This window comes from Macaca fascicularis, chromosome 9 (genome assembly GCF_037993035.2).
Source record: "Macaca fascicularis isolate 582-1 chromosome 9, T2T-MFA8v1.1".
Lineage (NCBI taxonomy): Eukaryota > Metazoa > Chordata > Mammalia > Primates > Cercopithecidae > Macaca > Macaca fascicularis.
In genome coordinates this window covers 109,370,968-109,513,074 of record NC_088383.1, presented here as the reverse complement: position 1 = coordinate 109,513,074, position 142,107 = coordinate 109,370,968, and the positions used below count along the sequence as shown (strand labels likewise).

The window sequence follows — 142,107 nt, the reverse complement described above, 5'->3', positions numbered from 1 at the left end:
TCATATCCCTGAGTTTGACGCTATTCAGGGCCTAACTGCACTTTCTCACAGAGGTCTAGCATCCCATCTAGGCTGTCAGATACCTTGTCTCAGTGGCAAATTTCCTTGGCTCTCGAAACACAAAATGTTTTCTCATCTTGATGATTTCTGCTTTTTATTTCTAGGTGAACCACCGCTCTTAGAGTTTTTGTTTTTTCAAGAGATGGGGTGTCACTATGCTGCCTAGGCTGATCTCAAACTCCTGGCCTCAAGCTATCCTCCTGCCTCAGCCTCCCAAAGAGTTGGGATTACAGGTGTGCACCGCTGTGCCCAGCAACTCTTAAGTTTTTAAAATGAAACCTGGTTGAATGCAGTATTGCTCTAACAACTTTGACTTCTGGTCACAATTCCTAAGGTTCTCCTGACAGAACGCTGGTCTCCTCACCCTTAGTTGAGAGTCTTGTCCTCTGCTCCTCATTGCCTCTCGTCGTTCAGTTTTCCCCTCTAGAACACCCATCTTCTTTCTTGAGACTTTCACCTCTTAGCATCACCCTTTCTGCACTGCACCCCCATGCCAACAATTCCTAGAGGTCCCTACTCCATCTCCAATACTGTGGAGTCCTGCTCCCTTCTCCATGATTCTTCCCCATTCACACTCATGCTCCCTCTTAGAGAACTGATCTCTCCTCAGAAAAGGGAAATCTGATGCTACTTGTTCACACTAAGACATGCACAGTTGAGTCCTCCTGTTTATGCTGGGTAAACGATGCTTCCTAAGAAATGGAGGAAAAGAAACTAACATTTATTGAGCACTTTACTAGGCACTAAGCTCTGAATTAACTGTTTCACTTGAGTTGTCTCATTCATTCTCAATAGCCACATAAGAGGACCTATTAAGAAATCCAGGGCTGGGCGTGGTAGCTCACGCCTGTAATCCCAGCACTTTGGAAGACCAAGGCGGGAGGATCACCTGAGGTCAGAAGTTCGAGACCAGCCTGACCAACATGGAGAAACCTCATCTCTACTAAAAATACAAAATTAGCCAGGCATGGTGGCGCATGCCTGTAGTTCCAGCTACTTGGGAGGCTGAGGCAGGAGAATTGCTTGAAATTGGAGGGGGTGGAGGTTGCAGTGAGCCAAGATCATGCCACTGCACTCCAGCGTGGGCAACAAGAGCAAAACTCTGTCTTAAAAAAAAAAAAAAAAAACAAAAAACAAAACTCCCGAAACCCCCACTCCCAACATCTCAACAACTAAAATTTATACAGTGCTCAGTTTACATAGTATTTCCACACACATTGTCAAGTCGCCATATTATTAACCAATTTTTTAAAATGAGGGGACCGAAGCATAGCGAGATGAACACCCCCAAAGGCACCCAGCCTGTGCAAAGTCCATCAACATTCTCACTTAGGTTCACTGGCCAGAAGCTTGTGTTCTCTCCACTCAGCCACACTGTGTCCTCCACAGACATCCTCCTGCCCCATTTCCTTTATTCTTCTGGGAATCAGTTGGCAACCCAGAACCAAGGTCTCTGTTCCTGTTCCTCAAGACCCTGCCCTATTAAACCCTTTCTGTCCCCAGCCCAGCACTTCATGGACCTTCAGTTCCTTCCACAACTTTATCTTTCCCATCTTGCTTTTCCTGCCCCAGTCATCTCTTTGATTTGACTTCAAGCACCGTATCTTGAGAGTCAGGGTAGGATCAGAAAAGGCCTGCTGCTGTAGTTTCTCTCCAGACACTAATGGAACACTTTTCAGAGACACTTAGTCTTTATAATAAAACATTTTCTTGAGTGCTTGAGCCAGGTGTTTTAAAAACATTATCACAAGCCCTCATAACAATGCTACAAGCTATGTGCTATTTCCTACCCCTCAAAGGGGAAGAGGTGGAGACCCAGAGACATTGACTTACCTATGGTTAGAATTAGCAAGTGGCAAATTGTGATTCAAACCCAGGAGTCACCTCCAAAGCTTCTGTTCTTGTCAGTGCATCACACAAACCCTTGTGAGAACAATGACCATGCAGACTGTAAAGTAGGTGGGGTTTTGTTCAAATAATATGATCAAAAATTCACAATTCAAAAACTTGGAGGCAACGTTCTTAAACCCATGGTCCTAACTCTAGACTAGCATGGCAGCCTCTGTGACTATCTCTACCCGTCAGTAACCTCTGAGTCTTACTAGTATGGCAGCCTCTGTGACAATCTCCTTGTCTCCTGCATCCCTGCGCACATCCCAGGGTCTCCTTCATGCCTTCTGACTGTGCTGCTGGCTCACACAAACCTTCAATGCCTCTTTAGGAACTGTCCTTTTATCTCCTTGGGGAGCAGCAGCTCCAATGTCTTATTTTCACCCATTATGTTTCAGGTATTTTTAATATTGTTAAAAATATTTTTGGAAGGTCGTACCCCAATGATGGCATAGGTGATAGTGTCCTTGTAAGCATCAGAGGTTACTGACAGGGGTAGGAACTGGTAACACGAGCATGAGTTGATGCTTATACCTCTGCTCTGCTCAGGAGCTGACAACTAGATATGCCCTGAGACTAGAAATACGACCTTAGTCAGAAAGCCACAGGGGGAAGAGAGAGACTGAGACACAGAAAGACTGAGCCCTTGCTATGGACCAGTCACTCTGCTAAGCCTTACCCTGACAATGTAAATGATGTCTTCTCCATACATACAAACAAGTCAAGTTTCGGGCAGTTTGTCATTTGCCCAAAGTCATGCAGAATGGCAGATCCAGGTATGCAGACTCCATTCTCAACCACTACACTGTATCACACTATATATATTCAAGAGGTAACAAAAACCTGGCCCAGGCTTGGCTTAGATGATGGGTTAAGGAGCAGAGCTTTCCTGATATTCTGACCTCAATGACCAAGTGAATAGGTTTTAAGCAAACTGAATGAAACGGCAAAATTAGCAAAATTAGAGCCAAAGAGGTTTCCAAGGCCCAGAGCCAGTTATCTAGAAGGAAAGAGGTGACTGCAAGGTGACTACAGAATGGCCTGTAGCCCAGAGGGATGGCTTGGCACAAGCTAAAGAGGTATCTTCTTCACCCACAAGGTTAGGGACCAGGGTCTGAGGCAAGAGGATCTCAGTATTTATAGAGAACTGCAGGGAGGCTTGGCTTATAGTGAGGAGGAGAGGTGGCTGGGGGTGGGGATGGACCCAAGAGAAGATTAATGGGATCATGAAAGGGGCTGGGAATTCCAGCCAGCCATAATACATCTCAAGCTGAAGTCTGAGTAACTTGATTCAACATGTCTTCCAAGTAGGGTCTGATAGGGTGGTTCCAGAGGCCAGAACACAGATGAGAACGGTGGAGGGCTACAAATGAGCAAGTCCAATCTACGTCCACTCCAGGACAAATCTGAGCCAGCAACCAAGACTTTCAGATTTCTGTGACTAACCAAGGGGTTTTCTTTTTGGGATCTACTGTCTCACCCATTCCCTGTTGTACAACAAAACTGTTAGGCATTGGGAAGCAGTGTTTGTTTTGGACTGTTGGGCTAGAAGAAAGAGAAGCTAAGGGGGAAACCCCCCAACTCCTGGTTAATTATTCATCTTCCAGATATCAGCTTGGACTTACCACTTTCTGCAGGAAGCCTACCATAACTGGACATGGTGCGATGCTTCTCCTCTATATACCATAATTCTAATTGCCTGCCTGTCTCCCCCACTGATCTGAGAGCACCACACAGGGAAGAACTAATACAGTGCCTGGAACAGAAGTGTTCAACAAATGGTAGCTAAACATCCCACTCATATTTTTCTGAATTTTCTGATTGCCCTTCTCCCCTAGAACAATCTTAACACACTCGTAAATTTTTTTTTTTTTTTTTGAGAGGGAGTCTCACTGTTGTCACCCAGGCTGGAGTGCAATGACGCGATCTCAGCTCACTGCAACCTCCGCCTCCCGGGTTCAAGTGATTCTCCTGTCTCAGCCTCCCAAGTAGCTGGGATTACAGGTACCCACCATCACGTCTGGCTAATTTTTGTATTTTTAGTAGAGACAGGGTTTCACCATGTTGGCCAGGCTGGTCTCAAACTCCTGACCTCAGGTGATCCACCCGCCTCAGCCTCCCAAAGTGCTGGGATTACAGGTGTGAGGTAATCCTCCCAGGCATCTGATCCATACTTGTAATTTTTTTAAATTTTTCAAAAAAAAAATTATTGAGATGGGATCTCCCTATGCTGCCCAGGCTGGTTCGAACTCCTAGGCTCAAGTGATCCTCCTGCCTCAGCCTCCCGAAGTGCTGGGATTACAGGCGTGAGCTACCGCACCTGGCCAACACTTACAATTTAAATACACGGAAAGGCATGGACTAAAACTGAATCAAGTGGGGCCTGATTTGACTGCTATTGCATTTCATGGTGTGAGGGGACAACAGCTTCTCCAGGTGTAACAAGGACTCATTTGGCTCCACGGCCTCTCACACAGTGCAAGGGGAGCTCAGACCTGAAACCTTCTCACCCAAGGCCCTGGGCTGGTAGTACAGCAGTAAAGTCTGGCTGCCCAGGCAGAAGACGCATCAGACACTTCCTGTTTTTCTTCCTTTAGGGTGAGTTTAGGTACTAGACTCTTCTGTCTACCCTCAACTCAATATGGTTTATCTGAGGTATTTCTTGTTTTTCCCTGTGCTTTTCTTGAGAGAGAAAGAACCACTGGAAATCTGCTTAGAGATCACTGAAACCAAGTTCCTGAATAAATCACATAATAAATATAACCACCACCACAGCCATTTATTAAGTGCTTGCCAGGCACTGTGCTAAAGCTTTACAAACATTGTTTCCGTTACTCCAACAACCCTGAGGTAGATATTTTCAACATGCCTCCCTCCACCCATGTCATTATAGTTGAGGAAACTGAGGCTCAGAGAGGTTAAGTAAATCAACCAAAGTCAAACCCAGCTGGAAAGCAGTGAAGCTATAAATTCGAACCAACTATATCTGACTCCAAAATCCATGCCTTTAAACACTGTCCTAGATTGTTTACCATTGAAAGTTAAAGCCACATGCTCCTTCCCAAAATATGAGAGAATAGATTTTAAGTAGGAAAGCAGGGGGGGAGCCCATATGTAAACCGTTTAATCAGCTATGGGACTCAAACTCTTTGAGGAATGTAGAGATAGTCTGGGTATAAGCTGACCACTGGGTCCTCTCATCTCTCCAGCTGCCAGGGCCTTTCTCATTAAGATCTCTACTCCTCACACCTGACTACGCAATACACTGTTTCCCTTTCAGCAACTACTGGGATGCAGAGGTCAGGCACATTTGGTGACACAGAGCCAAAGACACCTGAGAGAAATTAGGAGACATTCAAAAAAGTCCATCACCCCTGAGCTACTGGTCCCTAAGGCACACAGATGCATTTAGATGGAAATCCTCCAAGAAGGGGACATGTTACATATGTCATGTTTGATGCCCATCACCACCCTGCAAAGGGGATATTGGTATCTCCTTCAGACAGCTCAGTTCTTCCCCACTAGCTTCCCAGGCCTGGTGCCATTCTCACAAAGTCTCTGCAGCAACCACTGCACCTCTCCCCTCAACTGGCTCTCTACTACTCTCTAGGTGCCCACCCCTAACCCATCTCCAGAGGCCTCACTAACCACAGGCCCATAGGCCTCAAAACTTTCAGTTTCTGAGGTTTTGCCCAACAGAAATGCCCTCAAAGTGCTCAGCAAGGCTCCATTCATCCATGACCTATGAGGATTAAACCGAGATGGCTGAAGACAAGCAGAAGGGGCTACCACAGTGAGACAAGCTGAACCAGGATGTACAGAACTGACAACAGAAGGGCAAGAACACACAGCAGACACAAAACAAGAGGAGCAGCCATGGGCAAAATAAACAGAGCTGTCAAAAATCAGAAAAGGGAAATGGCCCTAAGATGAACAGGGATGACCAGAGAGGGATCCTAAAGACAAGTCTATTCAACACTTGCAGCCATGGAGTTTCTGAGGGAAGGACAACTGTTTAGGAAAAAGGGTCTTGGTAAGGAGGCCGCAGGCAGGGGACAGCTGAATAAGGGAAACTGCAGGCAGCTCTCAGAGGGACACTGGAATATCCCCTTAGAGCCAGCAGTTTGAGAAGACATCAGTGAAGTATGCAGGGAGTGGAAGACAAGCAGCTGGAGGTCTCAAAGGGGAGTAAGACACCAGCTGAAAGGCCAGACTATGGAGCCCCGAGCTACTTCTAGGCATACCTCATCATCTACCCCATCTGGGTCAAACTGGTCCCTGAGGGTCATTCCCTGCAGCCCCTGCTAAATTCTGTACAAGATTTTGAAGGGTGGAAGACCCAGAGGTAGGGAACCTACTGAGAGGTGAGACACAGCCCCATTTTTGGGAAGTTCCCATTCTGAAAGAGAGAACCACCAACCCCCAGTCCTTCATCCTTGAGGGATCCTCTCATCTAAGGCACTCACTGCATTCAAGTCACAAAACTGAGGAACAAATACTAGTGTAAATTAATACTGTCCTTGAAGTTTGAAAGGACAGCAGAAGATGAGAAGTAACACGGAGACATGGGAAGAGCCAAGGTGGGCTGCTCCACACCTGAAGACTCATCCTATTACTGAACCTCAGCACTGTTCACACATCTGGGCCAAAGGCCTCAAAGCCCTCCACACAGCCACAGCTGCACTGATGTGGGGTTGTGGGGACATCAATGTTGCTAGGAAGCGTACAGAGGCCCTCTAAGGTGAGCCCAGAGGCTTTCAGGAGCCTGGGTAGAGCTTTGCTCTCTACTGGTTTCCTCCTCTCTCAACAGTCCCTAATCTTGTCCACACAGGGTGCACAATATACATGGGTGGCCTTATAACCTCTGGTTGCTTCATGTAATTTCTTCTGCAACTAAGCAGAAGCTCCTGGGATTTGATAAGGACGAGTTTTTCCTCATGCCCTACAGTTGCTGGAATGTGACAAATACTTGTCACAGGTGAGCTATCAGGGGTGTTGACTATTACAAAAACATTTTCCACAAATGGCAAACACATGTCAAAACTTTTTCATTGTTATTCTTTGCCTTATAGCTTGTACTTGACATCCATCTATTTCTATCTTTGTTGGCTCATGCCCAAAGATGTCTGTTCCTATATCCATCTCAGGCTGGCGACTGGGTCCCGAGTTTTTGTTATGAAATACAAGCTCTGCCCACTTGTGGCAATACTCAAAGAGGATGTAGCCCAGGAGTCTCTGGGGGCAGAGGGAGGGAGTGTCTCCCCATACTGGGCTGGCCCACTGATAAGGATCCTTCCCCTCTCTGTCTCCTAACAGATTCAGATTAATGATCGCTCATTCCTAATTGTCAAATTTCTTTTCCTTCATCCTGTGTCTAATCACCAGTGACAGAAACCATTACGCAAATGAGAGCAGACGACTTCCCCCAACTGTTCACGTTGGTAAAAACCTTGTAATTTAGAGCTCTGATTTGTAGGGGAAGCTGGTCTCCCCCAGGCATCCTGGGCATCTGCTCAACTGATGCCCAGAACAGCCCCTCCTCCATCCCCAGAACTCCAACCCCCCAACAAATATTTGACTTTATAAAACACTAGTTTTCTCTGTACCTGCTGGTGTGAATAGATAAGCCTGCAGCGTGGCTGACCTCTATACACGCTCAAACCCCCACCTTCCCTTGCTGTATGTGTGTCCCACACTGCCAGCTAGGATGGAGGTAAACAACTACAGCAGAAATGTTTCCTCTGTGGCAAGCAGAATTTGAGCCTAAACATCCCTCATCAAGGGAAACCTCATCCTTTCCTTGGGGGGAGGCAGCAGCAGCAGAATATGAACCAAGACTCTTAGTGCTATCTAGAACTACAGTTTCAGTTCTATAGATGCAAAAGCATGCTGGGAGGAGTTATGGGTCTATTCAAGGACACACAAGTAATGCAATTAGAGACAGAACTCAGTTCCCCCCACAGCTTCTTCTAGTACTAACTCATAATATGGCTTCCCAGGCAGTTTTTCCAAGACGTTGCTAGCAGGAGACCAGAAGAACTTTTACCCTGAACTGTATATTCTGCACCATCTTGGGCTGGATCTGCCTTCAGATACTGCCCAGTGGGGTGGTATCTTGAGGACAGAACCTGTGGTACAAGGAGGGAGGTAAGGAAGGAAAATCAACAGTTTGGTTGAAAGGAAGGAGCAAGGGGTTTGCAGCCAAACAGTGCTAAGTTACAACTGATTGTCACTAATCACCTAATCTCTCTGAGTCCATTTCCTCGTCTGTAAGTGAGAATATCTACCTTGCAGGATAGTGAGGAACAAAGATAAAAGCACTAGGCACGTATTAGATGTCTAAAAATCAGGATCACTCTTGTATTACCCAAGGATCAAGGCCAATCCTGTGAAGGTTCCAAGATGAGCCTTCTCCCTCCCACCCCTCGGCCACCTTAGGTGAGACCTGTGTCAGCACAGAACCCAGCAAGGACCAGCTGAGTGCATGCCTCCTTGACATATCACCCACACCTTTGAGGGCTGAGCCAGGAATACAGCAGACCTGCTGAGAACGAAAACAATCTACTATCTTTCCAAGTGTGACTGTGGCACCATTCCTGTGCTCCTCTTTCCCAAAAGAAGTGGAGGGATGGAGATCACTACAATCACATTTCCCAGCATTGACTATATTTGAAAGAGCTACACTTCAGAAGATACCATGTCTTCACATCCACACGGCATCAGAGAACCCCAGAATGGGGTACTAAAAATAAACACCCCTCCCCAAAAAACACACTCAGGCATGCACACGCATACACACGCATCCTCTCAGTTAGTTCATCAGTGCACTATAAACTGAGCTTCAGGGGTGAGAGCCAGAGCTCAGATGCTGGAAGTAAACCTTTGGCAAAAAAAAAAGGAAAAAGAAAAGAAAAGAAAACCAGAGACCTTCCAACTCCTCTTCCCTTCCAGAGAGAAAAGGAAGACAGGAGCAGAGGTGAGGAGACACAGGGCCACCACACTGCCCAATCCCAGAGGCCCCACTCCCACTGAATAGATGAGAATGATCGCCCTTCAAGTTGTGCAATCACAGCTGCCCACCTGTAAGCTGCAGCTCTGAGAGGGGTTCCCATGAGTAGCTCCTAATAGAAAAGGAAATTCAACTTCCATGCTCTACCAGTTGCCCTGACTACTGAGGGTGTTGTGGCACATTACAATGGGGTCTGGCAGAGGAGCTGGCTTTAAGAGGCAAGCCTATGTGTTTGCCCGTGCCCTGAGGTGGATCACAGGTAGTGAGTGAGCTGCCTGGGCTTGACCCCATTTCATCTATTCAGCCAGGAAGCTCAACAGGAGTAAAGGATATGGCCTGGGCAGGGAGCACTGTAGGGCCTGGAGGCTCTAGCCAGTTAGCCTCGGGCAGGCTGCGGTGAGACCTGGCTAACATATGATGGCTAAAATCCAAGTATAAAAGCTTAGGATAGGTCAGGCAGTACTTCCCGGGGGCTCACACTGTACTGTCCCACTGGAAAAGGTAAGCAGTGGAGAACCTTGGTAAGTAGGGAGGCTGGCCAGTGTGGATACACACACACACACACACACACAAACAAACACAGAGGCTTGCACCCGTAGTGTGGATACACACACACACAGACACACACACACACACACACACACACACACACACACAGGCTTGCACCCCTAGAACCTAGAGAAGCCACAGCTAGGAGAACTCCCTTGGTACCCAGCATAGGGACAAGAGCTGGTGCTGAAAGAGAGAAATTGTATGTGTCTGTAATTTGGAACTTATGCACAATCATTGGTTCTTATGTCCCAAGATCCTTTTATGTATGGCTTGAGCTTGTAGGCCCAGTTGGAACCCTATCTAATCCTCTCTCACAGGAAGGCTATCTAGGCTCTCAAAGGCAAGCCTCCCCTCTCTTTCACCCCATTAGTCCCAGTAGCCATTCCCACACCACCTAGAGCATGACTATACAAAAACTGTCAGGAGGCAGACTGACCTAATGGTCAGACTAGCTCTGGCCCTGCAGCCCAGATGCAGTGGGGAGTCCAAGAGCATCTCCTCTCTCTCTCCCAGGCTGAGGCACTGAGGTTGCAGGAGATAGGGCTGAGAGCCAGAAGTGACAGCCTGACCCAAAAGGAACAGGGAACAGATACATACATGCGTGTGCATGCACACACACGCACACACATTCCAAAGTGGACAGACTAACATACACACAGACGTGATGACAACCAAAAGCTGGGACTCCACACACTGAATGCAGGACTTTAGGCGGGGGGGCAGAGACAGAAGGTGCTGGGGCACAAGAGGCAAGGGTATGAAGTTCCTCCAAATAGGAGTGGAGTGTCAACTGCCCTGCCTCGCCCCGAACACCTGCCTCCTGGGCCATGGCAAGAGTCCAGTCCATTAAGTGCAGCGTGCAATACTAGCGCTTGGAGTCTCCTGTCCTCATCAATGAAGCGGTGTGGACGGGATAGCAGTCACCTGGCAGGAGGCCTTGACCCCCGGCAGGCTAGTTGTATCGGCCCTTGATCATTGTGTTCAACAAGGGCCCCACCTGTAAAGAAACATTAGGAGCCAATCAGAACTGGCTGTTCCCTGGCCCTGGAATTGGACAGGGTGTGTCTGGAGATATCAGATGTCCAGCCAAGGACAGAGACAATGTTTTCATACAATCTTGTGAATCCTCTAATCACCTATCTTCCTGAAGGCCAACCCAGTATTCTGGGACATAACCTTTTCCTCAGGGGTCCATCTTGTACTATTATTCTTCCCTCTCACAACACCCTGTCTCTTACTGTAATCAGCCCCAAACGGACAGAAATGGTCAGAGGAGCTAATAATCCCCACACATCCAAGAGCGTCTGCATGTTTCTCCAGAATGTTAACTGCCTCCATATCCTCAAAAAACTATCACCTGCAATTGGGGCTGATGCTATCTCCCAACACCAGAGGTGTCTGTGGATGCTGAGCTTACCTGCAAGAGGGAGGCAAGAACCCTACAAATACAAACCTCCCCCATTTACCCAAAGGGCCACTGGCACACCTGTGTGGGAAGCAGGTCTCTCAACATTACCTACAGCAGCCCTGGCACAGCTGGGAAAGTGCAAGGAGATGCTTTAGTGCTCGCTTCCTGTTCCAGAAGAATCCCCTCAGGGGGTCCCCAGATGGCGCACAAGCCCCATGGGGAACATTACTACTAGCATGGAACTAATTATAATTGATCCGCCAGTCAAGCCCAGCTATCACCAGAAAACAAGAATTTTTCTGAACATACCCATAACCTCTATGGAGACAAGAGGACACCAGATACTGAAACACAGAAGCTGTAAAGAACGTCACTCCGATCCTGACTTTCCTTGGTCAACCAACCCACTGAGCCACCTTGGGGCGGTCACATACCTCTTGTGGGTTCCCCAAGGCCTCTCCAAGCATCTTCTCAATGTTTCTCATTATGGCCACTTTCTGATGGGCTTTGAGAGGATATTCAATTCTCTTAGGGGTGGGAGCCCCCTACAAAGGAAGCAGTAGCTCAGGAAATGCCTTCAGCAGCAGGCGTCAGTGTCACTCTACCGTTCTTAGTACCATCCTCCCTTCTAAGAAACCCAATTCTTGCTGGGCACGGTGGCTTAGGCCTGTAATCCCAGCACTTTGGGAGGCTAAGGCGGGTGGATCACTTGAGGTCAGGAGTTTGAGACCAGCCTGGCCAACATGGTGAAACCCCATCTCTACTAAAAATACAAAAATTAGCCGGGCATGGTGGCATGTGCCTGTAGTCCCAACTATTCAGGAGACTGAGGCAGGAGCATCACCTGAACCCAGGAGACAGAAGTTACAGTGAGCTGAGATCGCGCCACTGCACTCCAGCCTGGGTGACAGAGCAAGACTGTGTCTCAAAAAATATATTCAAAAAAAAGAAACCCAATTCAATCCTATCCCTCTTCATCTCTCCAGACACCTGAGAATCACTTCCAGGGATAATCAACCATCCCATCCAAAATCATTTATTATACCTACCTCACCCAAGAGCCAGTTCCATCTGGAAAAAACAAAAAAAGCAAACCATATTCACCTTATACCAGAAGTTCACAGTGATGGTAATCCCCCCATTTAGTAATGACTCTATGTGATGCCACCTGCAAGAAAACAAACAGGCTTCTGTTTACTACTGATACTTTTCGGTGGGGGGTGAGGAGGTGGAGTATTGGGGCATGGGGGACAGGCTGAAAAACTAGGTAGAGTGCAGTTAAGGAAAACAGTGAAGATAATATCTTTACACTCATCTTGTGAAAACACACACACTGGGGGGTTAGAGGTACTGGTGTTCAGTCTCTAAATACCAAAGAGCCAAGAACAATTTATCTAGGCTCAAGCCTCTGGAACCTTTTCGGACTTGAAGAATTCTCATCCTGTCCTAGAGATAGGGCTATCACTCCCCCCACTACCTCCCACAGGTTCAGTACGCTCACATCTGGATATGCCAACCTTCCTATGGACCACATAAAACCAATCATGCCATAACTCAGAAGGGACACAGACAAGGCTTTCCAGGGAATGGAAAAGAAAGCTCCCAAGAAGCCCCCAGCCCTAGCCCCCTTCTCACCAGTACATTGGGATGTAAAGAACATCACCAGGGCCAACCACTGTTTCGTAACCAACCACATTTTGGAAATTAGGGAACCTCTCGTAGTCGGGATTGTCAAAGTCCACCTAAGAGGTTCAAAAGAAAGAAAAAAAAATGTCAATCACCAAATCTTTATCAGTAAAACTACTATGTGCCAGTTTGGCAGTAAAAACAAACAAAAAAAGATGCCTTAAAAAAAGTCTTTAGAATTTATATCCAGCAGAAGACATAATGTACATTAAACTCTGAGAGAAAACAATACAAGACAGTCCATGTTTGAATGTTAAGTGACAAAGCAGCCTAGGCTTCAGTGCTCCTGAGATCAGACGACCCACAGCCGAGAATATGACAAATTAGGAATTATCATCCACCCAAATCTTCAGAAACTTTCTCCCAAAAACATATTCTAACCAGCAAAGACTCCTACATGAAGTAGCTAGACAGCTTTCTGAAGAAAGGAAAGGATATCTTTGGCCGGCCACAGTTAGATCCAGGAAATATATTAAACCACATAGCTCAGTTTTATTCACCCTTCTGCTTATCAAAAAGGATTTTTGATGCTTATCAAATAGAAATAGCATCCATGACAAAAGCAAACAATGATTAAATCCAATGGAGATATACACATTTTGTTCCATGAACTTATAAGCCAATCAAACAGAGTAACCAGAGTCCATCGGCATCAATGACAGGGTCTGTCCCGAGAATTAGCTCTGTGAGGCTAGTTATACTTACGAACATCTGGTGGCCACTCCAGGGAGCCTGGAATTTGTGAGCTACCATGAAATTATCCTCTTGGTGTGTTAAAGCAAGAATAGCCTGTAATCCAAACCTGGCATATCACTACGGGGAAGGGGAAACACATTCCAGCCTAGGCATTTCTAGAATCTAGAGTTCTGTACCCTTCTCAAGACCACACAAGCTCACCTGGCTCTGTCTGTCACATGGGTGATGAACAGGGTATGGGTAGAGGCACTCAAACTGATCCGGAGGAAATAAGATGCATCGTTTGTAACCTTTTATTTGAGCAAAAAAGTTCTGCTGCTCATCATAATGAGCAGGTGTCACATTTCCTGTAAGAAGAAAGGCATTTTCTTATGCAGAGCAGTGGTTCTATTGCACGAGCTGGAATATAGGACGCAGTGCTAGAGAGAAATCCAGCCTGCCCTCCCAGCTAAGACTTCCAAATCAAAATTTAGGCAGAATCAGGGAAATTCCAATTACAACTCTCAGAAAATTAGGTGTTAAGCATGTATGGTAATAACTCTAGCAAACATCACTGGTTAAGGGTCCATTATCAGCTAAGTCAACTTCCCTAAATGAAGGCTGCTGCCCTTACTGGAAGCAAGAGCACAACAAAATGATACTCAAAAATCAAGTAGGGTAATCAACTGTGTATACGTGTACTCTTCTTGACTATGGCAAGAATTCAAGGGAAGCAAAACAGAAATGACTAGTATCAACAACATACATGTGAGGAGTTAACCAGTCATTCTAAGTTTAATGGTTATGTAGCTCTGTATTTACTTAGGGTAGCTCTGTGGAACTTAAAGACTCTCAACCTTTCCTCCCACTTCAATACACCTAAGGGATGCAACACTTGTTTTTTTAAGATACGGGGTTTCACCATGTTGCCCAGGCTGGTCTCCAACTTCTAGGCTCAAGGGACCTGTCTGCCTCAGCCTCCCAAAGTGTTAAGATTACAGGCGTGAGCCACCACATCCAGCCAAGACAACACTTCTTAGAGCAACATTGGGGCTCACTGGTGCAAGTGATTTTTGTTGGAGGGAAGAATATCAGACGACTGAAGAGAGTGTTGTATAATTTAAATATGGCACATTATTTTAAGTGCCAACTTGAATTGGTTGTGCCCTAGTGTATGTTCCATCTACTCCTTTATAACTAGTACCATGTCTGCTGTTTGGCCTTTGCATAGTCCATGAGTTGAACACACACACTTTTGCAGGGCACGGAATTTAGAAAATATTCCCCAGCTCTGTCTGAGTATGCCAAGACAGATGCTTTCTTAAGTGATGAAAGTCCACATGCATCCTCAAAGGAGACTTGCTCTCTCATCTCTACCTGAGGGATCCACTTTCATGCACCCTACCACAGGAAACGCAGGCAACAGAAAGACATAAGGGTCAAGTAAACTGCCGGGCACGGTGGCTTACGCCTGTAATGCCAGCACTTTGGGAGGTCGAGGCAGGTGGATCACGAGGTCAGGAGATCGAGACCATCCTGGCTAACACGGTGAAATCCCGTCTCTACTAAAAATATAAAAAAATTAGCCGGGCGTGGTGACGGGCGCCTATAGTCCTGGCTACTCGGGAGGCTGAGGCAGAAGAATGGCGTGAACCGGGAGGTGGAGGTTGCAGTGAGCCGAGATCATGCCACTGCACTCCAGCCTGGGCGACAGAGCAAGACTCTGTCTCAAAAAAAAAAAAAAAAAAAAAAGAGTCAAGTAAACCAGAACTGGCTCTTTCTTGGAAGGTCAACCAAAAGTTGGTTTCAAAGGGGCAGGTAAGACCAGCCACAATGGCTCACATCTGTAATCCCAACACTTTAGGGAGCCAAGGTGAGAGGATCACTTAGGGGGCCAAGGTGAGAGGGGGCCAGGAGTTCGATACCAGTCTGGGCAACATAGGGTGACCCCATCTCTCCAGAAAGAATACTTTAAAAATTAGCCAAGCATGGTGGCTTATGCCTGTAGTCCCAGCTACTTGGAAGGCTGAGGTGGGAGGATCGTTTGAGACTGGGAGGTCAAGGCTGCAGTGAGCCCTGATCATGCCACTGCACTCCAGCCTGGGTGACAGAGCGAGACACTGTCTCAATAAAAAATAAAAACAAAAACAAAAAAAGAGGCAGGTGGTGTCAATTCACAAGCCACATGGCTGGAAATCTTTATTAGTACCAGCAGCAAAAGATCCAAATCTGAAGAATGGACCATCAAACAAGAAGAAACCAAGGAGATCAGTGGTGAATGACAATAAATAACTTCTCTGCTTCCCTGTTCAACCCAGGTTATTCACCATTTACTAAGTACCTACCATGGGCATGGCACCGTGCTACTGCCAGAAATAAAAATAAGAATGAGACAATGACCCTGCCTCATAAAAAGCTCTCATTCTCCTGAGTGGAGTTTAAGGGTCTCTCCTTTCATTCAAAAGGGGGAAAAAAAACAAAAACACATTCACATATTTATTAGTGTATGCATACATTTATCTAGCAGAAAACACAAGCAACTAATAATATGCAGTACCTCCAGGGAAGAAACTGGGAGGCTAAGAGATGGAGGTGGAAGAGGTATTAATATTTATCACTATATACCTATTTACACGTTTTGAATTTGAACTCCATGAATATATTATCTATTTAAAAGATAAAACTTAATTTATACTAAAAAAATAAGTTTCTCCTCTTTTACTGGGATAAAAATTTTCTGAACATAGACAGATCTAGTAGAGAAAATGTACAGTAATGTGCCACATAATGACATTTTGGTCAACAACAGATCACATCTACGACAGCGCTCCCATAAGATTATAGTGGAGCAGCCCTATACAGGTATACCATTATCTTTTTTTTTTTTTTGGCAATAAAAAAATTCCCAAACTACCATTTTTTATCCTTTATATATATTTTGTCTTTTGTCACCTTTTTCCTGCAGTATTTTGATACTGTACTTTTACTATACCTTTTCTATATTTAGGTATGTTTAGATACCCAAATACTTACCATTGTGTTACAGCTGCCTATAATATTCAGTACAGTAATACACTAACACCATGTACTACATGGTGTAGTCAGAGGCTATATCATATAGCCTAGGCATACAGCAGGCTACACAATCTAGGTTTGTGTAACTATACTCTGTGATGTTTGCACAATGATGAAGTCACCTAACAACACATTTCTCAGAACGTATCCCTGACATTAAGCATCACATGTCTATATTTCAGAGAGGTCCCTAATATCTCAGTATATGCACTCACATAACAGCTAAGGAAGAGAAAAGGGAACTTTTTAGAACACATGAAACTAGTTTAAAGACTTGACATAAGCCAGGTGTGGTGGCGCACACCTGTAGTCCCAGCTACTCGGGAGGCTGAGGCAGGAGAATCACTTGAACACGGGAGGCGGAGGTTGCAGTGAGCCGAGACCGCGCAATTGCACTCCAGCCTGGGCAACAGAGTGAGACTCCGTCTCAAAAGAAAAAAAAAGACTCAACATACATTATTTCATTTAATCTTCACAACTATTTACGAGACATTATCATGTTTCATTTCTTTCCACTTATTTTTTTTAGAGACAGGGCCTCACTCTATTGCCCAGGCTGCAGTGCAGTGGTGCAATCATAGTTCACTGCAGCTTCAAACTTCTGACCTCAAGCAATCCTCCTGCCTCAGCCTCCCAAAGTGCTGGGATTAAAGACAGAGTCTTGCTCTGTCACCAGGCTGGGGTGCAGTGGCTGATCTTGGCTCACTGCAACCTCTACTGCCCGGGTTCAAGCAATTCCCCTGTCTCAGCCTCCCAAGTAGCTGGGACTACAGGTGCATGCCATCATGCCCGGCTAATTTTTTATTTTTGTTTTTGTATTTTAATAGAGACGGGGTTTCACAATGTTGGCCGGGATGGTCTCCATCTCCTGACCTCATCATCCGCCCACCTCAGCCTCCCAAAGTGCTGGGTTTACAGGTGTGGGCCACGGCACCTAGCCCCTATTATGTTTCTTTTAGAGCTAAGTAGGCTGAGGTTTAAGAAAGTGAAATGGCTTGTTCAAAGTCATGGAGCTAATAAGCGGTGGAGACAAGATTAGAAATCAGGTTCATATGACTCCGAGCCATGCTGCTTTTGAAAGATTTCTTACCTTCCATGCCAATGAGCAGTAGGTTAGAGGTAAGCTGCCCCCAGCCACGCTTTCCCTGTTGCTTATTAATCCAGTTCCAGTTAAAACCCAAGAAGTCCATGACAATCTTCCTGCCCACAGTGTCATTGAGCGTTTGTTGCAGATACAACCTATGTTCCCCAAGAAGAAAATCCTATTAGTGCATGCACACGCAGCCCCTGGCAGGGCATCTCCACATCTGAAAATACAAGCCCAAATCCATACCAGCATCTCCCACAGAGAACAGATATAGTCAGGCAAATCTTAGCCAACATGGATTCTCATACAACTGAATTCTTATTTATCCTTCATTGAGTTATGTTTAACACCAAACTTTTTAATTTATTGTTTTGTTTTATTTTAAGAAACAAGGTCTCACTATGTTGCCCAGATTGGTCTCAAACTCTTGGGCTCAAGCAATCCTTCTGCTTCTGCCTCCCAAAGTGCTGGGATTACAAGTGTGAGACACTGCAACTGGTCCCCAAACTTTTTCTTTAAAGAAGTGATGCTTAACCTTTTTTGGGTCACAGAATGACTCCTTTAAGAATCCAAAGAGTAGGAGGGTGAGATGAAAAATAAAACTTAAAAAAAAAAAAAAGAATCTGAAGAAGAAGTCCCAGCTACTCAGGAGGCTGAGGCAGGAGAACCACTTGAACCTGGGAGGCAGAGGTTGCAGTGAGCTGAGATCGTGCCATTGCACTCCAGCCTGGGTGACAAGAGCAATACTCCGTCTCAAAAAATATAAATACATAAATAAATGAAAGAATCCACGGAGGTTCCCCAAAAAAATGCACATACACCCAGAACTTTCATATAATTTCAGATTCCTAGAAGCCTATCCATAGACCCTAGAATGATGACTCAGTCTTATACCAGAGACTTGCAGAGACTGAGACATCTCCTTTGGCCCTTGATGACCACTGTGGTAAATTGTATTACTGTTCACCAAGAGCTGGTTCCCTCAGTGTGGAAGTTTTCTTTCATATCCCCTTGAAGCCAGCCTTGCTTATTTAACCTGCTCTGGCCAAGGAAATGTCCACAGAAGTGACTTGTGCTGTTTCCAACTATAATTTAAGAACCAGTCACCACTATCACATCTCTTTCTCTCTGCCACAGCAACTCCCAATTCCAGATAGTAGCTGCTGGGGCAATCTGGGTGCCAGAAAGAATAAGATGATGTAAAGAACAATATGACATTACCCATGATCAACATGTAGTGAGAAATAAGCCTCTGTTGTTTCTAGCCCGAGCTCTGGCTTGAAGCCTAGTTTATCTTAACTGATTCAGCCATCTATCCTTTTGCAGCCCTCTACAGCTAAAGTAAGGGAGAGAGCTTATCAGGTAAAGTCATAAGTTTACCTGAGGAAAGTCATAAGTTACTTAAGAGATACGAAAACCCAAACACACTTGAATAAGCCCGCAAGAGACATTTAATAAGTGTGAAAACCTAAAAAAAAGACAGCAGCATCTCTGTATCTCTGTCCTGGTCCTGAGATCATTACTTCAAAAGGCTCAAAGGGGCCAGGTGTGGTGTCTCACGCCTATAATCCCAGCACTTCGGGAGGCCAAGGGAGGTGGATTGCCTGAGCTCAGGAGTTCGAGACCAGCCTGGGCAACATGGCAAAACTTTATTTATTTAAATAAATAGTTTATTTTAAAAAACACAAAATTAGCTGGGCATGGTGGTGGCAGTGCATGCCTGTGGTCCCTGCTACTCGAGAGACTGACGTGGTAGGATCCCTTGAGCCTGGGAGGCGAAGGTTGCAGTAAGCTGAGATCACGCCACTGCACTCCAGCCTGGGTGACAGAGCAAGACCCTGTCTCAAAAAAAAAGGTTCAAAGGCATCTCACTGCCTAGCATCTCAATGTTTAAGGCATCTCACTGCCTAGAATCTAAATGTTTAAGGCAATGTTAATCAGAAATCTTTTTTTTTGAGATGGAGTCTCACTCTGTCACTCAGGCTGGAGTGCAGTGGCAAAATCTCGGCTCAATGCAACCTCTGCCTCCTGGCTTCAAGCAATTTTCCTGCCTCAGTCTCCCAAGTAGCTGAGACTACAGGCATGCGCCACCATGCCCGGCTAATTTTTGTATTTTTAGTGGACACGGGGTTTCACCATGTTAGCCAGGCTGGTCTCGAACTCCTGACCTCAGATATCTGCCCGCCTCAGCCTCCTAAAGGGCTGAGATTACAGGTGTGAGCTACCATGCCCAGCCTTAATAGGAAATCTTGATAAGTTGGAGACACTACCTTTGTAGGAACATGGAATCCTCAAGACTCAATGCAACTCTCCCCAAAGATAATAATTATATATTCACCCAAAAAATAAGCAAGTAACTTTGAAAGAGTCAGTGATACTCCCCAAATATGAATCTAAACATTATTACACCAGAATGGTAAATGCTCAAAATAGCTCAGAGGATCCTAATACATTTCACCCCATAATCACAACAACCTGTCCAATCATACATGAAGCTGGTCGGTGCTAAAGTCAGCTAATAGGACAAAACTTCCAAACAATTAAAGATTTTCCTGGAAAACTCTTTAATCACCCATAAAGTACAAATTACACTCATTCTTACACAAAATGCTCTCACTATGGGAGGCAAGAAACTTCAAGTCACTGAAGAATCACAAGATTCACATATCTTACACTTATTCTTGGGTATACGTTCATTCAATGGAATTACACACTCCAAAAGCATCATTTAAATCAAACTTTTTCTCAAAGTTGGGTGTGTGTGTATGGAAGTGTGCACATGCACACTGTGTTAAATTTTAGAAAATTAATGCATGAGACAACTCAGCTGAACCAATATATTAAGACATCATGGACAGATCAATCACAGTTCATATCCTGGAAATTCTTCTGGTCAAAAATCCCATCATTATGACAACTGCTAAGTGTTAAGAAGAAGAAAAAAAGATATTTCAAATCCATTCACGTAGCCACAGACTGCTGAAAAGGCGTCAGGAACAGGAGTGAGTGAAGCAAGAGACTAGAGAGGAAACCCAGGGTTGGACACCAAATGCGAGAGGGTCATTCACCATGAAGTACTCAGCGAAAGCAATTCCCCAGAGGCGGTGTTATAGCGTGGTACTGAATACTGTCTGGGACCTACATAAGAGGCTGTCCTCATAAGCAGGAATAAAAGCAAAGAGGAAGAATCACTCTCTTATGTGTCTTGTGTTTCTGTTGTGATAGGAAAAACAAATTTAATCTGATCTTCCCTAAGCTAGAGAATCCCGACCTTCTTTACTCCAAAATCACAACAAACTATACAACTTTTCAGGTTGAACTATGCCCAGTCATCACAATACTTAAGGACAATAGCTACAAACAGGCATTTTCAGAGCAAAATCCAGTGACAAACATTTTTGTTTGACCCCCTACAACTTTTTTTCTTTAAATCTGATTTAGTTGCTCACATTTAAAGTCAAAATATTTTAAATAAAAGTCCTGATTTTGAACTTCTCTTGAAAATCGGAATATCTTGCAACCCTAGAACTGCACTCCAAAACTGAAGCAAACAAAGTCAAGTAATGACGTCTCACTATGGTTTTTAGTTTTAGTTTTTAATTTTGTAGAGACTAGCTCTCACCACGTTTCCCAGGTTGGTCTTGAACTCCCGGGCTCAAACAATTATCCTGCCTCCACCTCCCAAAGTGCTGGGATTACAGGCATGAACCACCCCACCCGGCCTTGGCTTCTCACTTTGAACAGGGCTTATGCCTTCAGCTTCATCACTGATTTCACACAGACAATATTACTCCTTTCATTCACCTGCCTGACCCTTCTAGGCAACTAACCCTCACTTTATGAGGAAGAAGATGGGAACCCAGAGATTCATAGCCGAAGTTTAATCATTCCCCCATCCCTCAAGCTACAGAACTAGCTGGCTGTGGCACCAAGAACCACTAAGAAATCAAACCCCTTAAAGGCTGGAAGACCAGACTACTCCTTCAACAGGAATCCAGAGATGGGAGAGGCCAATCTCTAACTGACCCAATTCTGCCACACCTTCAAGTATAGGAAAGAAAAATGACTGCCCTAAATCCAACAGAAAATTAAGATTTGGGAATTTACCTCTCTTCCCCTCCTCGCTGCTGTATATCCTGCAGTTTCTCAACGAACTCATGAAATTTCATTTCTTCCCTGTTGGACCTCGGCTTAAAGTTCTGGAAATTGGCCATCTTCTTCTCATCATAGTACAAGAACTTGTGGGTGCTGGCACTGTACACAGAGAAGTCTCCATTGCCAATATTCTCTTGCAAGTATTCAAGGTCCCATTTCAGGGCAGGATACACAAGATTTGTGTCGGTCAGAACCACAGGCTCCTAAATGAAAGCAACAGGTGAAAAACATCAAATAAAGTCATGCCAAGAAGTCGGTGGGTTCGCCTCCATGATCCCAACTACTTCTCAACTTCAGAATAATTTCTCCCGTTAATCAGCACGAACCCCTCAAGTTCCGTATCTCCTCGCCTTTCTCTCCATCTTCCCATATGCCCTAGTCTAGAGCCCTGCCAGTCTCCCAACTCTTTCACCATTCGCCTCTGACCTCTCAACCGGGTACCTTCCTCCTCTCCCTTTAGACGCGGCCCCGCCCCCCACCTCATTCTCAATAAGCTCCTCTGCCCGGGGGTCGCTCTGACTCAGACGCGGGATGGGCCTAGTCGGGAAGCTATAAGTGCGCAACTGGGATTCATCCCAGGCGGGGCCGAGGGCTCCGGCCTCCTCCCGGGGCTCTCCAGAGCCAGAGGCCACGGCCTCCGCCGCTGTCGCCGCCATCTCCGCCGCCAGGGACGGCCCCCGCCGGAACCGGAAGCTCCGCCTATTCCGTACGGGAAAAAAATTTAAAAAAAAAAAAAAAACACACACACAGCGGAAACCATAGAGATGAGCTGCGAGAGAGAGCGGTCCAGAGACATAAAGAACGCGGAGCCGAGGCCTGAGGGTGCGCCTCCTAATGGTAACATGCAGCTCTACATCGTAGGCTCCACTGCTGAAGAAATGGGGCTAGACACTAGTCCCACGGAATAGGGATGACCTGATAGAGCAAAACACAAAAAAATGTTGCCCCAGTGTACCCAAGTCTACACACGAGTCAAAGAAGGAAGCAAGTTCGGTTAGGCATTAAACTTTACACTCATGAATGGGAAGAAAAGCAAACTCTTGACCCACCTAAAGAAGTCAGAAGGAAAAGCAATGATCACATCGGTAGATGTAGAGCAAAGGCTGACTGAAGGCTTAGGCAAAAGATATACAGCAAGTTGAATTCTTTCAAAATCAAGAATGATTTTCTTTTGTTTAGCATCATTTGATTTTTCTGCCTATATCGCCATCTCTCCTACTTGAATATATGCTTGCTGTGAAACCTATGTTATCAGTGGCCAACCATGGACATCTCACATTTTCAAACAATCTATATTGATTATAAAAGGCCATATTAACTACCTCTATTGCTTGGACAGTTCTTACGGTTGGCTGTAAGAGGCCCAATTCTAAGATGTATACCAAGATTTGTACCCCATGATGTACACATCCTGTATACATTTCTCCCCTTCAAAGAAAACAGAACTGTGAATATGATAGAGCATCACTCCTGTGATTAGGTTAGCTTATATGACAAGGATGTAATTAAAGTCCCTAATCAGTTAACTTTGAGACAGTCAAAAAGGAGGTGATTTATCCTGATGGGCTTAATCTTATCACTCTAGCCCTTTAAATCAGTGCTAGAGGTCAGAGACAGAATCTAAGAGATTTGAAGCCACAGCACAGCTGTCCTGTTCACCTTGAAGGAGCAAACTGCCATACGGCAGGAAATGGCAGGTGGATTCCAGGAGCTGAAAAAGGCTCCTGGGTGACAGCCAACAAGAAAGTGGGCACCTTAATCCTACAAACACAAGTAACTGAATTCTGGCAACCAACCACTGAACTTGGGAAAGTACACACACAGAGTCTAAGATGAGATTGCCAACCCAGCCAACACCTTGATTTCAGCCTGATAAGACCCTGAGCTGAGGACTCAGCCAACCAGTACCTGGACTCATAGAATATGTGAGAAAATAAATTCGTGTTTTAGGCTGCTGAATTTATAGTAATTTGTTATGCAGTAATAGAAAAGAATGCAGTGGCTTAACTATGTAATTATGCTACATAGTAACCATGTTACACCAAACCGATAATAGGGCTACCTCTGTGGAAGGGTTTGAGGCTGCAGGTGGCAATCAAGGCTTTCATTTTATCTGCAGTGTTTGAAATTTTTTTTTTTTTTTTTTTTTTTTTTTTTTTGAGCTAGGGTCTCACTCCGTCACCCAGGCTGGAGTGCAGTGGTGCAATCTTGGTTCACTGTAATGTCCACCTCCCCAGCTCAAGCAATCCTCCTACCATAGCCTCCCAAGTAGCTGTGACTAAAGGCGCATGCCACCATGCCTGGCTAATTTTTTTTTCTTCTGTAGAGACAGGGTTTTGCCATGTTGCCCAGGTTGAATGTTTGAATTTTTACAAGAATGTATTAATTCATAACCTTGGGAATTAAAAATAGATTAGGGCAGGCATGATGGCACATGCCTGTAATCTCAGGACTTTTCGAGGCTGAGGCAGGAGGATCATTTGAGCCTGGGTGTTCCAGGCAACATAGCAAGACCTCATCTCTACAAAAAATTTTAAAAATTAGCTCGGTGTGTTGATGCATGCCTGTAGTCCCAGCCACTAGGGACACTGAGGTAGGAGGATTGTTTGAGCCTGAGAGGTGGAGGCTGCAGTGAGCCATGATCATGCCACTGCACTCCAGCCTGGATGACAGAGCAAGACCCTGTCTTACTAAAAATAAAGAAATAAGATTAAGAAGATTAAAAGAACTAAAATCGGTAATGAAACAGGGATATTACTACTGACTTTACCCCCCCCCCCAAAAAAAAGCATATAAGGACATACTGTGAACAATTGTATGTCAAAAAATTAGAGAACCTAGATGAAATGAACAGATTCCTAGAAAGGCACAAGCTATAATAGCTGATTCAAGAAGAAATAGAAAATCTGAATAGACCTGTAACGAGAGATTGAATTAGGAATCAAAAACATCCCATAAAGAAAAGCCCAGAAACTGGGCATGGTGGCTTACATCTGTAATCCCAACACTTTGGGAGGCAGAGGCAAGCGAATCACTTGAGGCCATAAGGTCACAACCAGACTGGGCAACATGGCGAAACCCCATCTCTACAAAATCTCCCCGGCTGAAAAAAACACAAAAATTAGCAGGCATGGTGGCACACCTGTAGTGCCAGCTCTTCAGGAAACTGAAATGGGAGCATCACTTGAGCCCAGAAGGTGGAGGTTGCAGTCAACTGAGATCGCACCACTGCACTCCACTGCACTCCACTGCACTCCAGCCTTTTGAGACAGAGCTAGGCTTTGTCTCAAAAGAAAAGAAAAGGCCGGGTGCAGTGGCTCATGTCTGTAATCCCAGAACTTTAGGAGGCTGAAGTGGGAGGGGGATCACCTGAGGTCAGGAGTTCGAGACTAGCCTGGCCAACATGGCAAAATCCCCATCGCTATCAAAAATACAAAAATTAGGCATGGTGGTGTGTGCCTGTAGTCCCAGCTACTTGGGAGGCTAAGGCAGAAGAATCACTTGAACTCAGGAGGCGGAGGTTGCAGTGAGTTGAGATCGTGCCACTGCACTCCAGCCTGGGCAACAGAGCAAGATTCGTCTCAAAAAAAAAAAAAAAAGAAAGAAAAAGAAAAAAAAAAAGCTCAAGACTGGATGGATTCACTGATGAATCCTACCAAACATTTTTTTTTAAGTTAACACTGGTCTGGGCGCAGTGGCTCATGCCTGTAATCTCAGTACTCTGAGAGGCTGAGGCAGGCGGATCACGAGGTCAGGATATCGAGACCATCCTGGCTAACACAGTAAAACCCCGTCTCTACTAAAAATACAAAAAAATTGGCCGGGCGTGGTGGTGGGTACCTGTAGTCCCAGCTACTCAGGGGGCTGAGGCAGGAGAATGGCGTGAACCTGGGAGGCAGGGCTTGCAGTGAGCCGAGATCGGGCCACTGCATTCCAACCTGGGCGACAGAGTGAGACTCCGTCTCATTAAAAAAAAAAAAGATAGAAAGGAAAAGAAAAGAAAAAAGAAAACTATAGACCAATATTTCTTATGAATATAGATGCAAAAATCCTAACAGAATACTAGCAAACTCAGTCTAACACCACATAAAAAGAATTATAGGCCAGGCACGGTGGCTCACACCTGTAATCCCAGCACTTTGGGAGGCCTAGGCAGGCAGATCACGAGGTCAGGAGATCGAGACCATCCTGGCTAATACGGTGAAACCCCGTCTCTACTAAAAATACAAAAATTAGCTGGGCGTGGTGGTGGGCACCTGTAGTCCCAGCTACTTGGGAGGCTGAGGCAGAATGGTGTGAACCCAGGAGGCGGAGCTTGCAGTGAGCCGAGATCACACCACTGCACTCCAGCCTGGGCGACAGAGCGAGACTCTGTCTCAAAAAAAAAGAATTATATACTATGACCAAGTGGGATTTATTCTGGGAGTGCAAGGTCAGTTCAACATCTGAAAATGATCAATATAACACACCATGTAGTAATCAATATTTTATTGATTAATCATTTGTAATCAACATAATACACTATGTTAGTAAAAGAAAAAAAAACCCTACATGATCATCTCAATAGACACAGAAAAAACTTTTGACAAACTCCAACACCCTTTCATGATGAACACAGGGTTCCAAATGATACTGTAAGAAAGTTATAAAACCTATGAGTCAGAGAAAATATTTATGAATTGTGTATCTGATCAGATACAATCGTATCTAGAATACATAAAGAAAACTTAACAACTCAACAATAAAAAGACAAACCAATTTAAAAATGAACAAAGGGTTTGAACAGACATTCCGCCATGGCCAATAAGCACATGGAAAGATGCTCAGCATTATTAGTCATCAGGGTATATTGCAAATGAAAACTGCAATGAAGTACCATTCATGGGCACTCACATGGTGATACTAAAAAAAGACAATAAGTGTTGGTAAAGATGTGGAGAAACTGGAACCCTCACACACTGCTAGTGGGGATGTAACATGTCACAGCTGCTTTGAAAAACAATTTGGCAGTTCTTCAAAAGTTAAACCATAGAGTTACCCTATGACCCAGCAATTCTACTCCTAGGCATATAACCAAAAGAATAAAAAACATACATCCAGACAAAAACTTATACAAGAATGTTCATAGCAGCATTATTCATAATAGCCAAACAAGCAGAAACAACTCAAAGGTCCATTAACCAATAAATGTATAAATAAAATGTTGTACTATACATTCATATGATGGAATATTATACAGCCCAAAAAGGAATGAAGTACTGGTATGTGCTATAACACAGACAAACTTTGAAAACATTATCCTAAGTGAAAGAAAATGGACACAAAAGGCCACATATAAAATGATCCATTTATATAAACTATTCTGAATAAGCAAATCCATAGAAACAGAAAGTGAATTAGTGGTTGCCAGCAGGTAGAAGTAGAGGCAACGTGCTAATGTGTATGGGTTTTTTCGGAAGCGATAAAAATGTTTTAGATAGTGATGATTGCACAACTTTGTAAATGTACTAAAAATAACTTTATCGTACACTTTTAAAGGGTTTTTTTTGTTTGTTTTTTGTTTTTGTTTGTTTGTTTTTTGTTTTCGAGACAGAGTCTCACCGTGTCGCCCAGGCCGGAGTGCAGTCGCGTGATCTCAGCTCATTACAACCTCTGTCTCTCGTGCTCAAGTGATTCTCCTGCCTCAGCCTCCCGATTAGCTGGGATTACAAGCGTGCACCACCATGCCCGGCTATTTCTGTAGTTTTACTAGAGATGGGTTTTTGTCATGTTGGCCAGATTGGTCTTGAACTCCTGACCTCAAGTGATCTTCCCACCTTGGCCTCCCAAAGTGCTGGGATTACAGGCGTGAGCCACTGCACCCAGCCTAAAAGGATGAATTTATGGTATGTAAATAATATCTTAATAAAAATAAATTAGATCAACTCTGTTTCTTGACCTAAATCGGATCAGGATTTGCTATTGGTTGAATGCAGATGTTGTCCAATTATTTTGAACATCAACTAATGATGCTCATTTACAAGACAGCAAGTTGCTGTGTAGTCCTTCCCAAAATTTATATATTAAATAGTATATATCAGTATTTGTCTACTTTTTATTTTTATAACTTAAAAAAAAAAAAGGGATGAAGTCTCACTATGTCACCCAGGCTGGTCTCAGGCCATTCTCCAACCTAGACCTCCCGAAGTGTTGGGATTACAGATGTGAGCCACAGCTCCCAGCCTATATGCATTTTTTTTTTTTTTTTTTTTTTTTTGAGACGGAGTCTTGCTCTGTAGCCCGGGCTGGAGTGCAGTGGCCGGATCTCAGCTCACTGCAAGCTCCGCCTCCCGGGTTTACGCCATTCTCCTGCCTCAGCCTCCGGAGTAGCTGGGACTACAGGCGCCCGCCACCTCGCCCGGCTAGTTTTTTGTATTTTTATTTTAGTAGAGACGGGGTTTCACCGTGTTAGCCAGGATGGTCTCGATCTCCTGACCTCGTGATCCGCCCGTCTCGGCCTCCCAAAGTGCTGGGATTACAGGCTTGAGCCACCGCGCCCGGCCCCTATATGCATTTTTATTGCTCTGATCTATACTTGAGAATGTTTATAATAATAGGTTCTGCTCCAAAACAGTGGCCACCTGAAAAGTCATTGGAAATACGTGCATATTTATAATGTGTAAGTTATTCAAATCCCAAGTGAAAACAGTCGTATGCAAACATAATAATGCCTCCAATTCTTCTGTTGAGTTAGAGTTTGTTCATTATGGGCTGGTTTGAAATTTGTTTTATCCAAGTCCTACCAACTCTGAGGCTTTAAGCTGTCTATGGAGAGCTGCCTCTGGTGATAGGTTTAATTTTACATTTGTTGGGTTGAGGCGACTAAGACATGCACATGGAAACACGGACTGAAACTAAGGAGCCAATTCAGGGCCGATATGTGTGTTGCACTGGCGTCTAAGTGAAGATCAACCCATTTGGAGAACAGAACAAGCAAGACCAACAGGTGAATTTGAAGAATGATCATGTTTGGGGATGGAAGGAAGTGCCCGTGAAGGACAGGAAAGCAAGCAGCCAGAGAAGAGAGTCAGACAGGCTCATTTCACTAGTACAGCTCCTGCAGGAGGTGGTTAAGCTGTCCACCTGAGTTGCTCAGGTTCCGAGTTCCCATCATCCCTGGATGGGTCTAAGTCAGCTCGGGGAGAAAAAGGACACAACATTCTGAAATGTCAAAGACCTGCCTGGTTTACTCTTCTTCCCGGTTATCCCTCCCAGCCTCTATCCAACCCTTGGCTTCCCAACTCCGTATTTAAACCCCGCCCACGTTGAACCCTTCGACTTTTCTTCACTCCCGGCTTCCTCCGTCACATTTGGCCCGGCTCAGCCGCCGTGACAGGTCTTTGCGCATGGGCAGAAGGGAAACGTGAAGAAGGTGAAGATGGCGGTGGCCAGGGCCGGGGTCCTGGGAGTTCAGTGGCTGCAAAGGGCATCCCGGAACGTGGTGCCGCTGGGCGCACGGACAGGTCCGCGAGAATGGGAGAGACCTCATTGTGGGAAGGGGGTGCCTGAGGTTTGGTGTATCGGGAGGGGGGATCGTGGATGCCGCGGCGGCAGACTCCGGGTAGGGAGCGGAGGTGGCGTTGATATCCAGAAAATGGGGTGGAGGGTCGCGCTGATCCTGCGAAGTCCCGATCTCGGATCTCTGCAGCCCCTGTGACTTGAAGCCTTCGGAGCGGCCGGAGAGCGGGCTCGCTTCTGACCTGTTCTGTTCTGCGCTTTAGCCTCCAGCATGACCAAGGACATGTTGCCAGGGCCCTATCCTAGGACCCCAGAAGAACGGGCCGCCGCCGCCAAGAAGTATAATATGCGTGTGGAAGACTACGAGCCTTACCCGGATGAGGGCATGGGGTGAGACAGAGAGGGTCTGCTCGCACCCAAGTAGTGATGGGAGAAGGCCGGCTGGGTTGGGTGGCTTGACTGTGACCCTTTCTCCCGAACCTTCTCGTGACCTCTCAGAGTCAATGGAGTGGGTGCTTTTCTCTGTGGAGGGAGGTGGGAGGGGGTGGGTGAGCAGCTGCAGCTGAGAGGACTTCAATTTTCTCCTTGGCTCAGGCTGTTTCCTTAAATGAGGAAGCCGAGGTTTTAATGGCTCCCTCGAGGACCCCCGAATAGCAGGAACCTTCCTTGGCTCTATCCAGAGCGTGGAGTTTCATTTAGATTGAGCATCTGCTGGGCTCAGGTGCTGTCATCCAGGCATGTGACCAGGCTGGAGCTGGACTCCTATCATGAGAACCTTATTTGTAAACGAGTACTCTATATTTATGTGTATGTCTCTTTAAAAAAAAAATTTTTTTTTTTCTGTTAGTGCTGTGGAAATCGTAGCAACTATTAAGCAGATTAAACAACCAGCCCCCTTACTTACTCCAGTTGATGTTATCCTATCCCTTCCACACTCTTCCGTATCTGTACCCACATAACATCCCAGTGGTTAATTATCTGAAGTGATTATCATCACCTTTATTTCCTGTCCTAACATCACTCTTTCAATCTTGGTTTCAGCAACTTCTATTCTTCTTACTATACACTCATTTTCTGTAGCATATGCCTAGTTGTCATCATTTCCTGTTTTGTTTTGTTTTTTATGTTGTGAACAAGAGCATTCTTGTTCGAAGTCAGTGTCAGATGAACCTGGATTTGTTGGGGGAAAACCCAGCTTAGCAAGAGGTCTCATGAGGTATTTAAGACATGGAGATGACTGCCAGCTGGGTGGTCAAGAACACAGTTATTATGAGAAGAATGGTTTTCTAATTCGTACTCTTTTTGTTTTTATTCCAATTAGCTGGGTGACTTTGGATTCAGACTCTAAACTTTAATTTTTCATTTTCTGTCTAATGAAAATCAGAGTACAGCCATATGTCATTTAACAACAGGGATACATTCTGAGAAATGTGTTTTTAGGTGATCTCATTGTATGAACATCAGAGAGTATACTTACAGAAACCTAGATAGTATAGCCTGCTACACACCACAGCTTTATGGTATGGCCTATTGCTCTTAGGCCACAAACCTGTACAGCATGTTGTTGTACTAAATACTGTGGGCAGTTGTAACACAATGGTATTTGTGTATCTAAACATAGAAAAGGGACATAAAAATATGCTATAAAAGGTAAAAAATGGGCCAGGCACTGTGGCTCACACCTGTAATCCCAGCACTTTGGGAGGCCAAGGCAGGCGGATCACGAGATCAGGAGATCAAGACTAGCCTGGCCAACATGGCGAAACCCTGTCTTTACTAAAAATACAAAAATTAGCCGGGCGTGGTGGTGGGCACCTGTAATCCCAGCTACTTGGGAGGCTGAGGCAGGAGAATTGCTTGAACCCGGTAGGTGGAGGTTGCAGCGAGCTGAGATTGTGCCATTGCACTCCAGCCTAGGCGACAAGAGCAAGACTCCATCTCAAAAAAGAAAAGAAGATAAAAAATGGTACACATTTATAGGGCAGCTTTATTATAAACTTATGGGACCCCCTTTGTATATGTGGTCCGTCGTTGACCGAAGTGTTATGTGGCAGGTGACTGTAATTGATTGCTAAATTCCCTTTCATCTATAATATTACATGATTGTGTGACTTTTTTTCTTTTTATTGAAAGAAGTTTGGGGAAGCTGGTTTTTTGTTTTGTTTTGTTTTTTTGAGACAGTTTCACTCTTGTTGCCTAGGCTGGAGTGCAATGGCGCGATCTCGGCTCACTGCAACCTCAACCTCTCGGGTTCAAGTGATTCTCCTGCCTCAGCCTCCTGAGTAGCTGAGATTATGGGCATCTGCCACCACACCCAGCTAATTTTTGTATTTTTAGTAAAGAGGAGGTTTCGCCATGTTGACCAGTCTGGTCTTGAATTCCTGACCTTAGGTGATCTGCCCACTTTGGCCTCCCAAAGTGCTGGGATTACAGGCATGAGCCACCACACCTGGCCCTGGGAAAGCTTATATACATTAAAATATTTCAGAGCTTGCCATGAACTTTTAAATACAATTTGGACTTCTATGGTTAGTTCTGTGCTTAGTGACTAGAACTCGAGCTCTTGTCTTGAGATTTAGTTCCTTTGTCCTTAGGTGAGGCAGTTATCTCTGTCACTTGGTTTCTCATCTATAAGATGAGGAGACTCTGAATTGTCTGAGGCTGCTCACAGCCTCTTCCAGAAGTTCCTGCTGTCTCTCAGGTATGGCGACTACCCGAAGCTCCCTGACCGTTCACAGCATGAGAGGGATCCATGGTATAGCTGGGACCAACCGGACCTGAGGTTGAACTGGGGTGAACCGGTGAGAGAACCATATCTCATTTGACCTTCCTTCTCCCTTTGTCTTCTTGGAGATTCTTTAGCTCAGATGGCACTTCTTTGACCAAGTAACACTAAGCTTTTCTGCTCAAGGAAGCAAGGTTCAGTGATGTGAGATCTGAGGTTGCATGTGGCACACTGAATGGGACATCTGGGAATCATGAAACTCTGTACTGTGAAAGTTGTGCGCTTCCATGATTGAGCTGTCCCTATTCAGCAGAACCTAGAAGAACCTAGACAGAGGCCAGCATCCAATCCTGTAGGGCAGTGTGCCTCAGACCTGGTTCTCAGCATGTTGCCCGAGGGCAGTAGAATGCTTCTGTCTAACCTTGTATCAGGCTCTGATCACTGGGGACTTGCCTGCATTTTGCAGGAAGAGTAGTATGTGACAGCTATTTGTCTTTCTGTCTCAGATGCACTGGCACATAGACATGTACACCAGGAACCGTGTGGATACATCCCCCACACCTGTTTCTTGGAATGTCATGTGTATGCACCTCTTCGGTTTCCTGGCTTTCATGACATTCATGTTCTGGGTGGGGGACGTGTACCCTTCCTACCAGCCTGTGGTGAGTATCCGAGAAGTGCTCCCTTAGGCATGTTTGCTTAGCCCCATTTCCTGAGGGAGTGAAGTCTCTGGGATAGGAATCCAACCAATACCAAGCTTGGCTTCCTGGAGTCTTAGGAGATAGGAAGATAGAAGGGCCTTGACCCACTGGCCTGCCACAAGTACCAGAGCACTTCTCCACCCCTACTTCTTGGACCAGTCTCGGTGAGTAGATACACTTGAAGACTAGATGAGCAATGAGTGTATGGAAACCAGCTAGTCTCCAGAGTTGCCATTTGGGGATTATATTTATCAACAATATTTCATTAAGTGATCTTTACAGTAGAGTTAAGGAATCTTGAGCTAAAATCTTACCCTTTGCTGGACATGTGAAGGGCACTTCCTGTAGTATATTGGAAGCAATTAAGTGTCCACTACAGGCATAGACTTACATTTTGGAGAATGTAAAGGACGTAGAAATGAATTATCTAGCTTTAAGGAAGGTTAGTTAAGAAAATTTAGATAAGTTACATGAGCAACATTTGAACAGATATGTGGGAATTCTGTACAATTTATGTGTATATATGTGTATAGTGAATGTATGTGATAGTATATGAGTTAGTGTCAAGGAGAAGGGCTACCTAGATGCTAACACACACACACACACACACACACACAGGCTTTGGGTGGTGGAAAGTTGGAGAAAACATTTAGGGCAAGAGAAAACAATGAAGGAGGCCAGGCATGGTGACCTGTGCATGTAATCTCGGCACATTGGGAGGCTGAAGCGGGCAGATTGCTTGAGCTCAGGAGTTCAAGACCATCCTGGGCAACATGGTGAAACCCCGTCTCTACAAAGTATACAAAAAAATTAGCCAGGCATGGTGGTGCATGCCTGTAATCCCAGCTACTTGGGAGGCTGGGGCACAGGAATCCTTTGAACTTGGGAGGCGGAGGTTGCAGTAAGCTGAAATCACACTACTGCCCTCCAGCCTGGGCAAGAGAGAAAGACTGTCTAAAAAAAAAGAAAAAAGAAAAAGAAAACAATGAAGGAAAAGGAGGGTGAATGAGTTAGCTAGAATAGAATAGATGTATAAAATGGTTCCTAAATAACCAGCTGCATTGGTTGGTTTCCTGGAGACTTGCTAAAAATCCAGATTCCCAGGCCCCGCTTCTTGGTGGTCCTAATTCAGTAGCATCGCAGTAGGGTTCTAAAAGCCATATTTTTAATAAGCTCCCAGGTAATTCTGATGTGCACCTAGATTTGGAAATCACTGTGTTAAAAAGTATTGTGAGATAAGTTGAGCAGTTAGGTTGGGCAGCTTTTATGTCATTGCTAAGGGATTTGGACTTGATGGTGTAATAAAGCATTAATTTGACAAATATTTATGGAGCCTCTACTATGTACCAGGTGCAAACTGTGCTAGCGGTTGGGGATACAGTGATGACTTGGTCTGCCTCTAGGTGGCAGGGAACCATTCTGGGTTTTCGAACAGAAGAGTGACATAATGAATGCTGAGTTCTTAGGATGATTAATCTGGGAGTAGTCTCCAGGATGTATTAGAAGGAGAGAAACTGAAAGCAGGGAGGCTGCTGTGTTTGCAGTTGGCTGCCCAGTGCTACCTCTGCAGAGACAATCAGTGTCCTGAAGGTAGCTGGTATGTCTGTGTGCACTGACACGAGCCTTCCTACCAAGCCCCAGGGGCTCCATGCTGGAGAATGCACGTAGGGCTAGAGTGAGCACTAACTTGACTTCAGGAGAGCAAGAAACACAGTGTGGCTCTTCCATTTTTCAGTTCTGTAAGCATATCACCCTTTTCTCCTCCCCTTGAGCTGTGTTCTCTGACAGCTGTTTGTTGGTAAAGCCAGCAGCCCCTAAAGCACGTTCCAGCCTTGTCTCCTCTGTGCTTTCCCCCACCACTGCTCCTGCACGCCTCATTTGCTGGGCCACTTTAGTGGTGGAACCATTAGAGGCTGAGTGACTTAAAGGAGATTGAGTCTGTCTCGACCCCGAGAGAGAGTGGGATGGATGGATGCATCGTCTCATTTAGAAAGCGTTGCCTCTGACTCTGACACTCTCTCTTTTCTATTTCTTTACTTCCCTCCCTCTCTTCCTCCCTTCCCCTCCTTTCCCTATTCCCTTCCCTCCCCCTTTCTCCTTCCCCCTCACAGTATAGGCACCACTTCTCTTACAATTTAGGCTTTCTCTCTGCCTTGGCCTGAGTGAGGAAGAGGATTGCTGTTCCTGCTGTCCTAGCCCAGCTGGGTCTGACTAGAGGCTACTGCCTACCCATTTACCATGCATGATTGTTAACTCAGTGGGGTGTAGCCAGGTATTGACTGAATGTATGTTCTTGCTGACCTGTGTTTTTTCCTTAGGGACCAAAGCAGTATCCTTACAATAATCTGTACCTGGAACGAGGCGGCGATCCCTCCAAAGAACCTGAGCCGGTGGTTCACTATGAGATCTGAGGAGGCTTCGTGGGCTTTTGTGTCCTCTTAACTAGGACTCCCTTATTCCTAGAAATTTAATCTTAATGAAATCCCTAATAAAACTCAGTGCTGTGGTATTTGTGCCTCATTTTCCCAGGAATAGTCACTGCCCTGAGGAACCGCATCCTTTTCCCTTTTTTTCTGCTTGATGTCTGCCCTCTTCCCTGTTTTCTTATTCTGAAATTTAAAGGATAGGAGGGTGGGGTGGATGGGGGCTTAGGCACAAAATATTAATTTGTTAATTTCACTTGGGTTATGAAGGTACTTAAGGGTTTTAGCCATGTGGAGGTGTTAAGGTTCGCTCCTTTTCCCATTTATAGGGTCAAGGAAGAAATGTTCCTAACTTCCTAAGTTGAAACAAGATTTATTTCCCATAAAAAAACCTTTCTAGTGTAGGTCTGGTAGCTCATGCCTATTATCCCAACACTTTGGGAGGCTGAGGCGGAAGGATTGCTTGAAGCTCAGGACTTTGAGATTAGCCTGGGCAACATGACGAGACCCCATCTCTGCAAAAAAAATTTTCAAAAAATTCGCTGGGCACAGCAGTGTGTGCCTGTGGTCCCAGCTGTGCAGGAGGATGAGGAGGGAGGATCATTTGAGCCCAGGAGGGTGCAGTGAGCCATATTTGCAACACTGCTCCAGCCTGGGCAACAGAGCAAGACCCTGTCTCGAAAAAAACCTTGGCATGGCGTGGGTGCTCAGCCTGTAATCCCAGCACTTTGGGAGGCCGAGGCGGGTGAAACACTTGAGGCCAGGAGTTGAAGACCAGCCTGACTAACATAGCAAAACCCCATCTCTACTAAGAATACAAAACACTAGCTAAGCTTGGTGGTGCATGCTTGTAATCCCAGCTACTCCGGAGGCTGAGGCAGGAGAATCGCTTGAACCCAGGAGGTGGAGGTTGTGGTGAGATGGCGCCACTGCACTCCAGCCTGGGCGGCAGAGCCAGCCAGACTGTCTCAAAAAAAATCTCCTTAATAATAGTGGTTAGTTGGAAAAAATTGTGCTCTAACGTGTTTCAAGTGTATTACAGGACTGATAAGTGTATTTGTCCTGTCTGCCTAAGGCTGTGACTGCCTCTGATCTTATTTCTGTTTTAAGAAGAATATTCCTTATTCCAAAGCAGCTTCTGAATCATAGCTTCTTAATAAGTCGACATTACCTGTGTTTATGAATTAGAGGACAGGCAGTGAGTTACTACTGAACATGTTCACAGCTTTGATTACTTTTAATGACTCATCCATACTCCTATGACAGCCTTAGAGAAAAACTATGTTTTTCAGAGTCTATCTCATTCATCTGTTTTTTGTTTTATTTAGAGATAGGATCTTCCTCTGTTCCCCAGGTTGAAGTGCAGTAGCACAATCATAGCTCCCTGTAACCTCAAACCCCTGGGCTTAAGGGATCCTCCTTGCTCAGCCTCCCTAGTAGGTAGGATTACTGGTATGTATGACTCCTAAGTTTCTTATTTTTTGTTAAGATGGGATCTTGCTATGTTGCCCAGGCTGGCTCAAACTCCTGGCCTCAAGCAGTCCTCCTGCCTCACACTTGGAATACAGGCAGGAGCCACTGTACCCAGCCCTCATGCATCCATTTAAGTGAACCAACCCGTATTCCTTTGGGGACATTTTCTTAAGTTACAGTATATGCCAGAAAACCTGTCCCATAAAAAAGCATACATTTAATGGGACCAAAAGAAGCAAATTCTTTCAAATTAGATGTGGAGTCCTAACTGTGCAGGCAGTGAGAGACCTTTTGTGAGGTCAGGGAGTGGATACTTGTGGAATGCTATTCTTTGAAGGTCCCCACTGGCTTTTTATGTGTCTCCATTCTCTATAGCATTTGATAATCATTTCCTTAACAAACACCTGTGTGTCTAATATGTATCAAACACTGATAAGCCCTGGAGATATAAAACTGAGCAAGACAAAGTAATTGCCTTCAAATATTACATAGGAGACCAGCAGTTATAATACAAAGCAAAAATAATTCTTTATCATTACTACTATTGAGACAGGGTCTCACTCTGTTGCCCAGGCTGCAGTGTAGTGGTGTGATCACAGCTCACTGCACCTCTACCTCCCAGGCCCAAGTGGTCCTCTCATTGTAGCCTCCCAAGCAGCTGGGACCACAGGCATGCACCACCACACCTGGCTAATTTTTGTATTTTTTTGTAGAGACAGGGTTTCACCATGTTGCCCAGGCTGGTCTTAAACTTCTGGGCTCAAGCAGTCCACCTGCCTTGGCCTCCCAAAGTGTTGGGATTATGGGTGTAGACCACTATGCCAGGCCAAAAAGAATTTTTTTCTTTTTTTTTCTTTCTTTCTTTTTTTTTTTTTTTTGAGACATGGTCTCACTCTGTCACCCAGGCTGGAGTGCAGTGGCATGATCTTAGCTCATTGCAACCTCTGCCTCCCAGGTTCAAGTGATTCTCGTGCCTCACCCTCCCAAATAGCTGGGATTACAGGTGCACACCACCATGCCCAGCTAATTTTTTTTGTATTTTTTGGTAGCGATGTAGTTTGACCATATTGGCCAGGCTGGTCTTGAACTCCTGACCGCAGGTGATCTGCCCACCTCAGCTTCCCAAAGTGTTAGGATTACAGGCATGAGCCACCACTCCCAGCAAGAATTCTTAAGAGGTGTGAGCTGAGAAAGTGCACTTTTAATTTTGTTTAATCATGTCCTACCCAAAACTGACCTTAAGCTTCTGTTTCAAATTTCTTTAGGAGTATTCCATCAGTAACTCTTCTGCCTCCTCCTCTTAGATTTAGTTTTCAACCCTGTTTACTTTTCTTCGGGCTTCATTCCCTGTTGTGTCAGCTAAGAAGTTCAGGAAATACTTGAGTACTTGGTAGGAAGCATGGGCTAGGCACAGATAATGTACAGAATTACCTTGTGTCTGACTTCAAAATTGCCAAATCCACATGAAAGGGAACTGGAGTTGTGTCACGAGTTGGGTCCCATCGTGATAACTGGCCCCAATCTTTGGAGGTGTATCGGGCAGGAATGCAGAGAATTCATGCATTAAGCAGAAGTTTCTAAGATCTAAAGCTGCTTACAGAACTTTTTTTTTTGGAGATGGAGTCTCTGTCACCCAGGCTGAGGTACAGTGGCACGATCTCAGCTCACTGCAACCTCTGCCTCCAGGATTCAAGCTATTCTCACGCCTCAGCCTCCCAAGTAGCTGGGACTACAGGCGAGCACTACCATGCCTGGCTAATTTTTATATTTTTGGTAGCGACGGAGTTTCACCATGTTGACCAGACTGGTCTCAAACTCCTGACCTTAGGTGATATGCACACCTTGGCCTCCCAAAGTGCTGAGATTACAGGTGTGATCCACAGAACATTTTTATTTGGAAGTGGCACAGTTTCTTCAACATAAAAAATACATGATTGGCTGGGTGTGGTGGTTCATGCCTGTAATCCCAGCACTTTGGGAGGCCGAGGTGGGTGGATTGCAAGGTCAGGAGATGGAGACCATCCTGGCTAACACGGTGAAACCCCGTCTCTACTAAAAATACAAAAAATTAGCTGGGCGTTGTGGTGTGCGCCTGTAGTCCCAGCTACTGGGGAGTCTGAGGTAGGAGAATCACTTGAACCTGGGAGGCGGAGGTTGGCGTGAGCCGCGATCGCGCCACTGCACACCAGCCAGGGCGATAGAGTGATAATCTGTCTCAAATAAATAAATAAAATTTTCTTAAAAATTTAAAAAGATCTTTTCAGGCCCCCTCCTCACCTGAAGTTCTCTGGCTCTATTAAAAGACCACCATAGTTTTTGTAGTCTCCCAGGCTCTAAAGACTTTATCAGTCAGGAGAGCCTGTCCAGCTCTCCTTTACAATCATCACTACTATGTTAATCCAGGCTTTCATCACCTAGTACGTGGATTGTTCTATTCGTCTCCTAATTTGAGTCCCTGCCTCCAGCTCTGCTCTCTCTAAGGGGTTCCATATTGCTAGCCTCAAAACATAATCTTTATGTTATTGCATCCCTCCCTGTAATTTTCAGTAACTCTGATCTGCAGAATTGAATTGGAACACCACAATCCGCATCCAATCCCCGCCTGCATTCACGGTATGGAAAATTCCAGGGTGCCTATTAGCCGGTTTGGCTGCTTCCTCCTTGCTGGAGTATCACCTGTGTTCTTGCAGCTCCAGAGGATAACACCCCTCCTATGTTCCTGAAATATTTCAGGAAGCCCCTGGCCCTGTAGTCTCACCCTCCACACACTTAACAGCCCTTAATTCAACCAAATTTTGGGGCCAGTTTCTGCTGGGCTGCAGTGCAACACTCACTGCCATTTACAGCCTCGATTGCTTTTTACGTTTTCAACTAAATGGATTCCACTGAGGGCTCCTGGGGCTAGGGTCGGGTCTTGTCCCCCTTCAATACATAGATAATGAGTTAGTATTTTCCGTTTTCAGAGACTGGCCCTAGAGCCTGGCTCAAACTGCATAGACCAGAACTTACTGGTCCAGATCTGACCCACTGCGCAATCACAGGGTAGGAGAGGGAGGTCCGGTTAAAACCTATAATCCTGTTTGTAAACGTTCTCCGTGGGTCTGTCTGGGTCTCGGGCTCGGCGCCCCTGGAGCGTGTTTTCGGCGGTGCCCTGCCAGGTCCGCTCCGCTTTTGGCCCTCCGCAGCCGCCGTCCACAGCGCCCGGCTGCGCGCTAGAGCGCTGCCAGAGGACCAGCTCTGGCTGCCGCGCTTGACCCTTGCCCGGGGTCCGACGCACAGGTTGGTTTGCCCTGCTGGTCTGGGGTCCCTGGGAGCAGAGATTGCGCTGGGGACCCGGAACACTGCTCCTTTCTTGGCAGAGGGCCGAGAGGAGCCCCCTTGCTGCGGAGACCCCCGGCCCGCGCTAGCCCTGCCCGCGAGTCCGGGCGCCGGGGGCCTCCACTACGCCTACCCTTGAATTGGATCCGGCTCTACTGCCCTTGCCGCACGGGAGCCCCCAGCCTGACGAGGGTCTCCCTGTTCAGCGCTGCCTCGCGCCTTCCCATCCGCCTTGGTCCTGACCTGGCCCGGCCAAGCCCACCCGGTGTCGCTGCGTTTGGGCTAGGCGGGAAGGCCTGTCATTGCTGACCCTGGCGCGCCTCTCTTCGGCGACAGCGGGAAAGAAGCTGTGCTGATCGTCCTCCCTAAGGACTGGGCTGCCAAGGGTAGCTGGTGTCCTCCTGCACGGCAGGTCTGTCCAGCATTTCATTGGTCATCTCCGCCTCACGCCCCCATGGCCAATCTGACCCCAGGAGGGGCCCTTTTTTGTGAATAGATGCCTCTGAACAATATGAATTAAGAGCCCATTTTTCCCAGTTCCTAGACTGTCCGCGATTAAAACACTTTCTAGAGTTTAGCTGCGACTAGCACAATGGTTAGAAATACGGGATGGTTAGAAATACGGGATGGTTAGAAATACGGGCTCTTGATGCTGATGGGGGTTCACATCCCAGCCTAGCCAGTTGTCGTCTCTGGAAAATAGGGTAATCGTAGTACTTACCTAATAGGACCACTGAGAGAATTAAATGAGATATGCACAGCTGCTTATCGCAGCTCCTATTTTTGTTATTAGGGGATCTTTTCTCAGAAACATTAAGTTGGCTGTGACCAGCAGGTGGCACTGGTGACTTGGAGTGTTGAGCTGGTAACAGGATACCTGATAGTAGCCACAAGTGTTTAAAAGTCCCTTGGAAATCTTGGCGTAATGGGCAGGCTTAAACTTTCTTCACGCTGGAAAGTACGTTAGAGATTTAGTAATACTATCTCCTGTTTTTGTAGGTGAGACTGCTCTGACTGTAGCTTACTCAAGCAGGTCACAGTAGGTCCCAAGCTTTCTCCCTAAGTTCAGTGTAATTTTAAAAAATCCTTCCTACCTCTTTGCTAGCCTGTTGGGATAGGACCTTGAATATACATTGGAATTAGATCAGAAATCACAGAGTTAAAATGGATGTCCAGATTCGAGCTTTTACCATGTGCCAGACGTTCGTTTGGAAACTAGTTACAACATGGTGAACAAAAGCAGACACAGTGCCAGCTCTCGTGGAGCTTGCGTATTAGTGGAAGAGACCGACAATGTCAATGTAAATAAAATGTGTCATTATAAATTGCTAGGAAGAAAAAAATTGAGACTTTTTGTGATTGTATAGTTCACTTATTTGGGGAAGTGAGAAGCTGAGCCCAGAAAAATATAAGGAGCCAGCCATGTAGAAAGTGAAGGGAAGAGCATTCAGAGTATAGGGAACAGCATTTGCAAAGGCTCTAAGGAAGGAAAATGTCAGGAAATTAAAGGCTAGTGTGGCTCAAGCACAATTAATAAGGAGAAAATTATCAAAAGATGAAGTTGAAGTGGTAGGCTGGAGCCTTTGGGCAGGGCTCAAAGAAATTTGAATTGTATTCTGTGTGTGATAGAAATCGTTGAAAGATCTTAAGCATGGAATGCCAAAACCCTATGTTTTATTTTAGAGGTTTACTCCTGCCGCTGTGTAAAGAACAAATTGGGTAATGGCTTAAGTAGAAAGGGGGATAGCTAGTTGGGAGACTGTTGCAGTACTCCAGGTGAGAGATGATATCATCAAAAGGCTGTTGGCAGTGAAAAATAAGAGAAAAGCAGACAGATTAAGATATACTTTGGAGGTAAAATCAGGGAGACTAAATGATGGATTAGAGGAGAATGAGGGAGAAGGAGGGATCAAGAGGGATTTTCAGGCTTCTGGGTTGAGCAATTGGGTAGATAGTGGAACCATTTACCAAGATGAAGAAAACTGGAGGAAGAACAGAAGAGACTGTGACTTTGCTCCTTTCTGAAAAAACAAAAAACCCAGAAGAGATGGTAGAATAGAGAATTCCATTTTAGGTAGACTAAAATGGGAGTTCCCCACCCCCATTAGGTAGCTACTATATCCAAGTGAAATATTTGATTAGAAATTGCATATAAGCAACTGATCACTTGAGGTCAGAAGTTTGAGACCAGCCTGGCCACCATGGTAAAACCACGTCTCTACTAAAAATACAAAAATTAGCCAGGCATAGTGGCACATGCCTGTAATCCCAGCCACTCGGGAGGCTGAGGCAGGAGAATCACTTGAACCCGGGAGGCAGAGGTTGCAGTGACCTGAGATTGTGGCACTGCACTCCAGCCTGGGCAACAGAGCAAGACTCTGTCTTAAAAAAAAAAAAGAAGAAGAAGAAGAAGAAATTGCATATAAGAACTTGGAGCTTGGAGGAGAGATTTGTGATAGTGATATAAATTTGGGGATCATCAGCATATGGATGCTATTTAAAGCCAAGGAAATGGACAAAAATCACTGAGAGATTGTCCGGTTTGGTAGTTATCACCACTGGACCTGTGGTAGCCATTGTGGTTGAGTATCTTTTGAGGTTTAAAGTATTACATTTCAGTAATTGGGTGAATGAACTATCTTTAGATCTGCAGATGGTCATGTATTTGTCACTCTGTGTTGCCCTGAAATGCCCTATCCTGTGGTGTAGAAAGACAAACAAGAACTCTTGTCCACAGATGCTCCCTGGATCTGGCTGTTAAGTTTGCTGGTTTCTATTTTCAGTGGACTGAGGGCCATGTCAGTTTTCTGCCACCTACAGGATAGACCATGAAGCTGAAGGAACTTGAGCGGCCAGCTGTCCAGGCATGGAGCCCAGCCAGCCAATACCCTTTGTATCTGGCCACAGGTATGGTGACACTGTGGATTAGGATCCACTGGGAGTACATAGGTTGAGGGGAAACTTAGTATCTAGAATTATTTATTTTGCATCAGAGAAAGCTCTCAGATCATAGAAAGATAGGGTGACTCACAGCATAAGCAAGGGGATATTAGGTGTTTTGGGTACCTGAGGGCTGCCTAGGACTATGGCTCAAGGTTAGGTACATCATGTTTTCTTTCTTTTTGTTTTTTTTTTTTTTGAAGCAGAGTCTCACTCTGTCACCCAGGCTGGAGTGCAGTGGCGCGATCTTGGCTCACTGCAAGCTCCACCTTCCGGGTTCACGCCATTCTCCTGCCTCAGCCTCTCAAGTAGCTGGGACTACAGGTGCCCGCCACCACGCCTGGCTAATTTTTTTGTATTTTTAGTAGAAACAGAGTTTCACTGTGTTAGCCAGGATGGTCTCAGTCTCCTGACCTTGTGATCCACCCACCTCGGTGTCCCAAACTGCTGGGATTACAGGTGTGAGCCACCGTGCCTGGCCAATGTTTTTTTGCTTTTGTGGAGTTACCTTTGAGAAAGGGTATACCCAGCCCTCTTCTGTTCCTTCTCCTCTTCACTCCTTAACCCTCTTATACCTGAAATCCATGCATATATTGTTGCTTATACGCTGCCTTTTCTTGTGCCTAGGAACATCTGCCCAACAGCTAGATTCCTCCTTCAGCACAAATGGCACATTGGAAATATTTGAGGTTGATTTCAGGGACCCTTCTCTGGACTTGAAACACAAAGGAGTCCTTTCTGCCTCTAGCAGGTATTGTCTGACCTATACAGGGTAGATCCTGACGAAGATACTGATGAGGAATCCTGGGAGCAGTGTGTGTTTCTCAGGGCTCCTGAGGAGCCAAGTGAGGGAAGAACGAGCTTTGCCAAGTTGGAGAGAAGTTAACTCTGGGCTTATTTTGCAAAAGGATTTAAAAAACAACCACCCCCACCTTTCCGGTCAGCAGCAATAGCAGTGTCAGGCTGAATGCATGTGATAGAGATGCCTCAGACAAGCCTGGACCCACGTGTACCTGTCCTATCTTTGAACCCAGAGATATTGGGTCCTTCCTCCCTTGGCTCTTGTGAAGATAACAACCTTACACAATATCACCCTCTCTGCCAACAAGGAAGAGAACGAATGATCCTCTCCTCATTGCTTTTAGACACTGATTGGTTCTCATGGATTTCATGGCTCTTGCAGGCTTCCAGCGCTAGGTACTATCATTCATTGAGCACATGTATACATGCCAGACCCTGTGCTAGGGGCTGTGTACATTTTATTTATTCCTCATAATAAGTGATAAGTACCATATTTCCATTTTACATAGAAGGGAACTGAAACTCTGAGAAGCTAGGATTTAAGTCAAGGCCTATTTGAGTCCAAAGCCTACCTTCTTTCCATTATTCTGCCCTTCTTCTAAAGATCTTATAAAGGTGGGGCTTACAGTCTGAAGCGATAGTCTCCAAATTTTTATATCATCAGAAAAAATGTGAATATTCATTATACTCAAGGTATATATTCAATATAAATGTATACATGTATTACTGTACTGTTTTTGTTTTTGTTTTTGTTTGGAACAGGATCTCACTCTGTCACCCAGGCTGGATTGCAGTGGCACAATCAGGACTCACTGCAACCACCTCCTGGGCTCAAGCAATCCTCCCGCCTCAGTCCCCTGAGTAGCTGGGACTGCAGGCACATGCCACCACACCCAGCTAATTTTTTATATTTTTAGAAGAGATGGGGTGTTGCCATGTTGCCCAGGCTGGTCTTGAACTCCTGAGCCCAAGCGATCAGCCTGCTCGGCCTCCCAAAGTGCTGGGACTACAGGTGTGAGCCACTGAGCCAGCTGGCTCTACTATTTTTTATTTATTTATTTTTTGGGACAGAGTCTCACTTTCTTGCCCAGTCTGGAGTGCAGTGGTGCAATCTCAGATCACTGCAACCTCCGTCTCCCAGGTTCAAGCGATTCTCCCGCCTCAGCCTCCTGAGTAACTGGGACTGCAGGTGCGCGCCACCACACCTGGCTAATTTTTTTTTATACTATCAATAACGTGTAATTTCTATTAATTTTTTTTTTATATTTGAGGTTACTGGTCTAGAAGGCAACATTCCGTCTGATGATTGATGAACTCCTTGTGCGTTTCTTGGTCCCGCTAAGAGAGTTAAAATATTTAGGCGGAAGTACCCTCTTTCTTTTCATAGTTAAAATCTCATAAGGAAAAGTTAGTTGTTGTTTGCCCTTTCTTGAGCTCCTGCATCACTTTATGACAGCATCTCTTATTTTGCAGTTTTTTTTTTTTTTTTAACATCTCTTTGTATTTCCAGTACCTGTATCCTTTGAAGAGCAGGCACTTGAGGATTTACTGATGATGATTAGATACTCTTAGCCCCTAACCAAGCATTTCAGAAGGGGCCCTTCAAAGGGGTGAGCTAATTCAAGATGTTTATATGCTGGAGCTTAAAAAAGGGGTTCAACCTGAGAAAGCTAATAGGAAAAGGAAAAAGGGTAAGGGGGCCGGGCGCGGTGGCTCACGCCTGTAATCCCAGCACTTTGGGAGGCCGAGGCGGGCGGATCACAAGGTCAGGAGATCGAGACCACGGTGAAACCCAGTCTCTACTAAAAATACAAAAAATTAGCCAGGTGCGGTTGTGGGCTCCAGTAGTCCCAGCTACTCGGGAGGCTGAGGCAGGAGAATGGCGTGAACCCGGGAGGCGGAGCTTGCAGTGAGCCGAGATCGCGCCACTGCACTCCAGCCTGGGCGACAGAGCGAGACTCCGTCTCAAAAAAAAAAAAAAAAAAAAAAAAAAAGGGTAAGGGGGCACTAGGCAAGGGTCCTAATCCTCAACAAGCAAAGCAACAGCTTCAGCATAGTAGTAGCTCCTTAGGGTCAAGGGTACTTAAGAAAGAGGCAGTATAATCTTAGGAACTGAATTTTGAGATCCATGTGGGTAGAGATTTTAATGGTTTTTTGTTTTGTTTTGTTTTGTTTTCTGGAGATAGAGTTTCACTCTGTCATCCAGGCTGGAGTGCAGTGGCTCAATCTTGGCTCATTGCAACCTCCACCTCCTGCGTTCAAGCAGTTCTCCTGCAGCCTCCCGAGTACCTGGGATTACAGGTGCGCGCCACCATGCCCAGCTAATTTTTGTATTATTAGTAGAGATGGGGTTTCACCATGTTAGCCAGGCTGGTCTTGAACTCCTGACCTCAGGTGATCTAACCACCTCAGCCTCCCAAAGTGCTGGGATTACAGGCGTGAACCACCATGCCTGGCCAAGATTTTAATGTTTTACTCATTGCTCTATCTCCAGCACTTAGAGCAGTGCCTGGCGTTATATTTAATAAATATTTGTATTTAATAAATATTTGTTATGTGAATGAGTGATATTATAAACTTTTGGGTTACCAGCCAGGTGCGGTGGCTCACGCCTGTAATCCTAGCACTTTGGGAGGCTGAGATGGGCAGATCGCTTGAGGCCAGGAGTTCAAGACCAGCCTGGCCAACATGGTGAAACCCCCTCTGTACTAAAAATACAAAAATCAGCTGGGCGTGGTGGCACACACCTGTAATCCCAGCTATTCGGGAGTCTGAGGCACCAGCATCGCTTGCACGTGGGAGGCAGAGGTTACAATGAGCTGAGTACCACTGTACTCCAGCCTGGGCGACAGAGCAAGACCCTGCCTCAAAAAAATAGAAGAAGAAGAAACTTCTGGGTTACCAGACAGCATTCAAATCCAGCACTTCAGTTACAGTTAGTCTTCAGTTAGTCTTAGTGTCTTAAGAGTTTTTCAAGCTGTTAGTTTGAATTTGGGAGTCATGAACTTTACCTCATACTCCTACTCCACTCTGTAGGAATTTGGGGCCAGTAACCAGAATAAATAGTACAGTTAACCCTATTGATAATATTTTATCTCTGCTTTCTTTTCCCACCTCTATAACTGTGTTGGAAGATTGAATCACATTCCCAAAGACCTAAATCCCAAAGGTTACCTTTGACACAGCCCTGTTGGGGCCTTTCTGAAGCAATCATCTTAGACACCCCAGGGTCTAAGACACCCACTTCATTCTGTTCCAGTCTAGGTTAGGTCACATGCTCAACAGTCAGTATCATAAACTATTGACCAGGATGATCAGGGAAGATAGAGGGCCGCTCATCCTTTGCTTTCTGTCTTCCTCTCTCTTTTTTTCTGTGTCTTCTTCTGCATAGTGTGGCATAAGGCACAGTTGTGTGGGGCTGTAGCATTGGCCATAATACTAATAGAGCTGTGTGACTTGGGCAAATCAAGTCAGTTATCTCAGGTTCCTTCACTTATGTATAAAGAAGAGATTGTACAAGATGACTTCTAACAAACTAGCTGAGATCTGAATTCAGGTTTCATGTTCAGTCTCTTATTCCCTTTTATTTTCTAGTAGTCTTCCTCCTTTTTCCATTTTTAAACCTCTTCCTGTATCTCTTTGTTATCAACTAAACATATACCTTTCAAAATCTTCCTCATTCTCTGCCTGCCCTTTTCTCCAAACCCATGCCTCAACCAAATTTGGATCCTGAAGATCCCCTTATCCTCAATCTATGATGCATCAGAGAAATATTATCTACCTAGAAATATTTGACTGAAAGAAAAATGTTCTGAAACACTGGTATGGGAGATAAGGGACAGCATCAACTATAAATAGGCTGAAGAGAGTGCATGGATAAATGCCTCTGGATGCAGTCAGAATCAATATGGATTAGCATGTGCAGTGAAGCAAACAGTGTTTGGTCTGTTAGATGAATTTCACTCAAAAAGAAAGTTTTCTGGGAGAATATCACACTTTTATATCATTGACTGAGGACATAGCTGCTGTGGGTAAATGAGGTGAGAGGCCAGCGTGTGGTCTGCTGTACCTTACCTCTCTATACACTGAGTTTCTAGCTCTCTGGAGTGGCCCCCATAACCTCTGGAAGAACCATTGTCAAGTAACATGGAGAAAGTAGAGGATCTATTTTCTGTCATTCTACCTTTATCTCAATTCTAGCTACTTGGGGAGCACTGTGTCCTCTCTTTGAGGGCCTTCTGTAAGGGACAATGTCAAGCAGAAAAAAAAAATCATTTGTGTACTTCTCTCAGTTTTCCTTTTCTCGAGACTTGCTTTCTTTCTAGAGGCATTAAGATAGTAGAGCATGGGTTAGTTGTTGGAGAGACCTGAGTTTATATCCCAGCTCTGCTACTTGCTGTCCTCTTGGACACTTTATCTAACTTCTCTAAACTTTTTTTTTCTACTGTAAACTGAGAATTCATAGTAGATGTGTAGTAGTTTGTTGTATAATAGGCATTCAGAGAAGTAGCTTGCCTCTCAAACAGCCAATGCTCCATTCATTCTCCAGCTTGGAGTACTGCCTTAACCACTCTGTTTGACTTCTAGGGAGGCTTGAGTTTCCCACGTTATTTTGGCTTGAATGTGGACAAACTCTTTTCACTTTAGTTCACTAACATGAAGCTGGGATTTTTTATTTTAAAGAAACTTAATAAGAAAATGAAAGAATCAAAACCAAAGGAATGAATAAATCATGGAAACAATTTATACAGCAGATATTTCTTTCTTTTTTTAAAAAAAAATAGACATAGGGTCTTGCTATATTGACCAGGCTGGCTTCCATCTCCTGGGCACAAGTGATCCTCCTGCCCCAGCCTCCTGAGTAGCTGGGATTATAGATGTGAGGCACTGTGCCCAACTAGACCACCTTTTTGTTTTTTAACTTTTTGTTTTTAAAAAATCCAAACTTACCAGAAAGTTGCGGAATAGTACACACCCACCCATCTCTTGTTCCGTTTCATTTGCAGAGTAGAGATGATGGACACTCCCTGAGCACCCTGAACCATCAAGTCGCCTTCCTCGCGTAACTTCACCTAGGTGTTAAGCCCATTCTCCCAGGTTGCTCTCTATCACACCCTATTCAGGCGCCAGCTTTACCCTCACTAGTGAGGTGGTTAACCACAGAAATGTGCTTTCCACATGCATACAGAAAATCATTTTGTCACACCCTGTGTGTGACAAACTGAAGTAACTGCCACTCTGAAGTAACTGCCCTCTTCTCCAACCCTTTGGTGACTCCCCCTTGAGGTCTCAGGTGCCTTTTACTCTGTTCTGTGTGTCATGTGTTCTGACCGTGCTGAGGTCGCTGCACCCTCTGCATCTCCATGTGGGTCTTTCACTGGACATACCCTCTGCTGGTTCCTGTGTGACCTACTGTGGGCTTCTCTAGCTACTCAGTTGACATGCCCTCTACCCCTGCTGAGCTCCAGTCCCTGGGTGACATGGCAGTCTCTTGAACCTATATGGAAAAACATCCTTCTGCTATATTAAGATCACTGCAACCTTAGAAAACAGCCTTTCTGGCGGTAGCCTCTTAGCTAGCATTGTGTAGGCTCTGCTGTTTTGCTTCAGATGCTGACCTGGTCCGAGCTGGTGCCCCACACTTTGCTTCTGACCAGTTGGCTCTGCTCCAGTGACTGGCCTAACAAGTTCCTGCCTATCACCCACTCAGTTGCTTTGCTGACTGTTCTTAGGGAATATTTCTTTGCAGTTGGAGATCTTGTAACCTCATTTGGCTTGATATCTGGCTTCTCCAAAGGGCTGTGGAAATGTCCCTGGCTAGCAGCTGTGACGTGAGAGACAGACCACCTATGAGGCTTCAGGGATTTCATATGCCTTCCGTAGGGGCTTTGCAGGGGGCCCAAACTTTCTAGAAGGGGTCCAGGGATCCAAAGGGATCTTTTTCTCTGGGGCAAGACATTGGCATTATTTTGTTAGAAGCATCCTCAGAAAGCCAGAAAAGTATTTCCTGAATGGGAGCGTATCCTTGCATGCCTCTGTCTTCAGGGCTGGCCGTTTGCAGCCACATTGCCACTCCAGTGGGCCAGCCACATGGGAGAGGCATGGGGTGGGGAGGCCGTTGGGTCTTTTCTCATTTCCAGTTTGAGAGTGAATTGTTGGTCTAGGGAGCCTGCTTCTAATAGTTACAGAAGAGTTTGGATCTTTCTCTCAATAGGAGACAGTGTTTTATGATGTTAAGAGCTCAGGCTCTGGAATAAGATGGGCCTAACTTTGAACCTTGACCCTGCTACTTCCTAGCATTTATCCTAAAATGGAGATAAAATTACTAGCTCTGTGTACAGAAATTTTATAACTTTTTTGTGCTTCAGTTTTCTCAATTGAAAATGGAAATAATAGTAATGCTTCATGAGGTTGTTAAATATTCAGTCAGCTAATACATCTAAAGCACTTAAAACAGTGTCTGATACATAGGAAGTATTCAATCAGTGTAAGTGGTTGCTATTATTACCTGACTATTTGAGTTGTGAGGATTATGTGAAGTAATCTATTTGAAGTATATATCACAGGGCCTATATAACCCCAATGTTAACTTAAAAATGTACGTGTGTGTGTGTGTGTGTGTGTGTGTAGATATATACACACACCTCCACACAACTCAGAGGCAGTGGAGTATATATCACAGGGCCCATATAACCCCAATGTTAACTTAAAAATGTACATATATATGTGTATGTGTGTGTGTATGTGTGTGTGTGTGTGTGTGTATATATATGTGTGTGTGTGTGTGTGTATATATATATACACACACACCTCCACACAACTCAGAGGCAGTGGCTTCCTGGCTTCTAGTGTAACATAAATGAAACATTTTTTCAGAGAAAGGGCAGGACTGGGTGGAGGATACCTCCCTTCTGTCTGGGAAATGAAGGATACAGGCAAGTTCCAGCTAGGGGTGGGGCTGCCTGCATAATGGCAGAAGCTGACAGAGATGCCCATCCTGTGCTTACTGACATGAACCTAAGTTTGTACTGATGCCAGTTCCTCCTCTTTATAGGTTTCACAAGCTGATCTGGGGGAGCTTTGGCAGTGGGCTTCTGGAAAGCTCCGGGGTTATTGCAGGCGGCGGGGACAATGGCATGCTTATTCTATACAATGTGACCCACATCCTGTCTTCGGGGAAGGAGCCTGTGATTGCCCAGAAACAGAAGCACACGGGGGCTGTCAGAGCCCTCGACTTTAATCCTTTCCAGGTACTACAGGTACTACATTTCGGTTAGTCAAACATGGCCAAGCCAGGGAGCAACAGATCTGAGTGGAAGCATTCACATGTGGCCTCCGGTCTGTAACTCTGATCCCTTTCCAGGCTGTTTCAGGGGAGGCTTTTGATAGCCCCAAATTTGGGCTTCTTTCCTCCTTTCTTGCTCTACTTCTTCCTAGGGTGGTGTGTCTCCAAACACCTTTTATTCATACAGGGCAACCTCCTGGCTTCAGGGGCCAGCGATTCTGAAGTCTTCATTTGGGATCTGAATAACTTGAATGTGCCAATGACCCTGGGATCCAAGTCACAGGTGAGCAGCGCCTCCACCACCCAACCCTGGCTGCTGCTTAGAGTGTGCAGCTGATTTTCCTAGGTAAAGTCTTGTGTTCTGGAGCCAGTTGGAGCGCACGAGATTTCAAGCTTTACCACTGGAGGGCAATAAAGCTCCATAGACTAACATGCTACCAGCCAGATAAGAGCTAGGATGGCCGGTGGGTGGACGGTGTATATGGGGTGGTTGGTTTGTGCTCATTACTTGTTCTAGGAGTTTCTGGGAGGCAGATGAAAGGTGAGGAGAGCAAAAGATACCACAAGAAAGGATGGGAGTGCTGTCAGCTTTCGCAGAGTTGGGTAGGGCATTGGGCCCAGCAAAGACGGAGCAAGAGTAGGTCCCCAGACATACCATTGTCCTTTTTATGGGGAGGGTCAGCTTTATTCTCCCTGTATGTGGCTCTCCCATGCAGTTGGGGGGTCTGGTCTTGTGTCTTGGAGAGCCTGTCTGTCAATCTGTAACTGGGCCCATCTTTTTGCTTCCTGGCCTTTTCTCTGTCTTGTGCTTACAGTATAGTGAGGTAAGTTGTTTCAATTTGATAACATCTTATGGTTTTTCTCTCGGCCTCACTCTCTGTGGGGGTCTTGGATATCTATGTTTTCCTCTCTCCCTCATCTTCCTCCTTCTCTCCCTCTCTTTTTGTCCTAGACAAGAGGGCTGTTTTTTAAAATCTTGACTCTATCCTCTTAGTAAAACCTTGGGTAGGAGTAAAACTTAGATGTGCCTTCCATCCCTTCTGCTTCTACACTGATACCTTAAAGGATCCTCCCTGGAAAATTCAACTCCCAGCTTCCCAACACTGTCTTAGTTTGGGTAGCCCCATGTCTATTCTTGGACTTGCTGTGGGTGGCTGGGAGCAGTGGAACAGCAGATGTCACTTTGTCCAGGGGGTGACAAGTTGTCATCTTTCTGTCCCCATCCTGCCTTAGCAGCCCCCAGAGGACGTCAAGGCACTGTCTTGGAACCGGCAAGCCCAACACATTCTGTCTTCTGCTCACCCCAGTGGCAAGGCAGTTGTGTGGGATCTCAGGAAGAATGAACCTATCATCAAAGTCAGTGATCACAGCAATAGGGTAAGTAGTGGAGGCCAGAACACAGGCTTGGGCTCTGGCTTCTCTCTCCTGCCTAGCAGTTATAGCTGCTCTGCCCAGGCCAGAGTCCTGCTTTTAGCTGTCGGACATGTGGAGTCAGCCACTTAGCACATTTCCTATTGAGAGTAAAAACTTAGGGAAGCTAAACAAAGCTGATCTGGAAGCTTCTACTGTTCCTTACTTATTCCTGGCCATCACTCTCTGATGCCTGTGGTGTTCCCAGTCACAGAAGAGACACAAAACTTGCTCTCAGAGTGGTCCCATTTCAACTGGGCAAAAGAGTCAGGTTACAGCACCCATTGGGATATGCTTTGTTCGCAGATGCACTGCTCAGGCCTGGCCTGGCATCCTGACATAGCCACCCAGTTAGTGCTGTGCTCAGAGGATGATCGTCTTCCTGTGATTCAGCTGTGGGACTTGCGCTTTGCCTCCTCGCCCCTGAAGGTGCTGGAGAGCCACAGCAGGTAGCATCTCAGACGTCATCCATATCCTTGAGGGGATGGTGGACATAACTGGCCTGGGTAGGAGGCAATGTATGCCTCACTTTAGCTACTAAACATCCTTCCTGGCTTTAAAGCCATTCCGGTGAACGTATAGTCACCCAATACTAACTAGAGCCCTAACTAAGAGGAGGCCCTTAGACCCTGAGGTTATGGAGAGGAGGCTGAGATTCCATCTAAATTCCAAAGATGGGAATGGGGTCATGAGAAATACTGGAACCAGTGTTTAGTCTCCAGGCTCTGGTATGAGGCTAACGTCATTTCCTTAGGTGATGAGCTTTCCTCCTCCAGGATTTTTTCATAAAAATAACTTGACTCCTATCCTGTGAACAGGCCTCCACAATCTGTTCTTTCTTTTCTTTTCTTTTCTTTTTTTTTTTTTTGAGACGGAGTCTTGCTCTGTCCCCAAGGCTGGAGTGCAGTGGCGTGATCTCAGCTTACCGCAACCTCCGCTCACGGGTTCGTGCCTTTCTCCTGCCTCAGCCTCCCAACTAGCTGGGACTACAGGCGCCCGCCACTAAACCCGGCTAATTTTTTTTGTATTTTTATTAGAGACAGGGTTTCACTGTGTTAGCCACGATGGTCTCGAACTCCTGACCTCGTGATCCGGCCGCCTCAGCCTCCCAAAGTGCTGGGATTACAAGCATGAGCCATCGCGCCCAGCCCCACAATCTGTTCTTTCTAACCAAAGGACCATGCTGCCTTTATATTCTTGGGGACTTCTATGTTTTTAGACCAGTTCTTGCTCTATCACCCAGGCTGGTGTGCAGTGGCGTGATCAAGCCTTGCTGTGACCCCAATTTCCTGGGCTCAAGTGATCCTCCCCCCTCAGCCTCCCAAAGTGTTGGGATTACAGGCATGAGCCACTGTGCCTGGCCTCCTTGGGGACTTTTGATGGTTAGGTCTTTACTACCTCCTGGGCTGAAAACACTCATAGGGATGAGTGTTTGTGTGATTCATAGTGGTTCATAATCTCTACTCTCTAATTAGTGAAAAGAAGCAGGCCATCCTGCAGTGATCTAAGAGAGGCAGAGTGGTGCAGTGCATAGTGCACAGGCTCTGAGGTTTGATTTGGGTTCTGACTCTGTAACTGTTGGAAAGTTACTTAATTTTTCAAAACCTCATTTTCTTAATTTGTAAGATAATATCAGACCATGCATGTTATAGGGCATGGAGTCTGATATGCCCTATAAAATGTATCAAAGATATATAAGGCAGCCTACTCATAGTAGGCATTCAACAAATGCTAGTTCCTCTTTCCCTACCTTTTTAGGGGGATCTTGTCAGTGTCATGGAGCCAGGCTGATGCTGAACTGCTGCTCACTAGTGCTAAGGACAGCCAGATCTTGTGCTCGAACCTGGAGAGCAGTGAGGTAGGCTGGCCCTTCTGTAGGCATGCTGGGATGGGAGAGAGAGGGTAGAAGAATCTCAGCTGCAGCCATGTGTTTTGGGTGTCATGGACTGTCCCTAATGGTGTGTGTTCCCTAATATTAGGTGGTATATAAGCTACCAACACAGAGCAGCTGGTGCTTTGAAGTGCAGTGGTGCCCTCGGGACCCTTCAGTGTTCTCTGCTGCCTCCTTTGACGGCTGGATCAGTTTGTACTCTGTGATGGGTAGGAGCTGGGAAGTCCAGCACATGAGACTGGCTGACAAGGTTTGAAGGGCTTGGGAGAGAATGCTGGAGGGAAGGGGCTGTCTCTATTTGTGGGAGAGAGACATATGGCCTGAGAAGCAGGGACTGTTGGAGATTGGGAGAACAGGGCCCAGGGTTTGGGAGGACTGCACCTTTGCTCTGGTGCCCATCTTCCTGAAAGGATGTCAGTTTCTGCCACAATGTGAAGAAGGCCTTCACCTTGACTCTTGTTATTGGATGGGCCCTGTAATATTTCAGGGACAGTGGGACCCCTTTGCTGGGACAGTTATTTCAAGAGTATGACTCTTATCTTTCTCCTATAGATCCATTTTGTGCCACACTCCATTGTAGACTTTGAATGTAGTAGTCTTTCCAAGAGCCTACTTGCATGGGAGTCCCACCCTCACTACTACTTACTTCCCCATCCTCTGGAATATGGGAGTCTGACCTTTCTAGGTCAAATTGGGTGTCTCAAGGATTCCTCTCAAAATGGAGTTTGTAGGTGGAGGGCCTGACTAAACTGCCACTTTAGGATGGTGATGCAGGTGTCTTTTCCCCCCAGATCTCGTCTTCCTTCAGCAAAGGCCAGCCTCTCCCACCACTGCAGGTGCCAGAGCAAGTGGCACAAGCATCACTGATACCTCCCCTGAAAAAACCCCCCAAATGGATTAGAAGACCAACAGGTGTTTCATTTGCTGTAAGTGTAATGGATGTATAGGGGTGTGTGTGTGTGTGTGTGTGTGTGCGTGTGTGTGTGGCCTACCATGTGCCCAGCATGGAGCTAAGTTTTGTAGGAGACGTATTCTCACTGCCTCTGTCTCAGAATGGATCCCACTTTATCTCTCAAGGAGAAAGTTACTATAGTTTCCCTCTCTTCACTTCACCCATTCTGTATTTTCTGCCAGTCCTGTCTAAAAGGAGTTGACTGCCTTAGAACTCTCGGCTGTGGAGAAATAGCCTGAGATTCCATCTCAGTTTTCTCTAACCCTTACATATCTGAACTGGTAGTAAGGAACTACAAAGAAGGAAAAAAAAACAGATTTTATTCTGTCATTTATCTGTTCAAAACCTTTGAGCCTCCCATTGCTTTATAGACAAGGCTAAATGTGCACAGGGCTCCACTTACCTTTCCATTTCCATCTCATTCTCGTTTGTTCTCTATGCTCCAGTTACATATGACTCCTTTCTGTTTTGTAAATAACTCCTCAACTCTTCCTGCCTCTGCTTGTATCCTAACCTTCAGCTTCTCTCCTGGGCCCACTGAATGCTACCACAGCCTTTCAAGGCCCCTCTCTTAAATACTGTCTCCTCCTTGATGCATGTCTGTAACCCAAGTCAAAATTAACCTCTCTCTATAATCCCACAGACTTATACTTTGGTAATGATACATTCTAACTATACTAAAGTTATTTATATACATATATGCATATTACCCTACTAAGTAATAGACTCCTTAAGGGTAGGGACTATGTCTTGCTGATTTTTATATCCCCAAAGCGGTGCTTCACAAACTCTTAATGTGCATCCACATCACTTGGGGATCTTTTTTTTTTTTTTTTTTTTTTTTTTTTTTTTTTTTTTGAGACGGAGTCTCACGCTGTTGCCCAGGCTGGAGTGCAGTGGCGCGATCTCGGCTCACTGCAAGCTCCGCCTCCCGGGTTCCCGCCATTCTCCTGCCTCAGCCTCCTGAGTAGCTGGGACTACAGGCGCCCGCCACCCCGCCCGGCTAATTTTTTGTATTTTTAGTAGAGACGGGGTTTCACTGTGGTCTCGATCTCCTGACCTTGTGATCCGCCCGCCTCGGCCTCCCAAAGTGCTGGGATTACAGGCTTGAGCCACCGCGCCCGGCCAGGGATCTTATTAAAATTCAGAAACTGGTTCATTGAGTCGGGAGTAAGGCCCAAGATTGTGATTTTTCAGCAAGCTCCCAGTTGATGCCCTTGCAGCTGGTCTGAGGACTAGCACTTTGAATGGCAAGGCCCTGAAGCACTTGGGACAGTGTTTAAATATTAGGTTTGAATTGAAAACAGATGTATAAAAGTAGAAGTTCTTGTTTTCAAAGCCAACAGTTTTATTGGGGAGGCAAGACTAACACATTCAATAGGCTGTGAGCTTAAAAAGAAAAAGAAGTGGGGAGGTAAAGAATTCTGAGGTCAAGAGGCCTGAATTCTTATCGTAGCTCTGTCATTTATTAGCTAGGTAACCTTGAACAATTCATTTAACCTCTCAGGACTTAACTGTTCTTATCGGTAAAACAGGGATAGTGATGCCTGCCCAGAAAATTAACATGAACCACAAATAAGAATATATGTACACACTTTGTAAAACGAGCAAGTACTATACAAATCAAAAGTTAAAATGGTTTTGCTTAGCACTAATCTGTGGCATAGATTTTGTGCTGCAGAAGTCAAGGTAAATAAGAATTCTGACTGGGCAAGTTCATTAGGAGGTGGATATTGGGCAAAGAAATGGTAAATAGTTAGGGAGTAAAGCAATAGTTAACAACCCCAAATAATCTGTACAACAAACCCCCATGACACAAGTTTACCATGTAAGAAACATGCACATTTACTGCATTGGATTGAAATTTTTTTTTTAACCCAAAGTAAAAGTTTAAAAAAAAAAAGTTATCGACCAGCCACCGTGGCTTACTCTTGTAACCCCAGCACTTTAGGAGGCTGAGGCGGGTGGATCACCTGAGGTCGGGAGTTTGAGACCAGCCTGACCAACATGGAGAAACCCTGTCTCTACTAAAAATACAAAAGTAGCTGGACGTGGTGGCACATGCCTATAATCCCAGCTGCTTGGGAGGCTGAAGCAGGAGAATCGAGTGAATCCTGGAGGCAGAGGTTGTGGTGAGCTGAGATTGCGCCATTGCACTCCAGCCTAGGCATCAAGAGCGAAACTCCGTCTCAAAAAAAAAAAAAAAAAAAGTTATCAACCTTGGATACACATTGGAATAACCTGAATAATTCAAAAAATACTGATGCCTAGTCCCACCCCAAGAGTTTCTGATTGTATTGTCTCGGGTATGGCCTGGCAAGTCTGGATTGTTCTCCACGTGGTTTTAATATGCAGCCAATGTTGAGAACTGCTAGAGTAAAAAGGGTTTTTCTAAGGTCCTGTTTGTGCCAGATGCTTTATATAAGGCATCTAATTTGGTGAGAAGGATACTCTAGGTGGGGACGTTGTGGGTAAAGGCACAGAAGCAGGAACACATCAGGCATTTTAGGGATGTGGAGCAATGTAATAAACAAGCAGGGAGAGAGATGCTGGGAAAGATAGGTTTGGCCCTGATTTTGCAGAAGTTTGTGCACTGCAGGCAAGGGAGCTTAAGCTCTTTTCTGTGGCCTTGTGTAACCACACAAGCTCCTGAATAGCAGCAGGGTGGTACAAGCAATAGGGGGATAGTCTAAGGCTTAATTAGAGGAGGGAAAAGAACAGAAGGCTTTTAGTAATCTGGATGTACTAGCACTGGGAATGGGATGGAGGGCACCTGCATGAAAGACAGTGAACAAGAAGAGGTAGGACCTTGTCGTTGCTTGAGTATAAGGGGTATGAAGATTTTGCTAATGCTGAGATATTTAGCCCAGGTGACTGGGAGAATGGTGGTACCAGGACAGGTTAGCAGAAGGTGAGTACTGTGTGGTTAAGTTTGAAGCGGGTGGTCCTAAGAGTACAGAAGTGGTTTTGGTAGGGAGACGCATCAATACTAAATTACTGATCCTATTCCACCCCCGCCAGGAACTCTCTTATTTTATTGATTTCCTAGCCTAGGGTCAGCCATTAGATAGCCTTCTCTGTGAACCTGACTTAGTGTTACTTTTTGGCTTGAAGGTATAACCTTTACCCTTCTTGCTTTTCCTCACCAGTTTGGAGGGAAGCTGGTTACTTTTGGCCTCCCCAGCACAAGGCTGGTGCCACAGCCTTGCCCCCGCCTAGTCTTCATCAGTCAAGTCACCACAGAATCTGAATTCCTGATGCGATCAACGGAGCTGCAGGAGGCCCTGGAATCAGGAAATCTACTGAATTACTGTCAGAACAAGAGCCAGCAAGCTTTACTGCAAAGTGAGAAGATGCTGTGGCAGTTCCTGAAGGTAGGAAGCCTGAAGACTAGCTGCTCAGAAGTGTCTCCCCAAAGCCTGGAACTTCAACCTGTGTCAACTGCAGGAGAGGCACAAGCACACTGATTACAGAGGCCTTAACTCCCATTAGTTTTTTCCTCACACTGTACCTACCACTGGGACACAAAACCTTCACTCTTTACCAGAGGCTCAAAGGCCATTTGGGAAGTGGCTAGGAAAGATGGGGAATACACGAGATGTTTTCCTTTATTGCTACTATTGCTGGTGTCCTAGGTACTTTATCAGAGCCAAGGCAAAGACCTTCATGGTATCATGCCAAAGGGCAGGTAAGGTAATGGGAAAGAAGAAAAAGGAGGAAAGAGAAAAAGAAGAGAAAGGAAGATTAGTTAGAAGGACACATTGTCATAAGAACGCTTTGAGTTGGTTTCAAGTAACCCAAGGCAAGTCCTTGAAGTGGGTCCTAGGGTTCAGGTGCCACTCTACGCTGGAGGCATGGGTTCAGTTCCAGTTCTCATTTAATTTCAAGTTTCCTACGACACCAGGAGGAGCGCTATACCTATCAAAGGAAATGAGCAAGTGAGAGATCTGAAGGAAGAAACGGAAATAGCTGACTGGTCAGTCAGTGGGATGATTGTGCAAATTTTTGGAATTGTGTAGAAGAAAGCAAAAAGGATTGGGCCTGTACCAGGGCATCTGAGAGGGACTTGAAATTTGAGCTTTAGGCATAGCAGAACTACATGAAGGTGGACATCAGGAAGTTAGGAAAGAGAAAGAGTATTTGAGAAAGATCTTGACTATATAGTGAAGCTAGAGAATGATGTGGGAAGAAAAGAATAAGAAGTGATGCTTTTGTCGTAAGCAGGGTATAAGTTCCAGGAATGGTGAGATGGGAAAGAGAGGGAGTGGTCAGGAGTTCAACCTTTATTCTGCTAAACAAAGGAGAGAGTGGTACCTATAGGACAGAGGGACCTATAAGACAGGGCATTCTGGGTGTTTTTGTTTTTGTTTTTTTGAGACAGAGTTTCACTCTTATCACTCAGGCTGGAGTGCAATGGTACAATCTTGGCTTACTGCAACCTTTGCCTCCCGGGTTCAAGCAATTCTGCTGCCTCAGCCTCCCAAATAGCTGGGATTACAGGCACCTGTCACCACGCCCCACTAATTTTTGTATTTTTAGTAGAGACGGGGTTTCACCATGTTGGCCAGGCTAGTCTCGAACTCCTTAACTCAGGTGATCAGCCCACCTCAGCCTCCCAAAGTGCTGGGATTATAGGCGTGAACCACTGCTCCCAGCCAGGCATTCTGGTTTAAAAGCTACCCAAGAGCTGTCCATCCTGATGGTTCCTGGTTGGGTGTGGTGAACATTTCTAAGGAAGGGCATGGAAGGAGAAGGGTGCCCAGAGAGACTATGAGAAAGGTATGGTTAGAAATCATGGTTCAGTGTGGAATAAATTAAGGGCCTGGGATAGCTAACCAAGATTGCGGGGGCTTCAGAAAGGCTTGCTCCTTGGTATTTGGGAGATTGAATGGGAAGCTGACTTTGTTTACTGTATCCGTGCAACTTCTACCAGAGGTCTTCTCAAAGAAACATTTAGACTCACAAGACTACTGTAGGCTACACTTGGCAGCAGTCTCCTCGGAAGGATATGGGATGGGGACTGCAGCAGGGTAGCATCAGGCAGGTGTCTTCTGTGGGAGTCCTTTCAGCAGTCATGCAGTAATTCTGAGTTCTCTTCTTCAGCCCCCCAGAGATAGCTCAGGTGCAAGGAGTGAAAATATACATCAGGCAGGTACGTAAGTTGCCCTGACTTAGAAGCTTCTTGCCCACAAGAGCCAATATGTCTTGTACTAATTCTAAAAGCATAGCTTCCAGAGTCCCTGCAAGGAATCTGTCCAGTTACAAGAGCCACTGCAATCAGGGAAACACATAGCATGTTGTCCACATTAATTATTTCTAGATTACATAGTTCTAGTCCAGATGCAAGTTACCAATCACAGGCATATTGCCTAGGAACAGCTGATACTTTACTCTCACCAGACTACCAGGGTAATAGTGCTAGGAAGACAATGAAAGGTCAAATTCTCATGCGCAAGGGGCAGGGGGCTATGTTAACACTGCCCATAGCCCATCAGTAAGTTAGATCCCGGGGGGAAAGGGAAAGATGACACTGGACTGCTGAGGGCACTTCTAGTAGTACAAAGAACTATATTTGGAGGTATATTGGGACAGATGCCCAGCTTCGTGTAGGAAGAGCATCATTTATATTCATTTAATGGAATCTTTTCTGTGTTCTATGGTTTCTTAGGTGACCTTAGAGCAAGACTCCAGAATGAAATTCCTAAAGCTTTTAGGATACAGTAAAGATGAGCTTCAGAAGAAGGTAAGCTGCTTTTCACATCAGAAACATGTACTTGTTGAAGAGAATGTTGCCAGACTAAACCATCTCAGAATACCTCTTCCTGGCCTTATTGCATATGTGAGCATTTAACATCCTGGAGTTTGTTTTTTTCTCAGAAAAAATAGATCAGGGATCTTAGAGAGTCCGGTCGGTGGGGTATGGTGGCAGGAAAAGAGGATAATGCTTATTTGATCTTTCGCTGGAAAGGGCTGTTTTCATAGGTCTCTCCCTGCAGGTGGCCACATGGTTGAAGAGTGACGTGGGGCTAGGTGAGGGTCCTCAGCCCAAAGGAAATGACCTCAACAGTGACAGACAGCAGGCCTTCTGCAGTCAGGTGTGGTAGGAGCCCAGTCAGCCTGACCTAGGGTTACACAGGAAACCTGCCTTTTGGGTGTCTTTCCCTTCCTGGCCCTTTTCATTGCTCTCTGTAAGTGCTTAGCATTTGTACAAGTCTTCAGACTCCTCACTCTCTTAGAACCAGAGTGAGACACAGAGTCCCTAAGCTTTTGGGCTGGAAGTGGAGAGCTGTGTCTTAACCGTGAACTATGGCCCTTCCCAAACCTTACCTGGCTATATTTTTGGTTTTACCCATTAACGACCAAATAGTAGAACTCTCAGAGCTACTAAGCCAGCTCTCTGTCTGTCTTCTGGGTTCATCCCTAGGTAGTCACCTCTGTCCTTCCTCATACAGGCCTCCAAACACACCACAGAGGAAGCCTCTGCTTCCTCAGCCTTCTTTGATGAGCTGGTACCTCAGAACATGACTCCTTGGGAGATCCCCATCACAAAAGGTACCCTGACCCTGAGGGAGAGAGTCCCTGCTTAGGACTAGGTGGGCCCGGAGGTTTTGGACTTGAGAGAGTCCCTTCTTGTCCCCTGCCTCATGTCTTCCTCCCACCATCTCAAATGCTGAGTGAGTCGCCTACCAGTTAGAGCTCTCTCTGGCTGTAGATTTTCATGGATAGGTCCTTCCTATGGAAGGCCTTCTACCAACAGATTTTCTTCTATCCTTCTTGCTGAAAGGACTGTGGCCCTGCCCACTGTGATCAAGCACACCTCACACTGTGCTACTGCCACATCAGTTCCCTCCCTTGTCTTGGGCCCTGTCTTTAGACCTGGGCACCAAAATACATTTTATTGCCAAGGAATGAAGCTTGAGGGTTTAGTCTGGAGCCAAGCACGCTGAGTGATATAGAGATATAGAGGATGTGCTGTGGGCCCTGCAGGGGGCAGGAAGCTAGGGTTTGAGAGCAACTAATACAGAGGGGATGCTTCTGCCTGCAGATGTTGATGGACTCCTAAGCCAGGCTCTCCTGCTTGGGGAACTGGGTCCGGCTGTGGAGCTGTGTCTAAAGGAGGAGCGCTTTGCTGATGCCATTATCCTGGCCCAGGCTGGGGGTGCAGATCTGCTGAAGCAAACACAGGAGCGCTACTTGGCCAAGAAGAAAACCAAAATCTCCTCGGTAACTGCCCGTTGTGCAGGAGAGGAAGGGAGGGGATTACTTGGACCTTGTGAGGTGGATACCCACACCTTGGGACCCGTGTTTGAGTATCTGCCTGCCTCTCTCTACTCTACCACCCCTACCTCACCCTCGCCCCTACTCAGTGCTCTAACAGGAGGCCTGTGCAGGACTCCTGCTGCCTATGCTGGATGGATGGCTGATGGCCTCTTTCCCTCTCTGCCTATTACAGCTTCTAGCCTGTGTTGTGCAAAAGAATTGGAAGGATGTGGTGTGTACCTGTAGCTTGAAGAACTGGAGAGAGGCACTAGCTTTGCTACTGACATACTCAAGCACAGAGAAATTCCCTGAGCTCTGTGGTAGGTGTGGTCCCAGGCTTCAGGATGAAATAGTGTGACTCCAGCATGGAGTCAAAGGATGCATGCAGGAGGGAGGTGGAGGAGCAGCTGAGCTCTGGGAGGCCAGGCAATGTTGTCAGGGCTAGAATCTGGCTCAGCCAGGAGGCAGGGACCACAGCGCATGCCCCTACTTTCAGAGGGGATCCTTTGTTGTCCTGGTTTACTTTGTCTTGTCACACCATGATATGAGAACTTCCCCTTCTCTGTACAGCAAGGTGAGTCTCAGTGTTGTCTCAAAGCCACTGCAGCTACTTGTCCCAGGCTCATGGTCCTCTCACTGTTTCCAAACAGGAGAAGGAGAGGCACACAGGCCAGCTGTGCCATTAATGAAATTTCCCTCTCTCTGCAGACATGCTGGGAACTCGCATGGAACAGGAGGGCGGCAGGGCACTAACCTCTGAAGCCAGACTCTGTTATGTGTGCTCAGGGAGTGTGGAGCGGCTGGTGGAGTGCTGGGCAAAATGCCATCAGGCTTTGTCCCCCATGGCTCTGCAGGTACCCCTTCTCTGCAGGGTACTGGCCACTCCATATCAGGCCCTTAGGAAGCTAGTGGTGGAGATGTGCAGAGCTAGCAGAGGCGGATCCTCTGGGACAGGCTGGAACCACGGCGTTAGGGAGGAGCGAAGGGTCCTGAATGTCTGGGATCTTCTCCTCTTCCCTCAGAGGAGACTAAGCAGCAGCTGCTTCAGTGTTAGTCTTTATAATTTTTTTCCTATTTCAGGTTTGGTTTTACAGATGTATTCAGTATTTGAGTAATTGTGACTTGGGCCTTCTATTAGCTACTGTAGAAAATTCTGTGGATTTAAACTGCCAGGTGTTCTGTAAGTGACCACAGAAAGTGGGGGTCACAGACTCATGGAGAGATAAAAGTCATACCTGAAACAGTTAGTATAACAGAGTCTGTGGTTGGTGACGTATAAGCAGAAAGGGTAAAAAAGCAAAAGGAAGAGGTAGAGATGTACCGAAATCTAAGACCACATGGGTCCAGTTAAATCCAATCCTAACAGCTTGGGAGGTGAGGCCAAGTGACCCTTCTCTGTCACGGTTCTTACTTGTCATCATCTGCTGCCTTCACCTAGGTATGGCCAGGTGCCCTCTTCTCTACCCATAGTAGGAGATCCCTGAATAAGCTACCTGGACTTAGAGAGCAGGATATGCTTCAATGAAGGCTTACCACCCTCATCCTTGTCCTTACAGGACCTGATGGAGAAGGCGATGGTTCTTAACAGGAGCTTGGAGCTACTGCGGGGTCCTCATGGGGTGAGCCCAGGCCCTGCCACAACCTACAGGGTCACTCAGTATGCCAACCTACTGGCAGCCCAGGGCAGCCTAGCCACTGCCATGAGCTTTCTACCCAGTGACTGTGCTCAGGTAAGTGGGGCCATGTGGAGAGAGCAAACCTTTCCATTCAGTCATCTAACATTGAGCACTTCTGTGTTCCAGGCACTATGCTAATGCTGAAGCTTCTAGGATAGATAAGATGGAATCCCTTAAGCACCTCACAATCTACTGGGGGAAGATCAGATGTTGATGACTTATAGCGCCGTAACAGAAGCTTATACTGAGCACTGTGGGAGTCCAGGGAAGGGACTGATTTTTGCCTGGAGAAGTCAAGGAAGGCTTCCCAATGGTTAAAACAGCTGAGCTAGACCTTCAAAGAGAAGTAGCTTACCAGCAGATATAGAGCATTCTAAGCAGAAAGAATAGCAAGGAGGGAGGCATGCAAGTGTTTGGCAGGGATTCGGGAACCTTGAGTCATTTCTAAGGGGGCTAGAGTATAGAGCGGGATTGTCCAAGGGTCAGAATACAGTCGTGGGTGCTTAGTTTCTGTTTCTGGTTGGGCCAGTAAAGCCCCTTCCTCATCCCTGTTTTCCACTTATCACGAGAGTCAGAAAGCAAAAACCATGACTTCAGGCTGCTAAAAACCTAAAACAACAAAACAGAACAACAACAACAAAATAAGACAGGTTGGACAAGCTTGGTGTAGAGGGTCAGCTGAAATTTGACTGCTACCGGGGGCCTTGATTGTTTTAATTTCTTGACACAACTGTTCCTCATTAAAACTTATAGCCACCAGTTCAGCAGCTAAGAGATCGGCTTTTTCATGCTCAAGGTTCTGCTGTCTTGGGCCAACAGTCTCCCCCTTTCCCCTACCCCCGGATTGTTGTGGGAGCTATCCCCCACTCTAAAGAGACGTCTTACAGATTGGGATCCCAGCCTTCTCACCAGGTAAGACCTTACTTGTTAATTCATTTGTTCATTCAACAATATTTATGTGCCAAGCGTGGTTCTGGGCACTTGGAATATATTGTGAACAAAACTGATGAAAATTCCCAACTTCTGTAGAACGTAGATTCAGTTCTTTTTATAATAAATGACTGTTTATTGAACTACTAGGCTGTTAGGACATAAAGGTGCAAAAATCGTGATACTTGCCCTCAAGTAGCTCATAGTCTAGTGGAAAGATAGATATGTAAAAAATAGCTACAGTAGGCCTGGCACAGTGGCTCATGCCTCTAATCCCAACTTTGGGAGGCCAGAGTGGGCAGATCACGAGGTCTGGAGTTCGAGACCATCCTGGCCAACATGGTGAAACCCCATCTCTACTGAAAATACAAAAAAATGAGTTGGGTGTGGTGGCATGCGCCTGTAGTCCCAGCTACTTGGGAGACTGAGGCAGGAGTATTGCTTGAACCCGGGAGGCGGAGGTTGAAGTGAGCCCAGATCGTATCACTGCATTCCAGCCTGGGCGACAGAGCGAGACTCTGTCTCAAAAAAAAAAAAAAAAAATTAGCTACAGTAAAATTCATAAATACCATGATTGGAGTATGGCAAGAGGCCATAAGATCACACAGATGAAAGCAGTTTACTCTGTATGGTGGGGTTGCGGGGGCAGTCCAGGGAGTGTTTCAGAACGAGTCTGAGGTTTGATCAGAGTCTCAAATATTAAAAGTTTTTAGGCAAAGGAATGAGCAAGTGAAGACTGTTTCAGGCACAGAGAATAGCATGTACAAAGGCACTGAAGCAAGAGTAAGCTGAGGCCTTTTGAGGATTACTAATATTTAATTGGGGCTGCAACACAGGTGTTTATGAAGTTAGATGAAGCTGGAACAACAGGTTCCGGAGTCAGATCACTAAGGACCTAGCATTCTGTGCTAAAGAACTTAAACTTGACAGGGAGGAGCTATTGAACAGTTTTGGGAAGAGGAGTGACATAATTAGCTGTATGTTAGGAAGGGCCAGTCTGGAGGGAGTTAGGCTATAGTATGGGATGATGAAGACATGAAATAACTAAAGCTGGCCAGTGAGGTTGGATTTGAAATACTTAGTACTTAGTAGATAGAACTGACAGAATTGCTGATAGTTTGGAGAAGTGTGTGTGTGGTTGGGGGACTGAGGGAGAGGAAAGAGGTTCTGGCCAAAGTGCCCGGGGGGATTGGGTACTGTTAAGATGTGAGGCCAGAAGTTTACTAGACGAGCTGGGGAACAGAATCCAGGGAGGTTTGGATACAGAGTTATCTGGCGGAAGCTCTGATGGCTCATCTTGTCCCACCTTCAATCCCCACCCTAATTCCTTTTCTTTTTTCCCTCCCTTTCCTCTGTCCCTTTCTTTCCTCACTTGTCTCCCCTTTTCCCCTTCCCCTCCTCTCTTCTCCTCTCTCTCTCCCTCTCCCCATCTCTTTTCATTTAAAAATAACTATAGATTCACAGGAGGTGGCAAAGAGATGTACTGGGGTGTCTCCTGCGTCCCAGCAACACCCCGCCCCATGTCAGCATCTCACACGACCACAGTACAGTATCAAAACCAAGAAATTGCCATTAGTACAATCCATGGATTCAGATTTCAGTCAGTCTCCACCAGTTTTACGTATTGTTATATGTGTGTTTATGCAGTTTTGTCACATTGTGGTGTGTAACCACCACCAAAATCAAGATACTCAATTTTACCATCACCATAAAACTCTCTTGTGTTACCTTTTTTTTTTTTTTTTTTTCCTGAGACAGAGTCTTGCTCTGTCGCCCAGGCTGGAGTATAGTGGCACGATCTCAGCTCACTGCAAGCTCCGCCTCCCGGGTTCACACCATTCTCCTGCCTCAGCCTCCCGAGTAGCTGGGACTACAGGTGCCCACCACCACGCCCGGCTAATTTTTTGTATTTTTAGTAGAGTTGGGGTTTCACCATGTTAGCCAGGATAGTCTCAATCTCCTGAGTGCTGGGATTACAGGCATGAGCCACCACACCCAGCCATCTCTTGTGTTACCTCTTTTATAGCTGCACTTATCCTGCATCCCTCATCCTTGGCTTCACCAATATGTTCTCCAGCTCTATAATTGTTATTTAATGATTGTTACATAAATAGAATCATGCAGTATGTATCCTTTGGAGATTGGCTTTTTTCCCTTAGCATAACTTCTTTGAGATTCATTCAAGTTGTTCTGTGTACCAGTAGTTCACTCATTCTTATTGCAGAGTAGTATTCCATGGCGTGAATGTACCATGGTTTTAATTTTTTTTTTTTTTTTTTTTGAGATGGAATCTCGCTCTGTTGCCCAGGTTGGAGTGCAGTGGTGCTATCTTGGCTCACTGCAAGCTCCGCCTTCCGGGTTCACGCCATTCTCCTGCCTCAGCCTCCTGAGTAGCTGGGACTGCAGGTGCCCGCCACCACGCCCGGAGAATGTTTTGTATTTTTAGTGGTGACAGGGTTTCACCGTGTTAGCCAGGATGGTCTTGATCTCCTGACCTCGTGATCTGCCCACCTTGGCCTCCCAAAGTGCTGGGATTATAGGCGTGAGCCACTGCACCTGGCCTCGGTTTTAATTTTTTTAGCGATTCAAACTTTGAAGGACATTTGGGTAGTTTCCAATTTGGGGGTATTATGAGTAAAGCTGCCATGAGTATTCAAATACAAGTTCCTAAATGACATCTTTACTAGGTTCAGTCTTTCAGTCCATGAACGTGGCATGTTTCTCCAATGCTCTCTCTATCAGTGTTTTACAATTTTTATCACACCAATCCTGTACATATTTTGTCCAATTTATACTTAAGTATTTAATTTTTTTATTATCACCTGTCCGCTCATGCCTACTAAGTATTTAATTTTGTCTTCAGCAGTTTAAAATCTAATTTATTGGTTTCCACTTGTTCATTGAGTATATAGAAATGCAGTTGATTTTTATGTGTTGATCTGGTTATACCCTGTGACCTTCCTGAATAGTTGTAGAAGTTTTTTGTGGATTCCATGGGGTTTTCTATTAGACAGTCATGCTGTCTGCAAATCTGCAAATAGATAGTTTTCTTTCTTTTCAATCTATATGCATTTAATTTCTTTCTCATGCCTTATTGTAGTGACTAGGACTTCCAGTCTCTGTTAAATAAGAATAGTGAAAATGAGCCAGGCTCGGTGGCTCACACCTGTAATCCCAGCACTTTGGGAAGCTGAGGCGGGTGGATCACCTGAGGTCAGGAGTTGAGACCAGCCTGACCAACATGGTGAGACCCCATCTCTACTAAAATATAAAATTAACCGGGCATGGTGTTGAATGCCTGTAATCCCAGCTACTCAGGAGGCAAGGCTGGAGAGTCGCTTGAACCCGGGAGGTGGAGCAGTGAGCTGAGATTGTGTAGTTGCACTCCAGCCTGGGCAACAAGAGCAAAACTCTGTCTCAAAAAAAATAAATAGTTAACGTGAATGTTCTTGCCTTGTTTCCAGTCTTAGAGGAAAAACATTCAATATTTCAGCATTAAGTATGATGTTAGCTTTAGGTTTTTCATAGATGCTCTTTATGAGACTAAGGAGATTTCCCTCTATTCCTTGTGTCTTAGTCCATTTTGTGCCACTATAACAGAATACCACAGACTGGGAAATTATTTATAAAGAACAGAAATTTATTTCTTATGGTTCTGGAGTCCAAGATCAAGGCACCAGCAGGTATGGTTCCACTCTCAGTTCCAAGATGGTGCCTTGCTGCTGTGTCCTCACATGGCAGGCAGCAGATGTGCAAGAGAAAGCAAACCTACTCCTGCAAGTCCTTTTTATGGTGGCATTAATCCGTTAATGAGGGCAGAGCCCTCATGACCTAAACATTTCCAAAAAGTCCCACCTCCCAACACTGTTGCATTGAGGATTCAGTTTTCAACACATGACTTCGGGGAACGTATTCATTCAGATCATAACACCTTGTGAACTAGATCATGAATCGGTGTTGAATTTTGTCAGATGTTTTTTCTGCATCATTTCTGTGATCATATTATTTTCATTCTTTAGTTTGTTGGTATAGGGGATTAAATTGATTGGTTTTTAAATATATTGGATCAGCTTTGCATGACCTGGAATCAATCCCACTTTCTTGTGGAATATTATTTTTTATATACATTATTTGATTTTGCTAAAATTTTATTGAGGATTTTTGTGTCTAAGTTCATGAGAAATATTGATGTATAGTTTTATTTTCTGCTATCTTTTTCTGGTGTTGGCATCAGGGTAATACTGGCCTCATGAAATTAGTTAGGAAGTGTTCCTTCTATCTTCTGGAAGAGATTACGTAAACTTTGTATTAATTCTTTGACTGTTTGGTGAAATTTTCCAGTGAAACCATCTAGGCCTGGAGATTTCTTTTCTGGGAGCTTTTAAATTACAAATCCGGCCGGGCGTGGTGGCTCAAGCCTGTAATCCCAGCACACGAGGTCAGGAAATCGAGACCATCCTGGCTAACACCGTGAAACCCCGTCTCTACTAAAAAATACAAAAAACTAGCCGGGGTGGCGGGCGCCTGTGGTCCCAGCTACTCAGGAGGCTGAGGCAGGAGAATGGCGTGAACCCCGGGGGCAGAGCTTGCAGCAAGCCCAGATCGGAGCACTGCACTCCAGCCTGGGGCACAGAGCAAGACTCTGTCTCAAAAATAAATAAATAAATAAATTACAAATCCAATTTCTTTAATGATTATAGGACTATCCAGATCTTCTTTCATTGTGACTGAGTTTTGGTAGTTTGTGGTTCTTGAGGAATGGGTCCATTTCTGATTAAGTTGTCAGATATTTATGAATGTAAAGTTATCTGTAGTATTCGTTTATCTTTCTAATGGCTTCAGAGTCTGTTGTAATATTCCCTGTTTCATCTCTGATGATGATTTATATCTTCTCTCTTTTTATCTTTATCAGTTTTTAGATGTTTATCAATTTTATTGAATTTTTTCCTCAAAGAACTAGTTTTTGTTTCGTTAATTTTCCCTATTATTTTTCTGTTTTCTATTATTTACTTTTCTCTTTCCTTTCCAAGAGCTGATGTTTTTTTCTCTTCATAGGTTCCAACTCCATCTCCAAGGCCAAGAGTTTTCACCCCTCAGTCATCACCAGCGATGCCCTTGGCACCTTCCCATCCTAGCCCTTATCAGGGCCCCAGGATGCAGAATATAAGTGACTACAGGGCATCTGGGTCCCAGGCCATCCAGCCTTTGCCTTTGGGCCCTGGGGTAAGGCCTGGTGAGTGAGTCACTGAAGATCTGTTTGGGCAGAGCACAGAGGTCTCAGGAAAGCAACTGGCATGGCCAGCATGGATTTGGGAAGCTGTATGTCTGTCTAGTGAGAGGAGCTTGGAAGTTGAAGTCTGAATTCCTAATGCTATCACTGGCTTCGTACCTTTGGCAATATACCAAAGTGTTGTGTTGCTTTATATCAACCCTATGGGATTGTTTTGAAGGTCAAATAAGGAATACAGTTAAAAGTATTTTGTAAATTATAGATTTCCATATACATGTATTAATCATTTATTATTATTAATTTTTTATTGCTATCCTGTTTCTCCTTGATATGCTCTGAGATGCTCCTGAATTGAAGTTTAGTGACAAATGACCTATTTCTGTTCTACCTCAGCTTCATCTCAGCCACAGCTATTAGGAGGGCAAAGGGTGCAAGCTCCTAACCCGGTGGGATTCCCTGGGACATGGCCTCTTCCTGGTTCCCCTCTACTCATGGCATGCCCAGACATCACGCAACCTGGCTCTACCTCCCTGTCTGAGACTCCTAGACTGTTCCCTCTGCTTCCTCTGAGACCACCAGGTCCCAGCCACATGGTCTCCCATGCCCCAGCCCTTCCTGTGAGCTTCCCTGTGCCATACCCTCCAGGGGGCCCAGTTGCCCCATGCTCTAGTGTCCTCCCAACCACTGGCATCTTGACTCCTCACCCAGGTCAGTCTTCCTTCCATGAATCCCTCTTCTGGGTTATTGCCTCCCCTACCCCTCCAACTACTTTGGTAGTCTTTCTTCAAGTCAGAGGCTAGGGCCCTGTGGGGTGGAGGGTGGCCAGGAGTGTAGATAGTCTGCAGAGGGAGGTATGGTGGATTCCAACTCAAAGATGCTTCCAGCCTTCAGATCAAAAATTTCCAGTGTTTTTCGTTATGCCCCTAAAAACCTCTATCTTTTTATCCTATAGGACCTCAAGATTCCTGGAAAGAAGCTCCAGCCCCCGGGGGAAACCTCCAGAGGAACAAGGTCAATGCATCTGTCCCCACCCACTCCCTCGCACATTCACCAATGACCATGTTCTAATTCCTTAGAGGATTCAGTCAGTCCTTCCCCTTCTCACACTGTCCCCGCCCTCCTCCCACTTACTCTTCTTTCCTCAGGACCCTCCTCTTTCTCTTTCCCTCTTACACACATACACCAGTCTCGTCACTTCCCAGTTTCCCATACTCACTCCTCTGCCTCCTTGTTCACTATCATTCCTGCCACTCCCCAAAACCAGAGCCATGGAGTCTCTCAGCTCAGACTCATGTGTCTTTCCTTCTGTCTCTTTAGCTGCCAGAGACATTTATGGCCCCAGCACCAATTACTGCTCCAGTTATGAGCCTCACCCCTGAGCTTCAAGGGATTCTTCCCTTACAGCCCCCTATCTCCGGTGTGAGTCATGCTCCCCCAGGGGCTCCAGGAGAACTCAGCTTGCAGGTAACAGGAACAATGTATTCCCCTCCCTTGAGAAACCTTCCAGCCCTCCTTGGGTGCAAGTCATGGTAGATGGGCCTCATTCTTCAAGGCAGAGACCATCTCTGAGCTGAGGGAAACTGGGGACAGGTACCAGGTGTCCTTACTGCAGAGAAAGGGAGGCTGCTCATCTCCCCACCTCTGCTCTGATGGGAACAGTATGACTGTGAGTCACTGGGGACTAGTCCTTAGGGAAGCCATGAGAAGGACAGATTGCCCCTCTGGCCTTTCTCCCTGCTTCTTTATCAGCAGCTTCAGCACCTGCCACCTGAGAAGATGGAAAGGAAGGAGCTGCCCCCAGAGCATCAGTCCTTGAAGAGCAGCTTTGAGGCACTTCTCCAACGTTGCTCCCTGTCTGCAACTGACTTAGTGAGTCTGAACCTTCTCCACAGTGCCCTCCTCGCACCCCTCGCTGGTTCCAGGACCCCTCAGCTGTGGACCAGTTCCTTGTGTGACTCTCTTCTCACTGCCCTGAACATGCTGTCTCTATCTTGTACTTAATTAATGTCCATGTGGAGCTGGTGAGAGACTTCGAGTCTGGTCTGAAGTCTAGCTCTTTGGCAGTAGGACCCAGCAGCATTGAGACCTAAAGGCAGCAGGGGTACTGGAAGGAGGGTGGAGCCAGGAGTAAGGAAGTCTGCCATTCCCTTGCTGGCTGTGTCGGCTTGAGCAAGTTGCTTACCCTTCTTGGGCCTTCATTCCCTCCTCTGTGAAATGAAGCCATTCTAGCTCTAATATGCTGTGATTCTTTTTTTTTTTGAGATGGAGTCTCGCTCTGATGCCCAGGCTGGAGTGCAGCCGTGCGATCTCAGCTCACTGCAAGCTCCGCCTCCCGGGTTCACACCATTCTCCTGGCTCAGCCTCCCAAGTAGCTGGGATTACAGGCACCCACCACCACGCCTGGCTAATTTTTTGTATTTTTAATGGAGATGGGGTTTCACCGTGTTAGCCAGAATGGTCTCAATCCGCCCACCTCGGCCTCCCGAGGTGCTGGGATTACAGGTGTGAGCCACTGCGCCCGGCCTAATATGCTGTGATTCTTTATGGCCCTGTGTAGGTGTTAGCCTTAGGGGCAGGGGTTGGAATCCATTTCTTTCCCTGCAGAAGACAAAAAGGAAGTTGGAAGAGGCAGCCCAGCGTCTGGAGTGTCTATATGAGAAGCTCTGTGAGGGGACAGTAAGTACACCTACCTGTGCTCCCACTGCCTCCTACCCTTCCACCATGACCATGGCCAAAGGAAGCCCAGTGTCTTTTCTTCCCATAGGTCTCACTGACCTGGGTTCCCCACAAAATATGTGCATCTTGCCTGGACTGGGCCCAGAACTTAAGTCTTCCCTTATCCCTTCCATGCTGCCAGGGTAGGGACTAGGTTGGGCTCGCTAACCTAAGGGTCATTCCCTCCACAGCTCTCACCTCATGTCGTGGCTGGGCTCCATGAGGTTGCCCGATGCGTGGATGCAGGAAGCTTTGAGCAGGGCCTCACAGTGCATGCCCAGGTGGCGGGCTGCAGCAGCTTCAGCGAAGTGTCCAGCTTCATGCCTATCTTGAAGGCAGTCCTCATCATTGCTCATAAGCTGCTGGTCTAAACCAGGCAGCCTCTCTTGCTAGGAGGCCTCTTCTGCTGTTACTTAACTCCTCCCTGCAGAAGAGGGGACTTTTGCAACAGATTCTGTTTGTTTTTCCTGACTCTTTTCCTTGCTGCCAGGTATGTGATGCTGTAGGCTTGACTCCAAACCAGCTGAGTGCCTGCTTTTTACTCCTTTATGCCTGGCCTTCTAGGATCTGTCCAAGACACTCCAGGCCTGGAGGCAGGGCATAGAGTCAGTTCTTCACCCTCCCTAATACTACACTCTGTAAGGACCTGGGGCAGAATATCTTCTCCCCCAGGGATCTTCTGTTTACGTGGCTTCTGAGAGGGTGAACAGGATTGTTACTTTTAAGTCTACCTCTGCTGTGACCCATCATGTGGGTCTTTTGTTTCTCCCTTCTGTGGTTTATGAGCCTGCCCTTACCTTTTCCCTGTCTCTGACTTCATATTTCCAGGTCTGTATTTCTCTGTAGTCCAGGGTATGGGGTAGAGCTGACTGCTGTTCACCCTTTGAACAAGTCATGGATGTGAGGATGGGTGCTGAGGAGAACCAAGAGAGGAAACTTTGGCGCTGTTAAAATGGAATTTCTCATGTGCCAGCATTATTTAGGGTGGGCTAGGTTGGATGGAAGGTGAAAGGGGTGAACTGCCTTTTGCTGGAAGCTGTCTTAGGCTGTGAGATAGGAGCAGGGGAACCACAGCCTATGGGGAACTGCCCTTGACTATGTTGGAGCCTTAGCCCAAGGCCATTCCTTCTGTGATGATAAAGCCCATTTCTGTATTCTCTTCCAGCACTGCTCCTCAGGGGTTGGGGGCCCTTCTACCTGGCAGCCACCACATGTCCCAGGGCTACCTTCTCTGGCTGGATTTGCATTTGTGGCACTGTGTTTGGATTTGCATTTGTGGCACTGTGTTTGATGCAGTGATGTACTTAATGGTGCAATAAAGCTGCTTTGATTTGGTTTCCTCTGTCATCTCCCAGTCATTGTCTCCTCTGGGTTCTATTTTGCCATTACCTTCCTAGTCCTCTTTATTCTTGCTTCCTGCACCCTAGTAAGGCAGGGGAGAGGCTTAGGGAGAGATAAATCAAGAAAGTTAAAGGAAGGTGTCCAGCCCCACTGAATTAGGTTCTCTCCTTGCAGCATTTGTGGTCACTCTGCTGGGTGTGTTGGGGGCGGGGGGGTTGTCTCTCTTCATCCGTGCCTGGTGTTCAGTTCCAGGGTTTTCCGCACCCCACTTCAGGGCTGAGCTCAGCTATACAAAGGGACTGGGTGTGAAGCCAGGGGATACTAGCCCTAATCCTGTTGTAGATCCCATCATGTCTGTGGGCTAGATGTGTGTGTGTTTGGGAGGGAGGGATTGTTAGGCAGTATTTGTTTGTAAAGCCACTTGCTCTTCAGATAATACTTGCACTAACTTCTATTGATGAAGCAGTGTGAGCCCCAGCAAAGTCCTTTCCCAAAGTGTCTTTGAAGCCAAGAGCCCATTGAAGGGAAGAAAGGCCGGGAGAGGGGATTAGTTTGTTCAGCAGCTGTGAATTTCAGTGGGAGGTTGATGAACTCCGAAGTCTTTGTTTAAATTAAAGTGGGGGAGAAAAAAGCCGCTGCTGGAGCGAGAGCCCCACTTGGGGCCCTGAACTAACACAAGGAGAAGTCTGAGCTGCAGGGAGCTGTGTACTGACTGCGAAGACTTTTCCCAAACACTTTCGGAAAAGGTGTTGTGAGAAGACAAGGGGGCGGAGTGGCGGATTAGCATGTGAAATGAAGTTTTCATTGACTCCGGTGGGGGTAGAAGGCTATTTTAATGGCATTTTGTTCTCCTATTTTCTCTTCTTGAGCTCTTTAGATATATTGTTTTGCTAAGACAGGCTTTCTTCCCCCTTCTTTCCAGTCTGAGGATTGCCTCTATGGGAGCCAACATAAATATTTCTCCTCCAGGAATGCGGGTTAATTAAAAGGAAATGAATGAGTGGAAGCATCCAATCCAGACCTACAATAGGCGAGTGCCCTGGCCTGCCCTCCCCTCCCACCACCGCCAGCACCACCAGCGCCGAAGACGACCCGGTCTCTGTCTTTGCCCTAACCTGCTGCTAAGGCCAGTTGAGACTGCGATTCTTTTCAAAAAGAAAAAGCTCTGCCTGTGTGTAGGCTCACAGGCCAGGGACAGGAAGGAGACAGTGTTTTGCCCACCCCAACCAATTTCCTTGTCACTTCTCAGGACCTCCCTCTGTTTCTGTCTTCTGACTGAGACAGATGGGCTCCTGAAGAGCACACGAGAGGTGGGAAGGGGCCTGTGCTCTGCACTCACCCCACAGTAACTTACTAGTTGGGGGAAGAAGCCAGTCATCTTTCTCAGCATCAGTTTAAATCTGTAAAACAAAAGGTTTGACTAGCTGACCTCAAAGATGTCTTCCCAAGCACCATTTCTGGAGTTGCCTACTTTGTAAAGGGACCACGGCCCTGGCGATTGAGTATAAGATGAGAACTTAAACTCCATGATGCAGCAATGGCGGTAGTTGTTCACCACTGTCTCCACTCTGGTGTTTGTTGAATGAACAAATGAACAAGTGGATATTGCAAAAGGAAGGGAAAAGCATACAGATCCAAGGCAGCTCAGTCATGTTTTCTTGATAGAACTGGAATGAATCTGGTATCCATTTGGGGATATAAAACAATAGCCTATGAAATAATGTTCTGGCAGCATGACATATTTAGAGTGCTGACCTGCAGTTATCAAATATGAAGCACAATAGTTCTCCTGCTTTTATGCTAAGAGACTTCCTGGAGAATGCAGCTTTACTTTACAACATTGTACTTTTAAATTTTCTAGCTGCCTTGCCAAACTTTCTTCGTGTACATTATCAAGCAATTCTGCAAAGTGGGACAGGTAGGTTAGTATATGCTACTTCTTGGTTAAGGAGAAAAGGTGAGTTGGGAGGCTCAGATAAAAGTGGAGGGAAGCCGTGAAGGGCCTTTTGCTGATAGAGCTGGAAATGAAGCACTAGGAACCCCTGAAAGGAAGTGTATCCCCGGTCAGGAAGGGGAAACTCTCTCAGTAAGTGTTGGCAAGACCAGAAGGTATGTGGGTGAGGCCAGGGGTTTGGGATCTGACCTGGCTATTGCTTTAGTTTGGATTACGGGAACCCTTGACTCTTACAGGTGAGCCCCTAGAGTCTTGGCTTTTGTTACTTGGAGCCAGTCACACTGCTTTCTCCTACTCTGGGAGAGGAAGGTTGGGGTCATCTAACATCTGACCAGTTCTGCTCTAGAAGAGCTGCCCAGCCCCAGACCTGGGACTGTCCTAGGGCAAGGAAGCTGGCTGGCGAGCTCCTTGGGCTACAGAGGGTCTGTCAGGGATTGGTTCTTCCCTACCCAAGGTCTTGCTCTGTTTCATAAACAAGTCCCTGCTGTGCTCCTCTCTGAAAATAAAACCAGAAGACTCAAGTACCGCAAGCAGCAAGCTCATGGCTATTGAGTGAATGTATTAGAAGATTTATATAGATGATTTACTAATCCTTGGCAGCTTAGCCTCAATCCAGGTAACTGCTTGGGCGACCAGGGAAGTGAGGCTCTAGGGAGGATGGTATCCTGCCAAGAGGGGAGGGAGGAGAGAGCCCACAGGTTGTATCTGTTACCACATCCCACCCCAATATCCTCAAGAATAAGTGCAGTACCTAGAAAAAGAGCACATATCACAATGACTGCAATAAATTAAGGTTCAAGGTGCTGAACTTCCCATTAGCAACAGTTTCATTGCAGGAAGTTTACTCATCAAAGGAAGAGATCCAGTGCTGTGAATCCTGCCTGTTTGAGAACCAGGTTAGTGATAAGGAAGGGTCTCAGTTTCTCCTCCTTATGACCTGCCCCTAGAGGTGCAGACCAGGATCTGAACAGGAAAGTGGCTTTATTTACCTCAGTCTTGGCTCAGAGGAACAAAGATCCTTTGGGGAAGAAGAGGTAAAGTTGGTTGCTAGGAGGAAGTAGGTCAGGAGAAGGTAGAAGGTACCTCTAAAGGGTAGAAAATGACTGTAATCTACCCTTAACGTATTTCCTAGACCTTTGGGGTATGTATCTAGAGTCCCTTGGGTGATTGTCTAGGAAGGTCATTGCCCCACTAGTAAATTCTATCATGACATGATACCACAAGGATGAGTAGCACCCTTGGTGTTCAAATCAGCACTCCAGAGGAGCTCCCTCTTCCTCCATCTTCAACCTCTGCCTCTAGGAACCAACCCCAAAGACATGCTTTGCCGGGGCCAGTTTCCTCAGTTTTTCTGGTAAAGAAAGGAAAGGGAGAAGAGGAGAGAAAGCATTCAAGATTCCTGGGGAGTCTGGGTCAGCAGGTAGCAGGGGAGGAGCTGTGCAGAAGAGAGGGGCAGCAGTGGGCAAAAGGGCAAAGCTTTGGCTTTACCTGGGCCCTGCGTGTCTGAGAAGGGTTCTTCCAGCGCCTAAGGCTTGATAGGCTAGATCAGACATTAGGGTTGCTAAGAAAGGGGAGGAGGAACACCTGTTCTCATCCTAATCCAAGGAAGATCAGCAGCTCAAAGCCTGAGTTCTCAGTCAGACCAAGGTGTGGCTGCGAGGAGGCTTCAAACAGCGCCCTAGGAGAGCACAGAGGAATTGGGGAAACAGGCTGGAAAGTGGCAAGCTTCGGAGAATTTGCAGTCTCTCCTTCTCAGGATCCCTAGGTCTGGAGCGGGTTCCCCTTTCCCTAGGTTCCACAATTACTGGGGTCTCTAAAAGAAGCCAAGAACCGGTGGGAAAAGGAGGGGGCAGAGGAAACGCTTAGGGTTTTCTCCCGGGTTTGTGCGCAGCGCCCCCCCGCGGCCGCTCTGCGCGGCTGCAGAAGTACTTGGTGACCCGCCGGCGGCACTGCTCGCAGCGGACTGCGCAGCACCAGTGGAACTTGCAGTTGCAGCTGGACACTGTCTCGGCCCGGCGCTCCTCCACCGCCAGCCCGCAGTCCCCGCAGAGCCGGCGGCAGCTGCGGCGTTCCCAGCGACCCAGGGCCCGCCCGCGCCTCAGGCACTCTCGGCCTTCGGTGCCCAGCAGTCCTAGCGTTTTGTTCTCCAGGCAGTAGTCCGGGGAGTCCTCCAGGTGCACCAGCTCCCAGGTGGAGATGGAGCGAAAGGTGTCGGCGATGGCGCCGCGGCCGGCAGCGCTGTTGCCAGCACCCTGCAGCAGGTCCACCTTGAGTGCTGCGTGGTACTTCTCCTTCAGGTGCGCGCCCACCTCGCGGAACTCGGGCAGCTGCAGCCAACAGGTCTGCGTGGTGCAGCTGCCAGACACGCCGTGGCACTTGCACGTACGTTTCATGGTGCCCTTCACTGCCTGGGGAGAGAGCTAGGAGTGAGAGACCCGAGATTAAGCGCGTGGCGAGTTTAACTGCCCCTGCGGGAGTTGCGAGGAGTCTAGTTAGTCTACTGGACCAGCCCACTTGGTACCTTATTTTGCCAGTCTTTTAAATGAACGCAAGAGTTGTCCACACCTGGAGCTCGTAGTGGATGGAGCCAGCAGCTGCCTATTCCCATGGGCGGCGGGACTCACCTTGCGGCCAGCCTCGTTGTTGTGCAGGTTCATGGCTGCCCGTGCATCCTGTCCTGTTTCCAGGGCATCGACAAACTGCTTGGAAATCGCCTCTCCGAAGCCCACATTGTCACTGCAGCCTCCCCACAGCCAGCCTTGGCCCCCTGGAAAAGTGCAGGGGGAGGACAGGTCATTAAGCAAGCGGGCGCAGAGCCTCCTGGGCTGCTGTTTCTAACTGGGTTCGGGGTGGGGGGTCCAGGATAGGAGAGGATTAAGGTTGGGCGAGTACCCTGTATCCAGATCGGTTGCCGTCTATATTTGTTTTTGCCACCTTTACACGCCCACTTCCAGGTGTAGCCAATCCCCTGCTCAGAGCTCAATGACGTAAGTAGTTGCCGAGTGGATTCTTTGCAAGGCGCCAGGACACTCCTCTGCCAACAGTGCCTCTACCCATGGGCAGAAGGTGCACGTGCCCTGCTGGTGATTGAGGTCCAGAAGGGACAAAATGGTGCCAAAAAGATGAGGAAAGCTCAAGCATTGAGTGGGAAAGAGGGGTACAATTGAAATATGGAACAATGATGTTGGAAATTGGTCAGGAGGGCACAGGATTGGAGACGGTACTGGAGGTAAAGAGTGGAAAGTAGACGGGGATAGGCAACACGAAGGAAGTTCCCCTTGTGTTTGAGAGAAGCAACAGAGGAATCCCCAGAGTGTTGCTTCTTTATTATTATGTTTAAATTAAGGAAACTACTCAATGGGACAAGAAGGTCCTAAGCTACATTTAGCCTGGCTTGTCATTGTAGGGCTTGGGATCAAACTCGTTCACCCATCTTCCGCATGATTTTCTTCATATTTAGAAAAAGACAGCTCTTCTTCACCCCCACTAGGCTTTTCATTCTTTATGTGAATTGAGCTGGCCTATGGTACCCATCCCCACGTTACTACTCACCCAGTTGCCCATTGCGGGAGTCATCACAGCCACAGTTATCAAAATCTCCAAGGCTGCAGTTTCTAGTCAGGGTGTACATGACTCCAGCAGAACTGATGGCATGCACAAATGCTGTCTCCCGATTAGCTAGCAGGAACCAAAAATCCAGAGTTAGAGGGAGGGGTTGCAGCTTAAAGAAATACCAGACACGCTACCTTTCTTTAATAACCATCATTATATCCTCTTTCCCAAGCTCCATCCTATTTCCCCATCTTTATTATTATTTTTTAACTTTTATTTTTTGCAGAGAGAGGGTCTCACTATGTTGCCCAGGCTTGTCTGGAACTCTGGGCTCAGTCTTCCTACTGCGTCCTCCCGAAGAGCTTGGGATTACAAACTTGAGCCACTGTGCCTGGCCTTCCCATCTTTACAGTGAATCTTACCCTCTTCCATGGTCTGCTCCATCCCTGGAATTAGCCCTATTCTTCTCACCTCCTGTCATTTCAGGTCACACATTTTATGACCAGGTAACTAGGGTACTGTTGACACACATGATTGTAAATGATTTAGGTTGGAAAGAGCCTGAGGAAGAAATGGGGAGGGAGATGAATCTGAAGGCTAGGTTGTAAAGAACCCATCCCCAATTCCTCCTGGAACACTGGGGTCTAAAAGTCATGTGCAGTTAGTCTTGAAAAGAACCTCTGATTGGCAGCTCTTTCATTTACTGGCATGGCCACTCTTTATCTTATCTTCTCCATGGGAATCTGGCCTCCAAGTCACTCTCCACTTGCCCAGTACCTCTCTGCTAAGGAAGGGGCTAAGGGGTATGAGAAATTGTGACCCCTGCCTACCTCCTGATATTACTTACATTGTGAGGAGACCTTTAGCCAACTGGGAGGCCAAGGATGGTATGGGATTGGGAGTAAGGCAATATCCATTTGTTGAGCAATGAGAGTGTTGAGAAAGAAAGAAAAAACTCTATAGGTGGGAAAAAGGAAGTAGAAAAGGAAAAGAGAAGATCCTGGAGAGGGAGATGACCTAAGAGAAGAGAGCAGGTGAGGAATAAGTGTGTCGAGGAGACAAGGGACTATCCCTGGGGCTCTAACCTGTGACCAGGGGGTCCAGGGAGCTGTGGCTGAAGCTTTTCTTACCACTGCGAAGCCCACCATGGCTGGACAGCTGCAGAGCTCTCTCAGGGCAGTTCCAGCGGTCCCAGGCAAACTGATACTTGCATTCTTCAATACCACTCTGGGCACCAGCTGCCACACTGCTGGAGTAAATCAGGTAAGCCTGTAGGGACATAGGGGTAAAAACTCAGACTGAACTTAGGAGGAATTTACCCTAAACTGACCAAACACCTCCCTTCCTGCTCACTCTCCCATCCCTCCAAAATAATGATGGAGTAAGCACTTTAAATATGCTGTCTCATTTGTCATCACAGATAACCTGTGAAATAGGCACTATTTTATAGATTAGGAAACCGAGGCTCAGGGAATGAGCTAAAGTGACTTCCCCAAAGTTGCAGAGCTAGCAAATGGCAGAACTAGAAATGAAACCAGTTTTATCAGACTCTAGTCCCTGTCATCCTTTATTCACCTTTATTCATTAAACTATCCTGCCTCTCCAAAATGAGCCCAAATCACACAATTCATGAAATTTAAGCAGTTCTCATCACATGACCATCTTAGAAAATAACATTTTGGAACTGAAAATGCCCATGAATGTAAAGATCATGTAGTACAATTCCAGCATTTTAAACATGGGAAACTGCATCCCACCATGGGGCACTGAGAAGGATGTGTGGCTTTGCAGCCTGACACCTATAAAAGGCTGTTGACTTTTATGGCTCTGGAAATTCTAGCCATAAATTCAGAATTAGTGCTCCTGAGTTCTTATCTTGGCTCTGACAATGGCTTGCTATGTGGTTTTAGATGTGTCCCTAACACCCTCTGGGTCTCAGTCTTTCTATCTGTAATATATATAGCATAACAAAAGATGTGGATATGATGAAAAATCTGCATTTATCATCTTTAGTCAACAGGCTAAGATTAGTGAAATCTGTATCAATTAAAGGAATTTGTTCTTACTTTTGGACCAGTCATCAGGAAATTGTTCACTGACCTATAAGAGAAAAAACAAAAACAGAATATAATGCAGAGACACCAACTTGTTTCTGCTTCCAAGAGTGGTAAGAATTACTTCAGCACATGTAATTAATAGGAAGAAAGGGCAACTAGTTTTACCCAGGAAACACTGTGCATAACAAACCTACTAAAGATAATTTACAGCCAGGTGGGGTGGCTCATGCCTGTATTCCCAGCACTTTGGGAGGCTGAAGCAGGCGGATCACTTGAGGTCGGGAGTTCGAGACCAGCCTGGCCAAACATGGCGAAACCCCGTCTCTGCTAAAAATACAAAAATTAGCAGGGCACGGTGGTGGACACCTGTAGTCCCAGCTACTCAGGAGGCTGAGGCATGAGAATCACTTGAACCTGGGAGGTGGATGTAGCAGTGAGCCGAGATCATGCCACTGCACTCCAGCCTGGGCAACAGAGCAAAATTCCATTTAAACACACACACACACACACACACTCACAAAACTTAGTAGAAAAGAACATTAATAAAAGTAGTATAATTTCCTTGCATTTTTAAAGCCAGGTAAAATTTCTAGTACCATAAACTTGATAGTAATGGTTGCTGATTATTCTGCCATGAAGTGGGGAGAGAGCTAGCATTAACTCCTGACTATGTTCCTTATGCTCTACTCTCAGTATTTTACATGTTGATCTTGTTAAATCCTTACTGTCTCAGGCATTATTATCTCTATTTTGCAAATAGGAAATCTGAGACTCCAGAAAAGTTAAACATGTGTTCAGGCTCACCCAGCTAGTAAGTGAGTGAAGCAGGATTTGAATCCAAGTTCATCTGACTCTATGGGATGTTAGAAGGATACTTCTCTAATTAGGAAGAAGTAAACAGTGGAATCTCTCTCTAGGGATTGAGTCATAATTAAACTCTAAAAATAAGTCATCTGACTTGGGAAAATGGCTTGGCTGCCCCTTTTAAAGCTAAAAATGGGCTGGGTGCAGTGGCTCACGTCCGTAATCCTACCACTTTGGGAGGCTGAGGTGGGTGGATCACCTGAATCCAAGAGTTCAAGACCAGCCTAGGCATCATGGCGAAACCCAATCTCTACTTAAAAAAAAAAAAATAGCTAGTCATGGTGGTATATGCTTATTATCCCAGCTACTCAGGTGGCTGAGGCACAAGAATCACTTGATTACTGGAGGCAGAGGCTGCAATGAGCTGAGATTGCACCGCTGCACTCCAGTCTGGGTGACAGAGTGAGATTCTGTCTCAGAAAAAAAAAAAAAAAACTAAACTAAACTAAAAATGAACTTGCCATATGACTCAGCAATTGCACTCTTGGGCATTTATCCCAGAGAAATGAAGACTTATTTTCACTCAGAAAGTTGTACCTAGATGCTCATAGCCACTTTATTCATAATAGTCAAAAATTGGAAACTACCCAATGTCCTTCAAAGGGTGAATGGTTTAGAAAACTGTGCTACATTCATACCATAGAATATTAACAATAAAAGGGACTGGTCTGTTGATACATGCAACAACTTGGATGAACCTGAAGTAAGTTACGGATGATTAAAGTCAATCTCGGAAGGATACGTACTGCATGATTATATTTACATAACAATAGTGAAATAATATACATTATATAATTATAGAGCTGGAGGACAGATTAGTGGTTGCCAAGGATTTGGGATGGGGGATGGATGTGGCTATAAAGAGTAACATGAGAAAGTCTTGGGGGGGATGGCCAAATGTCTTGACTATGGTTATACAAGGCTACACATGCCAAAATTGCATAAAGCCACACACATGAGTACATGTACAAATAAGTGCATGTAAAAATGGTGAAGTCTGAATAAGCTTCATGGATACTGTACTAACACTGTAAGGTGTTCACACTGGGGAAGGTTGGGGCAAGCGTACATGCGACTTCCCTGTACATTTCTTCCCTGTACAAGTCTTGCAAATCTATAATTATCTAAAAATAAAAAGTTAAATATATATGTACATACACACATGATCTGCAGGGCTAGAGACTTGGAGAATGACTTCAGTATAGGCATTTGAAAATCAATCTATTATCTTTCTTTTTCCATTATAATGTGAGGAAGTAATGCGGGAATTATTATGTATTGTTCCATGAAATCTGGTGTACCCCTGCAATTCTGAAGGTCAATAAGATGCTGAACTCAAGCCTGTAATCCCAGCACTTTGGGAGGCCGAGACGGGTGGATCACGAGGTCAGGAGATCGAGACCATCCTGGCTAACACAGTGAAACCCCGTCTCTACTAAAAAATACAAAAAAAAAACTAGCCGGGCGAGGTGGCGGGCGCCTGTAGTCCCAGCTACTCGGGAGGCTGAGGCAGGAGAATGGCCTGAACCCGGGAGGCAGAGCTTGCAGTGAGCTGAGATCCGGCCACTGCACTCCAGCAAGGGGGACAGAGTGAGACTCCGTCTCAAAAAAAAAAAAAAAAAAAAAAAAAAAAAGATGCTGAACATCACCAGAAAGGGGATTGGAAATGAAATAGACCAAGAAAGTTTAGTCTCTTGGCAGGCCAAAAGAGCTTGACTGACTCTCTTCATACAAAACACATACAACACCAAAAATGTGAGTAGTTTTTGAAAACCAGTATTAACAAACTAAGAGGCTGCCATACGAGAAGATGAAAAAGATTCTAAACGAGTTGTAATAGAATTTTAGAAAATCAAAATTACTATGAAGTCTAGCAAAACTAAGGCCTATTTTTTTTTTTTTTTTTTAGACAGAGTCTCACTCTGTTGCCCAGGCTACAGTGCAGTGGTGTGATCTCGGCTCACTGCAAACTCTGCCTCCCAGGTTCACACCATTCTCCTGCCTCAGCCTCCCGAGTAGCTGGGACTATAGGCACCCACCACCATGCCCGGCTAATTTTTTTTTTTTTTTTGTATTTTAGTAGAGACGGGGTTTCACCGTGTTAACCAGGCTGGTCTTGATCTCGTGACCTCGTGATCCTCGGCCTCCCAAAGTGCTGGGATTACAGGTGTGAGCCACCGCGCCTGGCCACTAAGGCCTACTTTTTAAAGCTTGGTAGGCAACGTTAAGTCAACTGAAAAGAAGCACTGGTCGGTCAGATGTAGTAGTACCAGCAAAACACAAAATAAAATTCAGATGACTTAAATGAATTCACAATTTCCAAAGCCGTTATAGGTTTGGAGATGAATTTCTGATCCTTAAAGACATGTCAGAGGAGTCAGTGAAGCCGCTTTGCCTTGGGGAAAGGGGCCTGAGCTTGTTCTGACTCAGAAAGGCATTTTTTATGTTAGGAATAATGTTCAAAGATTTGGACATTACCAAGCCTGACATAGCTAGTTCCCATTTTCCTTAAGACAGAAATTATCAGGAAAGAAAACAAAACAGCAAAGCAAATTGAGTGACAAAAAGCTTTGCCATAGTCAGGGTGAAGAGTCTTCCTGTGAAAGGAGTCTAAATCAGAACTACAGGGAGTGATAGACAGAGATTCTAGAGAATTATTTCCTGGAAGATTCTACAATATGCAAAGATCTGTATGATGTCCTGGTCTAGCCCAACTGATCAATGAATGAGACTTAATTGAGCACCTGTCATGGAACAACACTATAGGCCTTATTTGGACAACATTCCTTTAAAGTGATACGTGTTTTTGTTTTGTTTTGCTTTGTTTTGTTTTTCTGAGACAGAGTCTCGCTCTATCTTGCCTAGGCTGGAGTGCAGTTGTGCGATGTCAGCTCACTGCAGACTCCGCCTCCTGGGACTTGTGTTTTTTTGTTTGTTTGTTTTTTGAGACGGAGTCTTGTTCTGTCTTGCCCAGACTAGAGTGCAGTGGCATGATCTCGGCTCACTGCAGCCTCCGCCTCCCAAGTTCAAGTGATTCTCCTGTCTTGAACTCCCAAGTAGCTGGGATTACAGGCGTGTGCCACTATGCCTGGCTAATTTTGTAATTTTAGTAGAGACGGGGTTTCACCATGTTGGCCAGGCTGGTCTCGAACTCCCAACCTCAGGTGATCTGCCCACCTCGCATCCCAAAGTGCTGGGATTACAGGCATGAGCCACTGTGCCGGGCCGACTTGTGTTGTTAACCTCCGAGTTATTTGCAGACATATTTGAACCTTATGGCTGGCTTATTCATATCCAAAATATCCTATATTAAGAAAAGACTCGTCTGGGTGCGGTGGTTCACGCCTGTAATCCCGGCACTTTGGGAGGCCAAGGTGGGCAGATCTCGAGGTCAGGAGTTTGAGATCAGCCTGACCAACATGGTGAAACCCCATCTCTGCTAAAAGTACAAAAATTAGCCGGGCATAGTGACGCATGCCTGTAATCCCAGCTACTTAGGAGGCTGATGAAGGAGAATCACTCGAACCCAGGAGGTGGAGGTTACAGTGAGCCGAGATTGCACCACTGCACTCCAGCCTGGGCGACAGAGCGAGACTCCATCTCAAAAAAAAAAAAAGAAAAGACCGTCCTGTAGTGAGTACCAAAGGAGGAGGATCTTGTTCTTGGTCAATGAAACAATGGCATGGTTTCCTTTTGGAAGTAAAATATAGATTTCAGAAAATATAGTGAGTTGTGAGAAGATGCAAAGAGAACCAGAAAGGAAGGAATCTAAGTGTTTGTATGGGTGCCACCTAGGGACAGTTATGTGATTGAAGGAAAGATGCTAACAAACATTGAAGATGTAAATTTGTTTTAAGATATAAATTTTAACAAATGGAGGCTGCTATGTAGACAGAACATGCTAAAACCATTATACTCCCAGATGAAGGTACAAGCTTCCCATTTCCCATGAGGTTGTACAGTTGCTGACACTATTACCCAGATTCAGGACCATTCAAAGAGTTCATGCCTTCCTGAACCCTCCCACCTCTTCTCAGATGTTTGCTTGAACTCTAGGCTTGCATATCCAACTGTATTCTTGGCATCTCTCCTTCAGTGTTTAATATGCATCTCAAACTTAACATGTCCAAAACTGAACTCCTGATCCTTGCTGCCACCACCCAAGCCTACCCCTTCTGTAGTCTTCTCCATCTAAGTAAAGGACTGTTCCTCCTAGTTACTCAGACAAAAATCATAATGAGTCACTTTTCTTTTTTTTTCTTTTCTTTTTTTTGAGACAGAATCTTGCTCTGTCGCACAGGCTAGAGTGCAGTGGTGCCATCTTGGCTCATTACAACCTCTGCCTCTCGGGTTCAAGCAATTCTTGTGCCTCAGCCTCCCAAGAAGCTGGGATTACAGGCATGCGCAACCGTGTCCAGTTAATTTTTGTATTTTTAGTAGAGATGGGGTTTGGCCACATTGGCCAGGCTGGTCTCAAACTCCTGACCTCACGCAATCTGCCCACTTCAGCCTCTCAAAGTGCTGGGATTACAGGCATGAGCCACCGTGCCCAGCCAAGAGTCATCTTTGACTCCTTTCTTTCTCTCACATCCTGTTTCAGTCTGTTCTCAAATCATGCTAGCTCCAACTCAAAATATATCCAGCATCTAACCAGTTCTCAACACCTTCGCTGTTGTCACCCTGGCTCAAGCTGTCATCTCTTCTCTGGATTACAGTAAAAGCCATCTGATTGACCTCCCTGCTTCTGCCTTTATTCTCCCAAATTCTATTTTCAAAATGAGTGGTCTGTTTAAAGATTGATACCTTTAAAATACAGATCAAATGTTGCCAACTTCTGCTCAAAATCCTCTAATAATTTCCTATCTCACACCAAACAGAAGTCAAATTCTTACCGTGGGTTATAAGCCCCTACACAATCTGGCCTCCATTTATGCCTCTGACCTGATCTCCTGCTTTCCCCTCACTACTCTTCGCCAGCTGTGCTGGTCTCCTTGTTGTTTCTCTCACCCACCAGGCACTCTCCAGCCTCCGGGTCATTGCATGTTCTCTGTTCCTGGAATCCTGGAATGCTTTGTACTCAGATATCTACATAGTTTGTTCCTTCACCTACATCAGCCTTTTAATCACATGTGTCCTTCTCCCTGAGGCTTTCCTTCATCATCCTGTTTAAAATTGCAACTCCATCTCCCCCATCCCCTTTCTCTGCTTATGAACACTATATGCTTTACATATATATTTATTTACTGTTTGCCTCCTCCCACTAGGCTGTAAGCTTTATTAAGGCAAGTTTTTTTTGTTTGTTGATTGCTCTATTTTGTTCATCAAATATTACCAGTGCCTTGAACAATGTCTGGCAATAATACGCATTTAATAATGTTTATTAAATGTATTTTAATGTTTGTTGAATGAACGAATGCAGGAACCCACATTTAGGGGTGGTAGTAGGAAGAAATATCGTCTGAGAAAACTCTAAAGGAGCTGCTATCTAGAGAGAGAGGGGGACTTCCTCATTTATGTGCATGGTTCTAACAATCATGATTAAGTGATGTCTCCCAAAGCCTTAATTTCAGCCCTGACTGCTTTCTTGAGATCCAGAGCTGCATTTCCACATGAAAGTTAGATTTCTCTACTGGGAATGTTTCAAATTGTGAAGACGGTTTATCTAAAAGCTAACTCATCTTTCCTACCAAACTAGCTACTTCTCCTGACTTTTATTATTATTATTATTATTATTATTAATGGAACCACCATTTTGCCAAGTCTCTACCAATTTGCTGTCATCATCCAATAGGTTACCAGGACTTACGTGTATTGTGCCTCTCATACTTTTTGCTTATCAGCTCCCTCTTTTCTACTCTTACTGTCACAGTCTTAGCTGTGATCTCCCACCTAGACCACCATAGAAGTTCTGACTTCTCTGCTTACATTGTTTACCCCCATTCCAATCCAGGTATAGTCTTCAGCTAGACCAATCTTCTGAAAGACTGATTCTGATGTCATTCTTCTGCTCAAGAATCTTCCACAGTTCTCCAACTTTTGGTACTCAAGACCCTCCATAATCTGACTACATAACCTTTCCAGTCTCATTTCCCATTAAATATCCCTACTTGTCCAATCCTCTATTCAGGCTGAACCAGTTGCTATTCCTGGGCCTCCATGCATTCATGCCTCTGTACCTTTGTTCGGCTGTTCTGCTAAATCTCACCTATTCTTAGTATTTGCAGCCAGTGGCTCTGGGGCAACTGGATATACACATACAAAAGGATTAAGTTGGATTGTTATTGCACAACATACATTTATTTAACATTGCAACTCCCTATCCCCTTTAATTAACTCAAAATGTATCACATACTTAAGTGTAACTGCAAAAACTATAAAACTCTTAGAACAAAGGATGCGTGTAAATTTTTGTGACATGGGGTTCGGCAGTGGTGTTATAGCTGTGATACCAAAAGCACAAGTGACAAAATAAAGCACAGATAAATTGAACTTCTTCAACATTAAAAACGTTTGCACTTCTAAAAACACCATCAAGAAAGCAAAAAGATAGCTCACAGAATGGGAGAAAATATTGGCAACGCAGTGGCTAGTGCCTGTAATACCAGCACTCTGGGAGGCTGAGGCGGGCAGATCACTTAAGGTCAGGAGTTTGAGACCAGCCTGGGTAACATGGTGAAACACTGTCTCCACCAAAAAGTACAAAAATTAGCCAGGTATGGTGGTGCACGCCTGTATCCCCCGCTACTCGGGAAGCTGGCAGGAGAATCGATTGAACCCGAGAGGCGGAGGTTGCAATGAGCCAAGAATGTGCCACTGCACTCTAGCCTGGGCAACAGAGCAAGACTCCATCCCAAAAATAAATAAATAAATAAATAAATAAAATTTTTTAAAAATCAGCAAGGGACTTGAATAGACATTTCTCCAGAGAAAATACACAAATAGCCAATATGCACATGAAAAGATGCACAATATCACTAGTCATCAGGGAAATATGAATTAAAAACATGACAAGGATTTGCACCCACAAATATAGCTAAAATAAAAAAGACAACTGTTGGTGAGGATGTGGAGAAATCATACATTGCTGGTGATATTGTAAAATTGTGCAGACACTTTGGAAAATAGTCTGCCAATTCTTCAAAAGGTTAAATATGAAGTTACCATATAAGCCAGCAATTCCACTCCTAGGTATATACTCATGAGAATTGAAAACATATGTCCAACAAAACTTGTACATTTATTTTCATAGCAGCATTATTCATAATAGCCAAAAAAAAAAAAAAAAGTCTATCAACTGAGGGGGGGATAAATAGAATGTTTTTGTTTTCTTTTCTTTTCTTTTTTTTTTTTTGAGACGGAGTCTCACTCCGTTGCCAAGGCTAGAGTGCAGTGGCGTGATCTTGGCTCACTGCAACCTCTGCCTCCTAGGTTCAAGCAATTCTGCCTCAGCCTCCCAAGTAGCTGGGATTACAGGCGTCCACCACCATGCCTGGCTAATTTTTGTATTTTTAGTAGAGCTGGGGTTTCACCATGTTGGCCAGGCTGGTCTCGAATGCCTGACCTCAGGGGATCCACTTGCCTCAGCCTCCCAAAGTGCTCAGACTACAGGCGTGAGCCACCACGCCCAGCCCTTTATTTTCTTTTGTCTTTTTTTTTTTTTTAATGTAAACAGGGTCTTTCTCTGTCACCCAAGCTGAAGTGCAGGGGTGCCATCATAGCTCACTGCAGCCTTGAACTCCTAGGTGCAAGTGATCCTCCTGCTTCAGCCTCCTGAGTAACTGGGACTACAGGTACACATCACTGTGCTAGGCTAATTGTTTAATTTTTTGTAGACAGGATCTCACTGTATTGTCCAGGCTGGTCTCAAACCGCTGGCTTCAAGCACTCGTCCTGCCTCAGCCTCCCAAAGTGCAAGATTACAGGCATGAGCCACCATGCCCAACCCATAATAGAATATGTTTTGATCATAGAAAGGAATGAAGTACTGGATACATGCTACAACATGGATGAACCTTGAAAATATCATTCTGAGTGAAAGAAGCCAGACACAAAAGGTCATAAATAATATGATTCTATTTATATCAAATATCCAGCGTAATTAATCTCATGGAAACTGACAAGATTCACAGTTTCCAGGGACTGAAGGGAGGAGGAATGGGGAGTGAATGCTAATGAATAAAGTGTTTCTTTTTGGAGTGATTAAAATGTTCTAAAATGGATTGTGGTGAAGGTTGCACAAATCCATGAATTGGCTAAAAAAATCATTGATTTGTTAAAGGGTGCCTTTTATAGTATGTAGATTATATCTCAATAAAGCTATTATTTAAAAATCTCACTTATTCTTGAATAAGTACCAGTGCAAAAGCTACAACCAGCACGCCTTGAAGCCTCACAGCAAGTTCTCTCTGTTTCATATGAAGATTTCCCTTTCCTCCTTTATACTTGACTATAAGTATGGGCTGCCTTAATTATCTCTGTATACCTCCCAGTTCCTAATCTACTACTTTGAACATAGTAAATGCCTATAAAAGTGAATTGAATACAAGGATTTTGAAATAAAAAAGATAGATCATCAGATGCAGCAGATAATGTAAGGAGAAAAAGAACTGCAAAAAGATTTTGAGAAATATAAGAAGTCTGTGGCAAGCCAGTGCTCCCACTAATTTTTTAATGTAGTGAGCAGATGACTGTGCTACATGAGCAGATGATCATACTACAAGAGTAATAGAGAGTGAACACTGAGCATATGTACACAGAGGTTAGTGCTATAATCAAACCTTTAGCAAAGTTAATCTGACACACTTAGTGCTGTGTATAATTGTTGCTGTGCTTCATAGTAATTAGGCATAAGTGGTAAGCGATTTACATAAATCACTGTGGTTAGTTGTGCTTTTACACTGCCAAGTCAAAATTTTACAATTGTTTCTTCTCCTTGTGTTAGCAGTCCAGTATACATGTGTGTATACGATACAATATAAAGTTTAATCATATCATGTAATAATAACTAGCATTTATCAACTATGTGAGGAACTCTTCTAAGTGTTTTACCTGTATCATCTTTTTAAATTTTCAGAGCAACTCCATGGGGTGGATACTCTACTTTTCATGAGTGTCTATTCCATGCATACCAAGTACTTTTATTTATTTATTTATTTATTTATTTTGAGAGAGGGTCTTGCTTTGTTGTCCAGACTCAAGAAATCTTCCCACCTCAGCCTCCCAAGTAGCTGGGACTACAGGCACATTCCTCCATGCTGGCTAATTTTTTTATTTTTAGTAGAGATGGGGTTTCATCATGTTGGCCAAGCTGGTCTTGAACTCCTGACCTCAAATGATCCACCCACGTTGGCCTCCCGAAGTGCTGGGACGACAGAGGTGAGCCACCGCACCCGGCGTATTTTTATTTTGTATTTTTGGTAGAGACAGGGTCTCGTTGTGTTGCCAGGACTGACCATGTACTTTTAAGTGTTTTACATATTTTAAGTTCATATAATGATCACAATTATATGAGGTAGAAATTATTATATCTTTCATTTTACAGAAACAGAGACTGAAACATAGAGTGGCCACCCAGCCTCATACAGCTAGGTAAGTGGTGAAGCCAGGACTGGAGCCTAGGCAGTCCTACTCTAGAGCATGCACTCTACCTGCTGTGCTTTTCTGCAGCCCATATTTCCCTTGCTCTTATTCCCACTGTCTAATCCAGGACTCCTAATTCCTGAAAAATCCTTGGTAAATATTTCTGAGCGGCCTAAGTGATGTTTTGCACACACTCATGAATACACTCAGTTAACTATCACATCGTCTCTGCTAATTTTTTATCCTTTCATTGCACCAGCCTACTGCTTCTATGTCCACAAAAGAACCACATCTGCCAGGGCACAGGCCCTGCTTTGTCTGGGTAGCGTGACATCCCCCGGGCACATTTTCTAGGCACTGTTGTTGTTGCTCACACTGGGTTCTGTGTATAAAAGAGTAGGGAGAAACAAATACTAAAGGACACTGTAGGCAGAGGTGGGGAGGGGATATAGCGTATGGCTTCATGACAGGGATATGTTTTGAGAAATGTGTCATTAGGTGATTTTGTCACTGTGCAGACATCATAGAATGTACTTACACACACCTAGATAGATAGCCTACTACACACCCATGCTTTATGGTAGAGCCTATTGCTCTTAGGCTACAAACCTATACAGCATGTTATTGTACTGACTACTGTGGGCAATTATAACATGATGGTAATTATTTGTGTATCTAAACAAAACATAGTCCGGGCGTGGTGGCTCACGCCTGTAATCCCAGCACTTTGGGAGACTGAGGCGGGCAGATCACCTGAGGTTGGGAGTTCGAGACCATCCTGGCTAACACAGTGAAACCGCATCTCTACTAAAAATACAAAAATTAGCTGGGCATGGTGGTTTGCACTTGTAGTCCCAGCTACTTGGGAGGCTGAGGCAGGAGAGTCGCTTGAACCTGGGAGGCAGAGGTTGCAGTCAGCCGAGATTGCACCACTGCACTCCAGCCTAGGTGACAGAGTAAGACTCTGTCTCAAAAAATAAAATAAAATAAAAAATAAAAAACAAACGTTCCGAATATGAATCAGCAGAATTTTATGTTTTCCTCTTACCACCCAGGACTTTCATCTTAGTGCCCTGTGATCTTGTTTTGTTCTGCCTCTCATCACTTTCCCCACAAATCTTTATGTAATATTTCTGACTTCTCCCCAACCTTTAATCCCATCTCTTAATGTCCATAAAATATCTCTGAGTCATCAGCTGGGCATGGTGGCTCACGCCTGTAATCTCAGCATTTTAGGGGGACAAAGTGGGTCAATTGCTTGAGCCCAGGAGTTTGAAATCAGCCTGGGCAACATAGTGAGACTGTGTCTCTACAAAAAATAAAAATAAAAATCATAATAAAGATGGAGAAATGGGATGGAGCTCAGAAAAGAGGATATAACGATGACATTTTTAAAAGGCAGTGAGACCCTGTCTCTACAAAAAATACAAAATTTAGCCAGGTATGGTGGCACACACCTACAGTGCCAGCTACTTGGGAGGCTGAAGTGGGAGGATCACTTGAGCTAGGGAGGTCGAGGCTGCAGTGAGCCAGGATTGTGCACTCCAGCCTGGCTGACAGAGTGAGATCCTGTCTTTAAAAAAGTGTCTCTGAGTCATGAGGCTCAATTTGGTCTACTTTAGGAGAGAGATGTCTGATTACTGAAATTGGAGTGCTGGCCCAGGGGAAAGGAGAAATGGTAGTGAATGAATGTGAACTGTAGATCTTCTCTATCTGAAGATTTAGCACAGAAGGCATATAGGGCAAAGGATTAAAGGCTAAGGGGAGGATATGGAGTAGGGAAGCTGCCTGGGGCTATAGCTGGCAGGTGCTCCAGTGATGCAGCTTTCTCTTAGAATGAATTCTGACAGCAGCTTTTCACTCCATAGAACTCTCAAGATGCCATGGGCTGCGGAGAGCCCAAAGATAGCTCTTCTGAGTGAGTTTCCTTGTGACTGTCTCTGTTCCACAGCATCCACATGTCTGACCTGTAGAACACACGTGCACGAGCAGACACAAAGGTATGTTCACACATGTGCCCCCACACACAGTTACATAGAAAGTAGGTCTTACTAATAACTGAAATAATATCCCATTGGTCCCCAAATTTTCTTCAGTACTCTTATCTGATAATACCTGAGGGTATTTGAAATCGGAACTATTCACTGTACAATTTGAGAGAGTTAAGTTTAAAATGCAAATATTTTTCAAGGGTGAAAAGCATGACTAATTCTTACCCATTCCAAAGTATTGAAATCAGGCTTTCCTATTTAACTAGGGGAAGGGATTAGGAGGGAGAAGTTACAAGGTATCTGAAGTCTTAAAGGGAAGAGAAGTATTCAGACTTTCAAAATCAGATTTCCTCTTACTTAAAAATACGTCAAGAGGGAACAAAGCTGGTGTCAGTGGAGGGATCTATTTAAGTATGGCAATAGAACACAAGCCAGATTGCAGAGAGTGAAGAGTTATGACATGAAAGCAGCTAGTGCTGACTCGTTGGAGGAGGACGGCATTGAAAGAAAAAAAAGAAAGGAGAAATGATTGCAGTGGAGATTGGGGCCAAAGGAAGGTATTTTTCAAGATGAGTATAGAAAGAAAACTTCAGGAATGCGTAGCTTTTGGTCATATTCCCATAATTATTTCACCAAATTAAAGTCCATTTCTTTCTTCAGAGGCAGTTCAGCCCTGTAAAGCATTCTAAAAATGTTTTTTATAAATGTGAATTTTTTATATAATAATGCAGTGCCCTAAAATATGAAAAGAGAAAACCAGTCTTGTAAGCCAATTGACAAAAAAATTTTTTTAAAAGTTAAACAGGTGTGATAGTCTTAACAGTAGTCCTTATATTAAAATGTATATTAAAATCCCACATTATCGCAAATCCAGCCCTTGCCAAATGATTGTTGGCAAAGGCCATGTCATAGCCCACAGGACAACTCTATACCATGGATCTTTGCAAAAGAAGCTCAGGCAGATTCCTTCACAAGTGAAGCACAAATGTTCGGGGGATCATCTTTTTCCCTGCAACTGATATGTCATTTGCATTCCAGGATATTTTATAGAGTGATAGGCTATCTTCTCTGTCCTCATTTCCTTCCTTCTTTATGTATTGTAGTAAGCGCTGCTGAGAAACGCTAAGCTACAGAAAAGCACTTCAGCACTTAGCATCTAAATGAGGACTGTGGCAGGGATAAGCTATACTCACGCTCCTTTCCTTGGTCTCTAAGTGAGAGCTGCTAAGGAACAGCTCAAGCCACCATTCCCAGAAAGCCTGGGATCACGGGAACTTTTTCCGCAGTCATTATGGAGGCAGAGAATTCCGTTTTGTTTTCTGATCTTGTTGCCTTGGTCCCTGCAGTATAGACTCTAGAAAACATTTGTGTTCTCAGTTGCATCGATGGAAACAATATCAGTTTATATCAGTATCAAGAAGGTAGGTGTACATGGTAACTCTAAGAATTATCCTGTAAAACAACTAGGTGAACAGTTTAAGGTTGGAAAATTGATAGGCTTTGGCACTTTAGTGCCACTTTTACTGCTTAATGGAATTAAATCCAAATAGATGGTAAAATGTTCTCTCCTCAATCTGATCCAACCATCAATTTCTACTGCCTTTGCTAATCAACCACAGCTCCAATAGAAATAAACTCAAACATGTATTTGAATGACTTATTCCCTTTTGCCAATTTGTGTTCTTGATCTTCTCCCAAGGGCAATGGGAGAAATGTACAATGTTCCCCAAACTTCATTCTAATTACTGGCCTGGGTCTCTCAGACAGAGGACACATAATCCTTTTGCTATCCCTCTTTTTCCTATTTTGAACCATGGTGGTACTTAGAAGATTTAGACTAAGAGAATATGCAGTTAAAAATGCTACAGAAAGTATAGGTAAAACGTGATTGGTCAGAGATTGATAATGGTTGAAGCTGAGTTATTGGGATTTGTTATATATGCTGTTCTCAACCTTTGTAAAAACATGTTTTTCCCTTAATGTAAAAATTTTAAAACAAACCCAATTATTCTGAAAAGCAATAATCTACGGAATCTGGGCTCCACCAGATGCCTTGGATTAAGGTGAGGAAATACCAGACAGGATAATGTGGACAATCTATTGGTTCACTACTTAGTGTCCTGGATATTGGTAAGGAATGGAACCTTCGAAGTGTGGTACGATAAACCTAGAGAACCTGACTACAGAAAAAGGACTGAGATTTAGAGCAGCAAAAAGTAATTGCCATTTTGAATGAAGGGGGAAATTCCTCCTAATGTAGGATGGTGTCAGTTTGGCCTGAAGAGTGTAAGAATTTCATCTATGGAGCTGCATAGAAAGACTGACCTATTGGCCCCCTTATAGGGTCTTATTGGGACTACTAGAATATAGCCCCATAATGTGCTGGTACCATAGGATGCTGAAGTTGCGAAAACAACCTATTTTTAAAAAGCGAGTTTGGACTGGTCAGATGATGGTGAATTTAAATGATCCCCTTATGATCTGATTTTCTCTTGGTGTGGAGAAAACTCTAACCTAAGAAGCATACAGAGAAATGAAGTGATCAATAACAGGGGCTTACAATAAAGATTGAGAAAAACAAACCATAAAAGTTTGGCTTATAATGAGACTGAAGCGTCTGTCCACAGTGGATGGTAGTTTGCGTTGAGAGGTCCTGGGAGTGCAGGTATATTTCAAGTGGGAGGCAGTGGGGAATGTTATTTATGTGACCCAAGCTCAGGGTTTCCCCCAGCTGTTAACCCAGCCTGATCTTTTACTGAGTTAAAAAAAAAATCCACTTTCTGAAAAATAAAGATTTATCCTAAGAAAAATTATATTGACTTTGTTCTCTAAACCATATGAATTCTCCCCCACTTTTCTGATGAAAATAGACAAGCATCATTGGAGCCCAGAAAAAAAGGAATTTTATTAATAGTCCCAAGAGATAATAGTATCACCCGACATAGAGCAGCATTAAACCAATTTTCCCAGCTGGGAAAAAGGAAAAAAAAAAAAAAAAGGAATATATTTCCATGGAAGGAGAGGGTTTGGATTAAAACTCCTTTTCTTCTGGTCCTTTTTTAATGCCCCATTTGTCACTATGTAGTAGCACACAAAGGAGATCCTTCTTTGTGTCATATTGTCATCCACCAAAAACTAAAACTAAAACGAAGATGCATCTTAGAGCATCCTTGTTGTCACTCACACAAACTGGTCTCATAACAAGAGCTGTAATGAAGTGTCTTTTACCAGGATCCTCACAGCCTTTGTTGTTATTAATAATTATAATAATAATAGTGATTGTCTTTCATGACAAGAGAAATAGAGATTCTGGAAGGAAACACATAGGGCTCAAGTTGTGGAGGCCTTCAATGATAAACCTGGGAATTAAACTTCTCTGGTTATGTCTCAGAGCCCTCAGACCTTCCTACAGTGCAACTGCTGATCTAGCCCACCTCAGAGCTACTCCACAAATCCCAGCTTTTTTTTTTTAATGGATCAGGTGCTTTTTTTTTTTTTTTTTTTTAATGAACCAAGGATGCTATTAAGTGACTCTTTTATACTGGCATTTTTGTTTTTTCAGATTCCAAAGCAGTTCCTCACACTTTACTTTTTATTTCTCTAACTTTGGATATTCCCAGCCTCTTTGAGGATGAGAATCCTCCCCTACCGTGACAGTTTTAGTGGATCCTCACTTGATCATATATGGTTTTTTTAAATCTGTTAGTGGGAAAAACTCAATATGGCAAAATCTTATGACAGAACCTCAGTATGAATTCAGTAATTTTTAAATGAGTTTGTATTTTATTGTTCATAATATACACCTAAGAGTAGTAGCACATAGTGTGGAGATCAGGAGTTTCAGCTTTATGCAATGCTTGGTGAGAATATGGATTCAAAGACCCTCCTCCAATAACTGATTCCTTTGCCAATCAGGAGTCCCACATGTCATCATCAGATGAGATTTCAAGAGCCAGAGAAAGGTTACTCTAAAACATGCATGTAGAGGACCAAAAGATGATGTTTTTCAAAAGCTGCCTTAAAATCCAAAGATTTTAGACAAATTCTTGCCCTACTGCAGAAGAGAAATGGACCCTGTTTAAATTCCTGCTGCAGACCTTTGGAAAGAAGTAGAGGTGGTGACTTCTGTTGAAGAATGAGAGCAGAGCTCTAGTTTACTTCTGTGTCCCGGGGCATCCTTCTGATTTGGTGACTGAGTTAGGTGGGGAGAGAGTGAGAAATGAACAGAACTGGGTAAGACTCACTGTCATGATGACATATCATTTGGAGTAAAATGGGGCCAACCAGTTAAGGTAAAACACTTTCTAGGCCTGCTCATTCCAGATGAGTAAGTGCATTGGAAGGAAAATCTAATTGGTTCATCTCTGGCCACCATTATAATCATCATCATCATCTGCTTGGCTTATCATGCATTCTCAGTCTCTTTCTTTGGAGCCATAAGGATTAAGACAAACAAATTCAAAGAAAAGAATTTTCTCAAGTTACTAAAAGACAGTTCTCCTTGAAAGTGTCCCAATTATAAAAAATTGTGGCAAATACTTTTCAAAGATATCATCTTGGACTGATTTACCTAGTAAAACTGCATATTATAGGTGAATGCCATCATTATTCTCTCCTTTTCAAGCCCAGGAATTTCTGTTGATGGACTCTTTTAGGCAGTAATTTCAGGCAGCCCTACAATTGAACAGCCGAGCAGAAATTGTGGTTCTCTATTTGTTAAATGCTTTTGAGGTCCTTACATAAAAGGTTGATAATGAAGTATTAAGAGGAACATTTCAAAGGCTATGGTTGGTCAAATTTCTCTGCATGGCATAAAGGGGAAGATGACCTTATGCAAAACCCTGATAGTTTCATTATGAGCATAATCAAGATTTAATGTTAAATTTAAAAATCACTTTTCAGATCCCACCACAAACAGATTCTTGGTGAAGTACAAATGCTTAATTTAAATTGGGGCTTATAGGAAAAAGCAATTACAATCTAATTGTGTTATAAAGGAGATTTGTACATTTTCTCCTCAAAGTCAGGCAGGGCGAGAAGGGGTTCTTAAACCCTGTTTTTTGTTTTTTTTTTTTTTTTTAAATTAGAACTTTCTTTCACGTCTCTTTTTCCTTTTTTCTTTTTGAATCCAGACACTTGAATTTGGACAGACAAGCAACCCAGCCACCTTTCAGTGTGGCTGTGTCAGTATCGGAATGAAATGAACATGACCCCCTCCAGCAGGGAAGGGAACACACAGTAAAGGTATTTTTTATAGAACAATTCTTCACACCGCCCTGGTGACTAGGGAAAGGAATCTCGTGTTTCTCTTTTGCTGATACTGAATCAGCTGAAGAATACCATGAACATCAGTAGAAGTGCTCTGAAATAGTCTCCTCTCCCTTTTGTCTTTTTGTTCTCATGAAGGGGAGAGAAGAGAGACTTTTTTTTTGAACGTTGAAATATTTAATTAAAACGCCAATTAAACATGGACTAATTGGTGGTTCTGCTTATAATCAGAAATGTTGCAGATTATTGTATTAACTTGCAAATAGTTTTATGAAGTTGGCATACTTCTTATCAACACTCCAATAAAGACAGCTACACTCATTTACGATAAAAATATGTTTTCAATTCTCAAAGGAAGCTTATCTCAGCAAAGAAATTTCTTTTCTTGCTTCCTCAACAGTTTATGTAGCAATTGGATTTATATCTTTGTTAAATAGATGGTCAAAATGAGAACTGATGAAGAGACAGACTGAGCTCGTATCTGAACTGGAGGGAAACTCCAAACACCCTAGCAACCTGCATTCTGTATGTTATTGTGTACTGGTGTATTTGCTTATGAACAGTTGCATGTATAGATAGTTTATGTGGTTTCCAAGAGCTAAATGAGAATGGAGATGATATTCTTTAGCATTTGTGTTTATAATTTACAAAGCACTTTCATATACATTGTCTGATTTTCTGAACCATTTAGAATTTTTTGTAAATTGAACAAATTAAATAAATTTCTCAAGACCTTTAGATTTCTAAAATATCTGGTTTCAAACATGTTTGTTAACCCAATGCCCGCTTAGTGGTTCAAATAAAATTTTTTATGTCTAGGAAATGACAATTTGAGCAATTACTTAGAATATCCTGAAAAAAAATAAAGTCAGAAAGTGCAAAGTAAGATCCCGTTGAATTTTGTCTCCAGACTTTACCTCAAGATCAGATTCAACACACGGTAGAACTTGCTTTGAACTACCTTCCTCCTCTCTACAATGCTGACATCAGGATTTCGTGAAAAGGGCTGCTGTCCATTTTCCCTCAAATCACTTTGGGGGAATATTTGTGGAATAGCAATTTATAAAAATAGGAACCCCCCTTCCCATCATTTAGTCCTTTATTGGTAGGGGTCCTAAAGGTTCACTAAAATCAGCCATAAATTTAGGAAGAGCCCTACCCCATAGAACAGTTTTTCCTAGGAGAGATCTCAAGGCTTCCTACATTTCCGGAAATGAAATGAGCTTTACCCAACATATTACATACACTTACCTATTCCCAGCTCCAGGTAAGAGTCCAGGTTACTTACCAGCTGTGGCTGAGTTGGAGGACACAGGTGAAAAAAGAGATGTACACAGAAGGCTTTGAAAGAAACATAATCCTCTGGAGTAACAGCTAGAGAAAATTCCAAAAACCTGGGAGATGGGTAAGCAAGGTGGAGAAATATTCTCCTCGGTGGCAGTGGGATGGAATTCTCAAAGCCCAACTTCCTTGGTGTGTAAGCGATCCCAAACAGAGTTAAGGGGAGGTGAAATGGAGCTGCCAAACGTCCAAAGACGAGATTATCTACTTAATTAAAGTTTTTTTTCCCCTCTAAGTCCTTCAGCCAATCAGAACTCAAGTGCCAGAGAAAGATTGAGTCGATCAAAAGAACACTCCAGGATCCTCCCAGACAAATGCAGAAGAAGGGGACCAGGAGAAAGAGGACAAAGAAAGAAGCGGGGGGAAGAGACATAGCAAATCCCCTCCACACAATCAGTGCGTGGAGTCTCTTTCCTCCCTCTTGCCTATCCCCTCCCATCACACCACAACCTTTCCCCACCTATGCACACTTACACACAGACACGCACACATACACACACAACACACACACACAGAGCCCGGTCCCCAGAAGGGATCCAGAAGGGACTGTGCTTTACTGGTTGTCCTTTGTAGCACTTTGAGACTGAATTTGCATTCAGGATAGCTTTTTTTTTTCCCCCCCAGAAAAAAATACACTAGGTGCAGGTGAACCTCCGCCCTCTGATTTGAGAATGTGGGGATGCAGTCCTACCATCTAGTGTGTTTTGTCTCTAAGTTAGAAAGGCTAGAAACTTCAGGAAGCCTGATGGTTGTTTCTTCCTTTCAACTTTTTCATCACACAATTACTTACCGAATACCTATTTTATTCTCGACACCACCCTAGGCATTGTGGAAATTTTTAAAAATCAAAACATAATTTCTGTCCTAACGACATTTACAGCCTAGTAAGGTGACAATAAAATAATGCAGTTTAATAAAGTATTAAATAGCTACAAATTGCCTATTATAGTGTAGGCTTATTTAGGGGAGGTTTTCTGAAGAAGGTAGAATTTGAGTTTTGAAGAAGGGAAGAGATTTCAATAGGCACACAAAGGTGACCTCAAAATCCCTACTTTCTTAAACTCGGGTGGTGGAGCCAGGAGGGCACCCAAGCCCTTGCTCATACTTCTCTGGGACTCTGCTCCTTCTGTTCTCTAGAGGAGGGTGGCCTCAGCCACAGCGCTGGGGATCCTCAAAAGGCTCCAGACTGGTATCTATGTGGCCATATAGCCCCATCTTTAAAAAAAAAAGTCAATTGACTTTTGTGGGTACATAATAGGTATATATATATTTTTGGAGTACATGTTAATGAGATATTTTGATACAGGCATACAATGAATGCATGATAATCACATCAGGGTAAATGGGTATCCATCACCTCAAGCATTAGTCCTTTGTGTTACAAACAAGCTAATTATACTCTTAGTTACCATGTACAATGAAATTATTATTGACGATAGTCACCCTGTTGTGCTATTGAATACTAGGTCTTCTTCATTCTTTCTATTTTCACACCTTCTATTTTAGCATCCACATCACCTTTCTTAAGGTCTCCCTGAGACAATGGTCTTTGTTCTCTTCTTTTATTCTCGTTTCTCTTGCTCCAAAACCCTCTCTGGCTAGACTGAACGAGAAAATAGACAATTAATACACAAATTCACTTTCTCTATTACCCAGGCCAGATGATTTAGGGGGTCTTCACCTCAGTATCTTAACTGTGTAATTTTGTTGTCCACATGGAATCTTCTAGACCAAGTCTTTATTTGGAACTCCAAACCTTATTGTGAGATGAGCTTGGTCAGTTGTGGCTCCTACACAAACAACTTTAGGTCCTTCTCTCTCTTCTTTCAGAAAGGGAGCAGTAGAGTCTATTTCAGGCTAAGAGTCAGGTCCTAGGAAGATAAGGAGCAATGACTCCTGGATTTCAGCCTTGACTTCTTCCCTGACCACAGTTTTTGCCATTTACTTGACTAGAGAACTCCTAGGGGATGCAAAAATTCATTGGGAGGTAGAGCAGATTTGGGCAGTTTTTGTGTGAAAAGGGAGAGCTAATTTAAAACGAGTTCATTGAGACACTGTCCCATCCCCTCAGAATTTCTTCCACAAAGGAAAAAGTTAAGACTTTTATTGTTTGTGTATTTATTTATTTATTCATTCATTCATTCATTCATTTATTTTTAGAGACAGGGTCTCGCTATGCTGTCCAGGCTGGTCTCATCCTCTTGGCTTGGCGAGATCATCCTGCCTTGGTCTTCCAATGTGTTGGGATTACAGGCGTGAGCCACCATGCTTGGCCTGCTTTTATTGTTTTCCACAAAATCAATACATTCTTATAATAAAAACTTAAACATGACAGAGATAAAGAGTGCAAATCCCCTTTCATGATCTGCCTTCTCCCCTCTAGGATAACAGCAGTTAAGTTTTAGATGGTCTTTCAAGAGGTTTTATATACATATGTAAATGTGTATATAAACGTTTTCCACAAAAATGAGATTATATAAATTATATTTTGCTAATTGCTTTTCTCATTTAGTAATACACAACTTTCTACGTTAGGGTCTAAAGATCTCTTGGCCGGGCGCAGTGGCTCACGCCTGTAATCCCAGCACTTTGGGAGGCCAAGGCAGGCGATCACAAGGTCAGGAGTTCGAGACCAGCCTGACCAACATTGTGAAACCTTGTCTCTACTAAAAATACAAAAATTAGCTGGACATGGTGGCGTGCACCTGTAGTCCCAGCTATTCAGGAGGCTGAGGCAGGAGAATCACTTGAACCTGGGAGGCAGAGGTTGCAGTGAGCCGAGATCGCACCACTGCACTCTAGCCTGGGCAACAGAGCGAGACTTGGTCTCAAAAAAAAAAATCTCTCTTACTCTCAATTTTTTAAAGATCGGGATAGTATAAATTGTCAGGTGTACAAGTAATCTTATTTTGCTCAATATTTGGGAAGCTTTCCGTCTAATAAAGGAACTGACAGGTTTTTTTTTCTTTTTTTTTTTTATTCTTCCAGTGTTTAAAAGGCAACTTTTTCAACACCTGTGAAAAGAAGGGAACAAAAAAAGGCAATGTTTTAATTTATTTCAATTTGGATTTAAATATTACTATTTTAATCACCTTGATACAGGAGAATAGAGTCTTTATCTCAATGGTTGAGGTACAATGAATTATAAATAAATTTATGAGTTCCACCAGGTTTTGTTTTCAACTTTATAACCCTTTCATTATTTTCAGATCCTAAGTCTGGAATTTTCTCTTGGTGCCCTCAAATCAGGGGCCCCATGTAAAAATGAACTACATTTGCATTTTTCCTCTAAAATGTAACTATATTACATTATTTGATTTACTATTATAAATAATTAAAGATCAGATATTCTTAGATCTCTTGGGACTTTTCTTTTTTTCTTTTTTGAGAGAGTCTTGCTTTGTCACCCAGGCTGGAGTGCAGTGGCGCCATCTCAGCTCGCTGCAACCTCCTGGGTTCAAGCAATTCTCCCTGCATCAGCCTCCCAAGTAGCTGGGATTACAGGCGCCCACCACCACGCCCAGCTAATTTTTGTAGTTTTAGTAGAGATGGGGTTTCACCACGTTGGCTAGGTTGGTCTTGAACTCCTGACCTCAGGTGATCCGACCGCCTCAGCCTCCTAAAGTGCTGGGATTACAGGCAAGAGCCACCGTGACCAGCCTCTCCTGGGATTTTATTTTATTTTATTTTTTTGAGATGGAGTCTAGCTTTGTCGCCCAGACTGGAGTGCAGTGGCGCGATCTCGGCTCACTGCAGTCTCCGCCTCTCTCCTAGGATTTTATACTAGAAACTAGTATATTGAAGTATTTTACAACAAAATTTCTTTCTTTTTTTTTTTTTTTGAGACGGAGTCTCCCTGTTGTCACCTGAGCTGGAGTGCAGTGGCATCTCAGCTCACTGCAACTTCTGCCTCTTGGGTTCCAGTGATTCTTCTGCCTCAGCCTCCCAAGTAGCTGAAATTACAGGCACCTGCCACCACACCCAGCTAATTTTTGTATGTTTAGTAGAAACGGGGTTTCACCATGTTGGCCAGGCTGGTCTCCAACTCCTGACCTCAGGTAATCCACCCGCCTCACCCTCCCAAAGCTCTGGGATTACAGGCGTGAGCCACTGCACCTGGCCTTACAACCAAATTTCTTAATATTCTTCTATCCTAGTTCATCTTCCAAAGGTGTTTGCTTAGTGTTATTCTTTCAGACATAAAAATGTGAAAATTAAGGCAGAGGGCAGAAAAGCAATATACTGAGTACCCTTAGTGATAGTACTGTTTTAAGTTATTATTATTTATGCCCTGACACTTAATTCTCTATTTAAAACTTTGATAGTGGCACATTTGCTTTGTTGTACTTTTCCCTAAGAAAACATGGATGCGTGAATGTGTCTATTGGCAAAAATGTAACAGCCTATGATGTGTCAGGCCCTGTGTAAGACTCTGAATCATAGTGATAGAGGAGGCTGCCACCATATCGATAGTTTCCTGGAAGAACAGACTAGTAAACATTCAAAATTGCCAAGGGAGACAGATGCATGGCGTGCCTTGGGAGCGTGGAGGCGGTGTACCCAAAGGAACAGGGGGAGAGGCAGAGAGACTTCCTAGAAGATGCGGAGACTTGGTTAAGTCTTTAAAAAATGAAATAAGGTTCATCAGTAGTGAAAAAAAGGAAGGGGGTTTCATATAGAGGGAATAACAAAAGGTATTACAAATGTGTGAAGCAACAGGATACATTGGAGAACTATTATTAGCCCGTTGTGGCTGGAGCATGTGGAACATGGAGGGAGAAGAAAGGCAGGTCGGGCACAGTGGCTCACGCCTGTAATCCCAGCACTTTAGGAGGCCGAGGCAGTCAGCTCACCTGAGGTCGGGAGTTCGAGACCAGCCTGACCAACATGGTGAAACCCTGTCTCTACTAAAAATACAAAAATTAGCCGGGTATGGTGGCAGGTGCCTGTAATCCCAGCTGCTCAGGAGACTGAGGCAGGAGAATCGCTTGAACCTGGGAGGCGGAGGTTGCAGTGAGCCAAGATCGTGCTATTGCACTCCAGCCTGGGGGACAGAGCAAGACTCCTCATTAAAAAAAAAAAGGAGGAGGAGGAGGAGGAGGAGGAGGAGGAGGAGGAGGAGGAGGAGGAGGAGGAGGAGAAGGAGAAGAAGATTTGCTTGACACTTCATACTAAGTATTCAAGATTCATTTGCTAATATTTAATCTATTATTCTCTAGAGTATTTTTTAAATGGGTTATTAAAGTTGATTTGAGGACAATTAACATTTAGGTAAATGTGTCATTTTAAATTTAACTGGGCATTAAAAAAACCTTTCTATAAACAAAATAGACTAATGGAAATAGGAATATCTTTAATATGTGTGTTAAAAGTAAATATTTTTGGGCCGGGCACGGTGGCTCACGCCTGCAATCCCAGCACTTTGGGAGGCCGAGGCGGGTGGATTACCAACATAGTGAAACCTCGTCTTTAGTAAAAATACAAAAATTAGTTGGGCATGGTGGCAGGTGCCTGTAATCCCGCTACTCAGGAGGCTGAGAGGCAGGAGAATTGCGTGAACCCAGGCGGCAGAGGCTGCAGTGAGCTGAGATCGCGCCACTGCTCTCCAGCCTGGGTGATAGAATGAGACTCCGTCTCAAAAAACAAAACAAAACGGCCGGGCGCGGTGGCTCACGCCTGTAATCCCAGCACTTTGGGAGGCCGGGACGGGCGGATCTCGAGGTCAGGAGATCGAGACCATCCTGGCTAACATGGTGAAACCCCGTCTCTAATAAAAATACAAAAAACTAGCCGGGTGTGGTGGCGGGCGCCTGTAGTCCCAGCTACTTGGGAGGCTGAGGCAGGAGAATGGCGAGAACCCAGGAGGCGGAGCTTGCAGTGAGCCGAGATCGGACCGCACTCCAGCCTGGGCGACTGAGCAAGACTTCGTCTCAAAAAAAAAAAAAAAAACAAAACAAAACAATAGCAACAACAAAAAAAGGTAAATATTTGTAATATATAAAGAGCTATAACAAACCATTAGAATAAAAAATGTCCAATTTTAAAATGGCAAATTCATATGGATAGGCTCTTTAAAAGCCAGAAATAAAAAATACCCAAGAAGCAGATGAAAATATTTACCTTGGCAGGGAGTGGTGGCTCACGCCTGTAATCCCAGCCCGTTGGGAGGCCGAGGTGGGAGGATCACATGAGATCGGGAGTTTGAGGCCAGCCTGGCCAAGATGGAAAAACCCTGTTTCTACTAAAAATACAAAAAATTAGCTGGGCGTGGTGGTGGCTGCCTGTAATCCCAGCTACTCGGGAGACTGAGGCAGGAGAATCACTTGAACCCCGGAGGGTGGAAGTTGCAGTGAGACAAAATTGTGCCACTGCACTCCAGCCTAGGTGACAGAGTGAGGCATTGTCTCTAAAAAAAAAAAAAAAAAGAAAATATTTACCTTTACTGATTATAAAAGGAGGAGTAAAATAACGAGACATCACCTAACTCATCAAATTGGCAAAGATTTTTTAAAAATAAGATCCAATATTGTTTTGTCAAATGGCCATTTTATATACTGCTAGTAGGAGTGTGAATTAATCCGATGCTTTTGAGATGAATTTGATAACAAGAATTTAAAACTTTAATCATATTAATACACTTTGGCCCAATAATTCCACCTTTAGGAATTTATTTTAAGAAAGTAATCATATGGGCTGGGCGCGGTGGCTCAAGCCTGTAATCCCAGCACTTTGGGAGGCCGAGACGGGCGGATCACGAGGTCAGGAGATCGAGACCATCCTGGCTAACACGGTGAAACCCCGTCTCTACTAAAAAATACAAAAAACTAGCCGAGCGAGGTGGCGGGCGCCTGTACTCCCAGCTACTCGGGAGGCTGAGGCAGGAGAATGGCGGGAACCCGGGAGGCGGAGCTTGCAGTGAGCCGAGATCTGGTCACTGCGCTCCAGCCTGGGCGACAGAGCAAGACTCCGTCTCAAAAAAAAAAAAAAAAAAAGAAAGTAATCATATGATGTTTATAAAGATTGTACACAAGGTTATTTACTGAATTATTACAACTAATAGCAGAGTGCTTTTGGAGTGTCTGCCCAGCTCATAATCATGTTTATGGGCTATCTTACCTCCAGTGGGGGGCCTCTGGCAGTAATTTTGTACCACATGACCTCAGCCCTGACCACAAATGATGTAACTAAGGGGGTAACTAAGTGGGTACTCTCCCCAGCTGAGCAAATCAGGTTTCCTTCCCTGGAAATTTGGACGAGAGAGAGAATGACAGAGAGGAAAATAGTATCTCTGTTAAGTTGGGCTTCTCACTGATTCCTGAATATTCCACGTTTTGTTTTGTTTTGTTTTTTTCAAAAGAAGAATAGGCCGGGCGCGGTGGCTCAAGCCTGTAATCCCAGCACTTTGGGAGGCCGAGACGGGTGGATCACGAGGTCAGGAGATCGAGACCATCCTGGCTAATACGGTGAAACCCCGTCTCTACTAAAAAATACAAAAAACTAGCCGGGCGAGGTGGCGGGCGCCTGTAGTCCCAGCTACTCGGGAGGCTGAGGCAGGAGAATGGCGTGAACCCGGGAGGTGGAGCTTGCAGTGAGCTGAGATCCGGCCACTGCACTCCAGCCGGGGTGACAGAGCGAGACTCCGTCTCAAAAAAAAAAAAAAAAAAAAGAATAGTGAGAGTAGAAAGGAGAAGCATGAGATAGCAAAATGCGCTCTAAAATAGATGACAAGGAGAAAAAGATTTAGAGAATCTAGAAGCCCTAGAGTAGTAGATAGAAGCCAAGTGTGTCTTTGCACAACCAAAAAGGACTGCATCAACTTCAGTAAGTGACATCTGGCTGAGACAGTTTAATGTTGAATAACATAACTTGTGGCAACGATCCTCTTTCATGGTAAGTGACCTCTACTCAGAAGTATCTTTTGTTGTAAGGAAAGTCTAGGCAGGGGCTGGGCATGGTGGCTCACATCTGTAATCCCAGCACTTTGGGAGGCCGAGGTGGGTGGATCACCTGAGGTCAGGAGTTTGAGACCAGCCTGGCCAACAAGGTGAAACCCCATCTCTACTAAAAAAATATAAAAATTAGTCAGGTGTGGTGGCTCACTCCTGTAACTCCTGTCATCCCAGCTACTTGGGAAGCTGAGGCATGAGAATTGCTTGAGCCCAAAAGGCTGAGTTTGCAGTGAGTCACGATTGTGCCACTACACTCCAGCTTGGGTGATACAGTGAGACTCTGCCTCAAAAAAATAAATAAATAAAAATAAAGTCTAGGCAGGAAGTAATCAGTGACTGAGAGGTCCTGGTTAACCCATTCCTTTTTACTTTGCTATTCCATTTCCACTGGCTTTTCAAGGATGCCAAGATTGGAAGAAATACACTATGCCTGAGAAAAAACAACTTGATATAGAAAACTAATGTGGAAGATGTACTCGTGTCCTAGGGCTGCCACTGTATTATGAAGCATTGCAAAATGGGAAGCTTAAAACAACTAAAATGTATTCTCTCACAGTTTAGAGAGCAGAAGTTCAAAATTAAGATGTCAGCAGGATTGGTTCATCTTTGGGGGCTCAGAGAAAGAATCTGTTCCAAGCCTTTCTCTTAGCGTCTGGTGTTGCTGGCGATCCACGGCATTTCTTGGCTTGTGGACACATCGCTCTACTCTCAGCCTCTGTCATCACACGGTGTTCTCTCCTTCTTTCTCTCCTCCTCCTTTGTGGCTGTCTTCTTCTTTCCTCTCCTTCTTCTTCCTTTCTTCTTCCTTCTTCCATCTTCTTCTTCTTCCTCATTGTTAAAATTTTTATTTATTTATTTTTAGAGACAGGTTCTCGCTTGTCTCCTAGGCTGGAGTGCAGTGGTGCAGTCATAGCTCACTGCAGCCCTAAACTCCTAGGAACAAGTGATCCTCCTGCCACAGCCTCCTGAGTAGCTAGGACTACAGGTGCACGCCACCACACCTGGCTAATTCTTATATTTTTTTAGAGACAAGCTCTCACTATGTTGCCCAGGGTGGTCTCAAACTCCTGGCCTCAAGCGATCCTCCCATCTTGGCCCCCCAAAGTATTGGGATTACAGGTGTGAACCACTGCCCCTGGCCTCTTTTCTTCTTAGAAGGACACCATTTGTGTTGGATTAAGAGCCCACACTACTCCAGCATGACCTCATGTTAAATTGACTAGTTACATCTGCCACAACAACTCTATTTCCAAATAAAGTCACATGCTGAGGTACTAGAGCTTAGGGCTTCAGTATATCTTTTGGGAGGACATAACTCAACCATAACATATAGGACATATACCTTTAAACATTTCACTCTAAAAACTCCAACAGACCGGGCATAGTGGCTCACGCCTGTAATCCCAGCACTGGGAGGCCAAAGCGGGTGGAAAACTTGAGTTCAGGAGTTTGAGACCAGCCTAATCAATATGGCAAAACTCTGTGTCTACCAAAAATACAAAAGTTAGTCTGGCATGGTGACTCACGCCTGTAGTCACAGCTACTTGGGAGGCTGAGGTGGGAGGTTCTCTGGAGCCTGGGAAGTCAAGGCTGCAGTGAGCCAAGATTACACCACTGTACTCCAGCCTGGGAAACAGGGTGAGACCCTATCTCAAAACAACAACAACAACAACAACAACCAAAATACCCCCCAAAACCCTGCCGCAAACCTTGTACTCACATTCAGATGTTGTATAATCTCAGATTTTATCACTTTGGAACCTTTTATATGGGTGGTCAAATCGCACACAACAGATGATGGAAAGTTCTGTGATGCCAGAGCCTGCATTCTATGTATTGAACCCTTTCTTATTGAGCCATTTGAGTTATTTTGAGGGGAACTCATCAATTATTTACTGGAGGGGCAGGTGCTTGACTGATGAAGGGAGAGTGAAATTGATGGGCCGGCTGTTCTATGTACAGACTTTTAATCAATAACCCCCACATCTCATTTGCTCCCTCTGTTGTATCTGGGGCCTCCAGCTAAAAGCTCCTCCTGGATCCTGTGGACTACCCAGTGCCCTTGGCTGCCACCCCCTCCACACAAACCCTAGGCAGTAGCTGCTTCTTCCTGGCTTCATTACCCTTTCTTTATCTCTAACTTCAAAAAGTTGGTTGCAATCTTCATTTGCTGATGGGCCCCTTCATTTTTTTGACCACTGTAAGTTTTATTTATTTATATGTTATTTGTCATCATTATAATAGGGTGGGGTTCCAGTAGTGAGAGGGAGAACTGTATGTGTTCACTTGGCCACCTAAAACTTGTGAATATATATACTTAAAATGTTAATAAATATTACCAAATTGCCTTTCCTTTTCAATATTTATATTTCTGTATTCTTTTTCTTCTTTTGTTGCATTGACTAAACTTGAATATAATATTGGTGATAGTAATGGGCCTCCTGATCTTATACTATTTTGGTGGAAATGCTTCTAATATTTCATCATTAAATATGATATTTTAGAGGCCATTATCCTTATTGAAATGACTCTGAAGCAGAAAGCAGAAAACAGCATGTTTTCACTTATTAGTGAGAGCTAACAGTGAGTGCCCATAGACACACAGAGTGGAATAATAGACACTGAAGACTCCAAAAGGTGGGAGGGTGATGAGCCTGGTCCTGAAATTGTACTTTCCAATTGTTGCTAGCACAATTTATTTTTTAATATTCACTTTGTATTCAGAAACATTACTCACTTTAATTCTAACATTTTGTGGGATATTCTTTTGCATTTTTTATATTGACATACGGGATCTGAAAATAGTGACTGTCTCTTCCTTTTATTTGTTGTTCAATTTTACTGTGTCAACTAAAACCTCTAGTTCAATAGAATAGAAATGATGATAGTGGCAACTTGTGTCTTGTTCATGAAATGGAATAATTTTAGCGTTTCACCATGAAAGAAGATATATGACATGAAATTGTGATAGCCAGTCTCTATATGGCTCCAGATGATCTTTGTCTAATGATATTCACATCCCATATCTGAAGAGGGCTGACCTGTGTAATAGGATATTGCAGAAATGGTCGTGTGTGACTTCTCAGGCTAGGTTATAAAAGATATTGTTTCCATCTTGCTCTCTCTTGGTTTGCCTGCTCTGGGAAGCCAGCTGCTGTGTGGAGGACACTCAAGCAGCTCTACAGAAAGGTCACCGCAGCAAGGAGGCCTCCTACTGGCAACCAACATCAATTTGCCAGCTCTGAGTCAGCCACCTTGAAAGAGGATCCTCCAGCCCCAGTCAAACCTTCAGATGACTGCAGTACTGGTCAATGTTCTGGACTGCAACATCATGGGAAATACTAAACTGGAAGCACTCAGCTAAGCTGCCCGAATTTCTCACCCATAGAAACTGTGTGAGATCATAAATGTGTTTAAGTGTGTTAAGCTATCAAATTTTGGGGTCATTTGTTAGGCTTCAGTGGATAACTAATACAAAGAGCTTTGTAGAGGTTTTATCAGATTGAGGAAGTTCACATCTATGTCTAGTTTTATAAAAGATTTTTAAAATAATGAATTCACTTTGGGAGGTCAAGGTGGGAGGATCACTTGAAGCCAGGAATTTGAGACCAGCCATCTCTTTAGAGTAAGACCCTCTCTTTAGAAAAAGCTAAAATTGGCCGGGTGTGGTGTCTAACGCCTGTAATCTCAGCACTTTGGGAGGCCAAGGCGGGCAGATCATGAGTTCAAGAGATCGAAACCACCCTGGGCAACATGGTGAAACCCCCGTCTCTACTAAAAAATACAAAAATTAGCTGGGCGTGGAGGTACATGCCTGTAGTCCCAGCTACTCGGGAGTCTGATGCAGGAGAATCACTTGAACCTGGAAGGCGGATGTTGCAGTGAGCTGAGAATGTGCCACCACTGCATTCCAGCCTGGCGACAGAGTGAGACTTCATCTCAAAAAAAAGAGAAAAAACTAAAATTAATTAATTAATTATTTTTTAAACAATGAATTGATGTTGCATTTTATCATATGCATTGTATCCAGGTAGTAAATAAACATATTATCTTTCATTAATATGCAAATATTTTGAATTATGCTGGTGAATTTTCCAATGCTAAACCAAGCTTGAATTCCTAAGATAAACCCAACTTGGTCATAAAGTATTGTCAGTTTTGAACATTATTAAATTTAGTTTTCTAACACTTTATTAGGATTTCGCATCTATATTGCTGAGTGACTATGACCTATAATTTTCCTTATTCATAAAGTTTTTGTCAAGTTTTATAAGAATTCTGTTAGTTTCACAAAATTAATCGGGAGTGATTTATCCTTTTCTGTACTCTGAATTGATTTGCATACATTGAATCATTTGGCCCTTGAATGTATGTGAGAACTCACTGGTGGAATCACCAGGGCTTGATTTTTAGCTATTGCTTTAATGCCTTGTTATAGGATTATTCAGGGTTTTTCTTTCTTCTTGAGTCAGTCTTGGTAAATTATATTTTTTCCTGGAAGGTGGTTCATTTGATAAAAGTTTTCATACACGCTGGCTTATAGTTGTTTATAATACACCCCATCTCTATTGAAAAAATACAAAATTAGCCAGGTGTGGTGGCACATGACTGTAATCCCAGCTACTTGGGAGGCTAAGGCAGGAGAATTGCTTGAACCTGAGAGGTGGAGGTTGCAGTGAGCCGAGATTGCACCATTGCACGCCAGCCTGGGCAACAAGAGAACAAGAGTGAAACTCCATCTCAAAAATAAAGAAAAAAGAATTCATAGTAGTAACTCAAATAAATGTATTGAGCAATTCCCACAACCCTAAAAAGGGGTTTACATGAATGAAGTCGTTTAATCTCACGACTCTTTGAGGGATGCAATATCATTGCCCTCATTTATGAGTGAAGCAATCAAGGTTTAGAGAAGCAAGGTAAGGTGCCCAGATTTACACAGTAGGTAAGTGGCAGAGGCAGGATTTGAACCTAGGTGTGTCTGACTCTAGAGCTTGTTCTAATCACAGTGCTATACTGTTCAACAAAACTGAGGTCTCGTCATAACTTTGGCTAGTGCAGTCTATGGGATCCTCAGTTCTATTTACTTTTTCCCCACCTAAACTTTAAGATTTACCCCTAAAGCCCACTTTTCCTTTTTTTCTTTTCTTTTCTTTTTTTTTTTTTTTTTTTTTTTTGAGACAGGGGTTCACTCTGTTGCGCAGGCTGGGGTGCAATGGTGCAACCTTGGCTCACTGCAGCCTCGACCTCCAGGTCTCAAGCAATCTTCCCACCTCAGCCTCCCAAGTAGCTGGGATTACAGGCATGCACCACCACACCCCACTAATTTTTGTAGTTTTTAGGTAGAGACCATGGTGGCAGGTCTCCCTGTGTTGCTGAGGCTGGTCTCAAACTCCTGGGCTCTAGTGATCTCCCCTTTGGCCTCCTAAAGTGGTTGGATTACGGGCATGAGCCACTGCAGCTGGCCCAAAGCCCACTTTTTTAGTCTTAATAGTTTCTCACTAAAGTACGCTTTTGGCCAGGTGCGGTGGCTCACGTCTATAATCCCAGCACTTTGGAAGGCTGAGGTGGGTGGATCGATTGAAGCCAGGAGTTCAAGACCAACCTGGCCAACCCAGTAAAATCCTATCTCTACTAAAAATACAAAAATTAGCCCGGTGTGTGGTGTGCACCTGTAATCCCAGCTACTTGAGAGGCTGAGACACGAGAATCACTTGAACCTGGGAGATGGAGGTTTCAGTAAGCCAAGATCATGCCACTGCACTCCAGCCTGGGTGAAGGGTGAGACTCCGTCTAAAAAAAAACAAAGTATGCTTTTAATGGTTATTCATTCAACCTCTTCTGGGTCACTGGAATTTCAGACCCTGTACCTGTACCCTGCTTTGCGTGGAGTGGCCAAACCACAGGTGGGCCAGTAATGTTGGGTAGCTTTTCTAGGAGCTACAACCTTTAAGATGTTTCAAAACTTCTTCTCATTTGAACCTACAGGTTGTTGAGAAGGTCCAAGCATTTTCACAAAAGGCCATTATGAAAACACATGTAGAATCTACAGATAAATAGTTTGTTTTTGTTTTTTATGTTTGAGATGGAGTCTTGCTCTGCCACCCAGGTTGGAGTGCAGTGGTGAGATCTTGGCTCACTGCAACCTCTGCCTCCTGGGTTCAAGCGATTCTCCTGCCTCAGCCTCCCAAAGTGTTGGGATTAAAGGCGTGAGCCACTGTGCCTGGCCAGATAAAGAAATTTAATAAGAGGTAGGTGACATAGGACTGCTCTTTTTAAGTAGGTACTTACACGTTGAGTTTTTCTTATGTAGGCTATTTCAAGCAGTAATATTTGGGTTGAATACTGGGCTTCACAAATGAAACTTGAGACTGAGAACTTTGACAAGGACCAGAGACAACAGCAATGTGAGATATCATGAGAAGTACAATTATTGTTGAGAAGGCCTAGTACATTTATTATTGACCATAGTAAGGCAATTTAGTTATTCCACTGAGCACCAGACAAATGAGAAGAGACAGGACAGAAATTGCTTTGGGAAGGATTAGGTTGGATATTAGGAGGACCATTCTGACAACTAAGTGTTATTAGACGCTGGGCTTCATTTTATTGTCAGAAAAATGGTGGAATCTTCTCTGAAAACATTTAAGGAGAGAACTGACTGCTCTCAGGCCGGGTGCGGTGGCTCAAGCCTGTAATCCCAGCACTTTGGGAGGCCGAAGCGGGCAGATCACAAGGTCAGGAGATCGAGACCATCCTGGTTAACACGGTGAAACCCCGTCTCTACTAAAAAATACAAAAAACTAGCCGGGCGAGGTGGCGGGCGCCTGTAGTCCCAGCTACTTGGGAGGCTGAGGCAGGAGAATGGCGTGAACTCGGGAGACGGAGCTTGCAGTGAGCTGAGATCCGGCCACTGCACTCCAGCCTGGGTGACAGAGCGAGACTCTGTCTCAAAAAAAAAAAAAAAAGAACTGACTGCTCTCTTTCCAGACTGCTTGAAGGTCACCCATTCATTCATTCAACGAACATGTGAGTGCCTGTGATGTGCTAGACACTGCTCTATGCACTAAGGATACAGCTGTGAAGAAGAAAGAAACTAATTCTTGTTGTCTTGAAGGTGGTGGTTGGGAGATGGAGATAGATAATGAACAAACGACAAAACAACTTCAGATAATATATGCTATGAAATTATAATGACTAGGGACTGACTACAGGCCTACTTCAGATGCGGTCACAGAAGTCATTTCTGAGAAGGTGATATATGAGGGGAGGCCTGAAAGATAGGAAGGTGCATTAGGCATAGATCCAAGGAAGAACATTCCGAGTGAAAGAACAGTAAACACAAAGGTCTAGAGGCAGGAACAAGTTAGGCAGGTTTTTGGAGCCAAAAAATTTATATGGCTGAAGATGGTAAGCAAAGAGTGGAGGGTAGCTGGAGATAAGGTCAGAGAGGTAGATAAGCTAGATCAGGAAATGCCTACCAGATGTTTGTTGGTTGGTTGGTTGATTTATTTACTTGTTGAGATAGAGTCTCGCTCTGACACTGAGGCTGTAGTGAAGTGGCGTGATCGGTTCACTGCAACCTCTGCCTCCCAGGTTCAAGTGATTCTCCTGCATTGGCCTCCCAAGTAGCTGGGATTACAGGTGCCCGCCACCACGCCCAGCTAATTTTTTTTTTTTTTTTTTTTGAGACGGAGTCTCGCTGTGTAGCCCAGGCTGCAGTGCAGTGGCACAATCTTGGCTCACTGCAACCTCCACCTCCCAGGTTCAAGCGATTCTCCTGTCTCGGCCTCCTGAGTAGCTAGGATTACAGGCATGTGCCACCATACCCAGCTAATTTTTTTTTTTTTTTTGTATTTTAGTAGAGATGGAGTTTCACCCTGTTGGCCAGGATGGTCTTGATCTCCTGACCTCCTGATTCGCCCACCTCGGCCTCCCAAAGTGCCGGAATTACAGGTGTGACCCACTACATCTGGCCTGTTTTTTTTTTTTCATAGAGACGGGGTTTAGCCATGTTGGCCAGGCTGGTCTCGAACTCCTGACTTCAGATGATCTGCCTGCCTCAGCCTCCCGAAGTGCTGGGATTACAGACATGAGCCACCATGCCTGGCCTCTACCAGATATTTGGATTGTATTCTAAGAGCAATTGGAAACCATAGGAGGGTTTTAAGCAGAAGAACATCGCATCATGATATGCTTTATATTTTAGAAAAAAAAATCCTGGATGCTGCATGAAGAGTGGATTAGAGGAGTGATAGAAAAGAAACAGAGAGGCCAGGCACAGTGGCTCACACCTGTAATCCCAGCACTTTGGGAGGCCAAGGCTGGTGGATCACTCGAGGTCAGGAGTTCAAGAACAGCCTGGCCAACATGGTGAAGCCCTGTCTCTAATATAAATACAAAAATTAGCTGAGTGTGGTGGTGCACGCCTGTAATCCCAGCTGCTCGGGAAGCTGAGGCAGGAGAATCGCCTGAACCCAGGGACAGAGGTTGCAGTGAGCCGAGGCCTCCCTACTGCACTCTAGCCTGGGTGACAGAGTGAGACTCCATTTCAAAAAAAAAAAAGAAAAGAAGGAGAGAGAACCATTTAGGAAGCTAGTGTGGTAGTCCAGGGGAAAGATTTCATTGCGTTTTCTACAATTTTATTTTATTTCATTTTATTTTTTGAGATGGAGTCTCACTCTCATCCAGGCTAGAGTGCAATGGCACAATCTCGGCTCACTGCAAACTCCTCCTCCAGGGTTCAAGTGATCCTTCTACCCCAGCCTCCAGAGCAGCTGGGATTACAGACATGCGCCACCATGCCCAGCTAATTTTTGTATTTTTAGTAGAGACGGGGTTTCACCATATTCGCCAGGGTGGTCTCGAACTCCTGACCTCAGCTTATCTGCCCGCCTTAGCCTCCCAAAGAGCAGGGATTATAGTGAGACCCCCATCTCTATTTTAAAAATTTAAAAATAATGAAAATAAATCAGGCCGGGCGTGGTGGCTCACGCCTGTAATCCCAGCACTTTGGGAGGCCGAGGCGGGCGGATCACAAGGTCAGGAGATCGAGACCACCTTGGCTAACATGGTGAAACCCCGTCTCTACTAAAAAAATCCAAAAAATTAGCCGGGCGAGGTGGCGGGTGCCTGTAGTCCCAGCTACTCGGGAGGCTGAGACAGGAGAATGGCGGGAACCCGCGAGGCGGAGCTTGTAGTGAGCCGTGATCGCGCCACTGCACTCCAGCCTGGGCGATGAGCAAGACTCCATCTCAAAAAAAAAAAAAAAAAGGCCGGGCGCGGTGGCTCAAGCCTGTAATCCCAGCACTTTGGGAGGCCGAGACGGGCGGATCACGAGGTCAGGAGATCGAGACCATCCTGGCTAACACAGTGAAACCCCGTCTCTACTAAAAAATACAAAAAACTAGCCGGGCGAGGTGGCTGGCGCCTGTAGTCCCAGCTACTCGGGAGGCTGAGGCAGGAGAATGGCGTGAACCCGGGAGGTGGAGCTTGCATTGAGCTGAGATCCGGCCACTGCACTCCAGCCTGGGCAACAGAGCGAGACTCCATCTCAAAAAAAAAAAAAAAAAAGAAAAAAGAAAATAAATCAAATAAAACTGCTGTGAATATTTAGTACAAGTGTTTAATGGATCTATGTCTTCATTTATTTGGGATACATACTTAGAAATGGAATGGCTGGGAGCATAGTAGGTGTATCCTTAACGTTTTAAGAAGCTGCCAAAATTTCCAAACTGGTTGTACCATTTTACATTTCTACCAGCACTGTATGAAAGTTCTAGTTGCAGCCAGGTGCAGTGGCTCACACCTGTAATCCCAGCACTTTGGGAGGCCAAGGCAGGAGGATTGCTTAAGCCCAGGAGTTTTTGTTTTGTTTTGTTTTGTATTTTAGATGCAGTCTCGCTCTGCTGCGTAGGCTGGAAGGCAGTGGTGTGATCTCAGCTCACTGCAACCTCCACCTCCTGGCTCAAGTGATTCTCTTGCCTCAGCCTCCCAAGTAGCTGGGACTACGGCATGTACCACCACACCCAGGTAATTTTTTGTAATTTTAATAGAGATGGGGTTTCACCTTGTTGGCCAGGCTGGTCTCTACCTCCTGACCTCAGATTATTCACCTGCCTCAACCTCCCAAAGCGCTGGGGTTACAGGTGTGAGCCACCGTGTCCACCTGAGCACAGGAGTTTGAAACAGCCTGGGCAACATAGTAAGACTCTGTCTCTAAAAAACAGAAAAGAAGAAGGTTCTGGTTGCTTCCCATTCTTGCCAACACACTCATCTGGATTATGGTTCTTGCAGTAAGTGTGTAGTAGTATCACTGAGGTTTTAATTTGCGTTTCTCTACTGGCTAATGAGGTTGAACATCTTTTTCTGTGCTTATTTGCTATTCATATATCTTCCTTTTTTTTTTTTTTTTTTTTTTTTTTTTTGAGACAGAGTCTCTCTCTGTTGCCCAGGCTGGAGTACAGTGGTGCGATCTCGGCTCACTGCAAGCTCCGCCTCCCGGGTTCACACCATTCTCCTGCCTCAGCCTCCTGAGTAGTTGGGACTACAGGCACCCATCACCACTTCTTTTCTGTTTTTTAGAGACAGAGTCTTACTATGTTGCCCAGCTAGTTTTTTTGTGTGTGTTTTTAGTAGAGATGGGGTTTCACCATGTTAACCAGGATGGTCTCAATCTCCTGACCTCGTGATCCGCCCGCCTCGGCCTCCCAAAGTGCTGGGATTACAGGTTTGAGCCACCACGCCTGGCCTGCTATCCATATATCTTCTTGGGTGAGTTTTCCATTCAAATAGTTTCCCCATTTTAAAAATTGGGTTGTTTGTTTCATTATTACTGAATTTTGAGAGCTCTCTCTATATTCTGGATACAGGTCCTTTATCAGATACAAGACCCCTTTAGGGGTCTGTCAGCTGTCCTGTTGCTTCCTTTGATTTTTCCCATGCAGATGCTGCAATGGTACACTACTTGTGGGTATTGAGTTATTTCTGTATTCTCCCAGTCTGTTGCTTGTCTTTTTTCTTTTCTTAACATCCTTCAAAGAGCAAAACCTCATAATTTTGAGGAATTTTAAGTTATTGGGTTTTTTTTTTCTTATATGAAATCTTGGGTTGAGCAAAAACTTATTAGATACTATTATGAATATAAAATATTCTCCTGGCCAGGCGCAGTGGCTCACGCCTGTAATCCCAGCACTTTGGGAGGCCGAGGCAGGTGGATCACCTGAGGTCAGGAGTTCGAGACCAGCCTGACCAATATGGTGAAACCCCATCTCTACTAAAAATACAAAAATTAGCTGGGCATGGTGGTGCGTGCCTGTAATCTCAGCTTCTCAGGAGGCTGAGACAGGAGAATTGCTTGAACCCAGGAGGCAGAGGTTGCAGCGAGCCGAGATCAAACCACTGCACTCCAGCCTGGGTGACAGAGCGAGACTGTGTCTCAAAAAAAAAACAAAAACAAAAACAAGAGACAAAAAAGGACGTTTTTGGCTGGGCATGTTGGCTTAGGCCTGGAATCCCAGCACTGCTGAGGTGGGAGGATCGCTTGAGCCCAGGAGTTTCAGACCAGCCTGGGAAACACAGTAAGACCTCATCTCTACAAAAAAATAAAAACTAAAAAAAAATTTTTAAAAGAAAGGACATTTTCTTTTCCTGAAGTATAGCACACTCCAGAAAAGCTATGCTGGAAGCACAGCAAGTGTAAGCTGAGGCACCAGAAGATCTTACTCCATTCTGTGAATAGTTATTGAGCACCTGTTGCATGCTCAGGAACTGTTAGGCTCTGGAGACAAGAGTCAAAATAGGACACAATTCTTATCCTCAAGGTGATTCAGTTGAATAAACAGGCAATTGGCTGTACAGTGAGAGCGCAGAGGAAGGGAGGGGTGCAGTTAAGGGGTGAAGATGGAGATTGCAGCAGTGAGGCCGGTAAAGAGATCTGGGGATGAAGCTGGGAAGACTGGCATGGTGGGGTGCCAATCACTATTTTCTTCTTAGTTCTCTTTATTAGTTGCTCCTGATTGCTACTGTGAGAGAGTATTTATAACTGCGGACTCTTCCTGCTTTACATAAACTTTGACACATTATATCCCTGAGTGTTCTGATAGCTGTAATCATGACTTTCCAATGGACAGTTATGTATCTGATATAGGGGAGCCCAATAAAACCCAGCTAGGAATTAAAGATATTTTTGTATTTTTTCTTAAAGAGGGTTCCTCAAATTGTATAAGCTTCGGGACCCATAAAATCTCAATCAGCCCGAAGATATAGAGGATGATCCTGATGCATATTATTCTCTGCATCTTTCATGTTTATTTTTGCAACTAGCTACGGGATGCCTTTCTAGAAAATGGGGGTTCGAGTTTTAATCAGTGAAACAACTTCAGACCATTGAATGAATTTTTAAACTTTTTTTTAGTGTAGGTGAAAATAAAAAGCTAAAATTAGGCTGGATGTGGTGGCTCACACCTATAATCCCAGCACTTTGGGAGACCAAGGCGGGTGGATCACTTGAGGTCAGGAGTTCAAGACCGGCCTGACCAACATGATGAAACCCCATCTCTACTAAAAATACAAAAGTTAGCCGGGCGTGGTGACGGGTGCCTGTAATCCCAGCTACTTGGGAGGCTGAGGCAGGAGAATCACTTGAACCCAGGAGGTGGAGGTTGCAGTGAACCAAGGCTGTGCCACTGTACTCCAGCCTAGGCGACAGAGTGATACTGTCTTAAAAAAATAAAATAAAAAGTTGGCCGGGCATGCTGGCTCACACTTGTAATCCCAGCACTTGGGGAGGCTGAGGTGGGCGGATCACCTGAGGTCAGGAATTCCAGACTAGCCTGGCCAACATGGTGAAGCTCTGTCTCTACTAAAAATAAAACATTAGCTGGGTGTGGTGGTGTGCACCTGTAGTCCCAGCTACTCAGGAGGCTGAGGTGGGAGAATCACTTGAACCCAGAAGGCGGAGGTTGCAGTGAGCTGAGATCGCACTCCAGCCTGGGTGACAAGAATGAAACTCCGTCTCAAAAAACAAACAAACAAACAAATGAGAAATAGAAAGTGAAAAAGAAGGAACATTTAAAAAACAAAAAAGAGCTGGATGTGGTGGCTCACACCTGTAATCCCAGCATTTTGGGAGGCTGAGGCAGGAGAATCACTTGAGCACTGGAGTTTGAGACCAACCTGGGCAACATAGGGAGACCACATCTCCCTCCCTATGTGGTCTCCCTATGTAGCTAGTAGCTAGGATTACAGGCACACGCCACCACGCCCAGCTAACTTTTGTATTCTTAGTAAGGACGGAATTTCACCATGTTGGCCAGGCCGTCTTGAACGCTTGACCTCAGGTGATCCACCTGCCTAGGCCTCCCAAAGTGCTGGGATTACAGGTGTGAGCCACCATGCCCGGCCTTCACCTTCTATTTTTCTTAAGGCATTATTTGTTGTGCCTATTCACTGTGGTGTTTCTAGTAGTTTGCTTTTATTTCTGAAATTATGTTATTTCTTATTATTTCCTGAGTTCTGTCAGTTTATTTCTGAGTTTGTCTGTTTCCAATTTTTACTATTCTTTTATGTCTTGTATCATTCAAAAGGGGTTTTCCAGTTGGTTTCAAAACAAGAAGTTGTAAGAGTTTTACTGTTTCTAATATGCTTTCATTGTCTGTAGAAGCTATTCTGCCTCTTATTCTCCTTTTCCCCATAACTTTTATTAGATTTAATCTTGATACTTTTCTGTTGCTTATTTCTATGTGAGATTGGCTTTCCTGAAATTTTAGGAGATAGGATTGTAGTGTTTAAAAATATAATGGCTTGCTTTCTGTGACTTTCTGACATTGTTCCTTTCCTCCTCCACCTTATCTGAACACTTCTTTTATTGGCCTTTTCTTTATCCCAGTACTGCTTAATTTTGACTCTACATCTAGACGTTTTTCTTCAGTGTGTGGCCATGTCCTGAAATGGGGCCCTGGTTGGTCAGTTTCATGGGTTTCTAGGGGCTGGATTGCTCTAGCCAGATTCATGGGCTGCACGCGCACTCACCCACTAATAGGATTAGGTCAAACTCCTCCAGCTCTACCTCTTGTTTTCAGATTGACCCACCTCGCTTTCCTGTTGGTTCTTTTGGAGTTCTCTAGTTGGGGGTCTGCCAGCTGTCCTGTTGCTTCCTTTGCTTTTCCCATGCAGATGCTGAAATGGTACAGAGCTTGTGGGTATTGAGTTTCCCTCACCTGCTTGTATATGGGATTCCTAGGGATACCTTGTCACCTAGTTTTGCAAAATGTGGTCCAGGCATTTTGGGTTTGTTATCTAGTTGCTCTCCCACTTTTGATGTGGGAATTTGGAGAGATTAAATAACTGTGCCTTCATCATTGCCATCTGCCTAATTATCTGTATTTGATTTGGTGGGGAGAAGAGAAAAAATAATATATTCTAGTTGTTTAAAAAAAAAAAATCAGAGGCAGGTAAAATAAAAATGGAATGCTGTGCTCCTCCCAGTTCCATTCTCCAGAGGTATTTACTGTTAAGAGTTAAGTATATTTCGGCCCAGCACAGTGGCTCACGCCTGTAATCCCAGCACTTTAGAAGGCTGAGGCAGGCAGATCACCTGAGGTCAGGAGTTCAAGACCAACCTAGCCAACACGGCAAAACCCCGTCTCTACTAAAAATACAATTAGCTGAGCGCGGTGGCGCGCACATGTAGTCCCAGCTACTCGGGAGGCTGAGGCAAGACAATTGCTTGAACCTGGGAGGTGAAGGTTGCAGTGAGCCAAGATGGTGCCACTGTACTCCAGCCTGGTGACAGAGTGGGACTCTGTCTCAAAAAAAAAAAAAAGAGTTGAGGCCGGGCGCGGTGGCTCAAGCCTGTAATCCCAGCACTTTGGGAGGCCGAGACGGGCGGATCACGAGGTCAGGAGATCGAGACCATCCTGGCTAACACGGTGAAACCCCGTCTCTATTAAGAAATACAAAAAACTAGCCGGGCGAGGTGGCGGGCGCCTGTAGTCCCAGCTACTCGGGAGGCTGAGGCCGGAGAATGGTGGGAACCCGGGAGGCGGAGCTTGCAGTGAGCTGAGATCCGGCCACTGCACTCCAGCCTGGGTGACAGAGCGAGACTCCATCTCAAAAAAAAAAACAAAAAACAAACAAACAAAAAAAACAAAAAAAAACAATTTTAGAGATGGGGATCTCACTATGTTAGTCAGATTGGTCTTAAACTCCTGGCCTCAAGTGATCTTCCCACTTTGGCCTCCCAAAATACTGGGATTACAGGCATGAGCCACCATGCCTGGCTGAAAAATAAACATTTGAATATTGTAAAGAGCCATCACAAAATGATTGATGGTATTTGTCTATAATTGGAAAGGTCATGGCACTCAGGACCACTAAGCGAAGACCTCCTCAGTAAACTCTAGGCTGCTTTGCTTTAAGAAAATTCTGGCCTGCCGGGTGCAGTGGCTCACACCTGTAATCCCAGCACTTTGGGACGCCAAGGTGGGCGGATCACCTGAAGTCAGGAGTTCGAGACCAGCCTGGCCAACATGGCGAAACCCTGTCTCTACTAAAAATACAAAATTAGCTGGGCATAGTGGCACATGCCTGTAATCCCAGCCACTCAGGAGGCTGAGGCAGGAGAATCGCTTGAACCCAGGAGGTGGAGGTTGTGGTGAGCCGAGATTGTGCCATTGCACTCCAGCCTGGGCAACAAGAGCAAAACTCCGTCTCAAAAAGTAAAATAAAAATAAATTAATAAAAAGCTCTCCAGAAGATTATTGGTACCTTGTTTATTCAAGATTAAGAAGAGAAAACTATTTTAAGGAGATTCAGCCCTGCAAGGACTCCATGAACACAGTTTCTATTTCTTAATTCAGTAACAACAAACTTTCTGATAATCTATTTCAGTGAGTTCTCTAGGAAGTAAGAGCACAATTCTCTTTACTGTTTATCTTCTTTACTTTTTGGAATTAAATTAAAATGCATTTTGAAACAATTTTCTCAACAAATACAATTTATCCTTGAGCCCAAAGGGGTAAAGCTTCTACTCCTGAGGCTGTAACACGGCCTGGGAGCCAGGGCTTCCTTGGAGTGAGGCTCTGAGCACAACTCTATTGCTACTCAAGTAACATTGAGCAAGTAGCTGGGACTACAGGCGCCTGCCACCACGCCCAACTAAGTTTTGTATTTTAGTAGAGACGGGGTTTCACCATGTTGGCCAGGCTGGCCTCAAACTCCTGACCTCAGGTGATCCACCCACTTCAGCCTCTCAAAGTGCTAGGATTATAGGTGTGAGCCACCGTGCTCGGCCCGGAGAACTTTTTAAAAAGAACAGATGTCTGGGCTCCTCTCAAAATTTATGAATCAGCATTTCTTGGGATGCACTTTCCCATTCTATTTGGTAAGCTCTTCTCCTCTTTTCCTTATACCCTGCCCCTTCATATATGTGCATTATCTGCTTGGCCTCTGAAAGCTTTTAAGTTTGATACCTTGGGACTAGGCAATTTTTTATTTTTTAATTTTTGTGAGACAGAGTCTCACACTGTTGCCCAGGTTGGAGTGCAGTGGAGCAATCACGGCTTACTGCAGCCTCGACCTCCTGGGCTCAAGCAATCCTCCTGCCTGAGCCACCTAAGTAGCTGGGGTTACAGGCATGTACCACCACGCCCAGCTAATTTTTTATTTTTATTTTTGTACTTTTGTAGAGATTTGGTTTCACCATGTTGTCCAGGCTGGTCTCTAACTCCTGGGTTCAACTGATCTGCCTGACTCAGCCTCCTAAGGTGCTGGGATTACAGGCGTGAGCTCTGCGCCCAGCTGGAACTAGGAAATTTTTAAGGCCATGTTTCTCAATGTGTAATCTAGGGGGGTGAGGGTGTTGGGGGAGCGGGTTAAAGTATAGATTCCTGGGCTCCACACAGGTTTACCCAATCAGAATTTTTTTGTAGTCACTCAGGAAACTACACTTTCATACGTGCTCCTGATGATGGAATTTTGAAAACTGCTAAGGTTAAGTTCCGATGGTATCTTTTTTCTTTTTTCTTTTTCTTTTTCTTTTTTTATTATACTTTAAGTTCTAGGGTACATGTGCACAACGTGCAGGTTTGTTACATATGTATACTTGTGCCATGTTGGGGTGCTGCATCCATCAACTCGTCAGCACCCATCAACTCCTCATTTACATCAGGTATAACTCCCAATGCCATGCCTCCCCCCTCCCCCCTCCCCATAATAGGCCCCGGTGTGTGATGTTCCCCTTCCCGAGTCCAAGTAATCTCATTGTTCAATTCCACCTATGAGTGAGAACATGCGGTGTTTGGTTTTCTGTTCTTGCGATAGTTTGCTGAGAATGATGGTTTCCGGCTGCATCCATGTCCCTATCTTTTTTCTTTTTCTTTTTTTTTTGAGACAGAGTCTCACTCTGTCACCCAGACTGGAGTGCAGTATAATGATCTTGGCTCACTACAACCTCTGCCTCCCGGGTTTAAGTGATTCTCCTGCCTCAGGCTCCCAAGTAGCTGGGATTACAGGAGCCTGCCACCATGCCTGGCTAATTTTTCTATTTTTTATAGAGACAGGGTTTTACCACGTTGGCCAGGCTGGTCTTGAACTCCTGGCCTCAGGTGATCCACCCTCCTCTGTGGCCTCCAAAAGTGCTGGCCTTACAGGCGTGAGCCACCGTGTCCGGCCCCAACAATATCATTCTAATATTATAGAGAGAGGAGAGAGGAAAGGGAATGAAAGATTGATCAATATATTCATTTTATCTTCCTGCTACGATTCTGGGGAGGGAAGGACATTTTCTTTACTTTCCTTTCTTTATAGGTAATTACAGACAAGGCCAAGCAACTCTCCTCAAAGCAGGGCATTAGGACATGAAAAGAACATGTCCGTAGAGGGCCAACAGATTCAAAAGGCATGGGAGAGAAGTGCTAGAGATCAATGCAGCAGAAAAAGTGATAAGGCTAATACCACTACTATTAATACCTAATATTTATTGAACACCACATGCCAGTCAGGGTGCTAAGGACTTTATATTATCTCATTTGAGTCTTACATCGGTCTTCAGAGGGAGCTATGATTGTCCCCTATTATAAATAAAGGTTCAGAAAGGTTAGGTAACTTACAATGTCCTGTCATGAATGAGCTGTTGAGTTAGGATTCAAACCGAGTTCTGAATGATGCCAAAGATAGCCAGCCCCCCTTTTTCCCCACTGAGACCCTCGGTACATAGAAGGGAGACAGTGGGGTCCAGTACTAGGGACTTTTCAATCTGTTGGGTCACAAAGTCTTTGCCCAAAATAGGCTGGAGAAAACATTGAACAGAGGTTCATTTAGGAGGTGCCTTCCTGATGGATATAGATGGGCCTCCTCCCTAAATAGTGCTCTTATTTCCTAGAGAACTCATTGAATCGATAGATTCTCAGTAAATTTGTTTTTATTAAATCAAAAAATAGAAGTTGTAAGTGGTGGCTCACGCTTGTAATCCCAGCACTTTGGGAGGCCAAGGTGGGTGGATCCCCTGAGGTCAGGAGTTTGAGACCAGCCTGGCCAACATGATGAAAATCGTCTCTACTAAAAATACAAAAAAATTAGCTGGGCGTGGTGGTGGGCACCTGTAATCCCAGCTACTCGGGAAGCTGAAGCAGGAGAATCGCTTGAACCCAGGAGGCGGAGGTTGCAGTAAGCCGAGATCACACCACTGCACTCCAGCTTGGGTGACAGAACGAGACTCTGTCTCAAAAAAAAAAAAAAAAAAGAAGAAGAAGAAGTTGGATTCACAGAGTCCTGAGAGGACTAGGACTGGTTCCCCTTAAAATATTTTTTCCCTTCTAAATCTTAAATAAACAACACACCAATAATCTTCTGAAAAAGCTCTTTAAAAAGACAGATGACTGGGCTCCTCTCAAAATTTATGAATCAGAGTTTCTTGGGATAAAATCTGGGAATCTGTATCTTTAAAAATGTTCGCCTGGCGATTCTGCCGGTCAGCTAGATTTGGGAACTACTGGATTAATTCCTTGGACTAGGAGATAACTTTCCTAATTGCAATGGGACAGATTTGGGGTGCTAGGGAACCCCTATCTGGCAGAAGTAGCCCACTAGCTTTCTTCCTAACATCTCCTTTCCCTACTTCCATGGCGCCCTCCCCTACACCTTCTAATTCTTCCTGTCACCTTCTTTCCTACCCTAAACTGGCCCTAAAATGACACTTAGAACAGCAGCGCCACATTGTGGACATAAACAATATAGTGCTCCAAAAGGCACGGAACACTGTTCTCGCAGATCACCGAGCCTGCAGTTACCGATTTGTCCTACAGGGGGCACGACTTCCTTACTTTTTAAGTGAGGACGGGTCCTCGCCCCATAAAACCTGGTAAAACCTGGATGATCTCAGAAAACATCACCGCAGAAGCACGGGGTGGAGCATCTGTGCCACATCAGAAATCAAAAACCTCCACTTCATGAAACTAGAATAAACCGACTAAGTGCCTGGACATGAGCAAGCCTCCTGCTGAGCTTAGAAGCCAAGCTCTATGACAGTCTTGGTCAGAGTAAAACTATGGTGGTCTCCAAATCACTGTGTGACTTTTGATAAGCACAGATCTATCTGGGATACAAGGCACTGTCAGATATCTCTTGGAAAGTGTTCTGTTTTACATGGTACCCGTGAGTCTGGCATTAATCAATAGATCTGATCTCTTTAATAAGGATATTTATACCCAATGGCACATCGGTTTATGTTGGATCGCTGTAGCGGTGTTCTGAGTACGCACCTTTGGATTTGTTCCCGCCTGGTGAAGTCTCTCTCTGTCTCTGTCTCTCTCTCTCTCTCTCACACACACACACACACACACACACACACACACACACACACACACACAGGCTTTTCTGATATTTGTACCTGGACACATCTTTTTCAATGGCATGTTTGGTGATCCAGCCAAATTAATACGGCTAAAAAAAAAAAAAGATATATTTACATAATTTCACCAATCTGTCTGGTCGTCTGGTTGCTTTCCTTTCATATTAATAGCTGCCCTCAGGCCCCAGATGAAATAAGAATGTACACCTTGGTAGATTTGCATAAGATTTCCTGGCAGATGATTGTGTGGCTTTCTTTTCTTTTCTTTCTTATTTATTTATTTATCTTATTTTTTTGAGACAGAATTTCACTCTTGCCACCCAGGCTGGAGTGCAATGACGCCATCTTGGCTCACGGCAACCTCCGACTCCCGGGTTCAAGTGATTCACCTGTCTCAGCCTCCCAAGTAGCTGAGATTACAGGTGCCTGCCACCACACCTGGCTAATTTTTGTATCTTTTAGTAGAGATGGGGGTTTCACCATGTTGGCCAGGCTGGTCTCGACCTCCTGACCTTAAATAATCCGCCCCCTTCGGCCTCCCAAATTGTTGGGATTACAGGCGTGAGCCACTGCGCCCTGCCTGTTTCTCTACTTTGACTCTTCTAGCTGCTTGGTTTTCTGAACTCTAGAGTTACACTGGCAGCCAGGATCCCGTGGTTTACTGTTAATGTTCTCCTTGTCTTGTTTTTTCTGATATGTTTGCTGTCTCCCTAACTAGACTGTGAGCTCTTTGACTGCAAGCTCTAAGCCCAGATCACTCCTGTCCCTTGAACATTCACCACACACATTGTTGGGTGTGTGCTATGTCCTCAATACAAATGTTTAGGTTGTTAGTTTGAATAATGAGGAAAGGTGTTTTAAAAGAATGAGAAGCGGCCTGGTGCGGTGGCTCACACCTATCATCCCAGTACTTTGGGAGGCCAAGGTAGGAGGACTGCTTGAGTCTAGGAGTTCCAGACCAGCCTGGGCAACATGGGGAGACCCCTGTCTCTTTCAAATAATAATTAATAAATAAACAAAAGAGAGAGAGAGAGAGAGTAAAGGAGAACCAGCAGAGAGAAAGGAATAAAACCAGCAGAGAGAAAGGAATAAAAGATTGACTTAAATGACCAATGAAAGGAAGTAACCAGTAAAAGACAAATAAAAGAGAAACTCTAATCTAAGGTGCCATGAAAGGAGGATATTGGGGTTCTAGCTTTTTCACAAAATGGAAATGCTACTGTGGACAATGATAACTTCTGAGGAGATGGTCATGGTCAAAGAAATAAGATTTCCACCTTGGGAGACTGAGACAGGTGGATCACCTGAGGTCAGGAGTTCAAGACCAGCCTGATCAACATGGTGAAACCCCATCTCTACTAATAATACCAAAAAAAAAAAAAAAAAAAGAATTATCCAGGTGTGGTGGCTCACATCTGTATTCCCAGCTACTCAGGAGGCTGAGGCAGGAGATTCATTTGAGCCCAGGAGGTGAGCTGAGATTGTGCCACTGCACTCCAGCCTGGGTGACAAAGCCAGACTCTGTCTCAAAAATAGATAAATAGGCCGGGTGTGGTGGCTCACTCCTGTAATCCCAGCACTTTGGGAGGCCGAGGCGGGCAGATCACAAAGTTGGAAGTTCGAGACCAGCCTGGCCAATATGGTGAAACCCCATCTCTACTAAAAATACAAAATCAGCCGGGCATGGTGGTGGGCACCTGTAGTCCCAGCTACTCGGGAGGCTGAGGCAGGAGAATTGCTTGAACCCGGGAGGCAGAGGTCAGTGAGCCAAGCTCGCGCCACTGCACTCCAGCCTGGGTGACAGGGCGAGACTCTGTCTCAAAAAAATAAAATAAAATATAAATAAATAAAATAATATTTCCTTACCAATTTAAGGAAAATGAATGGAATGTGAGGTATTCTGTGAAAGAAAACTGTAATGTTGGAATAAGTTCAAATGAATGAATGAGTACACAGATTTAGTATACAGGCCAAGCTTAAAACTCTCCCTGAATGAGACAATCAAATATTGCATAACCAAACCCTTTTAAATCTTCCTGTATTGCTCTGTAGAGTTGAAGCGGTTTGTGTATCCACTAAAATCTCAAGGAATTTTCTTTAGCTTTAGATTATCGGGTACAGTGAATAAAAGAGTACTTCCTGCTATGTTTTATTTATTTTGTTTTACTTTATTTTATTTTTTGAGACACAGTCTTACTCTGTCACCCAGGCAGGAGTGCAGTGGTGCAATCTCTGCTCACTGCAGCCTCCGTGTCCTGGGTTCAAGTGATCCTTCCACCTTCCATCTCAGCCTCCCGAGTAGCTGGGACTACAGACACTTACCACTACGCTAGACTAATTTTGTTTATTTTTTGTAGAGATGATGTCTCACTATGTTGCCCAGGCTGATCTCAAACTCCTGGACTCAAGCTATTCCCCTACCTCGGCCTCCCAAAGTACTGGGATTACAGATGTGAGCCACCATGTCTGGCTATTTCTTATTTTTAATTTGCTTTTTAATTGTACATATATTCAATAGAATACATCTGGAGTGTTTTAAAGCAAAAATCACAATATTAGCTCACTCAAGTCTGTTTCGTATTTAAACAATTGTTTTTCTATCTCTGAAGCGATTAGTTTGGTAGAAGCATTTCATATTGTTTGAGGGAGAAATAATCCATTGATGACAGCAGTATACATGTGAAATGGCTGGGATTTAGATCAGCAATATTGTCATGGTTGTAAAGAAAAAGAAGTCTAAAAACTGTAAAATCTTGGAACAGAGCACACTGGTTAATTGAGCTTCTGATTAACTATGGGTTAATGAGAAGACACTTTTTGTTTGAAATCTCTCTAAATTGCCTCAGTCCATTTTCGTGCTTTAATAAGTAGTCTAATGAACATAATTAAATCTTCTCTTAACTGATTCAGCACCCTGTAATGCCTCAGGACCATTACTCTGAACATAATATATAATTCTATAAAGTACTATAGCCACAGAAGGTATAGGAGTTTAGGATGACTCATTAGACAGGTCTTTACTTTAAAAAAATAAATTCCTGTAATCTGTGCATTTCGATGTATATAAATTTATGTTAGTTTAGTAAATGCCTGTTACATATCATAGAATAATAAACTACTCAATCATTTAATCCATAGGGACTTTTGAGATTATGAAATTCAATGTCATTATTTAACAGATGAGAAAACTAAGAATAAGAAAATAACAAGAAGGATTAATACAACTGGGGCTACAATCAATGTCTCCTGATTGCAAATCCTGTGGCCTTTTACACCGTGCTGCAACCTTTTTTTTTTTTTTTTTTTTTTTGAGATGGAGTCTTGCTCTGTCGCCCAGGCTGGAGTGCAGTGGCCAGATCTCACCTCACTGCAAGCTCCGCCTCCTGGGTTTACGCCATTCTCCTGCCTCAGCCTCCCGAGTAGCTGGGACTACAGGCGCCCGCCACCGCGCCCGACTAGTTTTTTTGTATTTTTTAGTAGAGATGGGGTTTCACCATGTTAGCCAGTATGGTCTCGATCTCCTGACCTTGTGATCCACCCGTCTCGGCCTCCCAAAGTGCTGGGATTACAGGCTTGAGCCACCGCGCCCGGCCTTGCAACTTTCAAATGATTTGGAGTTCTTGTCATTTCTCTCCCTGGACAAGTGGAGTTCATTTTCAAAACTGATTATTTGAGAATTTTGGTTAAATGAACATAAGCTCCACTAAAATATCAGCTCCACTGAAGCAAGGATTTCTCTCTGTTTTGTTCACTGATGTAGTCTCAACATCTAGAATAGTGCCTGCCCCTTAGAAAGCCCTCAATAAATGTATGTTGAATGAAAGAATGAAATTAAGATTGAATATCTATTACACACAAGATAACTTGATTTTGAGTTCATATGTTGAACACAGCTCTATATTAATCTGCGTAACAGTCATTAGGATTCACAGCACACAGATTACAGGCTAGAATCGTTATAGTCAAAACTTTGAGTATACAATAAGAAAATGAAGAAGAAATATTAAATAATTGTTGTGGTAAAACATTATGAACTTTTGTTTTTGGTTGTCTTGGGCTGTTCTCTGTGTTCCTCAGTTTCAAACACCGACTGTTGAAAGTTAGAAGCTCAGATACTATTAAACTTTCAAAATATTATTTGGATAGTCAAATGAGTCATCAAAATAGAAAATGTCAAAACTCAGCTTTGCAAAGCCGTTTTAACATATAAATTCTAGGCTGGGTGTGGTGGTTTACACCTGTAATCTCAGCACTTTGGGAGGACAAGGCGGGCAGATCACGAGATCAGGAGTTTGAGAGCAGCCTGACCAACATGGTGAAAACCCATCTCTACTAAAAATAGAAAAATTAGCCAGGTGTGGTGGTGTGCACCTGTAATCCCAGCTACTCAGGAGGCTGAGGCAGGAGAATTGCTTGAACCCAGGAGGCAGAGGTTGCAGTGAGCCGAGATCATGCCACTGCACTCCAGCCTGGCAACAGAGCGAGAGTCTGTCTAAAAAAAAAAAAAAAAAAATCTAAATAATAATCAAGCATGTCTCTTTAAATAAGGCAAACAAGGCCATCAAAACTAGGGAGAACAAAATAGTCTTGGACCCTACACCGTATGCTTCTTATCACATATGTGCTTTGACTCAAAATTGACGAGTCTGCCAAATCATCTGCTAAGTCCTTCCGTATGAAGAAATACCTCAAAAATAAACCCAAGGATGAATGAAATGCAAAAGCCCTTTACTTAAGAACCACTTTAGGGTTGGGCACGGTGCCTCACGCCTGTAATTCCAGCACTTTGGGAGGCTGAGGCAGGTGGATCACTTGAAGTCAAGAGTTCGAGACCAACCTGGCCAATATGGTGAAACCCCGTCTCTACTAAAAAAAAAAAAAAAAAAGGGCCGGGCGCGGTGGCTCACGCCTGAAATCCCAGCACTTTGGGAGGCCGAGGCGGGCGGATCACAAGGTCAGGAGATCGAGACCATGGTGAAACCCCGTCTCTACTAAAAAAATACAAAAAATGAGCCGGGCGTGGTGGCGGGCGCCTGTAGTTCCAGCTACTCGGGAGGCTGAGGCAGGAGAATGGCGTGAACCCAGGAGGCGGAGCTTGCAGTGAGCCAGGATCGCGTCACTGCACTCCAGCTTGGGCGACAGAGTGAGACTCCGTCTCAAAAAAAAAAAAAAAAAAAAAAAAGAAAAATTAGCCAGACATGGTGGTGGGTGCCTAAAATCTCAGCTACTGGGGAGGCTGAGACAGGAGAATCGCTTGAACCTGGGAGGTAGAGGTTGCAGTGAGCCGAGATCACGCCACTGCACTGTAGTCTAGGCAATAGAGCAAGACTGTCTCAAAAAAAAAAAAAAAGAAAAGAAAAGAAAAAAGAACTAGTTTAAAATTTAAGTGTACGAATGTAAGGTTGTATGCCCACACGGGAGTATTTGGACTCAGAGTCATGGTTCCAATAATAGCAAATCAGAAGATGGTATTTATCTTACAATGCATGAAAATAAATAAATAAATAAATTTTTAAAAATTGTGTCTTGGGAGGCCAAGGCAGGAGGATCACTTGAGCCCAGGAGTCTGTGACCAGCCTGGGCAACATAGCAAGACCCTGTCTTTATTTAAATTTTTTTTAATTAAAAAAAGTTTTAAATTTAAAAAAGTGGTATTTATCTATTAAAATGGACCCATCTGTTATTCCCTTTATATTCCAGAAAATGCTTTAGGTCTCCAGAATTCCTTGAATTTCTTTTTTCTTTTTCTGTTTTTTTTTAAGTGTATTGTTTTATTTGTTATTTATTTATTTATTCATTTATTTATCTTTTGAGATAGGGTCTCACTCTTTTTGCCCAGGCAGGAGTGCAGTGGCCCACTCTTGGTTTGCTGCAACCTCCACCTCCTGGGCTCAAATGATCCTCCCACCTCAGCCTCCCAAGTAGCTGGGACTATCGGCATGTGCCACCATATCCAGCTAATTTTCTCTATTTTTTGTAGAGAGAGGGTTTTGCAATTTGCTGAGGCTAGTCTTGAACTGCTGGGCTCAAGCAATCCTCCTGCCTCAGCCTCCCGAAGTGCTGGGATTATAGGTGTGAGACACCACACCTGGCATATTAATTTTTTTAATGTAATTCCAATTTTTATTTTTCAAGTTATATTTTAGATTTGGGGAGTACATGTACAGATTTGTTACCTGAGTATATTTTGTGGTGCTGAGGTCTGGGGCACAAATGATCCCATCACCCAGGTACTGAACATCATACCCAGCAGTTACTTTGTCAACCTTTGCTTCTCTTCCTCCCAGCTTAGTAGTCCTCAGTTTCTGTGATTGACATTTTTATGTCCATATGTACCCACTTATAAGTGGGAATATGGGTATTTGGTGTTCTGTTCCTGTGTTAATTCACTTAAGATAATGCCCACCCACCACAACTGCATCCATGTTGCTGCAAAGGACATAATTTAGTTCTTTTTTATGGCTGTGTAGTATTCCATGGTGTATATGTACCACATTTTCTTTATCCAATCAACCATTGATCGGCACCTAGATTGATTCCATGTCTTTGCTATTGTGCTGTGTGTTTTTGGTGGAATTATTTGTTTTCTTTTGGATATATGCTCAGTAATGAATTGCTGGGTTGATTGGTAGTTCTGTTTTCAGTTCTTTGAGACATCTCCAAATTGCTTTCCACAGTGGCTGAACTTTTACATTCCCACCAACAGTGTATAAATGTTCCCTTTTCCCTGAAACCTCGCCAGCGTCTGTTATTTTTTGACTCTTTAATAATAGCCATTATAGTTGGCATGAGATGGTATCTCATTGTGGTTCATTTGCATTTCTCTGACAATTAGTGATATGGAGCACTTTTTCATGTTTGTTAGCTACTTGTATGTCTTGAGAAGTGTCTGTTCATGTCTTTTCCCGTTTTTTAATTAAGTTATTTGGGTTTCACTTATTTAATCATTTAAGTAAGTTCCTTATAGATTCTGGATGTTATACCTTTGTTGGATATGTAGTTTGTGAATATTTTCTCCCATTCTGTAGATCATCTGTTACTCTGTTGATAGGTTCTTTTGCTGTGCAGAAAAGAAGCTCTTTCGTTTAATTAGGTCCCACTTGGCCTAATTAAATCCTAATTAATCCATCTTGAGTTAATTTTTGTTTATGGAGACAGGTAGGGGTACAGTTTCATTCTTCTGCATATGGCTAGCCAGCTGTCCTAGCACCATTTATTGAATAGGGAGTCATTTCCCTATTGCTTATTTTTGTCAACTTTGTTGAAGATCAGATCACTGTAGATGTGTGGCTTTATTTCTGGGTTCTCTATTCAGTTCCATTGGTCTATGTGTCTGTTTTTGTACCAGTATCATGCTGTTTTGGTTACTGTAGTATTATAGTATAGTTTGAAGTCAGGTAATATGATTTTCCAGCTTTGTTCTTTTTCCATGGGATTGCTTTGGCTATTTGAGGTCTTTTTTGGTTCCATATGAATTTTAGAATAGCTTTCTCTAATTCTGTGAAAAAATAACATTGGTAGTTTGATAGGAATAGTGTTGAATCAATAGATTGCTTTGGACAGTATGGCCATTTTAACAATATTGATTCTTCCAGTTCATGAGCATAGAATGTCTTTTCATTTGTTTATATCACCTTTGATTTCTTTTAGCAGTGTTTTGTAGTTCTTCTTCTTTTGTAGATCTTCTTGAAAGATCTTGGAAATCTTTCACCTCCTTAGTTAGATGTATTCTTGGGGTTTTGTATGTGTGTGTGTGGCTATTGTAAATGGGATTGCATTCTTGATTTGGCTCTCAGCTTGAACCTTATTGGTGTATAGAAATGCTGTTGATTTTTGTCCATTGATTTTGTATCCTCAAACTTTTCTGAAGTCTCAACTTTTATTTTTGAATCAGGAGGTACATATGGTGGCTTGTTACCTGTGTATATTGTGTGACACTGAGGTTTGGGGCATGAATGATCTTGCCACCCTGATAGCGAGCATAGTACCCAATAGGTAATTTTCAGTCATTTCCCACCTCTTTCCCTCCCTCCTCTAGTAGTCCCCAGTGTCTACTGTTCTCGTCTTTATGTTCATATGTTACCCAATGTTTGGCTCCCATTTCTAAATGAGAATATGTGGTATCTGGTTTTCTGTTCCTGCATTAATTTGCTTAGAATAATGAAGGGGTGGCCTGCCCCTCCACACCTGTAGTTTCTTGTTAGGTGGAACGAGAGACTTGAGAAAAGAAATGAGACACAGAGACAAAGTATAGAGAAAGAAAAATTGGGCCCAGGGGACCGGCACTCAGCCTACAGAGGACCTGCGCCGACACCAGTCTCTGAGTACCCTCAGTATTTATTGGTCATTATCTTTACCATCTTAGAAAAGGGAAAGTGGCAGGACAATAGGATCATGTAGGAAGAAGGTCAGTAGTAAGATATACAAATAAAGATCTCTGTGACGTGAATAAGTTTAAGTAAAAGTGCTGTGTCTTGATATGCATATGCAAACATCTCCGTAAACCTTTTTAGTGCATAAAGAGCAGCATTGCCGCTAGCACATCCCACCTTCAGCCCTAAGGCGGTTTTCTCCTTTCTCAGTAAATAGAGCATACAATTGGGTTTTACACCCAGATGTTCCATTGCCCAGGGACGGGCAGGAGACAGATGCTTTTCTCTATCTCAACTGCCAAGAGGCCTTCTTTCCTCTTATACTAGTCCTCCTCAGCACAGACCCTTCACAGGTGTCAGGCTGGGGGACGATTAGGTCTTTCCCTTCCCACGAGGCCGGCCGTATTTCAGACTATCACTGGGGAGAAACCTTGGACAATACCTAGCTTTCCTAGGCAGAGGTCCCTGCGAACTTCTGCAGGGTATGTGTCCCTGGGTACTTGAGATTAAGAGAATGGTGATGACTTTTAACCAGCAAGCTGCCTTCAGGCACTTGTTTAACAAAGCTCACCCTGCACAGCCCAAAATCCATTAAACCTTGAGTCACCGCAGCACATGTCTCTTGCAAGGACAGGGTTGGGGGTAGGGTCACAGATTAACAGCATCTCAAATACAGAACAAAATGGAATCTCTTATGTCTACTTCTTTCTATATAAACACAGTAACAGTTTGATCTCTTTCTTTTCCCCACAGAATAATGGCCTCCAACTGCATCCATGTTACTGCAGAAAACGTTATTTCATTTTTTTTTTTTCTGAGACAGGGTGTCACTCTCACCCAGACTGAAGTGCAGTGGCATCATCTCGGCTCACCACAACCTCTGCCTCTCAGGCTCAAGTGATTCTCCTGCCTCAGCCTCTCGAGTAGCTGGGATTACAGGCATGCACCACTAGTGCCTGGCTAATTTTTGTAATTTTAGTAGAAATGGAGTTTCACCATGTTAGCCAGGCTGGGCTCAAACTCCTGACCTCAAGTGATCCACTTGCCTCAGCCTCTCAAAGTTCTGGGATTACAGGCGTGAGCCGCCACACCCGGCCCTCCTTTTTCTTTAATTCTTTCTTTTTCTTTTTTTTTTTTTTTTGAAACAGGGTTTCACTTCAGTTGCCCAGGTTGGAGTACAATAATATGATCCCAGCTCACTGCAGCCTTGACCTCCCAGGCTCACATGATTCTCCCACCTCAGTCTCCTGAGTAGCTGGAACCACAGGTATAAGCCACCATGCCCGGTTAATTTTTTTTTTTTTTTTTTTTTTTTTTTTTTGTATTTTTAGTAGAGACGGGGTTTTGCCATGTTGCCCAGGCTGGTCTCGAACTCCTGAACTCAAACAATCCACACACCTAGGCCTCTCAAAGTGCTGGGATTACAGGCATGAGCCACCATGCCCAATCTGATTTCATTCTTTTTTATGGCTGGAAATTTCTTTTTCCTTTTTTCTCGAATTGCCACAAAATCATAAGTCCTTTGAAGTCAAGGATAATGTCTAATTTATATTTGTATTAAAGTTGTTGTCACAGTGTGAGAGAAGAAAAGGAATTTAGAAAGTACTTGAATGAATGAATTTTAGAGATAGACTTAAGCACCCTCTTCTAGATTACAATGATAGATGGAAATGAGTTCATGGTGTCCAGAAAAAGTAACTACAGAAAAGATGGGTAAAGACTAAGGAAATGAGTCTGGGCACAGTGGATCACACCTGTAATCCCAGCACTTTGGGAGGCCGAGGTGGGTGGATCACCTGAGGTCAGGAGTTCAAGACCAGCCTGGCCAACACGGTAAAACCCCATCTCTACAAAAATTAGCCAGGTGTGATGGCGGGTGCCTGTAATCCCAGCTACTTGGGAGGCTGAGGTGGGAGAATTAGGAGGCGGAGGTTGCAGTGAGCTGAGATTATGCCATTGCATTCCAGCCTGGGCAACAGAGCCAGACTCCGTCTCAAAACAAAACAACAACAACAAAGATGAAGGGAAATGAAGACCCATCTTTTTGGAGCTCCAGTCTTGGGTATATCTGAGTTTGCCTCTAAGTCCCTTAATCCTCATTATCACAAATTTCCACTGGGAACAGAGCTTTGTAAGAAACACACACACACAAACATGTTTGTACTTCCCAAAGTTTATTGAAAGGACAACTTTCAGGCCGGGCGCGGTGGCTCAAGCCTGTAATCCCAGCACTTTGGGAGGCCGAGACGGGTGGATCACAAGGTCAGGAGATCGAGACCATCCTGGCTAACATGGTGAAACCCCGTCTCTACTAAAAATACAAAAAAAACTAGCCGGGCGAGGTGGCGGGCGCCTGTAGTCCCAGCTACTCGGGAGGCTGAGGCAGGAGAATGGCGTAAACCCGGGAGGCGGAGCTTGCAGTGAGCTGAGATCCGGCCACTGCACTCCAGCCTGGGCGACAGAGCGAGACTCCGTCCCAAAAAAAAAAAAAAAAAAGAAAGGACAACTTTCCTATCATCTCTTTATTTCCTTTTTTATGAGACTGAGTCTTGCTGTGTCCCAGGCTGGAGTGCAGTGGTGCGATCTCAGCTCACTGCAAGCTCCGCCTCCAGGGTGTATGCCATTCTCCTGCCTCAGCCTCCAGAGTAGTTGGGACTACAGGCACCTGCCACCACGCCCAGCTAATTTTTTGTATTTTTAGTAGAGACGGGGTTTCACCGTGTTAGCCAGGATGGTCTCGAACTCCTGACCTCGTGATCCGCCCACCTCGGCCTCCCAAAGTTCTGGGATTACAGGCGTGAGCCACTGTGCCTGGCATAATCTCTTTATTTCTCAATCTTACCTTATTTCTGAACTAACATACCTATTAACAAGAGTCTAGGCCGGGCGCGGCGGCTCATGCCTGTAACCTCAGCACTTTGGGAGGCCGAGGCGGGTGGATCACCTGAGGTTAGGAGTTTGAGACCAGCCTGGCCAACATGGTGAAACCCTGTCTCTACTAAAAATACAAAGAATTAGCTGGGCCTGGTGGCGGGTGCTTGTAATCCCAGCTACTCCAGAGACCAAGGCAGGAGAATCACTTGAACCGGGGAAGCGGAAGTTGCAGTGAGCCAAGGTTGTGCCACTATACTGCAGCCTGGGCAACAAGAGCAAAACTCCATCTCAAAACAAAACAAAAAAAGAGTCTTACATGTATCTTGGAGATAGTGTTTTCTGGGTAGAAATTTGGCTTTCTACTCTTGAGCTCAGATTTCTTTTCAAATCAACTTTAACCTCTTCTGAACCAGAAGGTATGTAGTAGGAGTGATCACTAGGTGGTGAAAATGCTTGGAAATGGAGAATGAAGGTAGAAGACTCCTTCCCAACTCCTTAGACTAGGAAGTTAAGGCCTTTGGGAAGCAAAGGATCTGAGCACTGGCTAGGCAGGCAAAGTACATGGTGTGTGCAGGCTCCTGACTGCAGAACTTTTAGGATTCGAGGTCAATTTGAGACCACAAAGGTCAGAGATGTTGTGAGGGTATGGTTTTCTACACCAAAGCCTTGGAAAGGCATTTTTCATGCCAACTTTTCCTGATCATTTAATTTTAAAAATGTTGAAAGCAGGGACAGAATCTGTACTTTCATTGCATTTTCCAAAGATGGTGTAGTTAACAATGGGCTAAATGTACAAACAAACCTCCAGTGGTAAATGACACTTTAGGTTAATGTTTAACTTATTAACTTCTAGGAAAGGAAGTGTCACCTTGTATTTTTATCACCGATTTTAAAGTTTAAAGCATTTCATACCAATGTTTTTTTTTTTTTAAGTTCTTCCAATATCCCTATAACCAGATAATGGATAAGAATTATGATACACAGTCGGGCGCAGTGGCTCATGCCTATAATCTCGGCACTTTGGGAGGCTGAGGTGGGCGGATCACTTGAGGTCAGGAGTTCGAGACTAGCCTGGTCAACATGGTGAAACCCCATCTCTACTAAAAATACAAAAATTAGCCGAGCATGGTGGCACACACCTGTAATCCCAGCTACTCGGAAGGCTGAGGCAGGAGTATCACTTGAACCCGGGAGGCGGAGGTTGCAGTGAGCCGAGATTGTACCGTTGTACTCCAGTCTGGGCAACAAAGCCAGATTCCATCTCAAAAAAAAAAAAAAAAAAGAATTATTTTTATTGTTTTAAACATTCTTTGCTCACTCCATTGAATTGCTTCTTTGCAGAGAAGAAGTTGAGAAGCTTAGAGAAGTTAAAAAATTTCTTTTTTTTTTTTTTTTTTTGAGACGGAGTCTCGCTTTGTGGTCCAGGCTGGAGTGCAGTGGCCAGATCTCAGCTCACTGCAAGCTCCGCCTCCCGGGTTTACGCCATTCTCCTGCCTCAGCCTCCCGAGTAGCTGGGACTACAGGCACCCGCCACCTCGCCCGGCTAGTTTTTTGTATTTTTTAGTAGAGACGGGGTTTCACCGTGTTAGCCAGGATGGTCTCGATCTCCTGACCTCGTGATCCGCCCGTCTCGGCCTCCCAAAGTGCTGGGATTACAGGCTTGAGCCACCGCGCCCGGCCTAAAAAATTTCTTAAGGAGCTTTATCTTCCTGTTTGGATAAGGTCCTGACAATATCTATGGAGTTCTAGTGGAGTTCCTTTGGTTAACCAAACCCTGACATTAAATCCTTTGACCTTCTTTGAAGGTGAGGATTAAAGGTAGCCTATGGCAAAATGATGAAGTAATCAGTTACCTACCCTATCACCTGCCACTTTGGGCATTCACCCTGAAAACCTCCTCCTTGGCCCTGAGCCTCCATGCTATCTTTTCCTCAAAGGTTTGGCCACTGTCACACTCCGGTCTCTCTCTTCCAAAAAAAAAAAAAAAAAAAAAATCCATATTCTTCATTTTATCATCTCTGAATAAAGACTGCAAAGTTGACAATTGGTGAATCTGCTAAATTAATTAATGAGCTAATTACATTTGTTAAATCCATTTCTTTTCTTTCCACTTTCATCTTAATTTTGCCTTTTGCCCATGGCTATATTGAAACTGGTTATCAGTGACCACCATTGTTTGGGATCTCAGAAGCACTGGACACTGTTGACTCTTCCTTCTTATTCTTCCCCTAAAGTTCATGACTCCTTTTTCTCCTGATTTTCCTGCAACTCAGAACACTCTGGCCATCCCTTTTA

General features: G+C 44.5%; 4 protein-coding genes across 56 annotated transcripts; 2 read left to right on the top strand and 2 right to left on the bottom strand.

Moving 5' to 3' along the window:
• Positions 1-4,710: 4,710 nt before the first annotated feature.
• HIF1AN (hypoxia inducible factor 1 subunit alpha inhibitor) lies at positions 4,711-22,269 on the bottom strand. The gene is made up of 8 exons (XM_005566198.4): positions 22,077-22,269; positions 21,550-21,800; positions 17,446-17,594; positions 13,503-13,648; positions 12,555-12,661; positions 12,024-12,087; positions 11,354-11,464; positions 4,711-10,508 (listed from the first exon to the last, which is right to left on the bottom strand). The coding sequence occupies exons 1-8, from the start codon at positions 22,251-22,253 to the stop codon at positions 10,464-10,466; spliced, it is 1,050 nt and encodes a 349-aa protein (XP_005566255.3). The 5' UTR covers positions 22,254-22,269; the 3' UTR covers positions 4,711-10,463.
• A 6,716-nt stretch (positions 22,270-28,985) lies between these two features.
• Positions 28,986-35,029, top strand: NDUFB8 (NADH:ubiquinone oxidoreductase subunit B8). Of its 4 annotated transcripts, none has more exons than XR_012418082.1 (5): positions 28,986-29,099; positions 29,358-29,484; positions 31,796-31,895; positions 32,326-32,684; positions 34,839-35,029. XR_012418082.1 is itself a non-coding variant. In XM_005566197.5 (5 exons), exons 1-5 carry the CDS (start codon positions 29,015-29,017, stop codon positions 34,929-34,931), a joined length of 561 nt encoding a protein of 186 aa, XP_005566254.3. In that variant the 5' UTR covers positions 28,986-29,014; the 3' UTR covers positions 34,932-35,029. The 4 variants fall into 4 exon arrangements, 3 of the variants coding, with proteins under 3 accessions (XP_005566254.3, XP_073858602.1, XP_073858603.1); XM_005566197.5 differs by having other exon boundaries at positions 32,326-32,481; XM_074002501.1 differs by lacking the exon at positions 32,326-32,684.
• Positions 35,030-39,655: 4,626 nt separating this feature from the next.
• Positions 39,656-74,166, top strand: SEC31B (SEC31 homolog B, COPII coat complex component). Of its 50 annotated transcripts, none has more exons than XR_012418081.1 (27): positions 39,656-39,695; positions 42,518-42,641; positions 43,302-43,425; positions 50,530-50,725; positions 50,948-51,043; positions 51,994-52,137; positions 52,477-52,619; positions 53,929-54,028; positions 54,150-54,311; positions 54,853-54,987; positions 58,163-58,387; positions 60,682-60,756; positions 61,010-61,108; positions 61,466-61,565; positions 62,059-62,237; positions 62,467-62,593; positions 62,982-63,127; positions 63,830-64,003; positions 64,703-64,861; positions 69,935-70,112; positions 70,503-70,817; positions 71,062-71,120; positions 71,427-71,573; positions 71,862-71,978; positions 72,714-72,785; positions 73,016-73,314; positions 73,990-74,166. XR_012418081.1 is itself a non-coding variant. In XM_074002471.1 (26 exons), the coding sequence occupies exons 2-26, from the start codon at positions 42,563-42,565 to the stop codon at positions 73,193-73,195; spliced, it is 3,528 nt and encodes a 1,175-aa protein (XP_073858572.1). In that variant the 5' UTR covers positions 39,656-39,695; positions 42,555-42,562; the 3' UTR covers positions 73,196-74,166. The 50 variants fall into 50 exon arrangements, 48 of the variants coding, with proteins under 48 accessions (XP_073858572.1, XP_073858569.1, XP_073858560.1 ...); XR_012418080.1 differs by having other exon boundaries at positions 71,859-71,978; XM_074002471.1 differs by having other exon boundaries at positions 42,555-42,641; positions 51,997-52,137; positions 73,016-74,166.
• Positions 74,167-74,980: 814 nt separating this feature from the next.
• Positions 74,981-81,076, bottom strand: WNT8B (Wnt family member 8B). The gene is made up of 4 exons (XM_005566191.5): positions 80,802-81,076; positions 79,672-79,797; positions 78,744-78,886; positions 74,981-78,527 (listed from the first exon to the last, which is right to left on the bottom strand). Exons 1-4 carry the CDS (start codon positions 80,950-80,952, stop codon positions 77,982-77,984), a joined length of 966 nt encoding a protein of 321 aa, XP_005566248.4. The 5' UTR covers positions 80,953-81,076; the 3' UTR covers positions 74,981-77,981.
• Positions 81,077-142,107: the final 61,031 nt, after the last annotated feature.

What these genes read in the sequence shown, in the direction of transcription:
- HIF1AN (XM_005566198.4), bottom strand. Translation starts at nt 22,253, where the DNA reads ATGGCGGCGACAGCGGCGGAGGCCGTGGCCTCTGGCTCTGGAGAGCCC. An exon ending in CAGCGAGGAGGGGAAGAGAG is followed by an intron (nt 17,595 to 21,549) that starts GTAAATTCCCAA and finishes TGGGGAACATAG; the next exon opens with GTTGTATCTGCAACAAACGC. An exon ending in CTGTGAACTTCTGGTATAAG is followed by an intron (nt 11,465 to 12,023) that starts GTGAATATGGTT and finishes CTTCCTTTGTAG; the next exon opens with GGGGCTCCCACCCCTAAGAG.
- NDUFB8 (XM_005566197.5), top strand. Translation starts at nt 29,015, where the DNA reads ATGGCGGTGGCCAGGGCCGGGGTCCTGGGAGTTCAGTGGCTGCAAAGG. An exon ending in GCCGCTGGGCGCACGGACAG is followed by an intron (nt 29,100 to 29,357) that starts GTCCGCGAGAAT and finishes TCTGCGCTTTAG; the next exon opens with CCTCCAGCATGACCAAGGAC. An exon ending in GGTTGAACTGGGGTGAACCG is followed by an intron (nt 31,896 to 32,325) that starts GTGAGAGAACCA and finishes TTTCTGTCTCAG; the next exon opens with ATGCACTGGCACATAGACAT.
- SEC31B (XM_074002456.1), top strand. Translation starts at nt 42,563, where the DNA reads ATGAAGCTGAAGGAACTTGAGCGGCCAGCTGTCCAGGCATGGAGCCCA. An exon ending in CGAACCTGGAGAGCAGTGAG is followed by an intron (nt 54,029 to 54,149) that starts GTAGGCTGGCCC and finishes CCCTAATATTAG; the next exon opens with GTGGTATATAAGCTACCAAC. An exon ending in CAGGAGAACTCAGCTTGCAG is followed by an intron (nt 71,574 to 71,858) that starts GTAACAGGAACA and finishes CTTCTTTATCAG; the next exon opens with CAGCTTCAGCACCTGCCACC.
- WNT8B (XM_005566191.5), bottom strand. Translation starts at nt 80,952, where the DNA reads ATGTCCCTACAGGCTTACCTGATTTACTCCAGCAGTGTGGCAGCTGGT. An exon ending in CTCCCGCAATGGGCAACTGG is followed by an intron (nt 78,887 to 79,671) that starts GTGAGTAGTAAC and finishes GCACTTTTCCAG; the next exon opens with GGGGCCAAGGCTGGCTGTGG. An exon ending in ACAACGAGGCTGGCCGCAAG is followed by an intron (nt 78,528 to 78,743) that starts GTGAGTCCCGCC and finishes CTCTCTCCCCAG; the next exon opens with GCAGTGAAGGGCACCATGAA.